Raw genomic sequence first — 144,179 nt, 5'->3', positions numbered from 1 at the left:
GGCCACATATTTCTGCTTTAAAGGAATTGTTTGTAAATGATATGGCTAAAATTATGCTTAGGTATAATATTCTTTTTTGTCTTGGTGGTGATTTTACCTTATTAGGTGGCCCAATGAATCTTTATCTGGGGGACCTTTTACTTCTTGCATGAGGCTTTTTAATCAATGTATTGAAGGGAATTCTTTGCTGTATTTTCCTATTTTGGGTGCATCTTATACTTTGTCAAATGGTAGTTTGGCTCATTTGTCAATGTCAATGTTAGACAGATTTTTAGCCTCTGCTAGTTGGGAGGATGCTTTACCTTTATCATAGGTTAGACCATTACCTCATTTATCTCATGCCATAAGCCCATTCTACTCTAAACAACCTGCTCTAGGGAGGAGATAAGCCTTTTCATATGGAGATTGGATGGCTCGAGGATAAGGAGGTGGTAGATTTGATTAAATCTACTTGGACTAACACAGTTACCTTTGGTTATATGGATTTCTAGATGCATAAAAAATTCCTCAATAAGCATAGGTTGATCTTATGGAAGAAAGATAATAAGTTTAATGTGAAGGCTAAGATTGAGGAGACTCTATTACGTATTTTGTCCATTGATGTCTCTACCCAAATCAATGGAGTCTTAACAGAGGATATGGTGACCAAAAGAAATATTTAAGGAACTTACTGACCTACATAGAATGGAGGAGATCTATTAGAAATAGAGATCTATGTCCAAATGGCTCAAGCAGGGGGACCTAAGTACAAAGTAATTTCATGTTATTGCTAGTGTGAGGAGAAGACACTGATATTTCTTGCGTATCTATAAAAGGTGTGGATGATGATGATAACAATGGAGTGGTGTTGGCAAACATTAACCATTTCAAAAAGGCTTTTTCATCAAAAGTTAGATTTACTCCTAGATTAGACAGAGTTCCTTTTAAGTTTCTTTCGGCTGATGCTTCTTCTTACTTGGAAACACTGGTGACTTTGGAAGAACTAAAATCAGCTGTCTTTTCACTTTCGTGTGATAAGGCCCCAGGGCTTGATGGTTTCCCCTTGTGTTTTTCTAGAAGTTTTGAGATCTTGTGAAAGTGGACCTTTTGGAAATGGCTAGGGGTTTTCTCTTGAGGGGGGAGCTTTTTAAGGGGGTAATTCGACCTTCATTGCACTGATTCCAAAAAAATCCACTATTATTGTACTATCTGATATTAGACCTATTAGCCTTCTCACTAGTTTGTATAAGATTATTGCAAAAAACATTGGTAGAGAGGTTAAAAAGGGTCCTTCCCTCGATTATTTCTGGTCCTCAATCTACCTTCATCCAAGACTGCCTCATCACAGATAGTGTGTTGGTGGCATAAGAATTTGTTCATTCCAGGGTGTTAAGTTAGATGCTAGGGGTAGTGATTAAATTGGATATGGATAAGGCCTACGATAGAGTTGAATGGGGTATTTTATTAAAAATTACGAAAAAAATGGGTTTTAGCGATAATGGAGGAGTTGAATTTTTTGTTGTTTGTCATCGACCAATTTCTCTATTATCATAAATGACAGTCCTAAATGTTTCTTCATGGCCACTTAGGGTTTGTCGCCATTTATATTTACAATTTATGCGAAATGTTTTAATTTGATGTTTAAGAATGTGGAGAATGCATGTAACTTTGACGGATTCTAGGTGGGGAGTAACAAGCTTAGTGTGTCTTATCTCCAATATGTTGATGACACACTTAACTTTTTGCCAAGCTAATATTGACCAAGTTTCTAATATTGCTCATTTATTAAGCTGTTGTGAGGTAGCTGTGGGTTTGAAAGTTAATTTTGATATGACTGCCATTATTGGTGTTAATTGTAGTGAAAGGTTGGTGAAGGAGTTATCTGATGCTATGGGTTGTAAAGTGGGCTCTTTCCTCTTTACTTATTTGGGAATTCCGATTTCTATTAGTAGGATTCCAATATCGGTTTGGGATACAGTATTGCAAAGAGTTCAAGTGAAATTAGACTTTTGGAAGCTGAAATATTTATCTTTCGGGGTAGAGTTACTCTTTTACGTTCTTGCCTGACCAATCTACCCATTTATCATATGTCAGTTATGGAGATGCCGGCTTCTATTGTTAAAAAAATAGAGAAATTGATGAGAGACTTCATGTGAGGATCAGATAATAAGGCTAGGAAATATCATCTACTTTAGTGGGATAGGGTCTGCACATCCAAGATTGAAGGGGATTGGATACTAGGAAAGTTGGGTTAGTTAATCAAGCTTTTAGTATGGTATGGATAGGCAGGGGATGTGCTGGTAGTGACTGGCGAGCTAATTTTTTGTGTAAATGACTGCTCTATCGTAATATTAGATGGCTTGTGGGTGATGGCTGCAATATTTACTTTCTGGTACCAAAAATGGCTTGGGGATCGACTACTAAAATTGCTGTTTCTAAATGTTTATGATAGGATGGTGCAGCCTAACACCAAGGTATCAGAGTTGTTTGAATTCAGGGGTAATGAAGTGGTGTGGAAATTCATTTTCGAAACAATAGAGTTAACGAAAACACACTCCTATGAGTGTTGCTGATGAAGTGATTTGGGATATTAAATTGGATGGTGAGTTTTCAGTTAAGTTAGTCTACGATCTTCTTTTCTATGATCGAGTTAGACGGACTCTACCCCTAGTGGCTACTTTTTGAATGTGGCATATCCCTCACAAGGTTCAGATTTTCCTTTGGTTAGCGGCCCAAAATAAGATTTTAACTGTGGATAATCTAATTAATAAGGGGAAGATTTTAACTAATATTTGCTTGATGGGTAAGGAGGATGGTGAATCAGGGGCCATCTATTTTTATATTGCCCATTAGTGTCGAGGATTTGGTCCTAGTTCTTTGTGCATTTGGGAATATTTGTGGCTATGCCACAAAGTGTCTTCAATGTGGTTACCAATCTTGCTTTCCCCCATCTCCCTAAGGCCGGTAACAAGTTGTGGCAAATTACTTTAGCTTCAATTTTGTGGGAAGTGTGGAAAGAAATGAATAAAAGAACTTTTGAGGGTCTTTATTTGTCATATCATAGACTCCTTATAGCCATTAAGCACATGATTTGGTGCTGATTGTCTATGATATCTAAGGGGCAGGGTATCACTGAAGTAGATGTGGCTTTAAATTTCGATAATCTTTATTGAATGAACTTTGTTAAGTGTAGACCGATATCATTGTAGATCCCACATTCCATGGGAGGTTTAAAACTTAATTTTGATGGTAGCTCTTTTGGGAATCTTAGTGTGGCAGGTTTTGGTGGGGTTGTGAAAGGTTGGAATGGAGGGATTATCTTTTCTTTTCCTGGTGCAGCTGGAGAGACTACTGCTAACCATGTTGGGCTTCTTGCTTTGCTTCAAGGGTTGATGATTCATTGTGATAAAAATCCGGGCACTCCTTTAACTGTCGAAGGAGATTATTTGAATATTATTAGTCGGTGCAAGAGAGAACAAAAGGTGTTTGGTCTCTTTGGCTGCAAATTCTCCATATTTCAGATTTGATCCCTATCTTGTTCGTCCATGTCTATCGAGAGCCAAATTCTATGGTTGATTCTTTAGCTAAATATTGGGTGACTTGTTCCGCTATTGTGGTTGTTGATGATGTAATGTTACCGTTGTAATTTCTTTCATCAATAAAGTTGTTAACATTGGTAATAAAAAGAGAGGTATAAAGCATCCATCTTTACCATCTTAAAGATGGATGCAAATAGGTGGTCCATCTAAAAGTAATTGTAACTAACGGTCCAAATTATTTTTTAATATAATTATTATTTCTTATTTTTAAAATTTATACTTTTTCATATTCATGATCTCCATGTTAAAAATTATAAATTCTCTAAAATATTAAGAACAAATTATATTTAAAAAATATATTTATTGCCAAGCCTGCATTTCTAAATGTGCGGGCTTGGCCGCATGCTAATCGCGTCTTTCAAGCAATTATATCTCTCATCTTCTATATACTATCATACTTGCACAACTACGATATAACTACCATAAGTTCTCGTTTAAATGGTCTTGGTCCATATCCGGAGATTTACAAGCCTTGTCTTCTTAGTTTTGTCTTGGAGGACCATTCATCGGGGTCAAACATTTCAAGAAACGGTATCTAGCTAAGCGTATTTTAACCCCCATGAGTTCCCGTTCCCTTCAAGTTTGCGGTTGGCGTACCTCCAAACTTTATCATAAGATGTAATTTTGATATTGAAATTTTTTAAAATAATGCGAGAATGTATTTCATCTCTAATTATGAAAATTTAAACTTTACAAAATGTTTCAAATCAAGCAGATCTATAAACACATAAAAATCTTGAAAATGATCGGGCCAAATAATATATCAGAAAATATACTATTCTTGGGACTCCAATTTTTCCTTTTTCCATATCCATACATCTCAATGTGGAGATGATAAAGTAGATGTGTTTCCAATATCAAAATAGCCTTTTTTTTCAAAGGATATTTGAGGTGCACTTTGATTCAACATTTTAAGGTATCAACCTTATATAAACATTTTCCTTTTCATTTACTTGTTTTTATTTTATTTTATTTTTATATGTTAATGATGAGAATGGAGACTGAGGCATCCGCCCCCTTGATCACCTGTCCCCCAACCCCATTCCCATTTACTTGTTTACTTACCTTATTCTGACCACGGGATTTGAACCAATAATCGCAATAGTCGAATAAGAGCTCCGAATCAATAGTAGGTTACAACTAAACCCAAAAAATAAAACCACATTAGGGTGTCGGTTAATAAGTCATATTCATGATGGATATTGCGTACCATCACCCAACCAAGGCCAAAAACGAAATGTAATACTGTGCCTAAACAAACATGACCTCATCTATGGTCAATTACGTATAAAGTAAAACCAAACCCCTTACTTTATATTATCACATTATAATGCTAGTTAGAGGGGGGCCATCACATATCACCATTGACAAATGAAAATAACTAGAAGAGTTTATTGAACGCCATTAATACTTAATCTTGATTGGCCTAAGATTAGGTCAAAAGCTATCATAAGACCAAAAACTGCACGTGTGTGTGTATATATATATATCTGGGAAATGACCTTGTGAGACCCTCCCACACCTATGTGTGTAGGACGCCAAGGGATCACAATTAAATTTAGCATAGATATCTAAAAAAGTCAAGTCCCACATTCATGTGGTAACTTTTCTAGAGATCTGTGTCAAATTTAATAATGATCCTTGAGGCTCCTACACACATAGGTGTGGGAGAGTCTCATAGGATCATTACTCGCTCTCTCTCTCTCTCTCTCTCTCTCTCTCTCTATATATATATATATATATATATATATATATATATATATATATATATATATATATATGGGTGCGGTTTGTATAGAGCATAGGCTCTAAACAATCAAATTGGAGCCTACCTTTAAATAGTGTCGAGAAATGTGGTTTCAATATTGGAAATCTTTTTGATAGCCTTAAAATATATTTTCATCTTTATTTATAAATTTTAAAACTTTAAAAATACTGTAGATCGAGAGATCTATAAAAACTTGAAAATCTTGAAAATTGACGGTCAAAAAATGCGTTACAAAATACACTATTTTCAAAAGTTGAAATCTATTTTTTCTCATGTCCGTGCATCTTGATATCTAGATGATCAATTTGAGGATATTTGGGCATCAAAACGACCTCTTCTAGTGAAATTTTTTAGGTAGGCTCAAATTTGATTGTTTAGAGCCTCGGCTCTATGTAGACTTTTTCCTATATATATATATATATATATATATATATATATATATATATATATATATATATATATATATATATGTCTAGATATATATATATATATATATATATATATATATATATACATTAATTTCCTTTTAAGTTCTGCTTTAGAAAATTTTGGATTCTTCTATTGCATTATTGCAACAAATTATGTTACATCCATATTAGAATTTTGTGAGGAGGAAGGTACTAATTTCATATAAATTTTTTTTGGGATTCAGGGAGTTATTTTTATAGCTGTCCCACCATTTTACCAATATTTGTCGGTGTAACTCTAGGATATAATCTCATCTGTCCACATAGTCTTTTGAGAGCTGATATGTCCATTTAAGAATCCAAGGGACCTGATAGAAGGCCATGAAGTATAAATGATAATCTCATTTTAAACAATGTTTATTGTAGTCAGAGTACTCTCTCTGTGATACTTGCATTTTTTTAGGAAGTATCTGGTTGCATGATCCCCATAAAAGGAACATATTTTTTAACCAGTTAAGGAATTCTACAAGTTTAGTTATTTTAAATTGCACATACCAACTATGTGAATTCTTGGTATTTTGATAGGCAAATACTTCATCCCATACTTTTATATATTCGAAATAAAGATATGATTTAATTTTAAATCCTCTGGTATTTAACATCCTTGGTTTTAAAGGATCAAGTCCCCAGTCTCTATAAGAGAAGATCTTATGAATTTGAAAATTTGAGTTCGTGATTTCTGCATCATTATTTCTATAGTGGTGAATTACAGTCACCAATTATGTTTCCATAAGTATGGCCTCATACCATTCTCTACATTTTTCTCCCATATTGGGATGCATGTGGTTTCATAAATATATTGCTGCTATTTCAGTAAGATTTTATGTTTTGTAATCATTTTCAACGACTATGAGTGGTATATAAGTCGTCTCAAGAAAAGAAGTTCTATTAGCACTTTGACCAGGACTATTAATGCTTAAAGGAGATTGTTGAGGAGATAAATCAATTCTTGAACATGCTTTCTTATTAAAGCACTTAGTGTAGCCAGGCCTTTACCCCGGATTGAGAACTATATCCATTGGGTGATTTTGATTTTGCTTTCTTCGGCCTTCCTTGCAAAAATTCTCGGGTCAAAAAGTCAAGAAGATGGTTACTTTTACCATTAATATGTTCAATTGTAAATTCAAACGCTGAAAGGATACCTTGCCATCGAGCAAATATTTGTTTTGAGACAAGATTTTTTCATCTTTTTTAAGGACATCTTTAACTGCCTTACAATCGGTATGAATAAAAAAACATTGATTTAGCATGTCGCTCTGGAATGCAGTTACACAATGAACAATGGCAAGAGTTTATTTTTTAACAATGTAATAGTTTTGTTAAGCTAGGTTTCAGGTCTTTTAAGTATATCGGACCAATTGTTCTTGCTCATGAACTTTTTGTTTAAGTACGCCACCTAGCCCTTGTTCAGAGGCATCGGTTTCAATGATTTTAAAAGCTGTAGGATTAGATAATGCCAAAAAAGGTAATTCTTTGGCTTTCAATTTTAGTTTTTTGACTGCTCTAGTACGTTTGTCAGTCCAATCAGGAGGGTTATTTTTAAAACGTTGAAATAATGGTTTAACGTCTATAGCAAGGTCCTTATAAAACTCAGAGATATAATTTAGGCAACCAATAAACCGTTGAAGTTCGGTTTTGTCCTTAATGATATCTGGAAATTTTGACGCAAATTCAATTGCCCTATCAATGGGAATAATCCTTCAATGATAAATGTTATGTCCAAGAAGCTTTATTTTTGTTTAGAAAAAATTTATCTTTTTTGCTGACACTACCAACCCAGCATTTTTAACAGCTTTTAAAAATGTGCTTAGATGTTTCCAATGTTGATCAATGGATTCGAAAAAAACAAGTACATCATCAATCTATACAATCATGAATTTGGTATAGGGATTGAATATATCATTCATAATGTTTTGAAATTTAGATGGTGCATTTTTTAAACCAAAAGGCATAATGTTCATACCCGTAAGGGACATTAAAGGTTGTTTTATACCTATCATTTTCTATTATTTGGATTTGTTAATATCCAGATTTTAAGTCAAATTTTGAAAATATGCAAGCATTTACCAATCTATCTAAGAGATCCCTTTTATCGGGAATGGGATACCGAATCCATCCTAATGCTTTATTTAATGGTTTTTACTTTATAACCAATCTAGGGGCTCCTCTTACGATTTTAGAAGCCTTCTCAACATAAAAGGTCTAGCAGCTCCAGGGTGAGGAACTTTTTCTGATAAGTTTTTTATCAAGTAATTCTTGTAATTCTTTTTTACAAATTTCTAGGAGCCTACTATTCATCTAAAGAGGCCTTGCTTTTGCAGGTATTTTTCGCTCATCAAAACCTAGTTCATAAGGAAGTTCAACTATATGTTGTTTTCTATTCCAAAAAGCGTTAGGGACATCGGAGCATATTTCTTCTTCAAGGATTGTTTTGAAAGTACTACTTTTATTTTGCATTTCAGGAGATAGTAATTTTTCTTCAATGGTCTTATACTTGATCTCCTCTTTTAGATAAAAAAGGAATTTTTCCATAGTAGAGATTTTATTCTTAATGTTATTTATTTCATGGACTCTAGGCTTATCTATGAAGGTAAATTTTACCTCATGTCCCTCAATATTAGCCTCAATATCGGTACCATCAATTTTGATTGGGTAAAGCATATTTAGGAATGGGGTTCCAAGAATAATCAGTTGGCCTAATCCTTTAACCATGATAAAAAGAACGTTAAAACATGCTCCATTATTGCAAACTGCCGCATTAGATAGTTTATAGTTTAGTAATATTTTACTTCTGTTAGTGGTATTTAAAACTTGGGTAGTTTTACTAAAGTATTTTGTAGGGACTAAGCCCTCAGTTATATGGTTTAGATCTGCTCCAAAGTCAATAAGAACAGTGGTTTAGAAACTATATTCCTTTTGTACTACTATTTTAACGATAGTAAACCATCGTTGAGTTATGACTTTGTCTAAAAGGTTGACATATTTACAGTTTTGAAGTTTGATTTTTCTAGTATGTTATATTTGTTTGAAGTTTCAGGGTCATCATTTTCTAGAACTTTCGAAAGTGTATCTTCCGCTTCAGGTGGTAGAAGATTATGATGATATTCATTCATCAAGTTGTTGAATTCTACTTCAGTATTTTCATCATGAATACCTTCTTTTCTATTAAAAGTAGCAGTTACCATTTCCAAGATTTGAACTCTAGTTTTCAGGGTTATCAATTCATTGCGAACTTCATTTATCTGATATTTTAACTTAGGAATTGAATATTCCCTAATAGTTTGAGTTTTGTTTTGAACCATTTTTAGGATGTCGTGGAAACAATATTCGTCTCTTGTTGGTAAAAGAGAAGGTTTTGGAGTAGTAGGTCTAGATGGATATTTTTCCATGTCGATATATTGAACCAATGCTTCCTTTTTAGCCTCTGGGTTACTAATTTTATCAATCAGGTCAATGATTAAACTTTCCTATTTCGTAAAAGTATATAGGTTTAAACCATTCATATCAATGATAGCCTTGTAAAAATTACATTGGCAGGTATTTTCAGGATTATCATCATTATCTGAATCAGAGTCACAGCTAGTGAGGATCAAATCCTCATCATTTATTTCTCCAATTAAAATTTCTAGTTTGGGAATTGGCCTAGTTTTCCTTCCATAATCTATTCTGTGAAGATCGAAGCTTTCTGTTTTAAAAGCATTTTCTATCTCAGAAATTTCTTGGTTTGTATAATTCTGATCTTTTTGTAGGACTTGTAGCTCACTGATGAAAGGTTTTCCCTTCTCATTAATATTCAATTTTGCAAGTCTTTTGACTAACCTATCAACGAATTCTTTATTACCTTCTTTTTTCTTTATTCCTTCCAGGCTGAATTTTTCTGCTTCTATACTTGGTGGTGGTTTGAATAACACTGCTTCCTTTTAATTTTCTTCTTTCTTTTCTTGCCGTACAATTTTCAAATTATTTAAAACGTTTTCAATTCTAGTTGCTTGTTTTCCTATAGTTTGTAGGAAGAGATTTGTGTAATTATTCTGTTCTATGATGTGTGGTATTCTCTTTAATTTGGCCATATGATTTTCAAATTCCTTGGGCCCCAACTTAAAGGGCGAATCTTTAGTTTCAAGCTTCTCTCATTTTAATTGTAAGCTCATTTTTGGGGGATGGATAGATCCGACAGTTTCACTTTTGATAGTGTGAAAGGTCTGAAAGGCCTTTTCATCCATATTTATTTTAAACTCTAGATGCTTAATCCCTTTTTTTTTGAGGATATACTTAAGTCATTTGAAGAAATTCACATTTCTTCTATGTTATATCATAAATTTATTAAACTTTTTATGAAAAGCATCCCTTAATTCTTCTTTAAATTCTTGGAAAAATCATCTTCTTATTTGTCTATTTTCTTTTGAAAGGAAATCTCTTTTAATCCATTCTTTATCGATGACAAACTCGTATTGACTCGGAATTGTACGTATATCAAAGTCAAATTCTGATAGGGTTAGCTCTTCTGGTTCAGTTTGAGAAGAACTAGGAGTGTTAACTCTCTATACTGGATGTTGGACTTGATTTGAAGCCTTTCTAAGTCTTTCTAGGATTATTCTTTCATTATCTGATTGAGGAATAGAGGAGGTTGAGGTCCTTGACGGATTTCTAAGAAGTGTATTGAAAATACTTAGTTTGGTTTTTCTAGACGATGGAAATTGCATTTCAATTTCTCCATCCGGGTATTCAATTGTTTGTTCTGACTCTCTATTTTCAAGAATCTTAGTCTGATTTTCAAACTGAAGAGACCATCTTTCCTGTAATTTAACCTGTGTCTAAGATACAGACTTAGGCATAACTAGATTAGATTTATCCATATTTGTTTGAAAGAAAATGGTCTGACCTTTTGTATCCATTTATCTCGCATTTGAACATAGAGTGTTCATAACTTTATAACAAATTCTATAAACAAAAACTAAGTTTTGAGATCCAGGATCCATATCAAAACCTTTAGTTTTTAGATTCAGAGTTAAAACTTTCAAAAGATTTGGATCAGATGAGGCCACTGAAAAATTCAAAAAGCAATTAAAATATATAGGATCATTGCAAAAAGTTGATTCGACTATTCCTAATAAAGAATCGGTGAACCTTGTATGTCTGTTATCCCTTAAGCAAAGTAAAACATAGTTGTTTAACCCTGTCCTGGTTAAGGGTTTAACAACTATCTGGACTAAGCCAATATGAAGATAGTTAAAATCTTTTCTTTTATGTTCTTCAACCATCCTTGAGGACAAAAGGTGGAAACTATCTTGGGTTTTCATGACAGAAATAGTTTTCTCAATAGTTTTAATTGAAAAGCTACTTTTGAAATCTAAAGTCCCCTTTTGTTAAACATTTGTTATAGGAACTTTTGGATTGTTCCAATTTTGGATTTGTTTTTCGATATTGTCGATAATAACTTCTCCTTATTATTTACTCGAAGACTGGTAGAAGTTGTCTTACTAGATAGTGTTCTGAACAAATTTGCCATAAGAGATTTTATAGTCTTAATATGAGCCAACTGGAAACAATCCCTACACCTTTCCTGCCTTCTAGCTCAACGGCGATCTTTGGGTCACAGTGACTTTACAAAATCTAAATTTGCACAGTTAATCAGTTTACCAGTGAAAAGAACTTGGCTTTGATACCATAACAATCTAGAGTCAAGACGTGTCCTGAATAGATTATATGTATATATATATATGTGTGTGTGTGTGTGTGTGTGTGTGTGTGTGTGTGTATGTGTGTGTGTGTGTGTGTGTGCAGTTTGCATACAGATGCATCCATAGGTGTAGAGGTAAGGTGCACCTTCAAATTTTATCATGGCATATAATTTTGATGTAAAATGTTCTTAGGATTATCTCAAAATCTATATATCTAATTATAAAATTTTAAATTTAAAAATGGTTAAAATCAAGTAGATCTATAAACATATGAAAATTTTGAAAATGGACGATGTAGATAATATGTTGTAAAATGTATTATTTCTGATACTTAAAATCTTTTTATTTTTCATAGTCATACATCTCGATGTTGAAATGATCAATCAAAGGGTTTTTCACCATTAAAACTACCTTTTCCGATGGATTTTTGAGGGGCATCCGTAGTTCTACATTATAAGGTAACATCCTTATATAAACGTTTTCCGATATATATATATATATATATATATAGGAAAAATTGTTTCATGCAGGCTGGACCACATTTCTATCATATGCAATCTAGAGGTATAAAGCATTCATCTTAAAGATTGACGCAAATCGTTGGTTCAATTTCTAGTTTTCAATTTTATTATTTTTCATATTCATGATCTCCATGTTAAAGATTATATATTCTCTAAAAGTTAATATCAAATTATATTTAAAAAAGTCTTTATTGCAAGCCCGCATTTCTACAATATGCGGGCTAGCCGCATAGAAACAGTGTCCATATGTAGGGGATCCGGTTTTTATGAGTCCCTCGACTTATACTATTTTCACGCGAGCTCACTTGAACACCTATTATTTGTATTCATCTTGAATCCAAATTTGTAGTGAGCCATGATCTACGCTATGATGATCATGAATATAAAAAGTAAACTATATTAAAATAAAATTTTAAAATATTTTTATTAGAATATTTTATTATCTATTAGTACGAATCTTTCGTTGTGGATATTTATCTTAAAGATAGACACCTGTAATTGTGCGGGCTAGTGACTCTGCTTACTCGCAAAACACTTTTTCATGTGTAGGTGCATAAGCCTTTCACTTTAATAATTTTTTAACAATACCATTGAAGTGAAATTTGGGCCAGTCCCTAGAATGAAGTTTCTATATACAGTTCTTGAAAAAGATTTTTCCTATATTTTAAAAAGGTTGGGTACAAAATGTTCGGGTTTGGGCCTTGTCATCTTGAGTATGTTCTAGGTTGAAACTTGATTGTTCGGCGTGGGCCTACCTTTCAAGGTTTAAGACTGAGCTTGGGCGTGTAAGGTGCAACCCAAACCTAACCCACCACACGCCCTAGGTAGGAGGACTTTGACCAATAAAAATTATAAGGGAATATTTAATTTGAATACAATTTTACAGTACACTAAAAGTTCTGGAGGTTAGGGCTCAACCGCTCATGCTTAATGTTTTGGACAAGACCTCTAATGCCCTTTTTGGAGAAGGATAAATTTTTTTTTGATAGAAGTTATAAAATTTTATTAAAGAAGGCTAACAGGAAATTACAGAATTAGACACAATTGCCTCAGATAATAAAAAAAACCCTTAGCATCACATTGTATTCCCAATAGACATGCACAAAAGAAAGCAAGAAAGGCTTAGATAAATATAAGATCTGCAGCAGCATAATTCTAAGCTCTTAAACTCCCCTTTGCACCACCTTATGACATATAGGAATCACCTTCACTAACACAAAAGAGGACCTAAATTTATTGTCATCAAAATTTGCCAAAAGTAGGGACCTAAATTTCTTGCCACCAAAATGTGCAAACCAAGAGTAATAGAGCCAAAAGTTAAACCAAGAGTAGTAGAGCCAAAAGTTCCGCAAGATTAGTTGTTTACCCAAGTGGACCAGCATAAGTAAAAAGAACCCAATCCCTAACCACACCACCTAAACCAGCCAATCCAGGGTTTCCTTACGAGCTACCATCAAGTTAAGCTCATAGACCCCCTCGCTTATAGACTCCCCTCCAAGGAGGAACTCCTTACAAGCTACCATCAAGCTTATAGGCTCCCCTCAAAGGCGGAACATAGACTCCCCTTGAAGAAGGAAGCGCATTTGGAATAAACTGGATAAATTTCTTCCAACGTTAACTTCCATAATGAGGAACCCAGACGAACATAGACTCCCTTCGAAGAGGGAAGGGCATTTAAAATAAACTAAAACTAGATAAATTTCTTTTAACTTTTTTTCTAGCAATGACTTCCATAATGAAACTTTTTGTTTTAATGTCAACTTTATAATGAGGAACTCATATTCCCTTAGGCCTGCACTTGATAAAGCGTATTTGGAATAAACTAAATAAATTTCTTCTAACGTCAACTTCCATAATGAGGAACCCATATACTGTTTTGCAATAAAGCCCATTTTTTTCTAAAGTCAACTTCCATAATATCTATCCCACCTTCGCAACCGATAGATACAACCAAAGTTTCTCCAACCGATACAACCAAAGTTTCTCCATAATCCTTTCCAAAGGCATGCTTATCCCATAAAAAACTCTTCCATTTCTCTCATTCCATATCTCCTACAAAATCACCCCTTTAGGGCGTGTTTGATAACAGGAAGTGTCTTAAAATACAAATATATATCAATAAAATAAATATAAAATACACTATATTATATTTTACATTACGTTATATATGATATATGTATATATTTTATTGTATAATATATAATATACTATATTATTTTATATAAATATATATTATATAATAAAATAAATAAAAAATACATTATTATGTTATATATATTATATACATTTACGTAATAGAATATATTTCATTATATAATATATATCATTTATTATATAATAAAATAAATATAAAATACACTATATATATATATATATTAAAAATAAATATAAAATACAATATATTATATATATTATAGTATGTTATAAATAGATATTTATAATATTATATTATAAAAATATATATTAATATAATAAATATCAAATACAATGTACAATGTACAATATATACTATAAAATAAAATAAATATAAAATACATTATATTATATATTATACTATGTTATATATATTATATAAAATATATATTTATATATTATATATTTATGTAATATAAAAATATATTATAGTATGTTATAAATATTATATATTTATATTTGAATTATTATCAATATAAATATAAATATAAGATATTTACCATATATCCCAGGAGTTATCAAACACAGAAACTATGAACTTCTTAACTTCCCAGGAAGGTTATCAAACGCAGAAACCATGAACTTCTTAAGTAACTTCTAATTTACAGGTCTTCGAAAATTCCAACTTACAGTTCATGAACTTGCTTCCAATTATCAAACAGGCCATTAAAGTAGGGATAAGTTTGAAATGATGCCTATCACATCTGGAGGTATGATCAAAGATATTCCAGCTCGCCAAAAAACTATTGTCAAATTCTAAAAAGTAAAAAGATAGTGGAGAAATAGATGAGCATCTGTTTCACCATCACCCTTACATAATGAAGGGACATTCATCAGAACCTTCCCTCTTTTGATGAGATTATCAACAGTTAGAACTTTACTTGTATCACGACCCTGCCCCCTACCACTGTACCTTACGCGGCAACGGATGATTGAGCGAGGGTTCGTAGTTTAATGTAACGTTTGTCACTCAGGTAGGATTGGACTCAACGTCTTTATATTCGGAAATCGAGAAAACCATGAAAGAGAGCTAAAGCGACAAGCTTAACTAGCAGAAGAGTAAAGAAAAACTCCACACACAAAAATTCATAATATAAAAATCTTCCAAAATATTACATTCAGTTAAGGGCATCAAGGCCCAATATTACCCATATCCACTAGGAATATAAATATTTCATTTAAACGACAGTCATCTCTAAATTAGTGCGATCAGAGCCTGCAATTAATGAAATCATGAATTATTCTATCATTATAATGCTAAATATTCCTTATAAAAAACTCAATCACGACCCACGCACTCCTTGAATCATCTACTCCCGCAGTAGAGGTCCTATCCATCATGCTAAGCCAATCCCATTGCTTAAGACCTCTACCATCACACAGGAGAGAGGGTAATGACAAATGATGTATCTACTTCGTAATACCCTCAACATACTCACACAGTCCCCAACGCGTATTGAGGTTTTGATAGGCCTTTACCTTACAAGGCATCAATCACATATCCTTTCATAATTCTAGGGCAACCCTTTATCCTCTCCCTTAACCCATTCCTATCATTATGCAGGTTAGGGGATATACTGACATATCTTTCCTTACTACCAATAAGTGTCTCATCGCGTAGCATGCAATATCATAGTAGCATCCACTACCAGTTAGTGTCCCACTACATAGTGGCCAATATCCTCATCAATGTCTTGGTGAACCTAGCTCGTGCTACCGATGGGCTCAGGTCCCATCGCGTAGCGGCCAATGTTTCCATTAATAAGTCCAATATCCGCTTCCAAAGGGCTCGGGTTACAATACATAGTGGTCAACATCTCTCATCAATATAACAGCTCAGTATCCACTACCGGTGAGTGTCCCACCATGTAGTGGTGAATAACAGTATAAGCAGTAGCCATTCATTGCCTCATAACAGATGAATCATATTTCATCATAGCGTCGTAGCATTTAGCAAAAGACATGCATTTCATCAACTATCACAGGGCATTTACACATAAGCTTTCTCAATAGCATTTGACATTCATTGTTAATTCATTTCATCATTATCGCATTTGTGGCCCCTGTTTCTCACTAAGTGCAGCTTACACGACATCATTCACATATCTTTATGGCATTCTCTTGAAATTTATCATATGGAATTCACATTTATCATATATCAAGACAACTTAGTGTCACATGGTCATACAATAATGCACTGACAAGTAACAGTAACATACCCCTCTTAACGGGGGCGTAGCTCCCGACGTAGGGGGAGTTTCAGGACGCCTCAAACATAAAACCTTGAGCTAACACACATTTCTTTACAAAAACAGTAATTTAAAGAAATTTAGGTGCCATTTGATGGGTCAATAGCTCATTATAAAGTGCTCCTTAGTTGCTGAAAATATCCCTGCAATAGTGTGCAATAATGTGTTTGCGCAATTTGGGTCATAGCTCAAAATCCGTGGGGAGTTTCAAACATCTCAAAACATACAACTTTAAGTAAATTCATAGAAGTTTCCAATGGTGGTAATTTCAAGATTTTTGGATACCATTAGTTAGGTCAAAAGCATTGCCCAAAGAAGGCCATAGTTGCTGAAAATAGCAGCGACTGTGAACAGTGTTCGACTGTGAACAGTGTCATGCCTCGGTATTTAGGGCCATATCTTTTTATACATACAAAATATTATCATGAAAAAAAGTAAACATGGCGTATACACACATGTCTTTCATTTGGGACCAATTTGGTCCTATTTGGATGCCATTTGGTCATCGAACCTATAGAAGCAAAAATATTCACAGTTTTGGAAATTCACATTCTCACATTAACATACTTTTAAAGAACACGTAATATTTCCTAGCCAAGCTACACTTTGGACTTGGAACCTTATTCGTGATAAGGAGTCTCACAGTGAGCGATCTCATGAGTTTCCATAAATAAAAAGATCAAACATGTGGTAGACACAGTCAGGACATTAAGAAGCACAAACTGAAACTTCAACCTCATGTTAACCCATTCATTCTTCATATTTTCCTTTATATCATCTAATCCATTTCAACATTTTTACAATACTTATGGATGCATAAAGCTAAACCCACTTACTTTAACTTCTCACGGTATCACAAAACCTCACTCATGGCCTTCACGAGCTTTCCTTGGCTTCACCAGTGGGCTGTCTGGAAAGGGGTAGCAGTAAACTTCAAGGGAGAGGGAAAAGCTGAGGAAAAATGGGAGGGACCCGTGTTGCCCAACGCTTAAAAGGAGAGGGTGGTTGGAAGACACTGTGGCTAACTTAATCACTCATTGCTCTGACACGTACGAGACGGCTCTGACACTCACAGAGGTTGTACGTTTGACTAAGACACTCCGGGGGCTACACTATCAAACATCCAATTGGAGCTGCTCCGGCCGGTGCTGCTTCAATGGGCGCTACTCTCTCTTCTCTTCCAACCAGTGCTCCTCACTCTTGTCTTCCAACCAGCGCTACTCTCTCTTCTATTCCAATCGGCGCTGCTCTCTCTTCTCTTCCAACCAACGCTGCCCTCTCTTCTCTTCCAACCAGCGCTGCTCCAACTGACGCTGCTCTCTCTTCTCTTCCAACCAGCGCTGCTCCAACTAGCGTTGCTCTCTCTCTTCTTTTCCAACCGACGCTGCTCCAACCGGCGCTGCTCCAACTGGTGCTGCTCTCTCTTCTCTTCCAACCGGCGTTGCTCCAACCCCGCACTGCTCCAACTGCTGCTGCTCTCTCTTCTCTTCCAACTGGTGCTGCTCCAACTGGCACTGCTCCAACCGGCACTGCTCTCTCTTCTCTTCCAACTGGTGCTGCTCTCTCTTCTCTTCCAACCGGTGCTACTCTCTCTTCTCTTCCAACCGGCGCTGCTCTTTCAACACGCGCAACAATTTCTCAGACGGCAATACTCCATACGCCTTTCGCGTACGGTGAAAATCCTTACGCCTTCTCGCTCGACATTACATCTTTCTTCTCGCGCGACGATACTGGCTTGGGAGAAACTTGTGGCCCTTACAACCTGTTTCACCATCACCCTTACATAATAAACTGACATATCTGTTTCACCATCACCCTTACCTAATAAACAAACATTTGGCAGTTCTGTTTCACCATCTCCCTTACATAATAAAGGGACGTTCGGCATAACCTTCCCTCATTTGATGAGATTATCAACAGTTAGAAACTTATCTTCCAATCACAATAAAACTTGCACCTTCACTGTTTTGATGAGATTATCAATAATTAGAACCTTATCTTGAACAACCAATTATAAAAAACGTTGTACTTTCATAAGTAATGGCCACTTCTAAAGTTTAGCTATTATTGACATTGACCACCTCCACAGATCATTGAACAGTAAATGATACATTGATTTTACTGAAAATTTCCCATTTGTAACAATATCCCAAATTACCTCATCAGCAACATTATGAGGGATATATACGTAACGAGCCTGGGCAATCTCCATTGATTGAATGTATCACTTGGGCTGGCAAGGGGCCGGTTGGCGCGACCTAGACCCACCCAGCCATCTTGGCCCTAATAAACAAGGGTTTAGGCCATCAAACGTGGCTGAAGGGCCAAGCTAGGGTCGGGCTAACATAACCCATGAAAGGGTTAGGTCAGGCCTGAGCTAGGTGTACAACAGAGCTGGCCCAACACCTTTTTCTTATTATTTTTTATTTACTTTCATGGTAGTGCTTACCCGGCCCAGCCCAGGTAGGGAGAGCCGGCCCCGGCTAGGGCCTCTTCAGCCCCGTCCGGGCCAACGTTCACCCTCTAGGGACTAAGGCGGTGTTAGGGCCAAGGACAACGCAGCCCCAGCCCAAGCCCTTCCCGTTGCCACCACTAGCAAACACCCTAGAAACATGTTTATTTTGATAAACTGATTTTGTTCTTTTATAGTAGTTCATCTCATTGAAAATTTTAAGAAAATACCCGTACTTGTATTGCTTTCTTCACATTTTTCTTTCTTTTTCTTTTCAATGCAATGGTGTCTTCACATTTTTCGTGATAATAAATAAAATGTAGTCTTGCAAGAGGATAAGTGGTCAATGAATTTCATCATAAAAGTTTTGAAAGAGGGATGGTATACAATGAGATCATTTACCTTTGGTTATAATTACTTATAATCAGTATCACAAAGTTTGAGAAAATTATTTTTTGAAGTTTGACTTTGATTAATGAAATAAATGCAGCCATCCAATTTCACATCCAATGGTCATTAATTATGACCTCATTATATACTTTTCCTTTGAGATATCCATCAAAACTTTATATTGTGGAGGCGCCGAAATTTTGGCTGGTAGCTTGACTTAATGAGAGAAACCTTGAACCGTGATTCGTATACCAAACTTAATGCCAGCCATCCATTTTTTACCACAACTATTTTCTAATCGTTCATGAAATGACCAACAAATGGCAGATTGCGTCCACCAGTACGCCTCCCCTCCAGCAAAAATGGAGAATTGACAAATACCAAACTCTATGCATTCATAGTGGAAGGAACATGTTAACATTGTGAGTCACAATGTTTGATTAAACGAACCAGCCTCCGAACCCCGCCATGGGCCTGGTCCGAGTAAACCAGATCCGGTCCGGGTAACCGGCCCTAATTGGCAAGTCCCAACCGGGTTAAAAAGGGTTAAAAAAATCTAAAACAAATATCCAAAAATCCCAAAAATAAAATGAAAAAGTATGTTTAAAGTATAATTAAGTAAATAAATCCAAATGAGATTAAAAAGATAGTGAAAAAGTAGATTTTGAAAAATCAATTTATTCTAAAGGGTATATTAGAAATAATTTACAATAGATGGGAAATGTAAAAGATGTATTTTGGATCACAATTCATCCCAATTTTTTCTAAAGAAATAAAAAACATTAAAGAACCTATTATAAATAAATTTCTTATTTTTTGAATTCTTTATATACATATTTTAATTATGATTATTTCTTTAAGTTAAGGGCGTCAAGCCAATTGACCACCCTAACAGGCGAAAATCGGCCAAGGCTAGTGGCCGGTTCCAAGTAACCTGGCTGGTCTAGGTTGACCCGGCTGGTTTTGAGAACAGGGGTGAGTAATTTCTTTTTGGTTTTCTACAACACAATTTTCAAACTTAAAAAGCATGGGCAAAGCACTAGTCTCCAGCCATGGGGGGCATAGTTGTAACTAAAAATACTGCCAATTTATTACAAGAAATTTCTTTGGAACTTTTCTTTAATATTTGTTTGAATTTTAATTCACTATTTACTTCATTATTTAGCACAATTGCCCTATTGTGGAGTTGGAAAACTATGATCTATATATCTATATATATTTTTTTACTGATTTACCCAAATATATGTATATATATATATATATATATATATAAAGATATTTAGCACAATTGCCCTATTGTGGGGTTGAAAAACTATGATCTATATATCTATATATATATATTTTTACTGATTTACCCAAATATATATATATATATATATATATATATATATAGATGAATCACAAGAAATGTTCAGTGTAGATATAATTATCAAGGAAAATGTTTTGGGAAGTAGGGCCTAAACAAAAGGCATTGTTCTTCAAGCAAAGAAGACTTTACCTAGGAAAACAAGTAACAAAAATTCGTTGTGCTAGAATCACAAATTCAAATTTTTCTAAATAATTTTATTTCATATATCGACAATCCCAATTTACAAGGGTTGCTACATAGGTTCATGCATCATGGCAACATCATACAAAAAGGAAACTAGGAACAAATATTTTTGTACAGGCCGCTTCAACTGTATATATCATGTATTGTACTAAAAATTTTATGGAATAGAACACACTTCCTTCACAGAAATAACATAAAGGTGATGCCCAACCCATGTTGCTTTTGCATTCTGGCTAAAAAAGAACAAAAACAAAAAAGGGTGCCACTCAAGAAGTTAAAAACCTCAAAGCCGATTACAAATTTTGCCCCCTTTAGCTCCAGTATATGGTGGTCCCTTCATTCTTACCACAGATGTTTCATTAGATACTTGTGTAGCCGTTTTACTAAAAAAAGGAAGGCAAAGAAGAAAACATATTTGCATACACCAAAAGAGTTGAACTATTAGCTTGTAGAAAAGGAAATAAATAATTGTAGTAAGAGGAGTAGAAAGATTTCATACTAGCCTAATTGGCAAGACATTTATCATAAGAACTGACTCATCCAATTTGATAAGCATGATGAAAAAGAAAATTACTAGCACCCCAAAATTATAGGGGTACGCTTAGTGACTATTTTTATTAGCATGATATGATTTTTCTATAGAGAAAGTTCCAGTATCACGATATAGATGGACCTTCCCAGTTTTCAATGAAATAACACAAAAATAAGCTTTTGTGTTTTATTACAGAGTTATAAGTAATAAATTTGCTAAGCAATGGAAACCAAAATAGCTGAAGATTTTATTTCTTTTCCTTCTACTTTGCCTTCTGAGAAAGATATAGGTGACGAAGGAGCTATGGAACAAATCAAGACAATTTCTTGGAAAGAAATAATGGCCAGCAAGAAAAAAGCTTAACAACATTCTGTATGTATCAAACCATGGAAGAAAACTTTGTAAGTTCCTTATTTAGTGATGATGAATTTAATGAATCACTTGTTTTTCTAATGAAGAGTAACAAGTTGAACAAATCGGAGAAAGCTTTAAAAGTGACTAGAAAGGAGCAAAAGAATCCATTAATTTCCTTGGAGTTCATATCTCAAAAGGGCAAATACAAATGCAACCTCATTTAACAAAAAAATTAGAGAAAATTCCAGATAAGCTGCTGGATAGTTCCTTGGTTGTCTCAATTACATCTGAGATTTTATTACGAAACTGTCATAGAAAATCAAGAAAATTAGAAAACTAATGAAAGAAGAGCTATTTCGATGGAACGAAGAAGCCACTCAAGAAGTAAAAAATCTAAAAGCTAAGGTATAAATTTTGCCCCTAGATCCAATATCGGTGGTCTATTCATTTTCTTCAAAGATGCTTCATTAGATACTTGGGCAGGCTTTTACTAAAAGAGTCGGACAAAGAAAAAAAAAGCATGTATATACACCATTGCCCAATTCAAGAAACATAAGTTGAACTATTCATTTGTAGAAAAAGGAATATTAGATGCACTAAGAAGAGTAGAATGATTTCATACTAATATACTTGGTGAAAATTTTATTCTAAGAACTGATGAAAGAGAAAATTATTAATAGTCCGAAATCATAGGGTATGCTTGATGGAAATTTTTATTATCCTGATTTGATTGCTTCCTAACTAAATTAGGCAGAATGAACATCGTTATAAATAATCTTAGATGGGCATCCTAGGAACAGGAAGTCATTTCGTGGCTAATCAACAAGGAAGCCTTAGATTACTTGATACTTTTTAGGAGGTAGTTGTATCCCAACAATCTATCTAGGGATTTTATGATAAAAATGCTAGGCTATACAAATTGGGAGAGAGACCTTTCCAAATATTTCTAAAGAATTCAAAAACGTTTTATTAGAAGATATAAAAAGTAACCCAAATACCACATTGTGGTTTACATAAATGGTGGGCTAAAACAACGGGAAGGAAGTAAAACCCCAAACTAAAAGTATAAAAAGTAAAACCACTCACTATTTACATAACAATGAGTAAAAAACCATGGACTATGAAAACCCCTTTTCACTTAAGGGTATATACAATCTTAAAAATTATGAGGGTCTCTTTTATACTTCTCCTTCCAGATCTAAAATATTGCAATACTATATTCGATGCAGCATGTAAAATTCTCTGTGCTGACAATGGGAGCATTATGGTAGAACAAATATAATAACTTCATGGTTATTGGTATCTTTATGCTGGAAGATTCATGATTATAGAGCTCCTCATATTTATATCTTCTAATAGACCATTTTTAGTAAATTAATTCATTGGAAATATTTGCAGAGGTCTCTCACTCCCAATTTGTATATCCTAACTTTTTTTCTCATAAAATCCCTAGATATAGTGTTGGGATACAACTGCCTCCTGAAAAGTATCAAGTCATCTAGGGTTTCCTCGTTGAGTAGCCAGGAAATGATTTTTTGTTCGGAGGATGTCCAACTATGATTATTTATAATGAAGCTTATTATGCCTAATGAAGTTAGGAAGCAATCGATATTAGGACATGCTCAATACTAGGATGTGCTCCCTGTTTCCAAGTTAGAGTGCTCAGGTCCATGAGAAAAGAAGCTTCTAAATCTTTTACAAAACTTTTACCTTTTTGTTGGAGAGTCCAAGGGCCATGTTAGCCATTCATTGTGTTGTACAATTCTCATTATTTTCATTTCTCTCGTGAGAGCATCTGAGAGATGATATTCTGTTCGTGGAACTTTCTCTATTGAAAAGTCATATTAGGATAATTGCCACAAAGCATACCCCTGTAAGTTTGGGCTGCTAATAATTTTCTCTTTTATCACAACTACCAAATTGGATGACTCAGTTCTTAGAACAAATGTCTCATCAAATCTTTCTACTCCTTTTACTGCAACTAATATTTTCTTTACTGCAGACCAATAGTTCGACTCATGTTTCTTGAATTGGTCACTGGTGTTTGCATATATTTTTGTTTCTGTTGTCTTCCTCTTTTTTGTAAAATGGCTACCCAGGTAGCAAATAAAGCATATGTGGATAGAATGAAGGAACCACCATATACTAGAGCTAGAGTGGTCAACCTTGGTACCTCGGCTTTGAGGTCTTTTACTTCTCCAGTGGCTTCTTCTTTCCATCGAAATGACTATTCTTTCATTATTTTCCGAATTTTATTTGTTTTCTCTAATAGTTTGGGAATAAAATCTCAGACACAATTGAGAACCAAAGAACTTTTAACATTATAAATTGTCCTACTGCCTATCTAAAAATTTCTCAATTTTTTGGATTAAGGCTTTTGAGCTACAAACTCTTATGAAATCAATAAATTCTTTTACTAACTGAAATCTATCTTTTGATGAAGAAAGCCCAATTTCATGCTTCTGTACAGTGTTTATAAATACTTTAAGATGCTCAAGATGATATGCACGTTATCAGGAAAAATAACAAAATCATCTATATAGCTCACAATGAATTTTGAAAATCATTTGAAGATTGAGTCCATTCCTCTTTGAAATTGTTAGGAAGTATTCTTCAATCCGAAGGCCATAACAATCCATTCATATAATCCTTATGGAATCAAAATTTTTTTTTTTATAAATTTGTGTTTCTTCAATTTTGACTTGATGATATCCAAATTTGCAATCAAATTTTGAAAAGGTCTTTGTCTCAACAACCCTTTGAATTAACTCTTCCTTGTAGGGTAATGGCCATTTTATGTCTGCCATCACTTGATTTAGAGGAATACAATTTATCACCGTCTTAGATTTTCCTCTTTTTTCTTCATAATGATTTTGCACAATAAAATCTGCACATGAATAATTGGATTGTGGTGGCCGAGTTAACGCCTTTTCTTTCAGTTCTCTAATATGAATTTTTAGTTCCTCTTCATCTTCGTTATTGCACTTTATGGGCTTACTTTAAACTAAAATATCATGTAAAGTTGGAATATGAGATGTAGGTGATTCTCTATCCCAGTTTTGCAATTGTTGAACTGTAAAGTTTGAATATGAGCTTTTTGGTGAATCTCTATCCCAGTTTTCCAATGGTTGTACAACACATCTCTTAAGAATTTTTGTATTATCTTTTATATCCATAAGTTTTGAGCTAGCTTGTAAGCTCATGCCCCTTATCTGTCTAATTATCTCATACTTCTCATGCTGTATTGAACATCTTCCATAATTTTTATTAAAAAAAAATGTTTCATGACATGTTACATCCACACAAGATCTGTCATTGATGACATACCGTGCCTTAGACAAAGGCCTTTCACAAATTATTTTTTCTAAACCTCAAAACACTTCAAAACCTATGGCGGTGACCATGGAGAAGAAATGACCATCATGTTTTTGTTTGCGACTCTCTTGCCCGAAAGGTCTCCGTTTTCCATTACCTTGATGCTTGATGAGCCTTTGTCTTCCCTTTTTATGTGGCTATCATAGAGACCATTATTTTCTGGCGTGCATCACATGGTCATGAAGAGTCCTTGTGTATCCAAGTGCGAGCATTCTTAGAGAACTCAGTCTCCACTATGACTATTTCAAGAAAAATTAGGAGGTCTTCGTCTTCAACTTCCTAGCCGTTTAACTCATTCACGCTAAAACACCATGTGTTATATTCTAGAAGAGTGGGTTAGAAGCTGTTTACTTTGCCTAAGACTTAGGAATGAGATGGAGTTGTCTTTGCCTACTATGAGATAGAAGTGGTAGGAGAGGCATTTAATTTCTACCACTCATTCTCTAGATAATCATAATAAAAGAATGCTTAGTACATCATTACCCTAATTAGTCTTATGACACACTCTTCCTAACTTTAGTCCACAAAGATCCATCATCATCATCTGAGGCTTATCCGAACTATATGGGGTTGACTACAAAAATTGAAATCTGCCATTTTGTTCTATCAAGGATCATACTCATAGTCAGACTATAAGTCACCGTATCTTATCTCACTACTTCCATCCATATCTCATTACTTCCATCCATTTGGGCTTTCTCTTGGCCTTTTTAGAGCCTTCCACATGAACCAAGTTGTCCCTCATAAATAGTGTTGTCCAATGTCAATGCTGCACATGTCCAGAATACCTAAGTCTACTTTTTCTCGTGTTATCTCCTACTTGAGCCACCCCAAAGTTCTCACATATAACTCATAAATTCAAACCATTGTTACCTAATACCACAAAGATTTAAAAAACTTTACACAATAAATTCTTTCTTGAAGAGAAATCTTTTGCAAAAAGAATTCTTGTCACCAATTTTAAATCATGGGCTGATCCTTGTGTATCCTTGAAAATATTTAAAAGAAATAAAAAATCCTACTAAAATAGTCCAATTTCCAATTAAGATAGGAATAGGAATGATATTCACATAGGACCCATGGCCAATGAGCCAATCATCCATCGTGATCTTAACATTACGTAGGTCCCATGGGCACTAGGATCCACGTGATTCTCTTCTTGGTATTTCATACCCACGGCCCAGATTGTCCAATGTACCCAGACAAGATGTATTTGTTCTCTCTTAGGGCTCGTTTCAGTACCTGGATTGGCCCTACTCTATTGTTTGGGTAGCACAACTTCCCAGGGATAAGATAGACACAAGGATAAGTCAATCCATATTTTGCCTTGAAAAGTGTGGATAACCTAGTCACGAGGATAAGTCAATCCATGTTTTGCCTTAAAAAATGTGGATAACCCCCAAAATGGTGGAATAAGTCAATCCTACAAATGTGGGTAGGTCAATCCCTGCTGATGAAACCCTATAGGCTCTCTCCTTACTGAAACCCCTTCATGGTGGTTCTCTCTCTATGTCTCTCACACACACACACCAGTCCTCCACATCATATGACCAAGCTTACTGCAAGACAATCTCTTTCTCCATCTAGCTGTAGCCTCTCTCTCTCTCTCATGTTTGCGCATCTAGCCAAGTTCATTGCAAGGTAGTCCCTTTCTCTCTAGCAACAACCATCTCTCTCCTCTCTCTCTCTCTCCCTCTCTCTCTCTCTCGTGTTTGCCCATCTAGCCAAGTTCACTGCAAGGTAGTCCCTTTCTCTCTAGCAACAATCATCTCTCTCTCTCTCCCATTTTGCTCATCTTTGGCCATCTCCCTGTCCTCTGTATGAGCAGAGGAAACCCCAAAATGTTCTTTCCTTCTGATTTCATACTCTCTCGCTGTTCTCTCCAACAAACTCTCTTTTTCTCTATGTTTTTTAAAAAACCCTCTCTCTTCCTCCCTCTCTCTCTCTCTGTACAATTATTTTTTAAAAAATAATGGAGATGGATTGATTTACTATATCGATAGATCCATTCTTCTGTATATTATGCACATTTGGATATACATATGTAGATATTTTTTCAATTTTTGACATCCATTCGAGTTCCATCTATTGCTTTATTCAGAATCTTGTGCTATATAGCTCAGTGTTATGTTCTCAATTTTGTGATGCCATTAATATTATGAAAATCCCTAATTATTGTGATGCCAACAATATTGAATCAAAATTCCTTTAGTTTATCTTTGTTTAAGAAATATTAATGGATGGTTTTTTTTCATTTTCATGAATTTCCTATCATTTGATCGTATCAAGGAAATTTCTATTCATGGTTATGCTCCTTTTCAGTTTGGAATTTTCTTTTTTCTAATATATTAAGAGAATATCCCATTGCACAATTACTTTGTAATGAGCATGTACCTCTAATTCTTCTCGCATGGTTCCTTGGTTATTTTCCTATTTCTTGAGTTTTTTTTGAACTATAACTATTATAAAACGCCCATTTTAAAGTTACTTGTATTCCAGAAATATTTTGGAGTTTCCTATGAATTTTCTTTTATGCCATGCTCTTAAAGGAATCCCAATATTAGGTTGCTTGAAAGTATGTTCAGAAACATTATCAGATGATTCTCTTGGTTCTTATTTTAGTTTGAAGTTTAAAATGATTATATTTGTTTACATATTTTTGTGATGCTAACAATCTAAAAATTGAGTAATTGTATTCAATTTATGAATTGTTGTGTAAGTGCATTTCCCCATAAAATGTGTCTTTCTATTCAAGTTATTTTACATTTTAACAGCTCTGTATTTTTTTTATAGCTGATGGTTATTGTGGCATTGGCATTTCTGCCACACAATACGTGATTTGGTAGTAATCATTGTAATAGTTTGTTTTAGTTTGTTGAGTAACTTGGCACCAATAATTTCAATTCTAAATCCCTTCTAGTTTCTCTATGTTGTATATGTTCATATTTTCATGGAATATCAAAAGCTCTTTATGTGATGAACACTAAATCTTAAAGGTATGTGTTGATAGAATATGTGTTATTCTAGTTTAAAGTTTAAAGATGAATATCCTTATTTTTATAGAAATTAGAGAATAAATATCATATGTGCCCTACAAAATGAAGGAAATTAATGAATTTGAGAGGAAGAGGAAGATGATAGATTGGTATGCTGTTTATATCCCAACTCTATGTGAGGTCAGTGCAGCTATTGCTGCTTGTAGTCGTTGAAAAAAGAGAGATGCATTGTCGAGACCAAATTTATATGAGTAGGGTAGCATTCTTCACCGTACAAGATCTCCTCAAGGAAATGGGAAAGATAAATGACACGATGTGAGCATCGCTAGATGAACAACTAGTGATGTTCCTATATACTCTGAGCCATAACTTGAAGAATCTCTAGATTAGTTATGAAGGTAGTTCAGTAGACACTTCAACCGAGTATTGGATGCAGCCATAGGACTCCATGGGGATTTTATTAAACCTCTAGAGATGAATATACCACCCAAAATACTCCGTAAAAAAAGCAACTATACCACTTGAAATATTAAAATTTAGAATGAATGTCAGAAGCTAATTATTATAGAATTAAATGTACGGTAAAAATACAAAAACTGCAACTGAATTTTTATGGATTCACATCTTTTAGGCAATCCAAACAGTGGACATGCATATTTCATATTTCGTATCAGGTGCTACCCAAGCAGAAGACACCCTTTTTCTAGGGACATATCAATTCAAGGAGAAGTGAATTCCACAAGTCCTTGGAAAAGATGAAAAAGTATAATTCCAAACACATCCACATTTCCTTTTATTAGTTAGGAATCACAACTTTTATTCAATGAGCTAGACATTGGACTAGTGAACTAGTTAGATGAAGCATAACTCTAACATAACTACACTGTTTTTTATGCAACAACTATGATAGATAAATCCATTCAAGAACCGCCTTTCTCAAAATATTTTTTTATGATTTTCACATTGTTGGTGTTTAGAGGCCTTGCACTCTAGTATATAGAACTTTAATCAAGACAACACGACTACAAAAATTTAATCATGAAACTACAGCCACAAATGCCCCTTACTTGAGATGAGTTCTACTCACTGAAACTCAATTAGAGATTGATTGTAACATGAATTACGTGACCTTCACTAAAATTTCAACAACATGCATACGTCATATGACGGGTACAAACAAGTAAATCAAATTCCAAGCCAATATAAATCTCTAAATTACATGCATAGAATCATATGCGTGCAAAATGATCCCTTAAGCATAGGAAGTCAAAACGAGCTCAATTCTGGCTTACCGCCATGCGACTTAACTGCAAACCATGATGAAGTGCCTTTTAGTAGAGCTACAGGTATGGTTCATATACATCTAGTTTTTAGGAAAGCTAATAAGGGAGATCCCAAAACATAAATGAAACGCAAAACCTTAAGATTGACATGCAATTTGGATTCAAACGCAAGAAAAAGGAGGCATGATGACCCATGACGAACTAGTGTGTGGGAATTAGATGAAGCTATGAACTAGTGCGTGGAAATTAGATCAAACTTGTGGGGAATAAAAATTTAGCATAGTATCTTGTAGAAAGGGTGTTTAAAGATGTCTAATGGCTAAAAATCTTGCTGATATATAGTCAAACATCTCAGAAAATGTCATCAAGAAATACTCATCGAAATGGAAGCTAAACAAGAGAAGAAACATTGTACTAGGAATCATAGTACATTAACTGAACAAGAGCATGGAATACAATCAACTCAAACAAGGCTATGGAAAGGACAATTACCTTTTGGTTTGATGATATTTCATGCACCAAATGAGCCAATGGAGACACAATAGCAGCCTCTACCACCGCCCTGCTGTAGCTGCCACCACCACTACCTTGTGAGAAGAAGCATCCGCCCTGTTGCGGCTGTGGTCTCTCCTGATCTTGCCACATTTGAGCCAAATCTAGCCTCTTGTGGGCCAGATCTAGACTTCGGCAAGTCGGATTTTGCTTTTGTTTCTCTCTTTCTCTTGTTTTCCCCTCTCTCTCTCTCTCTCTCTTCCTCTCTCTCTCTCTTCCCAGAGGTTCGGTTTTCCACCTTCTCTCCAGTACTCTTTCTCTTTTCCTCGACTTTCACCTCTTCTAGGTAGACTAATGCCAAAGATGGAGTTTTTCCTTTTTTGGGGATCTGAGACCTGTTGCCCTCTGTTTAGGTCTTTTGTGGTTAACGCCCAAGACAGGATAGCTTCTTGATGGCCACCTTTTCCCCTGTCATGGAGGATTTTGCTTTTTGTGGTTAACGCTTAGGACCGAATTGGCCGTGGAGGAATTGTTTTTCTTCTGGTATGTTAGATCTCCATTTCTGGCCTATTCAGTTTCTTAGACGAGTTTTCAACGATCTTTTTCTCCACCTGTTGTCTTGGTTCTTCGTTTGCCCCTCCTCTGGTTCCTCTTCCCTACCTCTCCCCTCGATCTCTATCTTTTATACCCATCTTTTGGTCGTTGGTTTCACCGTCTACTTTGAGACGCCGTCATTTTGGTGCAGTTTGGGTGGCGCCCGAACCCCGACATGTGTACTTCCTGCAGTAGGGATGATGCATTTGTTTGTTTTCGAGTTTATAAGGCTTGGGATTAGGGACTGGAGCAGAATAAGCTTCCTTGCTTCATGTGGTTTGTGAGTTTTCTAAGCTTTTGGATGGAGTAGGGTCTTCAATTTTAGTGATTTTTTGTGTCTCGGAAGTCTGGTTGACCTTGCTTGAAGTAGGGCTGCTCACCTTAAAAATTGCTCATTCACTTAAATGCTTAGAGATCTTCAGACAAAGAAGGGGAAAGTTTTTATGGAGCCAAGGCCATAAACAATCAAATTAGAGCCTACCTCACAAATTTCACTAGAAAAGGTCGTTTGGATGCCCAAATATCCTCAAATTGATCATCTCGACTTCAAGATGCATGGACATGAGAAAAGAATGGATTTCAAGTTCTGGAAATAGTTTTCAACAATTCTCGTACTAAGTCGTCTCGTCTCCCATTCTCGTAAGTTCTCTTTTGGGAAAATTTGGTTTTGTGCTACTCATTGTTCCAAAACTTGGCTAATGCGGAATTGGGAGAGTAACTAGTTTATATATATATATATATATATATATATATATATATATATATATATATATATATATATATATATATATATATATATATATATATATATATATATATATATATATTATATGTCTATTTTGTGTCAAAAGCTGCACAAGCGCCTTTTCGATACTGCTCATGCATGTTGGATCTTACTTTAAGGGTTCCAATCCCTGCAATCCTCAATTTTTTCGACACAAAAAAGTGATAGTCTATCGATTACGCCACTCAACCATTAATGTTAAATGCAGGCAAGATTATTTTATATAGCTTTTCTACCATTTTTCTTTTTCTTTTTTTAAATAGGACAGAACTCTGGCGAGTTACTCAAACTCGTCCAAAAACCTCGCCTCGGCGAAGGTCCAACTACTTTGACCGAGTCGTGTTTCAAACCACTGGTGCTACTCATGCAGACATTTGGTCTGTCAAGAATTCCATCCCGATGGTGATGCATTCATAAATCCAGGGAGCCCTAATTTTGTATCCATTTCCCTCACATTGGAATTCATTGTTCTCTCATACACGATGTCTCGCACATATTAGTGTAGTTTTGAATTAGTCTCACATCCCATATTAGTATTCTCAAGATGCTCATAATCAGCCCATTAAGTGGTCTTTGTGATCTCAAGGAAACCATGTGAGGTTACTCGGTGGTTTTTTTTTTTTTTGGATTATTCAGTATGGAAGACAAGCCCCTATCCGTTTTTTCAAATAGATTAGGAGTAGCTTTTTGAAGGTATTAGTAGGGTGGTGTTAGTGGTGGGAATGAAAACCACAACGTAATGACTAAGATGTGGGGTGCTACCACTACGAGATTGCCCATGCATAAATGCCAAATGTTTTCATAATAGTATGCCAATAACCATTTACATGCAACTCATGAGTTTATCTAAATGTTTGATGATTTTATTCACCATGGTCTCATATATACACATTGGAAAATCAAGAGTCAAGTATTAGAGTACCCAATAATGTTCTCAATGAACTTTAATCTAATCACTAATGGCACTAATCAAATAAGTCATTTTTTTAGCCATATTTCAAAATATCCTTGGCACAATTCTTGTAAAGCAGTGGAAGATATAAAAGATTGGTTTCAAAAACTAAGAGACCAAAATCCCTTTTGCTCATTTCACAGATCATTCGCATATGGTGTCCCTTGGGTTCTTTTAATAAATTTTGGTTGAATGAAGAATTTTCAAGTTCAAGGTCAAGGTCCTAGCCTAGATGGGCTTATTATTCCTCTCATTCATACTCGTTAAGTTTCTCCGGCTAAACCTAATAAAAATGAGTTTAGGTAAAAACTCTATTAATCATTTTTGTAACAAAACATATAGATACTCAAAGTATTCTAATAAACACAAGTAAACTGTATTATCAAACCATTCAAAGATTAATTCTTATAAAAACTCCATATTAACCTCATCGCTATAATATTCTTAATATAGTTTAACAAAATCCTTCCTCAAAGGTCCATGTGTTGCCCAATCTAATGGTAACACTTGTACACTTATGATAATAAAGTTGTTACACTCGGATTTGCGCCAATCTTAGAGAGAAATAAACTCAAATATTTGTAAAACAAGTTAATTTTATGAAAAAGTAGAGAAAGTGGGGTCGCTCAAATTATAGGCTCAGGAACATCACTGATCTATACAGATCTGATTCTTTTCGGATTCCACTTGGAGCACCAACTTCATGATTTGCGTATATACCCGTAAAATATTTCTAAATTTTACTAATGTAATTAATAATAAAAATTTTCAGAGAAAGTAAACTAAATTAATGAGAATGGTCGACTTTGGATTTTCGCTCGTTGATGAAAAATCCCTTTTTTAAAACCCTAGATCCTTTCTTTTCGTTTTGGAAAAAAGAGAGAAAGTGTGTACCACGTCCCCCAAGGAATCATGCATGTGTGCGCACGAGGGTGACCCCAGGGCCCACTAGGATAAGGGTTGGTTGTGCGGCGGAGCGGTTCGAACTAACAAAAGAAAGATGTAAGGTATGGCTTACCACATGGGGATGGGGACGGATGCACCCAGGCGAGGTTGGCCTCTTACATTATGGTGCCTTGAAGTGCTCGCGAAAAGTACCCCGGCCTTTGTTCGGATCAGTTTGGAATCGATCTCTTCACGACCTTTGGCTCGACTATGCACACTCCTATGGTTTGGGTTGCATGAACCCTTGGATTTGTCTCTAGGCTTGAAAAAGTTTTACTTGTACGTGAGGCTTGATTAGGTTAGGGGTAAGTTTAGGTTAGGTGAGTTAAGGTTGGGTAGGATAGAGTAGGTGGATCAAGGATGGTTAGGCTAGACAAGGTGGGTCAAGGTTGGGTAGGCTAGACTAGGTTGAGGGTTGGGAACCACTGAACAAATCTGGCAGCTGTCTGGCATCACCTCCCCTAGGTGGCAATACCAGAGACACAAAAGGTACTAGGCACGAGGCTTAAGTACCCCGGAGACCTGGCCAAGTTGATCACCGAGTCTAACCTTGTCTCTTAACCAATGTGCCAATCTCCTTTGAAAGTGGTGTGGGTGAAGGAGATAAGGGAAGAGGCCAATGGCTAAGGAGGAGACCAACGGCTAGGGACCGGTCGCTAAGTGGCGTAGGAACAAGGAAGTGTGAGTGGAAAGGAGAAGGGTATGGGGAGGTGTGATGTATGGCTAGATATGATGTAAGGAAGGGTGTGGGTTATGGATAGTCTAATATGTATGGAAGGGTGTAGGATGTAGTTTAGGGTGATGGTCTAGTCCAACTAGGGAGTATGGTGGGAGAGGGGTATTTTACCTCAAACACAATGGATTCTCTCTCCTCATTCATGGGTATTAGATTTGCAAGAAATCTCAAAGAAAACTACACACTCTCTCCTAGTTAAGTACTATTTCATTCAACCATTTCCAATCTTTTCAAGCTCATAAAACATTACAAAGCATGGGATTTATATAGAATGACCTCTTGAAACTTGGGTGTACACTCAAAACATATGCAGATTGATGAAAAATAGAACAAATTAATAAAAATTAACCCCGAAATTGTAGAAAAACGACCAAAAGTAGGCCTAAAAAATATATAAATGACATCTAGGTCCCCAAAAAGGGCCTCTTCCAATCCACATGGCTTGGGGCTTTCTTTTTGTGTTTTCCTACGACAGTTGGGCAATCTATTGTTATGAAATCATAGATCGTGTATAGAAGATCATTTTGATGTAAGATTTGCACGATGTTGCGGAGTTTTGATCATGTTCTTGAAAACGTTCAATTTTTTGACCCACATACAAACTTGAGTTTTCTTGGTTGCTCGATCTTTTCCAAAATGTCACTATTATTGTCTTCATTTTTGTTAGTCTCTCGAAGGGGAAGTCAGCACAATCATTTTTATCAAGAATCATGCCATTTGGCATCCAAATGACAATTTTGTGATTTTGGAAAGTCTTTTCCGGCGACCCAAAAATTGTGCCCTTTTGCGAGCCTTAGTTAGCTGCCTTCTTGGACCTCATTCATGGGGTATTTTACCTCAAATTGAAATTTTCGAGTCACAATCAAAATGCCTATTTTTTTGGGCCATCTGGCCTTAGGGCTTCGAGCTATGATCGTTGGAATGAGAGAATGTCATGAACACAGATGTTATGCACACAAATTTTTTGCATAATGCTTTTCTGTGTGGCCTTCTCTCTAGGATTTCTCTTCGTTCGGTTGTCGGCTTCGTGCATGATGTAGGTCACAAGTTTTGTCATTAAAGAGAACAACATATCAAATTTTGAGCTTGATCCGCCTTGTGGTCGATAAGATATGAGCATTTCCTGACTGTCCCATTTTTTGGAAGATGCATCAGTGTTTTGCTATTTTAGGCAACTGATTTTGCTTGCCCGCACCATAATACTAAACAACCAATCCGTTTTAGGAACGTAGGACCTAGAAAGGTCTGTTTGGCCCGAAACTTGATAATTAACTGTTTTCAGTCCTTTTGAAGCCGTCAGCGGTGGTTTGGAGACTATCTGAGCTCATCTTCAGGGAGTTTTGTCTATGATGTAGCTTGCACACATTAAAGCGCATTACTCCAAATCGGATCTTCTTTATGTCTCATCTTCATGTCTCTTTATGTCTTCTCCTGCTCAGGGCGAAACTTGGATAAGGACCTTAGGATGTCAAAGGCCACTCTACCACACCTTTTAGGGTCGAGATGACACCATTACAATGGCTCTTCAAAATTAGGCTTATTCCACGTAGGCTTTTGTAGTCCCTAGGCATATTTGGTACCCATGGGCTTTGGTCACAATTGCCCCCTATTTTATGCACATGGAAAAAGAAGTGCATAAAAAATACACAACTACAACTTGCCAAATGTCGCTCTTCGAGAGAAGGGAGAAATGTGACATTCAGAACAAAATCGCACAAGTTTATCTTTTGAATTCTCACGAGGGCATTGTTTTTCTCCCAATTTTGTTTCCTAATTACCAACATCAACATGACCTTTTGAAGAGGATAAATCACACCTTGCCTATAAAAAATGGGATAACTAGTGGGTATTTTTTGTTCCAACAGATGGTGGCCCTTTTAAGGGACGTGTTTCTGATCGTGTAAGAATCCAGATTTGTCTAGCATTCAGGGGCCTTCTTAGGGGCTTGTAACCCAATCCGTCAGCGTTGATTAAGTCTGGTGGTCAGGGCCCCATGGGGATTGTGACTCCTTTCATCAAGCTTCAATTTGGTCTGGTAGTCAGGGCCTCATGGAGCATGTGACTTGATCCAGCGGCCGTTGATTTTGCCTACAGTCGGAGCCCTTAATCGGCACATGAGCTGCTTCACTAGACTTCAAATTGAAAGAACATATGGGGGCCTCTTTGGGGCAAGTGACCTAATATGTCGGAGCCCACGTTGACAGTCGGGGGCCTCATTTGAGGCATGTGACCCGAGGTCGGGGCATGTACGACAGTGGAGTCCTTATTGAGGCATATTTCCCATCCTGTCGGGATGTTGATCTAGTTTGACAGTCGGTAGACTTTTTAGGGGCATGTGACCTTTTCTGCTGGAGTGGTCTTGCTCAACTGACACCTTGGGGTGAAACATTTCAGAAGGTTGTCAGTCCGGTCTACCATCTTGTTGATTTTTCTAAGGTTCAAGAGCCCTTTGGGGGATGACCTAAACTGCTGGAGCTTTTCTTGTGCTATTTTAGGCTCAGAAGTTTGGTGCCTTTTGAGGGGCATTACTACCCATGCTATTGAGGTTTTGCATCTTGAGCTGGTTGGAGCCGTTTATCATGACGAGCTGCATCAACTTGTTTATTGGTTCAGGTGCCCTTTCGGATTTTCATTGGAACTTGGGGGAAGTGGTGCCGCTGAGCTATCTTCACAACCTCCCTTTAATTCGACTCTTTTAACCACTACTTTGTGGTCATGTCTTCCTTTAACTGCTTTCACTTGTGATGTCCCTTATCGGATTTGTCATCACAGCTGATTTCTTTTGAGCACTTTTACCAGTGGCTTCATGGACACATTCACCTCTATTTCGTTTTTTCAATAATACAGGGAGAAATGGATGATGAGTAATAAGGAGGTTCCTTTATTGGTGAGATGGATGGAAGAGTAGATTTGAGGTGGTAGTTGATTTGGTTTGATTGAGAGGGAGGGACTCAAGAGAGTCATGAGTAGTTTCATTCGAGGGAGTGGAGACTCTCAAGAGTTGTGAGAGATGAGGCGGTTGATGGAGAGTGAGTACTCATGGAGTTGAGAGAAGGGTGAGGTATGTGGTGGAGGCACCAGTGCATGGGCTACCGATGTGACAGATAAGAGAGAATGAGAGGGCAAGGCACCAGCATCGAAGTTGTCGATGTGAAGGGGAGATGAATGAGAGGGTGAGGCACTAGCACTTAGGATATCAGTGTGAAGGAGAGATGAATGAGAGGGCGAGGGATGGGACGTAAGTAGAGGTGAGAGATGATATTGGTGAGAGATGAGAGAATAGAGGGGGAAGGTGGGAGACCAACAGCTAGTGATGGATGTAAAGAGGAGAGAAAGAGAGATAGAGAATAAGGGGCGAGAGAAGAGAGGAGAGAGGAGAGAGGAGAGAAGAGAGGGGGATACTGGCGACCTAGTTGCATGTCTGAGGGAAGAGAGGAGAGAGAAAAGGAGAGAAAGATTGGTGGTTAGGCCATTGTTGAGACAGTGAGAGGGAGAGAGAGACTGACGATTAGGCTGTTGGTGAGAGAGAGAAAGAGGGTGAGAGAGATACCGACGATAGGCTGTTGGTGAGAGAGAAAGAGAGAGAGGAAGAGAGGAGTGATCGACGAACTAGTGTGAGAGAGAAAGAGAGAAATGGGGATCCGTGCCCCCCTTTTTTGGCAAGGTTCCCTTGGTCTAAGGACCGTTTTTTGCTCAGGGCACTCAAATTTTAGTTGGTCAGCCCATTGCTTCGCAATTGGCTCGGTCTGACATTGCTTGGGTGTTTAAAATCTATTTGGATGATATTGCCTCTGGCATTTTTGTGCAAGAAAGCTTTGTCAAAGGGAAGGAGTGTTCATTCATCCACTTCGCCCTCCTTCAAAATGCCCCATTTTTCATTAAGGACTTGTTGGGAATATGGGTTTTATAAGGAGCTATGGGATAAATACTCCATTTTCACCTTTTACCCATGTATAAAAGGAGGGGCCCCTCATTTTCACCATCTCTTCCTCATTTTTCATTTTCTAAAGAGGAAGGTGGTAGAGCATCTTTAGAGAGTGAGAGGGAGCATAGCTTAGGGATAAGTAGGTGCTTTTGCTATCCAGACTCAAGGCAATAATATCTCGACCCCACGGTGATGATCATGGTAAGCCTAGCCCCTTTCATTTTCATTTCTTTCATTCAATATTATGTTGTTTTCCCAAACTTTCCATTCTTAAGATGGGGCTCTTTTAAGGCATAGTCTAGGCGGGTTCAACCTGTCAGTCTCGCGACCTCTGAATCCTCCAAGGTGGCTTGGACTATCTGGGCACCTTTTACGTCATCTTATCTCTGCTTTATAGGGGAGATGTTGTTGAATTGTTTTTTGTTGACCCCAGTGGGGTCTGCCTTTTCGATAAAGTCCATAAGCAAGGTGCTTAATAGCAAATATCTTCCCAAGGCTAGGGAAGTTGGGACCAGTACTTACATCGGAGTTAGCCTCTTTAGGCATCGGCGCCTTCGGCATTTCATGCTCGACTTTGAGCTACGATGGCCCTTGAGTGTGAGCTTTGTGAGTCACACCACTCGTCTCCATCTTCTCGAGATTGATGATGGAAGTTTACTTGTGGATGAGGTTGGTGCGCCCATCTTTCACTCTCTCCATCGAAATTATGGCTCGAGTTTGGACCTCCCAACTCTTAGGAAGAGGATGTTGGAGATGCCATACATGATATGGTAATGGACTCCGGTTTTAGGGTGAGCACCAATATTTGAATGGTAGCTCCGAGCTTTGCGAGTGCATCAGCCTGCGAGTTTAACCTCTTGGGAATGTGACTTAAGGATATATCATCAAATTGAGCCATATACGATTTTGCAGTATTGTGGTAAGGCTTGAGAGTATCCTTTCTCACGTCATAAATCCCCTTAAGCTGTCGAATGACCAACTCGGAGTCACCGAAGATATTGAGTTGCTCCAAGTCTAGATCCAAGGTTATCTCCAACCCAATTATAAGGGCCTGATACTCCAGTTCGTTGTGGGAACTAGCTTCGGTGAGAGAGAAGGATAGAGGAAGTACCCCTCCTTTTTGAGTCATGAATACCACTCCGGTGCCTCCTCGATCAGATGGGAAGGCTCTGTCAAAGTACATCTCCCACGCGTGAGCAAGTTCAATGCAGAATACTTCTTTGTCAGGGAGGTCGCTTGATAAAGGAGATTCTACCAGTACTGGATGTGTTATGAGGAAATCAGCCAAAACTTGACCCTTGACGGCCTTTTGTGGCACATATGTGATTTCAATAATGCCCACTTAGCAAGGCGTCCCGACTACAATCCATGATAGAGGAGAGAGAAAGGAGAAAGAAGCATGGACGGTGATGGGGTTCCACCGTCCATGATAGAAGAGAGAGAAAGAAGAAGGAAGCATTGACAACAATGGGGTTCCACCACCCATGACAGAGGAGGGAGAAAAGGGAAAGAAACATGGACTGCAATGGGGTTCCACCATCCATGGCAGAAGAGAGAGAAAGGTGAAAGAAGCATGGACAACGATGGGGCTCTGCCATCCATGATAGAGGAGGGAGAAAAGGGAAAGAAACATGGACGGCAATGGGGTTCCGTCATCCATGGTAGAAGAGAGAGAAAGGAGAAATAAGCATGGACAGCGATGGGGTTCCACCGTCCATGACAGAGAAGAGAGAAGGGGTAAGGAGAGGAGAAACATGGATGGCAACGGTCTCCACTGTCCATGACACGAGAGAGAAAGCAAGAGAGAATATGGACGGTGATGGGTTCTGCCGTCCATGACAAGGGAGAGAAAGAAAGTGGGAACATGGATGGCGATGAGTTCTGTCGTCCATGACAGGGGTGAGAGAGAGAGACGGAACATGGACGGCGATGAGTTCCATCGTCCGTGACTGGGAAGAAAGAGATGGGAGAGAGAAAGGAAGAAGGAAGAGAGAGAGAAAAAGAAAGACCGATGAGAGGGAAAGAGAGGAAAGAGGGGAAAGCGCAGAGAGAGATTAGGAAAGAGAGCAAGAAAGAAAGAGAAGACTAAGAAAGATGGAGAAAAAATTAGGAAAGAGGAGGAATGAGAGAGGAAAGAGAACAGATAGAAAAGAGGAAAGAAGGGAAAGAGAGACATGCACGACGGTGCCTATTGTCGTGCATGTTGAGAGAAGAGAGACAAAAGGAGGAAGAGAGAGAAATATAGAAGATGAGAGAGAAAGAGAGAGAGATGCACGACAATGCTTACTGTCGTGCAAGTTTGAGGTATAGAAGAGAGATAGAGAGAAGACGAAGAGGAGAGAAAAAGGAGAGAAAGACATGTATGACAATGCTTACTGCCGTGCATGTTTGAGGTAGAGAAGAGAGAGATAGAGAGAAGAAGAAGATGAGAGAGGAAGAAGGAAGAAAGAAATAGACAGAAGAGAAGAAAGGGAAAGAGAGAAAAGAAGAGAGCGAAAGAGTGAAAAGAGAAGAGAGAAAAAGAAGAGGAGAAGAAAGGAGGAGAGAGAAAAATATCCTTACTAGGGGTACCAAACTTTTCTTCTCTTTCCTGTATGTCTCCACAATTTCAAGACTAAAACTCTTGATTTTTATTCATGAAGTTGAAGCCCTTTACAATGAGGTAAAGCATGATATATATAGATTTTCACCCCAACATGGGTGGATTAATCAAAATCGACCCTAATTGTTAAAAAATACATTTTTTTTGTTTTAAAGAAAATTCTAAAAATATGGGAAAATGATGATTTTGCCCCTGTCCAACAATACACAGAATTTCAAAACAGTCCCTGCTGCACCCATGGAACGCGTGTGATTTTCCTAAGCCGATTCGGGGTTGCTACGACGCCCTCTTGGTCAAAAGATGATTACTTTCTCATTGGTCGGCATGACAATCAATTTGTTACTAACTTTGAGCCACAGATCATATTTTTAAGCCACGATCATGCAACTCGAAATTTATAAGAAACTTGAAAACTTTGGATTGATATTGTGCTCATGTCTTGATGTATTTCCTTAGTTTCTTTGCTGAATTGCACTGAGCATGCCGTCACGATCGCATTGCAATAAACGCAGCTCGATTTCGTGCCCGAATAAAGATTTTACAATTTTGGGTTTTCGACCGGAATTTGAATTATGGTGGTCGGAATTCTATAGCAACTTTAACACCTTTGTACGCTAAATCTAACATCTCATCACACCCCGGGTCTAGACCAGTGATAGCCTTGGACCTTACGCACGCAATGCAACTGGTTTCGTGTTGATTGAGTACGCGAGCGCTGTGATATAGCCGCTTGAGCGGGACGCCCTACTACTGATTTTCCTGTAACTATCTTCACGAATCGCCAACTTCTCTCTAGTTTTTCTTCTTGCTCGGACATCGTCACGGGACGCGCCACATATCAAAACGCTCGTCTTGACGAGACGAACACGTTCGTAAAATTTGAGAGTGACCCGACTCAAAACGAGTGAGATATGAGTCTGCAAAATTGCTTCTCATGACTATGCAATCTAGTCTCCTTTAATGGAGTTTGGTGCGAGGAGGCTGCACGAGAATAGCGTGCAGCCTACCCCTTTTCAATGCTTCACCCATAACTTTGTCTTGGAACGTCTGTTTAGGCCGAAATTTGATCCTTTAAGTTTTTGACTGTATCGAATCCAATGGCGATGGTATCACGGCCATTTGATGCTCCGTTAATAGGGTTCTAGTTGTAAGATCCGTTTTAGGGTGCTACAGACCGCTTTTGCTGAAATTGTTTCTTTGTCTACGCTACCTTAGACAAGTCGGATTGCGACGAAACTTGGCAGGTGGTCTTTTGAGGTCCTTAGGAAGATCCTCATCCATTATGGGGTGATTCTGAGACTGTTGGAAATTCTATTGTAAGTTAGGGTTTTATTGACCAGCTTCTCTTTTATTCCATATCAGGGACCCAAAGTGCTGAAAAATGTCTTCAAAAATACACATAAATATGAACATGCATGTAAATGGCCGTAAGGTAACTCAAACTGTAAAGGTTCGTATTCCAGCTGCCAAACCTTTCACTTCACCAAGGGTTGGTTCCCAAGCCACCCCAAACACTTCTGTGGACCGTGCACACACATGCATGATCGATGTTGCTGCTGGGTATAAGGGAAAGGGCCAATTGTACACATTGTCACCTACCCTAAAACCCATGAAGACATGGTACTCGAAGAAATTCCCTTCGAGTACTCTCCTATCCACTCCTTCTTCATATGCACAGACTAGCCCTTGAAGCCAGACTCGAGGAAAAATGATGCTACCAAAGGCGATGAAATAGCCCCTCCCTTTTGTAAATAAGGCCAAACTTCCAAGGTCGACTCTGAGCTCCTTACTCATGGGACACCATACGCTGTCCGAATTGATTGACTTCGCTCTCATCTATTTGAGACAAGCCAATTGATTGGGACATCAAGACCAATTCCAATTCTAAGATAAAATCTATTTGAGTCTACGAATCAAGCAGAGGAAAGGAAAAAGAATATAAAGTCCTCAACATCAGAATACTTATTAAAAAAAAACTCGTTCTATCCATTGCAAATTGTTGTGGAACCTGAAACAAGTGGCATCGTTCACTACTGCATCATACAAGTGCAAGAAGATGAACCTAGTTCATCTGAACTGCGGCCTCAAGGCCGTTAGGAGAAACGGAGGGAGATATGGCCCCAAGGTTGTCATGAGCCAATCAGAATTGAGCCATGGTCCCAAGGACGTCTCGTGCCATGCCTATCTGAATTGCAGTCCCAAGGCCGTCAAGAGTTGATCATTACCCGAGCAATAAGGCAGTGGCAGATCCAATCAAGGCACTCTAAGCCTTTATTCCCTAGGTTGCTGGATCGAGGCATGAAGAGAACGAAGATTACCCCCGCTGTGAGATCAATCAACTTTGAAGAACGGGCTGGTCTGATGGTAGTCAGTCATGATGGTGATGGTCCTGAAGATCCAATGGTGCGTTTCGATGAAATCCTGAAAAATGTCTTGAACAGACCCAAGGATTAGAGAACACCCAACCGATAGTAGTATCTTCACACCAAGAAGAAAATTCTCCTCTCGATCCCCAATTTGAAAAACAAGAGAGGAGAACACCGCGTCCCTCCATACTTTGTCCATTTCTAGGAGGAAACGAAACATTTGTTCTATAAACACTTTTATAAAGTGGAAAGAGATGTTCAAGCTATAGAACTTTTGACTATGTAAATGAATACATTCAGAGATGGAGGGACCTTGCGGTATAAAAAAGCAATCCTATGCCTGAGATTGATGTTGTACAAACATGGATTAGAAACATGAAGAAGGAATTTCCCTTCATATCAAAGCTTCTAATCCCACCACTACTAAAACACCATGATGGAACTCAAACTCAAACCTCAAGGGGTGGTCAAAACCAGAATTTCACCAATGGCAGACTTAACCCTCGTGCTGGCCAGCAAAGAAATGCGGTCAACGCAACAGTTATGGCCACACCCATTCTCCCTAGACTTACAACTAGTGTCACTCCTGTCAATACTTTAAACACCTCGCGGGGAATGGTACCATTCAAGGGTCAAGGGCAACCCCAACAACGACAATTCCAACCTCATGACTATAACAGGATGCCTCCACCATAAAACCTATACAAACCCAATCAATTTGAGCAAAGGTTGAACAAACAGTACAGCTTTAGCCAGGCCTGGGTACCAACCCTTTTGAAAATGCCAATGGAACAAGGTATGGTGGTCCTTTCTAACCAGTCGTGGCTGATGCCCCAAGTGAGCATGAGGGCACACTTGTTCCATTTGAGGGCAATGACATGTTAGCACTTTCTCTGACCCACTCATTATCCGGGCTAGTAGATTTTGAGCGCATGGATGGCAGAGAAGTGAGCAGCCTCAATAGAGCCCAGAGTTGGGACCCATTGATACTTCAGACCCAGCGGAAACTAAAGATGACATGCTTTTTTAAGATACTGATGTTGTAAAAGTGCTCGCTTCCCTGACATATGATATTGAGTCTCTCTCTGAACTCAACATGTCAATGGAGACAGACTTCCCCATTGTTGCGACTGAGCAAGCAGTTGCAATAGTCACCAAATATTCATCAGGAGCTACTTCTACCCCTGACCCTTTAATAGTGAGTTCCTCATTTGATGTGCGTTCAGACATAATTCACACGATGTAGATCATTGGTCTTAGGCATTTTAGACAGTGTCATTTACAAGACTTTGAGAGAATGATTGCAGAGGTTCTCCAGTATTCAGGTGCTTAGGTGAGTTGTGTCCTAGATGAGGAGACTCTGACTCGGTTAATGGCTTTTGAATAGCCTGGCGCAGCAGAGAGTAGAGGCTATCTATGAGGGTTGAGTCTGAGCTGCAGGAGCTGTTGGTCACTCTGAAAAGTCTGATGCTTAAAAGGGTGTTTTAAGGTATTTAAGACAAATATAGATTTCAATTAATCTTATGAGAGAACATCACATTTGGGACCAAATTCATCCAAGCATTTTCATATTACAAGAATACAGGATTTTTTCTTACATATATATTACTGAAAATGGAATAGTTCCAAGGTTTTAATCCCCTATTACAATTTACATTGACGAAATAAAAAGTAATGAGGCCAACTATCCTGTATTCTAAGCTAGAGAATTATACATTCGTTTCCAGGGAGAAAGATATACATACATATCAAATAAAGGGAAATAACATCAAGGGGACATCAGCTTGTATACATAATCTAAGGCAGGGATGTTACTCCAATGTCTGCTCCCTCTTTTGAGAACGGGCCTCAAGTAGGTACTTGGAATAAAACAAATCTCTCTTTCTCTCTCTTATGCGTATTACAATCATTATTCTCTCTCTCTATCACTCACACTAATAAATGCTATAACACTCAGAGTATGCTTAATAAGATCAGTATCCAAAAAGGAATGTGTACCCCTCCCTCAATTATCAGTGGGTTTTATATAATCTTCATGAAGCGATAATCTTTAACCTTCAGCTGATAACCATAGGGATATGATCTTTCAATCTGTATTGTTGATCTCGTTACAATGTCTTTCCTTTCTTTGACTTCTTCACTGATTCATCTTATAGTTTTGTATTTGAATTCATGAATGAAGCTTTATGCTTATTTTCTTCTCTTCACAAATATGAATTTGTGAGTTGTTCCTCATGAATTTGAATTGGTCTTGTGCGAATTTGAACTTGGTCTCACGCAAATTTGAACCTGCTCATTGGTCTTATGCTTATCTTCATCCTCCGTGAATTTAAATTCGTGAGCCGATCCTTTTGAATTCAACTTAGTTACACGCAAATCTTGCACTTGAATTCATGCTTATCTCTTCATGTTACTTTATAATTGATCTGTTTGTACCTAGTGTAACTTTGATGACAATCATGGATACAATCGATAATCATATTTAACTTTGAATTTCAAATTTACTAATACGAAATCCAACGAGGACAAATAGGACACTGTCTCTTGTCATTGTCTGTTCGTTCAAGTTCTGCTACTTTGTTGGACACATATATGTATATCTTTGATTGTTGTCTCCATGCACACTCTTTAATCATGAAATTTTGTGAGATTAAAGGAGCTCAAAGATGAACCCAATGGTTCAAATCTTGTTGAAAATGGACTTCCGATGAAGGAGATAGATCCCTAAAGACAATGCATTCCTATTAGAATATACATCAGCACCTTTAGAGAATTGAGGATGCAACCCCTTCCTCCACGTGTATTAAATAATCCCACACTTTTTAGGGGTGATAGAACATTGAATCAATAATCTAATGGTCCCGATCCCATGGGAAAATTCCTCATATCAAGGGAGAAATCTCAAATTTGGTGATCAGGAATCATCCTGACTGCATTGCATAAGGTATAAGGATTTCAAGGCTTTAATCACTGGGCAAGACAAATGATGAGTTAAGCCATCTCCGATTGATTTGAAACTTCAGGGTGATGGCTATAATACCTCGAACATAGGTCCTTGAGAATCTCACCTTAATTCCAAAACATAACGTTCTAGGGCCTCAGTCAAGGCATATCTTAACTGACGGTAGATACGGACATGGGTTAAGCCCGGTCCAAATATTTCCCAAGTTATATCACTCCTGGGCTTTAAGGCTTATAAGGCCTGGACATGTATATTTTCAAGGATTTACCTCAATATATCAACATATGGTGAGGTTACGCTTATGCTTCACCTGTTAGAACCCCACATTTTTACCCGATAGGTTAAAAGAATCATTGCTCATAAGTTATCATATTTATACATAACTGACGACAGATGTCGAGAAATCAAACCGTATCTAGTTCCTCCATATATCACATGTACATGCATATCATGCCTTAGGAGTGTATGTATCCTAGAACTTGTCTCCAAATAAGATGGCTTTAATTTTTTCGTTGATCTTGAAATATGCTCAGCTGATGAACTATCGCTATCATATCTTTATCGGTCGTAAGTTAGAACATTTAGGGACTAACTGACAGATTAAGGTTTCAAAAGCATATTTGGGCCTTCATATCACAAATCTTGAGCATATTTTTTTTTTTCTACCATATCTTCATTTCATGGAGCATGTCTGAGTAAGTTTTATCAAGAACCATTCTTGTATCTTATCGACCGTGGGTTATCCAGTGTGAGTCATAAGCTTCGTTGTATATCGATATTGATCGTTCGTTAGAACACACTTAGCCTTATGTGACTAAGAGACATATCCACCATTTCAAATCATACCTTCAAGGGATTTACTTATCGAATTTGCATATCCTTATTGAGCTTATGTTGAAGCCATTACTCGTAATTGTTTAAAGATATACTTAACCTGAGGCATATCATTTTAGTCATGATCATCTCATTCTCCCATTGAGCATTTGTCATCAAGAAATTCCAAAATAGGACAACCATCTAGACTTTGATGTCATGATGATGTCAACATAAATGGAAGATTATCGGGTCGCCATGTGGTCACCCTATGGCCACTTGGGTGCCACGTGGACCCTACTGGGATGTCTTCGTTTGGAATTTTCCCCAAACGAAGTGTAAAATGGGATTTTTGTGCCTTAAAAACTTTCAAACAATTCTCAAAAACTCCCACAAAAATCACATTTTTATCAGAAACTCATCTTTATTAATCAAAATAAAATGGTAAAAATGGTAAATGCGATATTTAGGCTTTAGATTAGGTATTGGCGTACTCCATTGGGCTAGTCCGGAATGGTGGTCCAATTTGTCAAGATGACCCAACGGGCCTATGTTCTACAATCTCTAGAAAAGACACATAATTTAGCCACATCAAAATCACTCTAATCAAGTTTTATTCATCTAATTCTCAATGGATTATAGGTGTACCCTTGTGGGACATATAAGTGCTCAAATACATGGGTCATCTCAAGGCACATGTACACTAGCCCTTCTTAAGTAAATCACACTATACAAGCGTGGCTTCCCAAAATATGACTGTAAATGCACATGTCGTGGTGTGGTCGAGTGTAAAGGTACATACCACTCCACACAGAGCCGATACTCAGATAGATACTCAGGTTCTTTGTATACTCATTTTGGATCTCCTAGCCCTGGCCAATCACCACAACCAAGAGGCATACTCATTTTCTCTCACTCACTCTCACTGATCGAGATAATCTTAGCTCCATAAATCTAACATTCTCCCACTTGGCGTTTTGAGGCCTTATATTCAGGATGGCTATCTCACATTCTTATACATACTCGCATACATACTTCATTCCCTCATATTCTCAAGAATTCTCAAGAAACTCAAGTATACTCACATTCTTAATATCAAATCACACAAGCATACTCATAATGATGACAATGATACTCAAGATAAATCATGACATAACCCATGATCTCAATATCACATGTGATCCATCCTATGCACACACATAATACCCATAAATCAAGCCAAATATTGTCCATATGCCATCTTTCGACATCATACTCATGCCAATGACTCATATGATACTCTCGTAGTTGTTAATGCAAAAGAAATCCTCATTTTTAATGATCACATATTCTCAGAGGCAGGTGGTATGCTCAAAAGAAAAGGATATGGGGGTTTATGGCATGGCTAAGAGTATAACGCTCATAAGAGCAGAATGGTGGACTAAGATTCGAGTAGCCTCCCACAAATGGTTACAATGATAATGTTTTTCTCAAATTCATGTTATAAACTTCAGTCTTTCCATTCTCATGTGTTCTTGTGCTTCCTATTTACTTTCATACAAGTTCTCATGCACATGCTGATACTATCTGATTATTCATGCTCATGTTTACAAGCACACATATGCTCACATATATGCTTATATCCATGTTATTATATGCTCTCTCAATACTCATTCATGTGTTCAAATGCTCACGACATTATGTTTATATCAAATCTCAAGTATCATATGTTTGTACTCGTACAAATTCTCATCATGTTCTCTCATTCATGCATTATTCTTAAACCTTCCTTATCATGGACTGGTATATTGTCCATTTGAAACTAGAGTGTGATAGTAGTGCTTGGATTTTTATGTACTTCACTGACAATCCGATTCCTTCACTTTCTCATGAAAACTATACTCGGATTTGTTGGCAAGTAGATGCCTTCGTGGATGGATCTTATCAGTCCCACCCCCATGATCACAAAGGTTCACTTATAGGTAACGAAGCATTTTTTGTTTTTTTTAAAGTTCGGAATATTTAGGACAAGATTTCATATGATGTGGGACTTAACAATGTTTAATGGAAGTCTCTTATACTTTAATCTCATAAGTCATCTCTTGGAAAATTAACAATTGCATTAATTGTATTCGTCTAGTTATCCCTTAAATAGTCACTAAGTGTGTGACTAGTCCACAAAATGAGGTGTCCTTACCACACATTGTCATATCACAACCCACAAATAAATATGCAGCCCTACATAAAGTCTCAAATTTTAATTAAAACATTTTCAAGTGGCTTGTGAATGCCCCACTAAAAGGTCTACTAGCCTTTAAGAGACTGGTAGAGGCTATCCAGTGGATCACCCATGTGAAAGTTAATGACTATGATTACCATGGCATGAAATATTTAGTCAAGTCAAGATTCTATGCATTAGCCCCACGTGATTGACCATTGAAAAATCAAAAGTTTAACATAGGAATGCCTAGCAACTTTTACAAGCGGCATTTCTTTAAGTGACTCAAGTTTTCAATGTGGCACAAAATCAAAAGCAAGAATACTTATAATGCAGCAGGAGAAATGACTCATAGGTTTATAGAAAGACCAATTTCAAATAAGAGTTCAAAAACTCATTTCGGTTCTCCACAAATCATTCTCATATAATGCCTCCTCTAAATCTCTCATAAGTGAAATATATTTGAGATAAAAAATTTCAAAATCAAGACCAAGACTCTCCTTTGAAGATGGTTTCACTATTTTACTTATCAAACATGCTCCCACTCAAACTAACATGGTTGTTTTTTAAAATAACTTGCATTATGGTTTTGAAAATACAAGCTCCTTTTAAGAAATACTTTAAAGGTCTCAAATAGAACTCTATTCAAAGCTTGTTGACTATGAGTTATTACAGAAGTCTATGACACATACTTATGTGGTCATACCATTATGCTAATGGAACCCCTTTAGGGTGAACCTCTAAACTAATATGATGTGGAGTTTTGTATAATCATAACCTTTATTGAAAAGTAAGGTAAATTTGAAATACACAAAATAGGAAAGATTCTCCTCTTTAGATTCTTATCCTCTTATGCTCAAACATTTGAAATTAGGAGATCCTGGTTGAGGAAAACAAGTATTTAAAACCAATTTCCTTTCATCGTTTGTTCTTAGTTATCACAATCCATTTGCATTGGATGTTCTCGATTTTTAAAATAGTAAAAAAATGCAACTTTAAGGAAAATCTTCTCAAACATGAAACCCTTTTTCATGACCAATGAGCCTAATTTGCCAGGTATTAATCGTCACATGTTACTCATAATTACTCCTAAACCATACTCACATGTATATACATGTATCATGCCAAGATCTAAGCATCACAAAGTATTCACCAAATGAGAATACAATTCTTGACTTCATCATCTTGGCATCTTAGAAAACTCAAAAGGATAAAGCATGACATACTCAAGACACATATCATAAGTTCTCATGTCACAAACATAAAAGATCTATTCCACATTACTCACGTAATCACATAAATAATCCTACAGACTCGATTTTCTTGAATATGCCATATACAATGGATTGATATTTTAAATTAAAGATCATTGATCTAGAATCAAAATACTCATGCATATGTCATGTGTCATTAACTCATATGAGAGTGTACACACACATCTAAATATCTCAATATGGAAGTACTGACCTTTCTCAAGTTTATAGCTTATGTAACTAGTCATTGCTTTCTGATCATAATAATCATATCACATGCTAAGATATTTAATTAATCATTAATCATAAGATAGCATGAAGTCAAGATGGTTGCTCTCAAACAAATTAATTCTTAATTCACTCAAATCATGCATAAAGGTAGGAAGAAGTCATGCCTTGTAATCTTTTAGTTATCGACTCACAGTGTGCCAACCCTTTCATCATCGATCCATGCTCTCCTTTCACCGTTTTGCCTCTGATTATAAACGTAGTTATGGCTTAATCCATCCTAGTGTGACTTTGGTCTTGTTTGGGAATACCCCCAGACACTTTTCAGGTGTATCTCAGAACTTCACAGAATATAGGATCTCGAGTATCAAGCTATGTCATCAACCTAAAAATTTTCTTAGCTACTTTGTGTTTGAACAACAAAAACCATTTATTATCAAACTATTAGGTAGTTTACATTAAGGGCTCGTTTGTAACAGTTTGCATATGGAAAACAATTTTCATATGCAAACAGTTTCTTGTGCAATAGCTTTCCAATCCTTTTTTTTTTCATGTTTGGTTCACATGGGTCATCAATTTCTGCAATAGCACCAATCCTTTTTTTTTTCATGTTTGGTTCACATGGGTCATTAATTTCTAGAACTCCTATGCAACCAGTTTCGTATGTTTGGTAACCCATGGGTAAACTATTTCCTAAAATCTTGATTAATACCCATTATGCAAATATAATCGATTTGATATCAACATCCATCCCATTATGATAATTTTTTTTAAAACATTCAATTTTGTATAATGTTTAAAAAAATAGATGGTTTAGATCACAAGTTTGGTTCACTTTATTAAATTATACAAACACCAAGCCTTGATTAACTAGTCTGTGCATTTTTATTTTTATTTTTAATCTCTATCCTATAAAATTAATGAAAAAATATTTGCAATACAAAATTTAAGGATACTTTTTCCATTCCAATGCAAGAATACATCTTTTAACACATGATGTCCATATCCAATCTCGAAATGCATAACAGCAGCGCAAGTACTATAAAGATGTGAAGAATACCATCACAACTATTGCATCCTAAACCCTATATCGATATCGCTCCAACATTGCATTAGCAATTTCTTCATGTAACTTTGTAGCAACATCATCCTCGCCCTCATTAAGAGTTATGGGTGGTTGCACCATTTGATCAGCATGTTCCACTATAACAATTTCAAACCTCAACTCTATTGGCTATGTGGTCTTTCAAGGCCTTAAATCCAATAGTCTTACGCTCAATGGGAGTTAGAGAGGGATTGAATCTGGGTGCTTGGCGTACTGGGGCCCAGACTCATATACACCGATTATTTGAGGCATTGAGTATACATTTTGAGAGTATAAAGTCTCAGGGAGGTGTGAAGGTCACCTCTCAGTCAGGACTATAATGATTAGAATATCTCATAGTTGATGTGATAAGCCAGAGCCTGAAGAATCCAATCGAGAATAATAGAACCCGAGTATTTAAAAGAGTATTCGCCCTATATGGAATGGTCAGCTCGTAGAACATGAACCCGTATCCGGACACGAGACCATTCCAGGGCATGTGCACCCATAGTCGTATGGGGAAGCCACTCTTTTATAGTGTTATCCGACTTAGAAGAGCTAGTGCGCATGTACTTTGAAATGACCCCTGTATTTGAGTAGGAACATGTCCCACAGGGGTGCACCAGTAATCCATTGAGCCCCTGATGACGGGAAGCTCTGGCTCAGTGACTTTGATGTGATCAATTATATGTCTCTACCATAGACTATAGAGCATAGGTCCATTGGGTCGGCTTGAGACACCGGTAGAGTGTCATTCAGGTTAGTCCGATGGAAGGCTCTGACTAGTGTTATAAGTCTAGAAATCTCATTTACCTTTGGCCTATATTAATATAAAATTGATGAGAAAATATTTTATATTGATGAAAAGTTGTGTAATAATATTGAGAAATTATTTAGAGAATTTTTGGGATTTTTTCAATTTTTTTTAAACAATAAAATATGATTTTCAAATTTGTTTGACAAAAATACCAAACAATGACAATCTATGGGGATGCCACATGGATCCCAAGTGGCCATAGGGATGCCACGTGATACCCCCACCTCCCCACTCATGGATGACATCATGTTGACCTCATATATATGTGGGGACCAATTTGTCATTAATTGTTTTGTTGGTATTATGTTATAACATGTTTTCTTGTTATTTAAAGCGTTATATATTGCTATGACTTAAGTTTGATTTAAGTCACATGTTTGTTTTGCTCATATATGTCATTTTTGGCATGCGTAAAGTAATGGAATTTTGAGAATTAATTTAATTCATAATATTATCCACATATGATTGTGTAGCATGTGAGTATATCTTACGTAGCACCACCTTATGAGCTTGACCCATATGAAACTTTAGTGTTGTTAAAATCCTATTGGTGATATCATAAGATATTGTATTCACATGTGTGGATGTCTCATATTACCTTTATGTCTATGTCCTTGTATTTTATTGACTCTAAAAAATTATTCAAAAACCATGGGCATAAGTGTAAACATGAATTTGAACTTAATGAAAAATAAAACATGGAGCCAAGGACTTCAAGGTAAAATGATTATAAACCTAGGTTTTAAGGAGTGAATGGTGTCAAAAGCTCATCCATTGATCTTGGTGATAAGATATGGATGAGTGGCTTGAATAAAAGCCTCTCATGTGCCATTGATTCTAAGACATCAAATATCAAGATCAAATCAATCTTTATGATCTAAGTATAAAAGTAACTTATGAGATCAATTATAACCCTAACTTGAGTATTCACTTCAAAGAGAGAGAGAGAGAGACCCACTGACAAAAATGTAGTCACCCATGAGGCCATCTTCTTTCTTGAGCTTTCATTTGAAACCTTTCTATGGAGTAGTTCATCATTTATGTGATCAAGCTCATAATATTGCTTCATTAAGGTACTAAGTTTTCTTCCCATAGTTTTAATTCCCACCTCATTTTTATTATCAAAAGCTTGCTGTAATTCTTAATTTATATTTCCTTTCTTCATTTTTTGTCATGAAAACTTAATATTTGAAGAGTCCCAAAGAAATAGTGCAGTCCATCCACATAGTATGTCTAGACTAACTTGCTTACTCCATAATCTAGAGTAGTTTCAACTTTATTTCTTGATCTTATTTTTTTGAAATTTTTACTGAGAATATACAACTGATGAAAGGTTTATTTTATCATATTTGAGCATAAGAAATAGTCTATTGAGTTCCCCTTTTAATGTTGAAAAGTTCGTGTGGTTCCTTATGGACCACAAGGTGTAGTTTCACCATAACTTCTTTATTTTATGTAGCATCTCTCTCAAACTTTGAAGGGCTATTTTGATACATGTCTCTCTCATGATTTGATCCCCATTAAGTTAAATAAATATGATCATTTGGTCATTGAATTGATCTCCTTGAGTTATTATTATCACTCGTGCCTTAAACAATGGGACAAAATTAAGTCCTCAAAAGGCCCTTTCGTGGCCCTGGAACAAAGGATTCGAACCATAGTTTCCCCACGTATGTTTGTTTGTTAATTTGATGTATTTACAGTTATTAAATGGATTCTTGATTGGTTAAATTGAGTATGTTGTGTGAATATTGAGATTGTTCTTTAACTTGCATTATGAGCTTTAATGCTATGCATTATTGTTTATGCGAATTGAAATCTTATTGATATATTATGATCAAGTTTATGATGTGTATGAGATATTATGATATATGATGAGGATGAATAATGAAGATGAAATTATCATATAATTTTGATATTATGAGGAATTACGAGCGCAAGTCATGCAATATGTTGTAGAGATGTACAATGTGAATATTTGAATATTGTATTCAATTTAATTGATTTTTTTAGTAAGAGATTCGTTAGGGACCTATTAGGGTTAAATTTTATTATCCAAATGTATATAAACCATGTTTGTATGCTAGAATATATGTATTATGGTTTTGTATTAAGAAATTCATGCATTTAAACCCTTGAGTTTTTATACAAAGGAAATTTTTTAAAAGATTGCATTTGTAACCCATTAGTCTTATACCACCAACAAATGATATCAGAGCAAGGCTCTAATATGGTCCCTTAGTCCTCCTATATTGTGTATAATTTAATTTTTAAATTGCATAAATACTAGATCATGATTGCCATGATGTATATGCTTTGAATTTGAGAATTGATAGTATCATTAGCATGAGAATTGTGAATGAATATTTTTCAAAACTGTTGTATATTTGTAAGAGAATGGTAGGGCATTCAATACTTTATATAAGATAATATTATTTGGTAGTATTTTGTGTTATTGAGTTTATTTTCATATAGAAAAGGTCTCATAATAATATTGTGTATATTTTGGATGTTATTGACCATTTATTAAAGTGTGTCGAATCTGAGAAAGACATTTTCAAGAACTTTATACCTTTTTCAGTGGGGGTTTGATTAATCAAAACTTATGGGAATAAATTAGGACCACTTTGTACTTTTGAGAAATCGAGTCTAGTTTAAATGTACATTTGGGCTCATAGAAAAATTCCCCATATTTGGAAATTATTGTCATTTTACTTGAGGGCTATCATACTGTTATTTCTGCTACACAAAGCAAAAATTGTTATGAGAATCATGTTATTTGATCCACTTCGGACCATTATTCAATGCTACTTTCTAAATGAAGTTGTCTAATTTTGAGTTTGTTTTATCTAAGAATAAGTCTAATGATTAAATGATGTGTAAATTTAAAGTTATGTCCATTGAAATGTACCGTACTCATCATGAAAAAATAGAAAAACATTATTTCCTATATCCAATGTGTGAGAAGGGCATCGATACTGTATATTTTTGTAATCCCACTATGAAGTATACGTTGTTGAAATCCTTGTGAGTTCTTAGGGTGTTTTAGATCAGTGAGAGAATTATATAAATCCCATCGAATCGTGAGTGTTAAGTTTTAATACCCGATACCCGAGTCTTGGTTTCGATCTGGACTAATCCCGGATAGTGAGTGATGAAGTTGACAACAAGACTAAAGACACATGTGGATGGATGAGATAATGATCATAGTTACAAAAGAGAGAAATAAAAGGTGAACCAAATCACAGATCGAAAACAAAGGTGTTGGCACATTATGACTTGGTCACTTTAAAATCATAAGGTACGACTTCTTTCTACTTATGAACATGATTTTAATATATTGAGAATTCATTTCTTAGAGAACAACCATTTTGGTTTTATGATATCATGTGAGCAATTATTGGTAGAATATCTTGATGTATTATATGAGTTTAATAATTAGAAGGTTTGGACTCGTCACATAAGCTATAAACTTGAATTAGACCGATACTTACATATTGAGATTTCGAATGCTTGTGTCCACTCTTATATAAGCTTAAGGCATATGGAATATGTTTAAGTAATTTAATTATAGATCTATGATCTATGATTCAAATTACCGATCCTATGGATATGGCTAATTCAAGATATATGACATATGTAAGGATTGCACTTGTGATTGTTTGAGAATTATGAGATATGAGAAATGTTTATTATTTGTGAGTTACTTCATAATTTGAGAACTCATGAGATGTATCATGAATATGGCATTGACTAATTCTTATGGTGCCTCAAGCTACACGCTTTAATATTTTGAGCTTTCTTAAATGATGAGATAATGTGATGTATTATATTATCATACTATAAGTACTTAGTGATGTATGATCCCGCCATAATTCTTATGTGAGTAAGTGAATGTGGTATTATGTTATGAATGTCATATGAAGATTATTACATAGAACGTTAGGCTCAATGGTCATGAAAAAGGATTTTCATGTATGAGATAACATTTTCCTTTATAGTAACATGTTTTTCACTATTTTGGAAATTGAGATCAATCGAACCAAAATGTATCTTAAGTATGGATTGTAACAATTAAGAAAATGTGATGAAAGAGATTTTATCTTAAACACTTGTTCTTCTGAATGAGAATTTCTATATTTAAAATTTTTTAGCACAAGAGAATGTTAGAACCATAAAAGGGATTCCACACACATTTTGTGTATTGCTACTTTATATTGTCTTTCTATTAAAGAGTTATGACTATGCTAAACTTCATATTTTTTCCATTTTGGAAGATCACCCTTATAGAGGGTCTTTTAACATTATGGTATGACCACATAACCATTTGTCATAATATTTTGGAGTATCTCATAGTCATCAATCTTTGAATAAAGTCATTTTTTAAACCTTTGAATTTTTACTTAACAGTAAACTGCTTTCTAAGACACAAATTCAAGTTATTTTGAAAGGCAACTTTGTTGGTTTCAGTAGGAGCATCTTTAATAAGTGTAAATAGTAAAACCACATCATCCTCAAAGATAGAACCCTGGTATTGATTTTAAAAACACTTATATCTCAAATTAATTTCACTTATGAGAAAATTGGAAGAGGCGTTGAATTATAATGATTTGTAAATAAAAGCCGAAAGGAGTGTTTGAACTCTTATGTGAAAATTGATTATTTTATAAACTCATGGGCCATTTTCTTCCACTGCATTATAAGTATTATTGTTTTCATGTAGTGCCACAGTGAGAAGTTTTAAGTCACTTAGAGACATGTCAATTGTTAGAGTTGTGAAGCATCTCTTCGATAGATTTTTGAATTTTCAATGATAAATTGTGTGACATTATGGTAATAGATCCTCACTTGTCTATACATGCATTCATGCCATGGTGATCATATGCGTTCAATTTCATATAGATGATCCACTAGATAGCTTCTACCGGTCTCTAAAAGGCTAGTAGGCTTTTTAGTGAAGTACGCATAAGCCACTTGAAAATATTTTTAGTAGTATATGATACCTTATGTAAAGATTCATATTTATATGTGGATTATGACATGATTATATAATGATAAGGACACCTCATTTTGTGGGCTAGTCACACTAATAGTGACTATCTATGCATGGACAATATGTATGACTTAATGCAATTGGTTGATTATCATGAAATAATTTGTGAGGTTAAATGTGAGAGAAATCCAATAAACTTTGATGAGTCCTACATTATATGAACTATTGTCCTAATTGATTCGAACTTATAATGTGTTTGGTCACTCGGACATGTATAATTGAACCTCTCTTGATCTTGAGATTGGATCTAATTAATAGGTTCATAATGACACCTGTTAGTCATATAATCCGAGTGTAATATCAATAAGAGATTGAATGTATTGAATGGTGAAATGCTTGAAAGTTCAAGCACTACTCCCACACTTTGGTTTTGAATGGATAAAGTACCAGTTCGTAACTAAGGAAACTTTAAGAACAATGAATGAGATTAAAGCATGATTTTAATGAACTTTTGTTCAAATAAAAATTTGTGTTACTTGAGAATTGATATGTACATAGAGTTGTGAACTTTTGAATACATGAATAAATGTTGAGAGAGCAAGTAAGAAGATAGATGTGAACATATATGTCAATCTTTATAAACATAAATTATCATGAATATGTACATAAAAGTACTGTACTCTTTACCAGACTTTATGTTCTCATATTTCTTTTCCTTTAGGGATACCCATTGCATTCTTAGAATATATGATTGTTGAAGATGATGATTCCTTCCGCAATTAGCACCTAGTAGGTTAGCATGTCAAGCATTAGCGTGAGAATGATGTGATATATTGACACATAAACTTTATGATATTTGATTAAATATGTGGATGAAAGAGATCGAACAAGACATTTAAATTGTGATTTGTGGTTTATGTGATATACACCAGACATAGAAAGAGTACTTGACAATTTGCTTTTGCGATTGCATATGTTTGACCACACTTACTTTTATTAGTTCATAACTATTGATTACATTAATAGACCATGTTGATTGACTATGCTTATGGAGTATACAATGGTTTATATTTATGCATGATATGAGATTGAGAAAGTTAACTTGGTTGTTGATACTTGCCCCCTTGCATGATATGAGTGTCGCTTTTCTGGTAGAGAATGGATGTTTTAAATTAAATCATTGTGTATAAGAAGGAGAGAGGGAATCATTCATAAGGCCTCAAAAGGCCAAGTGGAAGAATGTTGACTATGTGGTCTTTCAAGGCCTTAAAGCTAATAGTCTTATTATGTTCAGTAGGAGTTAGAGAGAGACTGAATCTGGGTGCTTGGCACAGTGGGGCCCAGATTCATATACATCGAGTATTTGAGGCTATGAGAGTATACATTTTGAGAGTGTGAAATCTCAGGGAGGTGTGAGATCACCTCCCAATCAGGACTATATTTATTAGAATGCCTCATAATTGATGTGATAAGCCATAGCTCAGATAATCCAATCGAGAATAATAAAACCCGAGTATTTAAAAGAGTATTCGTCCTGTATAGAATGGTCGATTCATGGGACATGAGCACGTATCTTGGCACAAGATCGTTCCATACCATGTGCACCCACAGTCGTATGGGGAAGCCACTCTTCTATAGTGTTATCAGACTTAAAAGAGCTAGTGTGCATGTACTTTGGGATGACCCTTGTATTTGAGTAGAAACATGTCCCATAAGGGTACACTAGTAATCCATTGAACCCTTGGTGGCGGGAAGCTTTGGCTTAGTGACTTTGATGTGACCAATTATGTCTTCCTATTATAAACTATGGAGAATAGGTCTATTGGGTTGGCTTGAGACACCGGTGGAACGTCATTCAGGTTGGCCCAATGGAAGACTCTGATTAGTGTTATAAGTCTAGAGATCCCATTTACCTTTGGCCTATATGAATCTAAAATTGATGAGAAAATATTTTATATTGATAAAAAATTATATAATAATATTGAGAAATTATTTACAGAATTTTTAAAATTTTTGGAGATTTTTTCAGTTTTTTTAAAACAATAAAATATGATTTTCAAATTTGTTTGACATAAATACCAAATAAGGACATTCTATGGGGATGCCACATCACACGCCTACCTCCCCACTCATGCATGACATTATGCTGACATCATATCTACCCACTCATGCATGACATCATGTTGACATCATATTTATGTGGGGACCTATTTGTCATTAATTCTTTTGTTGGTATTATGTTATAACATGTTATCTTGTTATTTAAAGTGTTATATTTATTTATAACTTAAATTTGATTTAAGTCACATGGTTTTTTTGCTCATATATGCCATTTTTTGCATGTGTGAAGTCATGAAATTTTGATAATTAATTTAATTCATATTATTATCTACATATGATTTTGTAGCATGTGAGTATATCTTATGTGACACCACCTTATAGGTTTGACTCATATGAAACTTTAGTGTTGTTAAAATCCTATTGGTAGTGTCATAAGATATATTATTCACATGTGTAGATATCTCATATTACCTTTATGTCTATGTTCTTGTATTTTATTGATTCTCACAAATCATTCAAAACCATGGACATAAGTGTAAACATGAATTTGGATTAAATGGGAAATAAAACATGGTGCCAAGAACTTCAAAGTAAAATGATTATAAACCTAAGTTTTAAGGAATGAAAAGTGTCAAAAGCTCATCCATTGATCTTGGTGATAAGATATGGATGAGTAGTTTGGATAAAAACCTCTCATGTACCATTGATCTAAAGCATCATGGATCAAGATCAAATCCATCTTTATGATCTAAATACAAAAGTAACTTATGAGATCAATTAAAACTCTAACTTGAGTATTCACTTCAAAAAGAGAGAGAGAGAGAGAGCTTGACAAAAATGTGGTTACTCATGATACCATCTTCTTCCTTGAGCTTTCATTTGAAACCCTTCCATAGAGTAGTTCATCATTTATGTGATCAAGCCTATACTATTGCTTCATTAAAGTATTAATTTTTCTTCTAATATTTTTAATTCCTACCTCATTTCCATTATCAAAGATTGTTGTAATTCTTAATTTACAGTAGCTTTTTTCATTTTTTGTAATGAAAACTTGATATTTGAAAAGTCCTAAAACAATAATATAGTCCATACACATAGTATGTGTAGACTAGCTTGCTTCCTTCATGATCTTGAGTAGTTTCAACTTGATTTCTTGATCTTATTTTTCTGAAATTTTTATTGAGAATATACAACCGATGAGAGGTTTATTTCATCATATTTGAGCATAAGAAATAATCCATTGAGTTACCTTTTCAATGTTAAAAAGTTCGTGTGGTCCATTATAGACCACATGGTGTAATTTCACTGTAACTTCCTTATTTTATGTAGTATCTCTCTCAACTTTGAAAGGCTATTTTGATACATGTCTCTCTCATGATTTGATATCCATTAAGTGAAATAAATATGTTCATTTGCTTCCTATTGGATTGTTCTCCTTGAATTATTATTATCACACGTGCCTTACACAATGGGACAAGATTAAATCCTCAAAGGCCCTTTAGTGGCCTTGACACAAAAGGTTCGAACCATGGTTTCCCCATGTATGTTTGTATGTTAATTTGATATATTTACAGCTATTAAATGGATTCATAATTGGTTAAGTTGAGTATGTTTTGTGAATATTGAAATTGTTTTTTAATCTTGCGGCTTGAGCTTTAATGCTATACATTATTGTTTACGCGAATTGAAATCTTATTGAATTATTATGATCAAGTGTATGATATGCATGAGATATTATGATATATGATGAGGATGAAGGATGAAAATAAAATTATCATATAATTTTGACATAATGAAGAATTACGAATGCAAGTCAAATATGTTGTAGAGATGTCAAATATGTTGTAGAGATGTACAATGTGAATATTTGAACAGTGTATGCAGTTTAATTGAATTTTTTAGTAAGGGAATTGTAAATAACCTATTAGGGTTGAATTTTATTATTCAAATGTGTATAAACCATGTTTGTAGGTTGAATATTATGATTTTATATTGAGATATTTATGCATTTAAACCCTTGACTTTTTATATAATGGAAATTTTTTAAAAGATTGTATTTCTATCCCTTTGATCTTATACCACCAAGAGACTCCTCATTAGTGAGGATAATTCTTACACCATTTGATCTGCATGTTCCAATACAACATTTTCAAACCTTGACTCCTCATCAGTGAGGACAATTCTTGTCATCCTGATATAGTTGTGTAATATGCATGTTGCTATGACGATATTGACTTGAGTTTCAAATGGGTAGAGAAATTGCTTCTGTAAGATTGGGGGGCGGGGGTGTCTTCCATAGGCCAAATGTACGTTGAACAGCATTTCGCAGTAAAGAGCGTAGATAATTAAATATTTCTTGTCTTGTCCTGGGATTATTAGCACCTCCATAATCCTGAAGATGAAGATGGTAACAAGTTGCACTATGGTATCATGAACCCACACATATAGCCTGCATCTAGGAGGTAGAATTTACCTGAACAAATACGACCGGCACATAAATGAGTGCATTTTAATAAAATTCATAGTGTTACCATGCATGAAATCATATTCAATATTAAGAAAACACAAATTGAAGTACATCAGGTTTCAACAACCAAAAAAAGGGTATAGTACTGTTAAGAAAACACCAAATTGAGATCCATTCATGAAGGCAATTCACAATGGTGAAGGGTGATAAACACTACCCTTCACTCTATCTGCCACAACTAAAACATGTGAAGCAAATTGCCTCCCTTTGTGACTTTGTGTAATCTAGAGAGATTGTATCTTAACATTGTGATCACAACCGCATCAAATAAACTCACAATGTTAAAATAACAATCATTAATGAGCCCAAGATCATAATCATTAAGGAGTTCAAAATTGATATATTAAAAAATTGATATATAAAATAAGCCATAACCCGTTACATACGTGTTATACATGTATGTGGATGGCACCCCTCTCAATACTCCCAAGCCATTTTAATCATTCTTAATCATAATGTTGCTTTTATCATTCACTTTATTGTTTCTCAAAATATCTTGTTTCATCCAAATCAAATAATCAAAGAAACTTTTAACAATATAAAATGCCTGCAGTTAACCTCAAATCATTTAACAAAGACTAAAATGCATGCATTTAACCTCAAATCATTTAACATTGCATTTTATTCAACCAAATTTCTAAACGAATGTTCAAAATTCACACCGATCCTATTACAATTCCGATACAAATCTAGAACTTGAATGTCACTTGATATCCATATTAAATTGAGTTTAAATGAACCATATTTGCTTCAAAGTTCAAACAGTCTCTTGCACGATGAATATAAGCTAGCAATTAACATCAAACTAGTCAACATTCTAAACAACAATGATCAATGAATAGCCTGGCATCACTTGCAATCATCGATCCAATAGCAGTGAACACAACAAAAATCTAAGATCATCGCTTAATCCACAATCATTTCTAGTGCACATCTGCATGGTTGTCACAGGTGACATCAGAATCCAAAGAGTATACATAAAAAAAGTCCTCAATTCGTCCATATAATGATGTCAGCAACATTACTCAAACTTCCTTTTCCTTATAATTAAAGACAATTATCTACCAACAACAAAAGAACCATAAAGAAAGCAGAATGTAGCATAGCATATTAGCTTGTGCTGATGAGCTGAGAGCATCAAACACTTCAGCACTGGTTGCACTCATACCAATCTAGATAAACATGAATATGGATTTCTCACAATAGAGTTCCATCCCCTTTTCTAGTAAATTCTCAAATAATTATAACATATCTTTATATTCATAACAAAAAGATCAAAATTTCTAACGGAAAATAAGTTTATAAGGGTAGGTCCGGAGAATTACAAATGTTAATAGTGTGGCATCTTGGAAGTGCTATTACTTAGATACCTAAAAAGTGTAGCATCTTGGAAGTTCTATTACTGATGAAATCTACATTCTCAAATATCTCAGTTTCCATATCATCAACAAACAGGAAAAATTCCAGAGGCTTATTGTATGGCGAAGGGGGCGAACACAAGCTCTATTTGGTGAATTGGGATACCGTCTATAGACCAAGTGGCCAACATTGGCGGACACCTTGGGAATAATCAAAAAAAGAAAGATAAATATTAAATGGCAAGCAATGATTAAAAAAATACCACTCTCACAAGAAATCATATATAATGCTAACAGCTAGCTAGGCATGTTCAAAATTCTCTTCCATGGGTGTTGGTGATAATGCTAACAGCTAGAAAGGCATCTAGTCAAGACTAAACACATGTATCTAAACATAAGCATATAAGCTAGCAACGCATGCAGTCAAGATTCTCCTTGCTTCTCAATATTCTTTGTTAGTTCAAAGCTTGTAGGTCAAACTATGCATCTTCTTTTCCATGATGATTAACTGTTTAAGACATGAAGCAATGGGTACTTCAAATGGATGAAATCACATAATTTAGGAAGCTCAAAGCTTCCTAAATTTCAAATGGCTTTGAGAAACTGAGAACTTTAAAATTTTCAAATAATTTAGGAAGCTCTAAGCTTGAAAAGATTATCAACTAATTCAAAAATATCTAAACTTTATTAGATTAGGCAATGCTAAAGGGCAAGAGCACTATTACAATCCGAAGAGCATAAAATAAATCTTCATGTTGCAGAGAGACAAAGTGAGATTGAGAAAATAAGATGGTAACAATGATGCTTTTAAATGCCTTACTAAACCAAGCAAGGTTATGGGTTTTGACTGGATAACAATGATGTTTTTAAATGCTTTTAGAAACTACAAAAAACTCGAGGAATAAAATACTTGAGCCACCATCAAGCCTTTCACTCACTTATGTAAAGTTTTGCACATATTAGAAGGAACAACAACACTAACGATTTCTGACAGTTGCTTCCAAACATTCACGATTTCTGCTCATCATATAAATCAATCCATCTATCAGTTGGTCTTCACATAACACTAATGATGGGACTACACTATCAGTTGGTCCGCACACAACTCTAACCATCAAAAGCTTTAGGGCCCACATCAGATATATTGTGGTCCTAGGAATCTCAATGAATGGACACATACCTTATCCTTAAGCTTAAAAGGCTTGTGTATTAAGCCTGCAAGCACTTTCATCTGAAAAAGCATGTAAAATGTTTCTTGGGTATGGTATTTTTCTTTTCAAGGGAAGCATTTCATAATCCATACCCACATTTTTAAATACCAGCAAGAAATTAAAAAAAAAACAAAAAACAAAAAACAACAAATTTTGGCAGAGCAAATTGTGCTTGTTTGTACAACCAACGCAACAAAATCGGAAACATAAACAGTAAGAAAAAACAAAAAAAGCCAAAAATTTCTACAGAACAAATTGTGCTTGCATGGACAACCCAAACAGCAAAACAGCAACATACTCAGTAAGTAAAACCGGAAAAAACTAAAAAAAAAAAATCAACAAATTTCTTCAGAAAAAAGTGTGTTTGTATGCTCAACCTATACAACAAAACCAACAAGACAAAAAAACACAAAGTAGCACATTTCTACAGAGCAAAAGTGTGCTTGTTTGCGCAAGCCCTACAACAAATTACAAAAACCACAAGAAAAACCAGCAGGAAATAATTAAAAAGAAAAAAAAATAAAACAAAAAAGCCATACCCACATTTTCTTACAGAGCAAATTGTGTTTCTATGCTCAATAAAATAAGAAAATAAAAAAAGGTAACAAATTTCCCTAGGAAAATCATAGTGCAAAAATGTTTGCATTAGTCATTAAAAAAAACGCTATCTAGAGGGAAAATACACGAAAATCACAAAAATAAAATAAATATCCTTGTTGAAGAAGATGAGGTATTTTGTATGGTGGTTCGTATGAGGGAAACCTACCTTGTTTGGGGAAGAATCTTTACAATATGATGAAGAACAAGTAGCGAAAAAAAAAACCGGCAAAGAAACAAAACAGTCTTACCTTGAAGAAGATGAAGCTTGCAAATGGATCCTTGCAGAGGGTTGGGAGAGAGGCAAGACGCAGAGGGTTGCGAGAGAAAGGCAAGGGTTTGTGAGAGGGCTGTGAGAGATGGGCGAGGGTTTTGTGAGAAGAGGCGAGTGCGAGGGTTCGATGCAGGATTTTTTGTCCGTCATTTTTTTTGGGCCGAAATGATTTTTGCGTCCGCGTCTCGGCAACTTCCTCCGCACCTGGTAGGGTGGGGATTACATTTCACGTAATTGCCTCCTTGTGGTACCAGGTGGGGATTACATTTGACGTAATTGCCTTCTTGTGGTGGTAAAACCATTTCTTAAGGAAAAGGTTTTCATCGACTTTACCCATGAACCAAACATGTATTATGTTTCTTATGCAACCTGTTTCATGAGGCAAGTTTTCACATAAGCCAAATGAGCCCTAAGTGTAACTGAAAATGCAAAATTCCATAATCAAATTACAAAGCTTTGTTATGCATTTGACGTAGTACGTTTAACTAAGATGAAGTTACCTATATCCATGAGAGTCACATGGTTACCCAAGGGTTGAAAACTAGCTTACTCAAAAAAATTTGAATGAAAAAGAATAGAATCTGACAAACTTGTTCCCAAAATTTTTAATGATTCATTCGTTGAACTTGCTATACTTTTCGTGGGGCTGCAACAGGGCTTGAGATATGTGGGTTTTTGAGAGAGAGACGTTGTGGTATGTTGGGGTTGCAACAGGGCCTAGAGAGCGGTGGCTTTTTGACAGAGAGGGAGAGATGTTCTAGAGAGTGGGTTATGCAAGAGGCTTGAGACCTTTGGGTATTTGAGAGAGAGATAGAGAGATGTTAACTGGATATTTAGATAAAAGGAAAAGGGTGTTATTTCATCTTTTGTTTGGGTCAATAATATATGGTCAAAGGGATCCAGAACGTTGGAGGATACAAAAGATTAAGACGTTGCTAAAAATATTTTGAATCATTGACTCTCTTGAGAAACGGGTACCAAAAAACGGGGTGTATGGAGAAAATTTTCGTAATTTGTATATTCAAATTGAATTGCAAGTGTATTGTAAAATTCTAAAGTTGTATTGGCTTGTTTTTAACTACATTGTAGTCCAAGTCCAGAGCATTGATTTCAAGTAGTATCAAAGCTGAGCTCTAAACGAATCCCTTAGCCCTTGAAAATTGACCTAAAATGTAATATAGAAATTGCAGGAGTGCTTGATCATGGAAGCTAAAGTTAAATTACCAAGGTTTTGAGGGATGATAGTTCGAACGGCATAAGGATCATGGTTGGAAATTGCCAGATCTGATCATTGTTTGTCATACATTGGTAGGAGCTTATTTTCTTCATATAATATGATGATCTTTTGTTATATTTTGTGTTTTTTAATTTAGTTTAACGTGGAAAATGTCTCATGGCCAAGTTATTCCTAATTTGAAAGTTATTGACAATTCTTTGGAGTAAGCCAGATTTGTGTACGATTTGTTCAAGAACTTTATGCTTTTGTACGTGGTGGTTTTGAGAGTTAGGGCCGAGTTTTTATTTCGTGGAATTGTGTCTAATTTCATCTAAATAAAGGATCATGATAAAATTCCTCATATTTTGAAAGATATGATCATTTTATCAGAGATATGTCAACCAATAATTTTTACTACGTAGTGCAAAACTAACCCTTTTAGACACAAGTTGTTCGTGTCCTTTTGATCGGGAATTATCTACTAAACCCTAAATGTAATTTTACTTATTTTGAGTCTAATTTTAATTAAGAATAAGTCGCATGAGTAAATATTGAATAGTTTTAAAGTTATGGCCCTAAGATTAAATAGTTGTCAATTTTAAAAACCAAAAAACCTGCATAAGCAACATCTTAAGTGTAAGTAGGATATGGGTATCACACACTCTAGTGGAATCCAACTATGAAGCATCAGTTGTTAGATGTTTTGAGGCTTCATAGAGTGTATTAGATTGGTGAGAGGGTTGAATAAATTCCATTGGATCAAGAGTACAAGGTTTGATACCAAAATTCGAGTCTTGGTCAAGATCTTGGTTATATCCAGAAAATGTTAGATGATGTTCTCAATAAGGCCAAAGAAACTCAAAGATGAATTGGATCATGAGCACAGTTATGAATAAGGAAAGAAAAGATGAAAGGAAATAACAGATCGAGAGCAAAGGCTTAGCTCTCCACAAGATGGTTGTTAAATGACCGCAAGGTATATTTATTTACCTTACTTGAGATGTTATATGTTGATTATTACTTGGAAAGCAAGGACTAGTCACATAAGCTGTAACTTAAAAATATCAATACGCTCATAATGTGATATTTAAGAACTTGTGTAATACTCTTTGTATAAGATGATGAGACAAAGGATAAGTGTCTTGATTTTAGATTTTTTATATGTGATTCAAGTACTAAGCATTGAATATGGAAAATTCAAATAAATAGCACGTGTGAACCATTGAATTACGTGAATATTATATGAAATGTGGAACAGTTAATCTTTATGGGCTATTTGCCACATGTGATTGACTGGTCCTTATGGCGATTAGTGACTCTTATCTTGTCCTTTTTATGCTTTCCAAAATGTTAAGAAAATGAAGTCAAATATTGTGGTCATATTATTTATAATTTATGATGCTAAGGTCCCAGCACAATGTATATACGTGTATAAGATTTATTTGAGGATTGTGGTCTCTTGTAATCTTTTTAAGTCCCATGCCATGTATATGTCTTGTAAACAAATTATGTACTACGTATTTGGTCAATAGATCTCATACACATACATGTGTAGTTTGATGATCTCCTTTTGTAACTTGTTTTGCTCATATGCAAGGGATTTCAGTTGTGTTGTATCTTCTCAATTTAATGTATTTGAAATTCAATAGTTTATTGTTATAACACTTACCTTTCTACAATTTTTATTTTTGATTTGTAATTGCAAGTGTTTGTAAAATTTTAAAGTTGTATTGGCTTGTTTTCAACTAAATTATAGTCCAAATCAAGAGCAATAGTATATTATACACTGACAGAACCACTAAGAAAGAATGATTTTTGTGTTTCATGCACTAACAAGACCAATTATCAAATCTGAATGCAGATTTCTACCACTACGGCTCTAATACCATTCCTGGAATCTAGGGGGGATCTGTTCCAAAAACAAACAAATCAAATAGAAATCACATACCTTTTTCTATATTTGATTCTTCCCATACAGATAATGCAATGCTTCCATTCCTTTTTGTGTGCGTTTCCTTTGATTTAAGAGTTTGATGCTTGCATTCATAGACTGACTACTGATACTAGAATTGGCAATAATATTTACAAAATTCAAGTCCCTACAAGCCGTTTGATATTGGTGGCTCGAAAGTGGAAGAGGGTGACTTGTTGACCAAGTCACCATCCCATACAAATAGGATCTCATATATGGTTTTGATATGATAATATATTCCTCTTATCTCTTTCCAAAAAGGGAGATTGAGATGAACCTTTTTTTTAAAACATTATGGGATATACTTCTAAATATGGTTCTTATCTCTTTGAGTTCACACAAATAGAAATCACGTGAGACGCTATGTAGCTTTTGGTTGGTTTAATTAAGGCCACCTCAATTGGGTCATTTTAGGGCACACATTTCTTGGGCCACTTTGGGCGGGTTCTTCTTGGTGTATCAGAAATACATGATGCCTTCTTTAGCATAAAAGAAGAAGAAGAAAGATAAAGTTGTCTTTCTCATAGAGAGAAGAAGAAGAGAGAAAGTTGTCATCATATTAGAGAGTGAAGAAGAAGAGAGAGAGTTACCCTTCTTATTAGAGAGAAAAAGATGAAAGAGAATCAACCATCCTCGTCTTAAGCTTTTTCTTTGTAGAGAGAGAAAAAAGAGAGAGGGAAAAAGAGAAGTTCTCTTTTAGAGCGAGAAAACCTCTAGAAAAAAGAAGTCTTTGGGAAAAAAAAAACTCAGAGAATGAAATACTAGAGAGAAGTCTCTAAATGAAATCGGTGATCCCAATAAAGTTTGTTTTTTGGAAGACTATTGTAATATTTGAGTTAATAATGGATTTGTCTCTTTCTCCTGTGGATGTAGCCCAAAATGGTAAACCATGTAAATCCAGTGCCAATAAGATGTATTTCATTATTTGCTTTAGTTGCATGATTTCCCACTTATACACACATACATCGATTTTGACATATTTTAGTGTCCCATATAGCATGGTTCTACAATGCATAACCGCATTTGTGCGAGAGGGCTCGACTAGGTGAGCCCGAAAGAAAGATCTTGCTAGTGTAGGGTGGTAATTGGGACTATTTTTCTAGAGAGAGAAAATTAGCTTGGGGAGGAAGTGAGAAAAACAAAAAAGAGGGGGGAGAGAGAGAAAGAGAGCCATGTAATGAGTGGATTGAGATTCTTAATCTATCTCAAGCCCAGTTTTATGTAAGTGGATCCTCTTTTCCAGGGTTATCAAAAAGTCTCCAAAAATATTTTGGATTTTGTGATAAGTCAAAATATTTTTCTAATAAACCACTATAAATTTGTATCTAAAATCCATTTGCAAGATAGATCTTTTAAAGAGTGAACTCCTTGAAGCCTAACCTTATTAATAAAATAGCAAACCTATGGGAACCATACTAATCTTCTTTGTATCGCTCCAATTTTATCACATGTCTCTAAAGAGAACCTTTATCTCGAGAATAATGTGACCCACCAATATTTTTCCCTCACGAGCTACACTTTGTTTAGGGTCTACATAAAAACCAAAAAGAAAAATTGTTTCATAAAAACTTTTTGACAATGTTTCAATATTGTGGTCGCTACGGGGAAGGATCCTACTCAATCGAATGAAAAATGTGTTTATTTCTTTTCATGCCTCTCTCTCTATCTCTCTCGTGTTGATTTCCCTTCTCCTTTTCTTTCTCTCTCTAAATTTTTGCTTTTACCAAGAGGTCAATGCACTGAAAGGTGCCTCCTTGTTAAAGCATTACATGGGTTGCTTGAAAGTCTGAAAGTATATTCGCTTCCCATTGGACCTTGCCAAGAAGGAAGTGGAAAGAGGCAGCCATATTTTGGGTCTAAAGGGAAGCATGTTAGTTGTTGCTCATTGGACCACTTAATATATACACCCTCACTCATACATGTGTGGCTCACTTGTGACCTTGGGTAAACCAAGTCTATGGGAACTTTCCTAGGCGTCATCACTATGGTTGATTTCAGCATCGCTTTTAACTTTCTTTTATCCATTTTTAAATTTAGTAATGTTTTATTTTTTATAACTTTATTTTAGTAAAATCGAAAAAAAACCCAATCGAAAAAAAACCCTTAACTTTTCAAAACTTCGCCTAAACCATTTCTCACAAATTTCGGTTTTTTTTTTTACCAAAATGACTTTCACGGTAGTCTTTTTACCGTAATACATTTTAAGCTTAATGTAATTAAAACACCGTAAACAATTCAAAGAGTATTACGGTAATAGTTTGAATTATTATTACAGTAATTTAATTACCGTAATTTGTGGGGAAGTCTTTATGGTATTCTTATTACTGTAATACTTTCCTGGTCAATTCCAAACCCCTATTCATTGAAAAATTCTTCAAACCGAAGCTAATATCAGGACTACCCCTGTCCCCATAGTCTTATTTTTCAAAAGCCCATGTTCCCATAGGAGCACGATGTGTACTTACTCCCTCGCTCAAAAACACCTAGTTAAGAATGCTTTTGTTTTAAAATTTTGAGAACCATATAAATTACTAAATTATTTTCGAAAGAATTGAATTGTGAGTTTTGTGACACTTAAATCTAGCTCTTTGAAAATTTGATAATTTCTATTCAATCTTGAAGTGTTAGGTCTTTCTAATATACAAAAGAATTTACTTGAAAAATTTCTTTTGCTGAAATTATTCTATAAGTACTAGAGATTATATCCTAAAGATTTGAGATTTGAAAAATACAACTAGCATGGATTTTTGTAGAGGGAGTAAATACATAGTAGACTCCCGAGAGAGTATAAAATCTTTTGTGTTCTTTTAATGAGGCGTGGGCAATATTATGGTATTTAAATTACCGTAATGTTATTACAGCTATTAAATTACCGTAATACTAATTTAAGGTATTATGGTATTTTAATTACCGTAATACTCCTTCAACTTATTATGGTATTTAAATTACTGTAATTATCTTTACAGTAAAAAGACTACCGTGAAGGTTATTTTGGTCCAAAAAAGCCGAAAATATTGAAAAAAGGTGTAGGTGAGATTTTGAAAAAAATGGGTTTTTTATTTTCAATTATAGTAAAATATAGGTATATTAGCGATAATTTCCTTTTGAAATTTTATTTAGGCTAAAAAGATGGGGTAAAGTTGGTCTAAGAGGTGATAATATATAATACATGGGATTTCTATGCCACAAGATATGTTTTTAAACTTTGGGATTGTTATGTCAAATAAAAAAACCTTCACATCGAAAAAATCGTAATTTTTCTCATCCTTAATTAAGAAACATTGCCATCTTTTTTTATTAGTATGTTGAACTGTTTGGATGGAGTTAACATACTAAAAGCAAAGTCGCACTGTACCCATCCAAAATTCTCTTGTCGATCCAAAAGGTTTTCCTGTATCTCTCGCAACAGTAAAAAATTTGCTTCCATTCAATAAACAAACTTGCAACCCAAGCTTCTCCTTTTTCGAAGGGGTTTCTCATAGGTGTAGTATGAGAGAAAAAACTCGCTTTTGTAGAGAGAGAAATGGCCTTGGCATGACAAAAACGTCGCCTAGGGCTGCCATAGATGGGGCTTGAGCTTTTTTGGTTTTTTACAACCCAAGCTTCTCCTTATTTATGAAGATAAAGGGCTTCTCATGGGTATGATATGAGATAAAAAACTTGTCTTTTGTAGAGAGAGAAATGACATTAGCTTTATGGGGTTGTCATGGATGGGGCTTGAGCTTCTTTGGATGGATGGGGCTTGAGCTTCTTTGGTTTTTTGCAACCCGAGCTTTTCCTTATTCATGAAGAGACGGGGTTACCCATGGGTGTGGTATGAGAAAAAATGCTCGCCTTTTGTATAGAGAGAAACGGCATTAGCTTTACAAAGACGCTGCCTAGGGCTGCCATGGATGTGGCTTGAGCTTCTCAGGTTTTTTACAATCCAATCTTCTCCTTGTTCATGAAGAGAAGGGGCTTCCTATCGATGTGGCATGAGAGAAAAGGCTCGCCTTTTGTAGAGAGAGAAAGGGTCTTGGCTTTACAAAGATGTCACCTAAGGCTGCCATGGATGGGGCTTGAGCTTTTTTTTAGAGAGAGAAAATGGAAATGTTTTATTTCATACATAGAGAATAGATTTGGGGTTTCTGATATTTCACGGAGTTGTTGGGTCATGGTTTGAGGTTGGCACGGGGGTAAGAGAGCTGTACTTTCATCAAAAAAATTGAAGTCTGACTTGAGTTTTTTTTACGGTATCTTTTGCTTCGTATTTTTTATTTAAATCTAAAAATCTAACAAAATCTTGAGGTTGTCCCAACGGTTCAAATCTGTTTCACAAAAAATATTGCAATTTTGGGTACATCCAAACTAGCACTAAAAAATGAAACTTAAAAGAGGGTTTACAACGATATTTTCCCTTTTTCTTGGGTAGTTCAGTGGTAAGAATTGAAACAGAGATGTAACATTGCTTGACATCAATTGCTAAAGATTCAAGCCTAAGCCCAATTCCTAAATTTACTACTGGTTATCATCTTTTTGTTGGAAGTCAGGTTTCCTATGTAAATATGCCATAAACAACCTTTGTTTGGTAGGAAAAATAATGGAAAACAGAAGATCGGTGATAATATAAAACAAACGAACAAACAAAAAAAAATAAAAATAAAGACTTTAATACCAGGTGAAAGTGTTTGTTTTTCTTGGTAACATAAATTGCTAACAGGTTGGGTCCTAAACTTTCCCAGAAGATGAAATATTGTTGATGCTTAGCTAATTGATCATAATAGATCACATCTCCTAGGGAGACAAACAAGTGAAGGAAAACTTGAAATAATTGTGCCAACAAAGCCTCAATCACTCTCTTAGAATGAGGAACACATGGGTGGGAATGCATGAGGCCTCACTTGTGTTGGAGGCAACTGACTCCATGGCCTGTGAATCATTCCCTCATATTTGAAGGAAACCCCATGCCCAAAATGGACTACCATCGTAATTTCAAGTTGAATGGATAATGACTTTTTCATTGTTACTTTTTCACCCCAATGGATAACAATATCCTTTTCACAAGAAATGGGTAAAATTGTGGCTTTTACACCAATATGAGATCATTGTTGTTTTTCAGAAGGCCTCAAAAGACATGGATGGAAATAGTGAGAAAATATCGGGAACGTATAGTCTTTCTGAGGTATGCCCTTGATAGAGCATAATGACAGAACATGATTCCTGTAGCGGACTCCAAATAATTGGGACAAAGCTGTTATGATGATGATGATGACACCAAATTGAGAACACTATCAATTATAAACAAATAGGTAACATATCATTTATAAATGCACGGATAATATATTTTCCTAAGAAAAATAGCAAACTACCGTTTCTAAAAAGATTGGATAATGTTTTATGATTATTTTTTCTGTAGAAAAAATCGGTCTTCTCATTTTTATTGCTACCATTATCATAGTGTCCCCTCCATCAATCCATGGACCTTTCACCACATTGGCCTTGAATTTGCAAACTTGATCAATAATGCATAATGGCTTCTTGTTTGGTAAGTCTTCTTTCCACACTTGTTGTTGCCAGCAATAGGAGTAATGTCTATCAATAGGAGTAATGTCTATCCACTATGAGCCAGCCATTAATCCAAGCCCTGGTTGGCTAAACCTCTTTTCCTTTGCTTTATATGAGATACACAAAAGGGCAAGCAAACGCATGCAGTATAAAAGCTAGGGTTTCCATTAAGGGTGTCTTTTACCTTGTAATAATTGGTTAATAAAGTTGGTGAATATGATAGATGGTATTCATTGAACTCGAAGGGTGGAAAGGTGCTGGAGTGGTGGGCCAAAAGTGGGTGAGCACTCGAGCAACGCCGTATGCTTTGAACCATGAAAGCGGCCCATGCTTAGACAACAAAGACTTGACTCAAAGGGTGCGCCCACCCTAGGACCACGACATGCACGTTGTCGTCGCTATCTTTTCCACGCTAGAATCGATGGCCCCCCCTCTAGTGTTAGTGGAATGGTTCACATGCTGAAAATTGCTGGAGGAAGCCTACGGGTCGTCGCGGGCAGTACGGGTCCCTTCAGTCTTCCACCAACCCGACAGGTGCCCGACCACTAATCCTCACCTGCTCTCGAGAAAGAACGGAGGGATTTCCGAGAAAGAAAATGTGTCATAGAACACGATTCTTGGTTTTCTGTGGGCTCACTTATAGGTTTCTGAGGAAAGAGCTCATATGGTATCCATGGAGTGGACTCGTGATGGGCTTTTTGCATGATAAGAACTAACCGAGTACAAAACATAGTACAGGGGGGTGTGGGCTCACAAATAAAAGGGTGGGCCTTGCTCTCTGTGCTAGTGCACACACCACAGGCCTTCTTGTAGTTTCTATGGGGCAAAAGGCCCACAACTTGGGCCTTGTTAAATTTTCAATGGCACAAGGCCCAACCCTTGCTTTCATTGAGTTGTGTTGGTGTGCCCTAGAGTAAGCTAGGCCTTCTTTGGTTCAAACAAGGACCACTAGGAAAAAGTTCATGATCTCCTCAAATAAGGAAATAAATAATGGTAAAGAGGTGTCCATTTTAACATTGTAAAAAAAAAAAAAAAAAGGATGTCGTTTCTATAAGGCATCGGCTTTATGATAACAAAGTAAAGCCTCACCACGAATTCTCATCTAGAAAGCACTTTTGGCATTATAAATCTCTATGATGGTACTAAAATCAATTTTCAATACTGACTATGAAATTTGAAGCTCAAAAAATGGTACTGATTTTATGGATCAGTGAGCACTTATTTCAAGTTCTAAATAGACGGTCTATATAATGTATTACAATATGCACTATTTTTAGAGCTTGAATTCTTAATTGTTTTTCACAACTAGAGTGGTCAAGGCCAAGATGACCATTTGAAGTTTTCCGATACTATAACCGCAATGTTTGGTGAGTTTCGAGGTGAGATTTTATTTATACTGACAGGGATGTAGCCCTATCAAAATATTTTCCAAAAAAAATAAGATGTCCATTTTGTTTACCACTTAAAAGCCATATTTAATTGGAAATGAATCGGATAATGCATCATGCAAAGAAGTATTGGCATAGGTTTACTCCCCTATATCCACACGTCACCCAAAAGTTTAAAAGACTTAAAAAGTTTTTATAATAGGCATTGCCTACCTCTTCTCTTTTGTATTATGGCGTCCTTTTCTAAAGAAGATGACCCAGATTATTATAGACTTTTCTTTTTCTTGCCCCGTAAGCTAGTTATCATGCCTTGTGTACTTGTTTTGGCTTGAATTATTTGTTTTCTTTTTCTTTTTGTGTTTTACTTGTTTAGGCTGAATTATTTGTTTTCTTTTTGTGTTACTTGTTTAGGCTGAATTATTTGTGTTGTTTTTTCTAGGTTAAAAAGGTCGTGAAAGAGACCTCAAACCTAATCTAGTGGACAAACCTAAGATTCGAGGGAGAGGACGAAAACAACGCAAAACTTGCATCTCCATTCGATGAGGATATGAGCCTAAAACATAGAATGGCCCCCTGGCATTATTTATGGTGGTTTGGTGATGCACATGTGTCACTCAACAACTAGAGCATTATAACAAAACTTTGGAGGTTTTAGTTTTTTAAATGAAGAACAAAATTATATAAGGTTCATACTTTGAAATTAAGGTAAAACTCTAAAATCCTTAAAAATATATCTAATTGATCATATCGACATTGAGATATATAAATATGAAGAAAAAAAAAGAGAGATTTCAAGTTTTTAAAATAATACATCTTGCAAACAGATTATATGGGCTGTTCATTTTCATGTGCTTATAGATCTGTTTGATTTGAACTATTTTTGGAGTTAACGATTTTATAATTCATCATTGTCAAAGCATTTTTTCAATTAATTAGAGTCGGCTACACGAATCCTGGTTTATCATTCTTTTCTATTAAGAGTCATACCCTCAGTGAGGCTATAATTCCCTACTTTTCTCTGTACTTCCAACCATTTTATTTTGGGCTTACCCCTTACCCTTTGAAGCATTCTTTTTGAACTAACTCACACCTCCTAACATGTATTGTACAGGGTCAGTGCCATACATAGCCAGCCCATCTAAGTCTATTCTCTCTCATCTTTTTGTACATTGGTCTACATCTAAATTTTCTTGAATTTATTTATTTTGAATTCTATCTCTCTTTGTTTTGTCACTTATCCATCTTAATATCATCATCTCTGCTACATTCATTCTATGGGAATATTATTTTTTAACTATTAAATATTTCACTCCATATGACAAAGCTGGTATATTAAAAAATTTATAATTAACAATAAACATAGATTCCATCACCTTCGTAAGTGTTTTTGACACCAAAGTAGGAGGTGCACTTTACTTTTTACTTTTTAAGGTTGCTACCTTATGCGGACCACCTCCTTCAAACGAATTGTAAGAAGGGATACTTATCTTATTTGGGATCTTGCGTTCTAATTCCTAATATGTTTCGAAAGTTTATGTTTTCTCGATAAAATATAAGGTAACAAAGGATAGAAATATTATGAATTGGAAAGAACAAGGTTGCAATAATGGCCCTATAAATTTATGAAAGAATAATTCAATCGGAAAAGATTTCGCTACTTTGGTACAATGAAAAGAAAAAAAAAGAAGAAAGAGTTATTTTTCTTTAGAGAGCGGGATTCTGGCGAAAAGAGTTGATGGAAATGTCGCAAAGTTTGTCTTTTTAAAACATTTTGGGATGGTTTTCATCAAAATCAAAATTGGACCTTGAACTGTTTGGGGACCAATTTTGAGTCATCCAATCCAAATCGTGTAATTCTTATTGCGGATAGGGAAAGTATATAATGAGATCATTTACCTATGGTACAAGGTGATTACAATTGATCTTGATTATTGAATGTGAAAAAGTATATAATGAGACCATTTACCTTTGGTACAAAGTGATCACAATTGATCTTGATCATTGGATGTGAAGTTAGTAGGCTGCATTTATTTCATTAACTACGCTGAAAGTTCTAAAGAAAATTTTTCGAAGTATATGATACACTCAAGCTATTCGATTTCTGATCGGATGGTTGTAAGTAATTATAACCTCTCTGCACCAAAGGTAAACAGTTAGTCTCATTATATAAAATCTCTTTCGGATAATAATAGGAAAACAATAGAAAAAAAAAAAAAAAAAAATCGCTCGAGTCGAGCAATTTTGAGTTTTTTCAAACCATAATTGCTTGATCTCTAATTCCTTGAGTTTTCTCAAGCCAGACAGACGAGATCTTGATTTTCATAAAATAAGACGGCCCAACTCATGGCTAATGGCCACAGCAGTATCATGGTGCATAACAACTTCAAGGGTTCCAACCTAAACATTTCCAAATGAACAATGCATGTGTTAAGATCTCACACGTGTGGTTGGTTGCAACAGGGAAATGTCCCCTACTCGTTTTGTTTTTTTAGCCACGAAAAGAGCGTGCATCACATTGTATCAATGCAGCTGTACGTGTCTATGGAATAGTACAAATAAGTTTTCAAACTCCAAGGCCGGTTGAAAATTACACTTTGTGTACAACTTACTCAATCTAATTATTTTTCACCTTTTAGCCTAAAACAAATTTTATATACAAAACCCCAACTGAAATAGTTCTTTTTTAAAATGGAAATACCTTTCCGATACACAAGTACCATCAGATCGAAACTGGATACTACCGGACCACCCTTTACATAGTGCTGGAGTCCGGGAATCCAATAACATCTATTACTGGATCACCCTTTGTAATTGTGGGACCGCAGTTTATTTACTGTTGAAGCCCTATTGCCAGACCACATTTTATATAATGTCGTAGCCCAACTGCCATACCTCATTTACACAGTTTCGAAGCCCCTATTTGATAAGATAGAGGACCTACAGTCGGACCGCATTTACGCAGTTTCGAAACCCTTATTTTGGTGGGATAGTGGAGAAATAGGTATGGTTAAGATTTTTTATTTTTTACTTTTTATTTTCCCAATATCTTTTGGTATGTGTATGGTACAATTTTGAAATGTTTTCTACTCCGATTCGAGTGATTTTTCTGATGATCGTATGCTCCTGCTTTTGAATTTTCTGATGATCTTATACTCCTGCTTTTGAACTCGTTTAGGTAAAATATCTCACGAGGATACATCACGTGCGGTGCGAAGTAAACAAAAGGAGATATAGATCCCATCCATTACATAAAAGGACCCAGCAGTCCCTGATCCTGAAGGCCTCGAAAAGGCTCCAACTACGCCCTAATATTGAGGGGTGGTAATGAGCCACGCGCCCTAGCCAAGCTCGGAAATGGCTTGGGCCAACAAATGGTTGCCCGAGGGCAAGGCTAGAGCCCGCAAGGCTAGAGCCCGTACCGGCCAAGTTTGGACTGACCAGATATCTTCTTTTAATTTTTTTTTTTTTTTTTTAATCTTTTTTACTTTTGCCTCATTTGTTTTTGGCCGAGCACGGTCCCCGGTTAACACATCTAGGGCCGGGTTTCAGCTAGCCCGACAACGGCCTGTTGGCAAGCTTATTGATTGCCGGAGACCACGGCAGACATTCGATTGCTTGTATGACTAAAATGTGGTCTTCCCTAATAATTTAGTGTTGAATGAATAGAAGAAGTTCAACTCTTAGCTTGTCCCAGTTGGGTGCCTTGTTAGGCGGAGGAGAGAGAGAGAGACACTTGTTAGAGAGGGATTTGTTGAGTGTGGAGAACGAAATTTGTTTTGTTTAGAGAGAGATAGAGTGCTTGACTTGTTACAGCTCGTGGGGAAACAAAGATGGGACTTTTAAATCAAACTTCTTGTTGGGGGAGAGAGAAACAAGGAGAGAGACTCAGTGAGAAGAGAGAGAAACTTCTTTGTCGGTAGAGAGAGAAAGTATAACTCTTAATAGGTAGAGAGAGAAAGAGGGGCAAAGTTTCATACTTCTGGTGTTCCACAGATTCAGTTGAAGCGAGCAGGGTTCAGGTAGGAGGGTGAAAAGGAAAATTTTCAGAGAGAGGACTTCTTGCTCGTGCAATTGGAACCCATTTAAGGGAGAGAAAGATGAATGCCGGTTGTAGAGAGAGAAAGTGTTGTAATGATAGCGAGAGAGGCGTACATGACCAAGAAACTGTTAGCGATTGAGATGAGGTTTGGCCGTCTATAAGGAGGGAGAGAGAGAGAGAGAGAGGCCGTCGTCTAGTTTTGATTTGGTGAGTAGCGTCGCTTCGTTACAGGAAGCTGCCGGCAGCCCATCGTTGTCACGGCCTAGAGCCTGACGGAAGCGGGCGGACAGCCGGCCGAGATGCACCGACAGCCGGTCAGCGGTGGGCCCACCATGCTACTCACCAGGGGCGCACCTGAGCCACGTTCACGTCAGCAGTGGGCCACGGTGCTCGCACTTTACCCTACCATGACGCCCTTCCAAATATCTCCTGTCGACTACGTGCATGGCTGCTCTCCCTTCATTCCATTCCTGCTTCGGCCTCAACATCACCGTCCCTGACCGTGACGTGGACAGGGCAGGCTCATCAAACCATCCCCGCCCCTATATATACACCCAATCAGCCACTAACAAGGCTCAGGGTCAGGCGTAAAGAAAGAGCATTTCTATCTCTTGACTATCAAACTTTCTCTCTTGGTTAATGGATAAGGGTTTGGATATGCCTAAGGCTGCAGATTTCGTGGGTGCGACTGCGGAGAAGGACATGAAGGCGCTGCAGTTCATAGAGGAGATGACCTGTCAGGCTGAGCAGGTTCAGGCACAGGTCCTGTCCGAGATACTGACGAGGAACGCCCACACCGAGTACCTGCAACGCTACAGCCTTGCTGGGCTCACCGATCGACACACTTTCAAGGCCAAGCTCCCCGTCATCACCTACGAGGACCTCCAGCCTGAGATCCAACGCATCGCTAATGGCGACCGATCCCCCATCCTCTCTGCCCACCCGATCTCCGAATTCCTCACAAGGTATGCAAATCACAGTCATCGATACCTCATTTCCTCTTCTCTGTCTGCTAGAACCCATTTGAAAACTAAACTAAAATCGAAAAATGGTGGATCCTTTGGAATGAACAGCTCTGGGACGTCGGCAGGAGAAAAGAAGCTGATGCCCACAATACAAGAGGAGTTGGACCGAAGGCAGCTCCTGTACAGCCTTCTTATGCCTGTCATGAACAAGTGAGCTTTTCTCTTATGCTTCGATTCGATTTATAACGTCTGTGTTTGGGGTTTGTTGAGCATTTTCTGAGTGTTTCTCTGTTGTGTAGGTTCGTGCCTGGCTTGGAGAAGGGCAAGGGACTCTACTTCCTCTTCGTCAAGAGGGAGACCAAGACACCAGGAGGCCTCCCGGCGAGGCCTGTGCTCACCAGTTACTACAACAGTGAGCACTTCCGGTTGCGCCCACATGACCCTTATAACAACTACACCAGCCCCATTGAAGCCATCCTCTGCCCCGATTCGTTCCAGAGCATGTATGCACAGATGCTCTGCGGCCTCTGCTCCTACAAGGAGGTCCTCAGGATGGGCGCTGTCTTTGCCTCTGGCCTCCTCCGTGCCATCCGCTTCTTGCAGCTCCACTGGCGAGAATTCGTTCAGGACGTTACCACTGGCACTCCGGGCACGGCCATCACCGAGCCGAAGATTCGCGAAGCTCTGTCCAGGGTTCTGAAACCCAACCCCGAACTCGCGAAACATATCGTGACTGAGTGCGCGAGCGAGAATTGGGAGGGCATCATCTCCAGGGTTTGGCCGAACACAAAGTACCTTGATGTGATCGTCACCGGAGCCATGGCTCAGTATATTCCGACGCTCGACTACTATAGCGGCGGCCTCCCCCTCACTTGCACCATGTACGCCTCCTCCGAGTGCTACTTCGGCTTAAACCTGAACCCCATGTGCGCTCCCTCTGAGGTCTCATACACCATTATGCCAAACATGGCCTACTTCGAGTTTTTGCCCCACGACCAGCCTCCGACAGAGTCCGAGCGAGTGGACCTGGTCGACATGGTTGACGTGAAGGTCGGGAGGGAGTACGAGCTCGTGATCACGACCTATGCCGGGCTCTACAGATACAAAGTGGGCGACATCCTCCGCGTGAGTGGATTCCACAACAACGCCCCTCAGTTCCATTTTGTGCGTCGGAAGAACTGCCTATTAAGCATCGACTCAGACAAGACCGACGAGGCTGACCTCCAGAAGGCGGTTGAGGCCGCGGGCGTGGTCCTCCGGCGCGAGCACGGTGCCCGCATCGCGGAGTACACGAGCTATGCCGACACCAAGACCATCCCGGGGCACTACGTGATATTTTGGGAGTTGTTGGGGGGCGGCGAGTCGATGCCAGGAAGTGAGGTGATGGAGAAATGCTGCTTGGAGATGGAAGAGAAGATGAACGCTGTGTACAGGCAAAACAGGGCGGAGAGCCGCTCAGTCGGTCCACTTGAGATTAGGGTTGTGAAGAGCGGAACTTTTGAGGAGCTGATGGACTACGCTATATCAAGGGGTGCGTCCATTAACCAGTACAAGGTGCCCAGGTGCGTGAGCTTCGCGCCCATACTCGAGCTCTTGGACTCGCGCGTGGTGGCCTCCCACTTCAGCCCCACCGCACCCACTTACGCCAAGGCGCATCGGTAGCAGCAACAACCATGTCTCCAACTGCTACTTTCTCTCTCTTCCTGATTGTGACACTGCACACATCTCTCTTTCTCTCTCTACTCTTGTTTAGATCTCTATCCCCATTCTTGTCTCTTTCTCATCACCACCTTCTCTCTCTTTACAATTATTCTCGTGTCTTGTGATTTAATGCTTGCCTTTCCATTCCATTCCTTATTTTTAGCAATGGGTTAGGTGCTTTTATTTCCAATGGATAGGAGAAATGGGCAGGTGTTTCTCATCTCTTTGGTTATTGAATGTAAATTAATGGTGATGCGACTTTTCCTTAGTGACGTGGCCATTTCAACATCGTCAGCTTTTTGCCTTAACAATAAAAAAATAGACGCACCACTATGACGGTTTGGAAAGGTCGTCTGTTTTTGAATTCAACTTGATTTGATTATTATTTCGAATTTGTGTGTTTTTGCTTTTTGGGATACTCTCCCAGCACAATGCTCTCTCTCATTCTATCATGAATATGTAAAAAACCACGGGCGTGATCTCTCTTTTTGAAAAGTGACCCACGAAAATAATGAGATTCTCTCTCAAACGAAAAAGGGGTTGAGAAAACACAGAGACTGTAATTTTTTTTACTGCCCACAAAGGTTACAGACACCTCAATCGTCCATGGTGGAATTACAAAAACTCCCAAAGGGATAGATATCAAATTGAACAGCTGGGATCCGCCTCTTATAAAAAATCACTCTCAGCCGTTGAATAACAATTGTGATAGCTTGGGGTTTAGCATAAAATTTGAAAAAATTTTATTTGAACTTTGAACCCATTCATTACAAGACTCATAGTCTTCTGATTTTGCAACTAGCAACTAAGGATGGTTGGTACTTCGTTGCACTAAAGCTAAAACGTCTTATAATGTGCCTTTTCCAACATACATACATATGATAATACTTAGAAATGCCGAAACGTCTAAGCTAATTTCTACATACATTGTTTATGGCTCATTATTATTCAAAGTTTATTTCAATTATCTAATAGTGTTAATGTTAAGAGTATGGGAGAGAAAATGTGTACACAAGAATTTATGTGGTTCAGCCAATTGGGTCTACATTAACGAAGGGAGAATTAATCTCTATTATTATGGCCCTTCTATGGCTCTCTTGTATAGATTTATAGAATTGTACATGATAACATTCTATATTGAAGAGTCCACAAAAGAAAACAGTGAGCAGCCTGATTAAGGGAAACGTGATTTAGGAAAGCTGGATGATATGTAGATATCACTAGGATACACCACGTTGTCTTAACACTCCCCCTCAAGTTGGTTCGAAGAGATTGAATGAGCCTAACTTGTCAAGAGCACGAATGAATTTTTCCTTACTAATCGTGGTTAGGTGCCTCGATCTCCCTCTCCGGATCGGGATGATCGGGCGACACGCATCTCGGGTTTTGAGGGAAGACCTAGGACGTTTTTGAGATCGCTCTCTCTGGAGCCTCGTTCAAGAACAGGGGCAGGTGTTACCAACCGGTAAGAGAGGTATTTAAGGTGGGTTCGGAACTTACTCGGGCTAACTCACGTGGCCACCTTCTTAGATCACGAAGAAAGGCCCCTAGTAATAAAACTGGTTCGAAATCACCTCCCTTGGCTTGTATTCGTCTTATTTTCTGCAATCACACACATATATGGCAAAGGTTATAAGACAGGCGGGTCAGACCTCACCCTTTTCTTATTTGATGAACGTACACAAGCATGCGCATTCAAAAAGAAGAAGATAAGAAAGACGGGGGAAGGGAAGAGTTCGACTGAGCGAGAGGATCAGAGCAGTGACTAAGTTGGCGAATAATTGGCTTGACGTGGTAGCAAGACGGGCTCTGAAACTAAGATAGGCTCACAGGATCACTACACGTCATTATCAATATCGGCTAGCTAGGCACTATGGTCAGTCTGTCATAGCAATAAAGCGAGCCAAGTAATCCTGGCACAACAATATTACGGCTAGACGATAGGACTACCATGAGAGGCTAACCTCAATCTCTCTTACTTGAATGAAAGAGTAGCAAAGTGATGGTTATGAGGAAAGAATGAAGTAAGAGAAGAAGGGAATAGACAGAAGGAGGGAGAAGATACGAGAGGATAAAAGAGAAAGAGGGAAGGGAGATGCAGTCGGCGCTAGGCATTGCCGACTGTGTTAGAAGAAGAGGGAGAGAATACGGTCGGCTCTAGGTTTCACCGACTGTATCAAAAGACAAGAGAGAGAGGAAGTAGTTGGCGCTAGGCTTCGCCGACTGTGCCAGAAGAGAAGAGAAGAAGAGAACTAATCGGCACTAGGCTTGCGCCGGGTGTGATGCGATAGAAGCAAGGGAGATAAATCGAGCTGATGTTAGGATTCGCCGACTGCAACAGAGGAGAGAGAGAGAGAGAGAGAGAGAGAGAAAGAGAGAAAGAGAGAGAGAAATCCAACTGGTGCTAGACTTCGCCACTTGAGAGAGAAAAGAGGAGAGAGAAATCCAACCGGTGCTAGGCGTCACCGATTGCATTAGAAGTGGAGAGAGGGAAGAGAAGAGAGAGAAATTCACCCGATGTTGGGAATAAAAGAAAAAGAGAGAGAAAATCCCACCCGATGCTGGGAATAAAAGAAGAAGAGAGAGAGAAGAGAACCAACCGACGTAAGGCCTGCGCTAGTTGTGATGAGAGAGAGATAGAGAAAAGAAGAAGAGAGAGAGATAGAGATGAGAAGAAGAGAGAGTAAGAGATTGAGATGAGAAGAAGAGAGAGAAAGAGATAGAGATGCGAAGAAGAGAGAGAAAGAGATAAAGATAAGAAAGAGAGGAGGAGAGAGAAAGAGATAGAGATGAAGAAGAGAGAGAAAGAGATAGAGTTGAGAAAGAGAGGAGGAGAGAGAAAGAGATAGAGACAAAGAGAGAAAAAGAGAAAAAGAGGGGAGGAGAGAGAAATTTACCTGCTTGAAGGGTACCGATCATTTTCTTCTCTATCCTGTCTCTCTCTCCAAGACGTACTCACATGCTCAAGCAAAAATGGAAATTTCTATTGAACGATCAAAGAATGAACCGAGGGTCCTTTACACTTTAGCTTTGCATGTTTATATAAAATTGGGCCCAAACATGGGTGGACGCCCAAAAACTAGCTAGAATTGAAGATAATTAAAATTTAATTGAATTTAAAGAAAGTCTAAAAACGGGTGCAAAAGTGCCCCTGCCTAACAATGTGTGGAATTCCAGAACAGTCCCTACTACTGCACGAGAACTTGCGTGATCTTTCATGGATGACCCGAGGGTGTTCTGATGCCCATTTGATAGAAATATTATTATTTTATTGTAGGGCTCGGCATGGCAATCGTTTTGATACCAACTTCAAGCCATGAATCATGTTTTTGAGCCATGATCATGAGACTTGAATTTTGGATGAATCTTGAAAACTTCGGATCGATTGTGTGCTCGCTCCATGATGTTTCTTTGTGATTTATTCGTTGAATCACACTAAACATGCCGTCATGATCACGTTGCAACAAACGTAGCTTAATTTCCTGTCCGGACGAAGATTTTATCTTTTTTGACCGAAATCTTGAATTTCGGTTGCCGAAATTTATGGCAGTATTGATGCCTTCGTGTGTGAAATCCAACCGTTCATTGTACGCGAGGCTCGGACCAGAGATAGCCTCGGACCTCACGCACATAATGCAATTGGTTTCGTGCCGATTGCGTATGCGAGCGTCACGATCTGGCAGCTCGAACGAAGCGTGTTGCTGCTGAATTTTCTGCAACTTCCTTCACAGATCAGCAACTTTCATTTAGTTTTTTCCTCTCTGCTCAGACGTTGTCATGGGGCATACCACATATCGAATTGCTCATCTTGATGAGACGAACACGCTCACCAAAATTGGGAGCGATCCGACTTAGAACGAGTGAGTTATAGGTCCTGAAATTGGCTACCCGTGACTGTAAAAACAACCACCTTTAATGTTGTTTTGATGGAGTGAGGCCACACGGGAATAATGTGCGGCTTACCTTTTTCGGTATTTTATGCATAACTTTTTCTTGGAGTGCCCGATTAAGCCGAAACTTGACCAATAAGGGTTTTTGATCATGCTGGATCTAATGAAGGTGGTACCATAGCTATTTGAAGTACCAAAACTATGGCTCTAGTTACAGGGTCCATTTTAGGGTGCTAGAGAACGATTTCGTTGAAATTATTTCTTTGTATTCACTGCCTTAGACATGTCTGATCGCGATGAAACTTGGCAGGTGGTCTTTTGAAGTAATGAAAAATATCTTGACTAATTCTGAGGCTATTCTGAGACTGTCGATAATTTCCACTGTTTGTAGGCTTTATTAACCTGCTTCCTACTTATTCCTAATCAGGGATCAAGGTGCTGAAAAATATGTTCAAACAGCTTGCCTTGCCGAATGTTGTGTTTCAAGAGAAGCCAGAAGGACAATCATTCGAAAAGTTTCCTTCGGCTTTTACTTTTTTCCTTCCAAGCCACAGGGCCGAGGAGATTCACCTAATGGTGTAACTAGGCTGCTCAGATGAAGGGATGCAGTGTTCGCGGGTATGTTCATGGAGACTTTAGGGGGAGAAGAGACTTTTTTTAAGGATCTTTTCTAAGTCCTCACCCTCGTGCAGACTGTTTGTGATTTTGAATCTGAGGATTTTGTACGGATCTCGTCAGTCAGAATCAGGCCTGTCTGACAATTGAGTGCCATGTTGATGGGCATTGTTCTCGTTTGGTCTGGGTTCGTTGGTTTGTTTTGGTAGGCAATGTGTTCTGCCACACCAGGTTTGCTTTTGATGTTCAAAGTACCACTTTGGGTGTTGTCTATCGAGTCCAGTCGGGGCCATGTTCTATTAGCTGATCCCGAAGGTCAGGTCATACCGATTAGGTGAGCTGAAATCTCTGACAGGTTCTCCCCTTGCTTTGTCAATTTCTTGCCTTTGTAGTGTTTGTTTCTAGAGTGTATTTGTGACCTCGTGAGAATAATGGTTTTCCTCATGAGACTTGTCTTGCTATCTTGGCGAGTCTTCTGTCTTTCGAGTCCTTTTGCAACTGGGCTCAGACTGTCGGAATCGTTTCCTTGAAGCTCATATTTTTGGATTCTTGGTTTTATGTTACCAGGGGTTTTCTTGTTTTGAGTGGGGGCTGAACCTTCCTGTTGAGACGAGTGCTGCATCAACATGTTTATTTGTTCAAGCGTCCTTTACTGCTTTTCGCTTGACCTTAGGAGGCAGTGTCGTAGAGACAGTTTTCACCAACTTCTTGTTAATTTGGGGCTCTTTTACCCATGACCTTTCGTCCATGTCCACCATTTTTCTATATTTTTACTCACAATGCCCTTTTGGGTTTTCATCGTGTCCAATTTTTATTATTCACGGAACTCTTGTACTCATGGTTTCGTGACCATACCCATCCATCATTTTTACTCATAGTGTTCCCTTGTTAACGTATACACCATGCCCGTTATTTCAACATCATTTTTTTTTGTGAAGGCGTGTTTAGGGTCATGCCTTCGGGACCTGTGCGAAATAGTTTAACGTCATGCGGCCGAGACGTGCACTATGGTTTAAGGTCGTTTAGCCGGACCATGATGGTGATGAATGACAGTCAGTGGAGGCCATAGAGTGAGTATGGTGGTGGTTTGACTCACTTGGGGAGATGACATTAGGCTACCTATGAAAGATGTATGAAATGTGAGTGGATGATGGTGACCCACTAACTTACAACGAGTTTGGATGGCGGGATGGTTAGCTGTTTTGTGAGCGCAGGTGAGAGTCACTGGCGAATGATGTAGGATGATGAAAGGAATGAACTCACTGGGGAGGTAACGAAGGTGGCACGCGCAAATTGACAAGTAGGTTAGGGAAGGCGTGTGTGAAAGTGCACATGTGCACGTATGTAATGGTAAGTTTTTTTTAAAGGTCATACCTCCGGGACCTATGTGGAGTAGTTTATCGTCATGCAAGCAGAAGCTGTTTAAGGTCATACAGCTGGACCGCAGTTATGCAGTTTAAAGTCATACAATTAGGACTATGCAGTTTAAGGTCATGCAACTAGACCTCCGCTACAGTTTAAAGTCATATAGTTTGGACCATACAGTTTTAAGGTCGTGCAACTAGTCCAAGGCTGTGCAGTTTATAGTCATGCAGTGCGAATTGAGGTTGAGTAGTTTAGGGTCATGCAGCACAGACTAAGGCTGAGCAGTTCAGGTTCATGCAACACGGACCAAGGCTGAGCAGTTTAGGGTCATGTAGCGTGGATCGTGGCTGAGCAGTTTAGGGTCATGAAGCATAGACCGTGGATGAGCAGTTTAGGGTCATGCAACATGAACCGTGGATGAACCGTTTAGGGTCATGCAGCACAGACCCTGAGCAGTTTAGGGTCATGCAGCACGGACCGTGGCTGAACAGTTTAGGGTCATACAACACATATCGTGGCTGAGCAATTTAGGGTCATGCAACATGGACAGAGGATGGGCAGTTTACGGTCATGCAGTGCGGATTGTGGCTGAGCAAGTTAGGGTCATACAACACGAACCGTGGCTAAGCGGTTTAGGGTCATGCATCACGGATCGAGGCTGAGCTGTTTACGGTCATGTAGCACGGACCGTGGTTGAGCAGTATAGGGTCATGCAACACAAACCATGGCTGAGCAGTTTAGGGTCATGCAGCATGGACCGTGGCTGAGCAGTTGAGGGTCATGCAGCACGGACTGTGGTTGAGCAGTTTAGGGTCATGCAGCACGGACCAAGGCTGAGAAGTTTAGGGTCATGCACCACGGACCGTGGCTGAGCAGTTTAGGGTCATGCAGCAGGCTGAGAAGTTTATGGCTGCACCGTGGCTGAGCAGTTTAGGGTCATGCAGTACGGACCGTTGCTGAGCAGTTTAGGGTCATGCAGCATGGACCGTTGTTTGGATCTCCATGTAGGTTGAGTTGCATGGGGAATAGATCTGTGGACGATAATCCTACTTCTTGGGGATAAAATGGCTAAGACCATTCAAAAACTGAGGGCTCAGATGAAAATGGTAACCTGATGAAGGATGACCAACCGAGGTTGACTTCACTAGGGCTTAAGAGGGTAAGCGTACTCTCTGGGGTGAAAGATGAGACTCTATGGAAAATTGGCTTTATGAAAGATAACCCAACTCCCTGGGATAAGGTAGCTTGGTGTGAAGCTGACCCACTGGGAATTGGAGAGGTAAGAATGACCTTAACTCCACTAGGGATAATGGGCTGCAGTCTGGGTGTGACTCTTACTAGGGGATGAGTGACAACTCTTGACTACATAGGGGAGGTCATGGTTTGGGTGCAATGGCCCGGGTGCAAGTCCATTGGGGATGGCTTGGGTGCAAGTCCACTAGGGATGGCTTGGGCCCAACGGTCCAGGTGCAAGTCCACTAAGGATGGCTTAGGTGACAATAGGTTGTCTGCAATGCAGCCGACGCCAGGTGTAGCGATCATGGTTTCTTACAAATGTCCAATCGGCATTGAGTTCTGAACAACACAACTGGCGCTGGGTTGTTAAAAACTCAGCTGACGCGAGCCGCGACATTGTTGGAACACGACCAGCACTAAATCAATCGGCGCTAAGGTGGTTCGAAACTCACTCGACATTGGTCAACTGGTGTTAGGTTTGTTTGAAACTAACCCGATGCTGGACAACAGGCACTAGGGTAGTTTGGAATTCACTCAGCACTAGGCATGGATCGATGAGAGTAACCTCGGGCCTCAAGTCAAAGCCTGACCCGGCTCATCGTCACTTGGCTTCCCTTGGACACGACGCGAATTCCCAGTTTATGAGGGGCATTTGAGGGCAGTTTAGTCTATATAAGGAGGTAAAATATTGTTTTCCCTTATTTTTCACCAAGGGTAAAGCAAAACTTAAGCAAAATTTTTCTTTAACAGTGAGGAGAGGGTGCCCGGCTGAAGTTCCGGCGAGCAGTAGGACTTCAATAAAAGTTTTACAGGGAAATTTTTCGGTAACCTGTGGGACTTCAGGAGGTTTTTGCAGGGAAGGTTCTCGACAAATGGTGCAATTCCAAGCAGTTTGGCAGGGATGACCTTCGGAAAGTAGACTTTGCCAAGAATTTGGCAAAGTTGCAGGGAAAGCAGCGCCGAAAGGAGAGCACTCCGGGGATTTTTTCGGGAAACAGAAGAGGTTTTAACAGCCTTTTTTTTTTTAGTAGAAGAGGTCGGAACTGCAGCAGTGAGCATTTTCTCATGTCTTGGGAGTTTTTTGGGGAATTTTTAAGGAGTTTCTCAGAGGTTGTGGTAACTTTTCGACACTGTTTGTGGTGTTGCAGAGGTTTTCGAGAACTTTCAAGGGGTTTATCAGGGTTGTCGCCACTTTTTGACACTGTTAATGGTGTTGTAGAGGTTTTTGGGAACTTAGGGGAAGTTTGCAGACGTTTCCCGATGAGGTTCTGGTGACATCCAGGCCAAAAACGTAGGCGGCAAAGTTTTTCAATGGGTTTTCGATAGCATAGGAGAAGTTCATGCAGGAGACGAACGGTCACAACAGGTGGGCCGTATGGTTGTAGAAGGTGAATTGTCATGGGAAGTGTATGGTTGTGGAAGACATGGTGACGGTTGCCTCCAAAAATCATGCGACCATTAAAGAGGTGCAAAAACTTAAGCTTTGAAAAGTGAGGGGTCTCGGGAGGCCAACAGTAGTGATGGAGCTAGCGTTAACAAAAGTGTAACTAGCGATGAGGTAACCGACACTAATGATTTGGAGTGCCGACACAACTGGCGCTGACCCTCAAGAAAATTAGCCGGCGCTAAAGGTTAGGAACACAATCGGCACTGGCCTCTGGAGGAACCAGCCGACGCTGGCTTCAGTCGGTGTTGATCAATACGCATGGCTTATCATGATGCAGAGAATGATGCTCACATGTGGCAGTAAGTCACATGCGGGGTTTGCGACACTTGACGATGAGCTACGTACGATGATGTTCATGGGCCGACAAAACGTGGCGAAGGGTGGGGCATGACTTGTGGTACTTATGGAAGGGCATCCACTGTGAACAGGGCATGCTTTTTGTCATAGGCCGATTCCTTGCCAGGGCAGCTCATCTTGTATGTTTGATATACACGTCGAATGAATCCTATGTCGTATGTTTGATATACACGTCAAATGAGGTATCTGACTTGTATGTTTTTCATACACGTCGGATGGACTGAGGCTAACTTCTTGGAGTTGCTCTGCTTTGTCTTCTGGCCTGTAACCATCCTTTTACTCATCAGATGAATTAAAGCTAACTCTCCAAGTGATTTCGCTTCTTCTTCATGGGACATGCATTTTTTTTGGCTTGTAACCATCCTCTTATCCTCTGATGCAAAAGCGAAAGTACAAGTTTTGGTTTGTAACTATCCTCTTATCCTCAGATGCAAGAGACTTGTAACCTCCCTAATAATGGGCTTCACTGTAAATTGTAACTCATTTTTATTGCAAAAAAAAAGAGTTAGAGTTTGTTCGGACTATCTTGCTTGTTTTCGCATTGAATCTCTTTCTTTTGAATACCTATTATGCATAGCACTTTTTTAAGAATCGTCCATTGATAGGGGGCATCGCCTCCTCTCCATCAGGATGTACCAATATGTAGGCTCCATTGGGCGAGACATTTTTTACTATAAAGGGACCTTCCCACTTAGGCTCAAACTTCCCTTTATGTCGGCCATGCATAACAATAGGCCTTTTAATAGCTAACATTAGATCGCCACTGGTGAATGAACGGATCTTGACAGAACTATCAAAAGCTCTCTTCATTCTCCCTTGGTGGAGTTCAAGGCTCTGTTGAGCCTCTAACCTCTTTCCATCGAGTGCATCCAATTCTTGATACCGGAGCTTGACTCTCTCATCTTCGGTTATTCCTTGGTGAATAGTGACTCGCAATGAAGGGATTTATTTCGAGAGGTAAAACTGCTTCACCGCCATAGACCAAAGAATAAGGAGTGGAACCAGTAGAATTCCGTGTAGTGGTACGATAAGCCCACAATACTCCGAGAAGCTTCTCATGTCAGTTCTTCCTTGTTTTTGATACTGACTTTATTAAGACATTGCACAGAGTCTTATTGAAAGCCTCAGCTAATCCATTCGCCTGAGGGTGGTACATAGTCGAGTACCTCCATTCGAAACCGAACTGGTTAACTTACCGATCAATGTGAAGACTCCTAAATTGAGGGACGTTGTCAGATATAATCCGGTCGGGCACTCCAAAGCGGCATATGATATGATGTCGAGCAAAGTAGGCAACCGTTGTCCCAGGAACCTGCTTAAGGGGGGCTGCTTCAGCCCACTTAGAGAAATAATTTGTTGTAGCTAGGATAAAAACATGGCCCAATGCAAAAGGAGGGTCCATACCCCATTGTGATAAGGGCCATGATGCAACCGTAGGGTGCAAGGGCTCTGGTGACTGGTGAATTAGGCTAGAGTGTATTTGGCATACTTGACACTTTTTAACATAGCTTAAGGAATCAGAGATCATGAAAGGCCAATAGTATCCCAACATGCGTATTCATTCATAAAGCATAGGACCGGACTGGTGTAGTCTACAGATGCCTGAGTGGACTTCCTCTAACACCATAGTTGCTTCTTGGATATCGACGCATCTAAGAAGAATGCCATTGAACGACCGTCTGAAGAGAACATCTTCTTCGAGGAGAGTATACTTGGTGGACATTTGACGTATGTTGCTGCGTTTGGCACGATCTTCCGGGAGCTTGCCATGTTTTAAGAAACTGGTGATGGGTCTCTCCAATCTTCTACCTGCTCAATTTCTACGCATATTGAGTCAAACATTTTTGGTTCTTGATTTCGCTCCTTAGCTCATTGCCTTTGTGCTATTTCTTGTTCGGTCTTGATTACTTCTTTGGCTGATAGAAGTGCTCCGAATGGATAAAGAGGGAACTCGAGGAAGATATTTCTCTCGTCATCTGCATCGACCTCGATTCTTAGTTCGATGTGTCTCCATTTTGCCACCCAAACAAGCACGGGTCCTGATGAGGACAAGTGAATTGTAGCGCCGAGTTTCACAAGTACATCAGCATACAACTTTAGCCTTCTGGGGATGTGACTTAGGGATACATCTTCGAACCGTACCATATCCGATTTTGCAGTGTCATGATAAGGCTTGAGAGTGTCTTTTCTCACATCATAAATCCCTTTGAGTTGTCGGATAACCAACTCAGAGTCACCATAGATCTTAAGCTGCTCCAAGTCAAGATCAAAGGCTATTTCCAGTCCAATTATAAGGGCCTGATATTCTGCCTCATTATGAGAACCAGCTTGAGCGAGAGAGAAAGAAAGTGGCAATACTCCTTTCAGAGTCAGGAATACTACTCCGGCGCCTCCTTGATCTGATTGGAAAGCTCTATCAAAGTATAATTCCCACACATGAACAAGGTCAGCACAAAATACTTCTTCATCACGGAGGCCGCTTGATAGAGGAGATTCTGCCTGTGCGGGGTGTTCCGCGAGAAAGTCAGCCATGGCCTGGCCCTTGACGGCCTTCTGTGGGACATACATGATGTAGAACTCCATTAGCAATAATGCCCACTTAGCAAGGCGTCCCGACAAGCATGAGCGTGTCATGAGAAACTTTACAGGATCAGCTTTTGATGTAAGTTTCACTTCATGACCAAGCAAGGAATGGCATAGTTGTTGTATTGCGAAGATCACGGCCAGACACATCTTTTCTATCTGGGGATAATTCTTCTCGGCCCCTTGCTTCCTGCAGCTGAGGTAATATAACGCGGTCTCTTTTCCCTTGTCATTGTTTTGTGCAAACAATGCCCCGAGTGACTTGTCCAGAGTAGTCACGTATAGAATAAGGGGTTTCTCAACATAGGTGTAGAGAGCACTAGAGGGTTGAGTAAATAATGCTTGATGTCGTCAAGGGATGCCTACCATGATTCATCCCAGATGAATGGGGTATCTTGTTTTAGTAGGTGTAGTCGGTGACAGCATTTCTTGGATTTCCTTGTTCTTAACTTACTCTACTTCAAGCTCTCGATGTCTAACAATGAACCCCTAGAATTTTCCCGAACGCATGCTAAAAGCGCATTTCAGCGGGTTCATTTTTCACTGATGGAGATGCAAATGCTTGAACACCTTTTCTAGATCTCTCATGTGAGCATCCTTCTCTTCTGATTTTACCACCAGGTCATCCACATAGCACTCCACCTCTTTGTGCAACACATATTTGAAAATGGTCGTCATTGCTCTCTAGTATGTGGTGTCAGCATTCTTTAATCCAAAAGGCATCATTGTGTAACAAAAGACCCCTTTTGGAGTTAAGAATGAAGTGGCATCTTCATCTTCGGGTGACATCCTTATCTGATTATACCTGGAGTATCCGTCCATGAAGGAAAAGATTTGACGGTGAGCTGTACAGTCGATGAGCATCTCAGTGAATGGCAACGGGAAGTCAACCTTAGGATAGGCGGTATTCAAATCACGAAAGTCAATACACACCCTGATTTGACCATTCTTCTTCTTGATCGAAACAACATTTGCTAGCCATTTCGGGTATTTGACTTCACGGATGAAACTTTCTTGTCTGAGTTTAGTTATCTCGACGTCTATTTACATCTCAAGATCGGGCTTGAACCTTCTTGATTTTTGTTTGACATGTTTGACAGTCGGATCAATGCCGAGATGGTGAACAACGACTTAAGGGTAAACCAGACATGTCAAGGTAATGCCAAGTAAAGACGTCCCAGCTTGCTCTCAAGAAGGCAGTGAACTTCTCTTTCTCTTCTGGAGACATACTCGTTGAAATGAACGTAGGTCTGGGGTTCGCTTCGTCTCCAAGATTTATTTCTTCGAGTTCATCAGCTATGGCATGACCACCTTCTTCCCATTCTTGTGTAGCCTCTGACAACTCTTCCTCGTTGTTCTCAGGGACCTTTACATCAACTACATGTGTGGAGACCCATGATCTTGATACATCTCTGCCTCCGATAGAGGTCCAGACTGGATTATAATTTCTGCACCTTCCCCCGATTGAGGAATGGAAGGGTCTTCCGTAAATAGAGATTGTTTCTCGGACTGCAGGAGTTTGACTTGGAGATTATAGGGAATTTGAGACACAATGATTATAGTGTAAGAAGTGTGTCAATGCGAATTACACGGTCGTTGAGATTTGGTCTGCAATGGCCGATGCTTCACAAACTTGTATCATGTGGCAGGTTTCCTGAGAGTAGAAACTTTGCCCCTTGACTCTCTCAGACTCTGCTCAAAGTTAGGCTTAGGTAGCCACTGGTGTTTCTTTAGCTTCAACTTCTTGTGCTTCATTGAAGAAGGTGGTTTTGTCTTGGCTTTAGTTGCCAAGGCATCAGCAACTGTTAGGAATCCTGCTGCTTGCGCCAGGGTCTTTCTCAATCGCTTTTGTTGCGTCTAAGTTATGTTCGATCCCTCAAATTCTCTGTCGAGAGCCTCAAAGTCTAGACATATAAAGGTCGTACCTGCAAGAGCCATAGACAAGGAAGAATGAGAAGCAAGAGAAGAAGGAGGAGTAAGGTTAAGAGGTCGGGGAATTTTAAGATTGTTCCCCTCATGAAACCAATCTGGGCAGCTTTTTACGTCATCACCAGGGTTGGACGAATGCAGGGGATCTTTTAGGTCTTTCCCTTGCTTAGATCGTTGGGGAGTGCTTTTAACGTCGTCACCCTCATCGGACGTATTTTGAGTGGGAGATGGCACGGGAACGTCTTCTTGATATGATGAAGACGGAAGAAGGATCGTGCTGGGGATGAAGTCCAGTAAAGTTGGCAGTGGAGGGAAGGGCCTGAGAAATTCCTGCTCGACTATGGGTTGAGCAGTCTTGTTTCTTCGCCGAGCAGCCCTTGGTGCCTGTCTCTTTCTGGTTTTGTGAGGTGCTATTTGATTCGTCTCACTGAGCTTGCAATTAGCTCTAGCTTGGTGAACCGTTTCTCGTCTCAAGGACTTGAGTTTGCTGCGGCCATGGTAGATTATCCAAGGCTGGGAAGTGGAGCCGTCCGCAGAGTCTGAGTCATTGACAGGAAGGTCCTGCTTTGTGAGATCTTCTTGCCTCAATGGAGAAGTGATTCGGGGATCACTTACAGGGAAGTTGTAAAATTCTTGACACTCTCCCGCATCTTCTTTGCGAATATATCAAGGAAAGTTGTGCATTCGAACAAGTAATGACCTCTTATCTGATGGTATGGGCACCAACGATCATCAGTTCCCTTAGCAAGGCGACAGGGTTGCCTTGCCTGCTTCAGTGTGATTATGCCTTCTTGAAGTATTATAATAAAAAAGGCGTGGAGGATACCAAGCATTTTGTCTTCCCCTTGAATGGTTATGGTATGGGAGGTCTCAGTTGCCCCGAAGACCTTCTTTAAGTCTTCAAGCTTTATCTGACCTTTCAGAATCAAGGCCTCGATAATATCCTTCCGTATGTAACAATCATCTATGGGATGATTGATCCTCTGATGGTAGGCACAATAGTTCGCCTGAGTGTCAAGGCCAGGTTGCTTAGGGAACTTGGTTTCTGAGAGATGGATCATATTATGTTCCAATAATAACCGGAATAGTGCAGGGACCCGTTTCTTCTCGAAGGGATAGACTTTATTCCTATGCCTGGCGAAATAATCACCCCAATCAAGGTTGGCTGGTGGAGGTACCCGATTGTACGACTGTTGTTACTTTCCAGCCTGAGATGTTACCTTTGTCGTGCTTACCCTTTTAGAGAGGTCCAAAGTTTGGGGGGGGGGGGGGGGGGGGGGCGTTCTTTGAATCAGTGACCATGACGGTTGCCCTGATTATCCCTTTTTGTTGACTACCCTGTGTGTTTTTCCGAGAGCTACCATTGCCCCAGTTGTTTGTTGAACTTGCAGATGGTTGTCGTGTCTCACCATGATGGCGCGATAAACTCTCTATGCGAACTGATTTAGAGATCAACTCTGACATGGAGGTCGGAATAGAGGCCTCGACATGTAGAGAGATTTTAGGTCGCATATTCCGCACATAAGTTTAGACTGCTTCCTTCTCAGGCATAGGGTTGGGATGGCGGGAAGCCAAGTTTCTCCATCTTGATATAAATTGATCCACGACTCATTAGGGTCTAGGGTTAGGGTGAGAAGTTCGATGGTTTGAACCTCACTCTCGACCTCATGGAAGCGTTGATAGAGCAATTTCTCCATCTCCTCCTATGTATGCACCGAGTTTGGAGGAAGTCGGGCATACCATTAGAAAGCTGGGCCATCAAGGGTCTCAACGAATTGTCGGAGAAGAAGTCTCCCGTCAGCCGCTATTTCCCGACATGCTGCCTGGAAGTGGGCAATATGCTGGTTTGGGGATATAGTTCTTTGATAAATATATGAGGGGTATGGTCTTTGATAAGGCGTCGCACCCTGTATCCTCAGAAGTTTCTCTTCTTTAGGCTATGGGTGACCATAGCGTCAATATCTTACTGAGAGACTGGATGAGGGACAAAATTGTTCTGTGAGGTAGAAGGAGGGGGCTGCTGTGGAGGTGCACCATCAGAGTGATGGGAATTGACCTCATGATTAGTCGACTGGAGTGCGGCGTCGATACGATCGATCTTTTCAATCATCGCATGCACCATATCCTCAAACTTGTTCATGCGCTCCTCCTGCGTATCACCGGGCTCGCTTACGACAATTACGCTGACCGTTTCTCTTGGGAGGTTAATGTTAATGGCAACTGAGGGCTTGCGAGCTTGACACGTCGTATGTGGTAGGTCAGTCAGCAGGGGGCCAGCATGCCCTGATTGAACTCAACTCTAGTATGCTAATCACGTTTGGACTAGTTCTCGACGTTCATGGGACCGTGGCTACTGAGTGACTGAATCTTCTTCTGCGATGGTCACCATAACACAGGGCTCACGGTGCTCTTCTTCAGGCTTCATCGTTTGAAGGGGGTAGAAGGGATTCAAGTGACGAGGGTCATCAGAATTGGTTGTTTTGACTACCTTGGTCACCTCCCTAGTCAAAATATGCAGACCTCTATCGTGTTTAGCGTCGAGGTTTTGATGGACCTCGCATCAAAACTGCGATCTAGGTTGCGGCTGGTCAGCGCTTCTTGCATAGGAGAGAGTTGTCTCCATCAAGTGCGGTAATGGATGAGGGCCAAAAACTGGAGTCATCTTGGGCTGAGGAGGATGAAGGACTCTATCTTCCATCAGATCCATCCCCCGAGCTCTCTTGTGAGCTCCAGAGATACGACCTAAGTGATGGGGCCGGTTCAGGATGGTACTCTTCCCATGGCTGAAGGTGCTTGCTCGTTGAAGAAGGAGCAGACAGGAGCAAGGTTGACTCATGAGGAGGCCTGAGTCGAGGGTGAGGGGACGCTTGAGATGGCGACTTGTGTGCGCCCATTGAAGAAGGATTACGGGGGACCTACGGGTCCGCATGGGCTCGTGCAACTGATCTGTCCTTAGGAGGTCGAGAGCCACGAGCAAGTGTCTATAAGAGAACAGGTATTGGCCAACCCCTTTCAAGGTGCGTTGTGTGTACGTGATAGGAGGACGAGGAGGTCGCCTCCTATGTACTCGGTTTGGCAGAATAACGGCGTTGCCTTGAGCAGTGAGATGCATATGAGTAGCATGTGCAGGACCTGGCCTTGGAAGGTTCGATCTTGGACACGGTCTCGAGGTAACTGAAGGGTTGCCCTGAGGTATGGCTCGAGTGGGTGACCCACGAGCCTTGTGGTGTATGTGAGGGGTGGAGACCGTGGGGTTTCTGCCTCGATGTGTTGAGCCTTTAGGGATAGAGACAGATGGTGCAGAAATGTCGGGGGTGGTCTTATGGTGACCCACATAAGCAATGGCAAACTGAGTGCCTTTTGCAGAAAGGAACTGAGCAGCCTTCCAGCATACCTCAGGAACACGACCGGCAAGAAACTTGTCGGTGGCTGGGTGCATGCTGTGTTGAGAAACAGAAGTACTGTCGATGCAGGTCCCCTTGGTGGAGTTTCCACCAGAGCAAGAAGATGGGGAGTGAAGGAGCTTTAAGTCCCACCTCACACCGGTTCAGGTTAACCTGGGAGTTAGACAAGGGGCCTTTGCTCAAAAAGATGGTCGGGAACGAAGTCGAAGGAACTTGTTCTTTGGGGACACTATCGAATACGGGGACAAGAAAATCCTCGATTTGGATGAATAGGTTACAGAACCTACAAGCCATAAACAAAATGTGAAATGATAATGAAAGCATATAATAAAAGAAGAAACCAGCCAAACAAGAACTATTCGACCAAGGGGTAGTAAGTCCTCAGTGGAGTCTCCAAGCTGATTAGGTACCCCAATCTCGCCCTTCGGATCTAAATGATCGAGCAACATGTGTCTCGGGTTTCGAGGGAAGAACTAGAACGTTTTTGAGATCACTCTCTCGGGAACCTTGTTCGAGAACGGGGACAGGTGTTACCAACCTGTGAGAGAGGAATTTAAGGTGGGTTCGAGACTTACTCGGGCTGACTCGGGTGGGTGCCCTCTTAAATCACGAAAAAAGCACCCCAGTAATAAAACTTATTTGGAATCGCCTCTCTTGGCTTGTATTCTTCGTATTTTATGCAATCACACACATATATGGCAAAGGTTATAAGACATGTGGGTTAAAGCTCACCCTTTTCTTCTTTGATGAACGTACACAAGCATGCACATTCAAAAAGAAGAAGATAAGAAAGACGGGGGGAGAGAAGAGTTCGTCCGAGCGAGAGGATCAGAGCGGTGACTAAGTTGGCGAATAAATTTTCTAACATGGTAGCAAGACGAGCTCGGTAACTAAGACTGACTCATAGGATCACTACTAGACGTCATTACCAATATCAACTAGCTAGGCACGATGGTCAGTCGGTCGTGGTAATAAAGCAGGCCAAGTAACCTTGGCACAGCAACATTACGGCGAGACAACATGACTACCATGGGAGGCTAACTTCAATCCCTCTTAGTTGAACAAAATTGTAACAGAGTGATGGTTATGAGGAAAGAATGAAGTAAGAGATGAAGGGAATAGACAGAAGGAGGGAGAAGAGAGGAGAGGATAAAAGAGCGAGAGGGAAGGAAGATGCAGTCCGCGCTAGGCATTGCCGATTGTTTTAAATTTTAAAAGAAGAGGTAGAGAATGCAGTCGGCGTTAGGTTTCTCTGACTATATCAAAAGACAAGAGGGAGAGGAAGCAGTAGGAGCTAGGCTTCGCCGACTGTGTCAGATGAGAAGAGAAGAAGCGAACCAACCGGCGCCTGGCTTGCGCCGATTGCAATGGGAGAGAAGCACGGGAGATTGATCGAGCCGGGGTTGGGCTTCACCAACTGCAACAGAGGAGAGAGAGAGAGAAATCCAACAAGCGCTAGACTTCACTGATTGGGACAGATGAGAGGAGAGAGAAATCCAACTGGCCCAAGGCTTCACCGATTGCATTAGAAGAGAAGAGAGAGAAATTCACCCAGTGTTGAGAATGAAAGAAACGGAGAGAGAAAATCATACCCGACATTGAGAATGAAAGAAGAGGAGAGAGAAAACCCCACCCAATACTAGGAATAAAAGAAGAGGAGAGAGGGAAGAGGACCAACCGGTGCTAGGCTTACGTCAATTGTGATGGGAGAGATAGATAGAGATGAGAAGAAGAGAGAGAAAGAGATAGAGATGAGAATAAGAGAGAGAAAGTGTAACAATCCTAAACTTTTGAAAAAAAAAAAAAAAAAAGAAGAAAATAAACTTTTAATACATGATGATTCATTTGAACATGATGGTCCTTAGGGACCATCTCTACTTTTCAAAGCTTTTTGTTTAAAAGCTTTGTTGCTTCTTTGCGCTTGCCACGTCCACTAAAGGACGTGGGCTTTAGTCATTTAAAGCGTAAGCTAACGCTCACACCTGTAACGTAATAAAAGAATAAAATAATATATTAGTAGAATTTAAATTCAGAGAGATGAGGACTCCTACCTTAGAAAACTTATGAGATTTTTCTCTCTGGTCGAAACACAGTGAACTCCTCTCTCTAGCCGAATTTTTATCGGAAGCTCCTTCTCAAGTATTTGTGGGCAAGTGACATCGTCTTCTTGAAAAATAGTCTATTTTTAATAAATAGTGATATTTCCGTCTAGGATCTTTATTTTATCAGTTTTATGTGTAAGTGACCTCATTGTCTCGAAAAATAATCCATTCTTTTTAAAAATAAAATGAAATAATTATTTCTGCTTATTATCATGAATTTTAGGTGCGATAAATTTTATGCGCACACGACCTCATTATCTTGGAAAATAATCTTTCTAATAAAAGTTGTGATATTTTATCTATGTTAGAAATTTTGAATGCTGTAAATTAGAAAAATAAATTTATTTATTTTTCTTGTTTATTGTTAGAAATAAATGTGATATTTTTGCTTTTAGTAAAATTGTGATATTTCTTTCTATTGTTCTGAATATTTGGACATTGTAAAATTCATGTGCAAATGACTGCCTTATTATTTAAAAAAATTGACATTTTTGCAATTGATTATAGTATTGTTGTGAAATGCTTATTTGTGGATTGATATCCCATAAATTGTGATAATTCTGTATTCTTGAATTTTTATAAGAATTTTTCTATACATATTAAATTGGCAATTATGCTAGAATGCCTTTACAAACTGCTACCTTTCTAAATTTGAGCCCAAAATATTTGATTGGTTATTTTGAAATGTTATAGAGAGTGACTGTTATTAATGGTTTAAGTGAAATTCATATTAATGATTTCAGTGATATGTTGAGTACATGATATTGCTACTTTCGAATGTTTAAAGAGATTTAAAAATAATTTAAGTATGCAAGTGGACTCATCCGGTTCTCCGGGGAGGTATAAGTGGACCTATCTGGGACGCCGGTAGGGATTAAGTGGACTTATCCGGTACGCCGGTGAGGTATAAGTGGACCTGCAGGGATTAATTGGACCTATCTGGGATGCCGATAGGGATTAAATTGACCCATCAGGACGCTGATGGGGTATATAGGTGACCTACTTGGGACGCCAGTAGGGTATTTTGTGAAATCCTTTGAATTATGTACTGCCGTTAAAAGTGTTATTAGCATTTCAATTACTCGGATTATACTTAATTATGTATTTATTGAAAGTGAAACTGTTGATGCATTTCTGTTAATAGATCTCATTTTGAAAAATATTGATATCTTTCAATCATGATTATTTTTAGGATTATGATGATCACTTACTGAGTAGCCAAACTCATCAAACTATGGTAAACATTTTTTCAAGATAACTACGGATTCATTTTCAGTGCTAGTCAAGATCAACCTTGGAAGATACTGTTGTTGTGCTAGCTTTTTTTATTTATTTTGTAAGACCTCGCCGCTGTAAATTTGTCCTATCAATAGATGTATATATGTTTTGTCTGTCACATCTCAGGAATAACAGTACTGTAAATTCTTGGAGTGTGACAGAAAGAGATAGAGATGAGAAAGAGAGGAGGAGAGAGAAAGATATAGAGAGAAGAAGAGAGAGAAAGAGATAGAGATGAGAAAGAGAGGAGGAGAGAGAAAGAGATAGAGATGAAGAGAGAGCAAGATGGGAGGAGAGAGAAAGTTACCTGCTCGAAGGGTACCGATACTTTTCTTCTCTCTCCTCTCTCTCTCTCAAAGACATACTGACAGGCTCAAGCAAGAATGGAAATTTCTATTGAATGATCAAATAATGAACCGAGGGTCATTTACAATTTAGCTTTGCATGTTTATATAGAATTGGGCCCAAACATGGGTGGACACCCGAAAACTAGCTAGAATTGAAGATAATTACAATTTAATTGAATTTAAAGAAATTCTAAAAATGGGTGCAAAAGGATTGTTGTGCCCTTGCCTAACAATGTGTGAAATTCTCGAACAGTTCCTGCTGCTGCCCGAGAACTTGCGTGATCTTCCATCGATGACCCAGGGATGTTCTGATGCCAGTTTGATCGAAAGATTATTGTTTTCTTGTAGGGCTCGGCATGACGACCGTTTTGATACGAACTTCGAGCCATGAATCATGCTTTTGAGCCATGATCATGAGACTTGAATTTTGGATGAATCTTAAAAACTTCGGATCAATTGTGTGCTCGCTCCTTGATGTTTCTTTATGATTTCTTCGCCGAATCACACTGAGCATGCAGTCACGATCAGTTGCAACAAAGGTAGCTTGATTTTGTGTCCGGATGAAGATTTTGTCGTTTTTGAGGTTTTGACCGGAATCTTGAAATCCGGTGGTCGAAATTTATAGCAGCTTTGATGCTTTCATGTGTGAAATCCAACTGTTCATCGTATGCGAGGTTCGGACCAGAGATAGCCTCGGACCTCATGCACATACTGCAATTGGTTTCATGCCGATCGAGTATGCGAGCGTCGCGATCTGATTGCTCGAACGAGGCATACTGCTGCTGAACTTTTTGCAACTTCCTTCATGGATCAGTGATTTTCAATTATTTTTTTCTTTTTTGCTCGGGCGTTGTCACGGGGCATACCTCATATCAAATTGCTCGTCTTGATGAGACGAACACGCTCACCAAATTTGGGAGCAATCCGACTCGGAACAAGTGAGTTAAAGGCCCCGAAAGTGACTGCCCGTGATTGTAAAAACAACCACCTTTGATGGTGATTTGATGGAGTGAGGCCACACGGGAATAGTGTGCGGCTTACCCTTTTTCGGTATTTTACCTATAACTTTGTCTTGGAGTGCCCTATTAAGCTGAAACTTGACCATGTTGGATCTAATGGCGGTGGTCCCCATAGCTGTTTGATGCACCAAAACTATGGCTCTAGTTACAGGGTCCATTTCAGGGTGCTAGAGGCCAATTTTGCTGAAATTATTGCCATGTGTTCACTGCCTTAGACATATTTGATGGCAATGAAACTTGGCAGGTGGTCTTTTGAAGTGCTGACGAAGATCCTGACTAATTTTGGCGCTATTATGAGACTGTTGGTAAGTTCCACTGTTTTGTAGGCTTTATTGACCTGTTTCGTACTTTCTCCTAATCAGGGATCAAGGTGTTGAAAAATACGTTCAAACAAACTGCTTTAGTGAAGATATCTGCAAGTTGATTTTCATTGTTAACATGAGGGGTACAAATCGGCTTGGCTTGAACCTTTTCCCTGACAAAATGACAATCAACTTCAATATGTTTAGCTCTTTCATGAAAAACAAGATTAGTTGCAATATGGATCGCAGCTTGGTTATCACAAAATAATGGTATTGGCTTAGCTGACTTGAAACCTAAGTCATTGAGAAAGGATTTTAACCAAATTAGTTCACAAGTTGTGGATGCCATGGCACAATATTCTGCCTCAGCACTGGATCTAGCGACAACATTTTGCTTTTTACTTTCTATGTGACAATATTTCCACCAACAAAAGTGCAGAAACCTGTGGTAGATTTTCTATCTGAAGGGTTACCAGCCCAATCTGCATCACAATAACCAATTATGTTTTCATGTCCGTTGTCTTTCATCCAAATTCCATGACTAGTGGAAGATTTTAAATAACTTAGAATTCTATCAACGGCCTGCATGTGAGAAGATCTGGGGGTATGCATGAACTGACTAACCATGCTCACAACATATGTGATATCTGGTCTAGTAATAGTTAAGTATATTAATTTTCCACCAATTCGATGATATTTTCCAACATCTTGAAGAGGTTCACTATCCTCGATGGAGATCTTGTTGTTTACCTCAATGGGAATATCAATAGGTCTAGCTCCAATTTTACCAGTTTCTCTCAAGAGATCCAATTTTACCAGTTTTTTTTATTAAAGATTTAGAAAAATTAAAGTATTTCCTTGTTATAGAAGTTCCTTATTCTAATAAAGGATTGTTTCTTTCACAAAGAAAATATACCTTAATTTTCCTAAATCTTTAATAACAAAAACATTTTCGAGATATTTCTTTAGTTGATCAGTCCCAGGTATGTGGCTTCCAATGACTATAATGTCATCAACATATACCAATATAACAACAATTCTAATGGAATTCCTTTTAATAAACATAGAAGAATCAACAACAATTCTAGTAAAACTATTATTTCATTAGGCACTGCTTAACTTGGCATACCAGGCCCTAGGAGATTGTTTTAAGCCATATATTGTTCTCTTTAGTTTGCACACAAGATCTGAATTTTTTTTTCGGTGTCCATGAGGTATTTCCATATACACCTCTTCTACTAAATCACCTTGAAGAAAAGTATTTGTAACATCAAGTTAGAACAATAGCCAATTTTGATTTGTGCCAATTGAAAGAAGAACTCTAACAGAGTTCATTTTGGCAACATGTGCGAAAGTTTCATTATAGTCTTCACCATAAGTTTGTGTAAACCCTTTTGCAACCAACCTAGCTTTGTGCCTCTCAATTATACCATCACTATTGTACTTGATTTTATAAACCCATTTATTTCCAACCACTTTCTTTCCTTTGGGTAACTTGACAAGGTTCCAATTATGGTTCTTGTCAAGGGCCCAAAGTTCTTCTTCCATAGCCTTTTTTCAAACTGACTTGGAAATAGCTTCTTGGAAGTTCGCCAGTTCCATATTGGAAGAAACAGAGCTAAGATAAGAAAAGTAATTTTGAGAGATACGAGAGTAATCAACAAATTGTTCAATAGGATAAGTGGAAGCATTATAGGTATAAAAATCATGAAACTTACTTGAGAGACGAGTGGTACGTTGAGGTCGACTAATGGAAGTGGCACCACATGAGAGTCGACTTGGTGAGGTTCTGCTTGAGGTTCTTCTTCATGAGGAAATTGCTCTCCTCCATTCTCATTTTCATCATTTTTATCAGTATCAAAATTATCAATAGTGAAGTTGGGCATAACCATATGTGTCTCCCCCTGAACCAATTTTTTTTAGTGGGAACAAAATATTGTTCATTTTCTCAAAAAAACAATATCATGGGAAATGATAACCTGTTGGTTGATCGGATCATAACATTTATATGCTTTTTCAGTAGGATAGTATCCAATGAAAATATTTTTTTTTGCTTTAGCACTTAATTTATCAACATTTTGACTCTGCACAAAACAGACACATCCAAATACTTTGAGATGATTCAAAGAAGTCTTCTTTCCTTTTAGAACTTCCACATGATATCTATTTTTCAAAAGATTGCTTAGCCATCTGTTGATTAAGTAACATGCTGTTAAAACAACATCTCCCCAAAAATATTTTGGCATATTGCTCTAAAACATCAGAGCTCGAGTGACCTCAAGTAAATGGCAATTCTTGCGCTCGGCAATCCCATTTTGTTGAGGAGGTCCAACACAAGAAGTTTGGTGAATAATTCATTTTTCTTTAAGATAAGTGGAAAAATTGTTGTTCACATATTCTGTCCCATTGTCAGATTGCAACACTTTAATTTTGGCATCAAATTGAGTTTCAATCATTATAGAGAACTCTAAAAAAGTGGAAAAACTTGATATTTTGAATGGAGTAAATATACCCAAATTGTCCTCGAAAAATCATCAATAAGTGTCACAAAATATTGATGTCCATGAGTAGATTTAATTGGAGCAGGTTCCCAAACCTCAGTGTGAATTAAATTAAATGGAGCATTCTAGTAGAACTTCTAAAAGGCAAACGAGTTTGTTTCGAGTACCGACAAATATCACAGTCCAAAGAGTCCAAATGCAATGAGCGAAAAACATAACAAAAAATTTTCTCAGATGGATGTCTTAATCTCATATGCCATTTTCTACTATATGTTACCTCATTCTCTTTAGAAGTGACAAGGGCGTTTGTGGCAGAATCCAAAATGTAAAGCCCATGAACCAGCTTCCCCTTACCAATCTTACTCCCCGTGACCCGGTCTTGGAACAACACATTTGAAGGAGAAAAAGTTACATCACAGTTGTGACTTTGGGTGATTTTACTAACAGATAACAAATTAGATAAAAAGGAGGGTAAATAAAGAACATCATAGGAAGATGAGCTGCTAAAAAATCTAGCTTTTCCATTTCCTTCAACAAAAATGAAAGTTCCATCTGCTATTGTGACAAGATTCCCTTTCGTATTTTTATCAAGATTTAACAGCAGATTAGGAGTTCCAGTCATATGATCAATAGCTCCAGAATCAATAACCCATGATGTTGGTGATTGGGAAAAAAAGAAACGGACTTACCTGGTTCATGGTTAAGAGTCTCAGAGTTGGAAGCAATCGAAGCCCTGTGAAAATTTTGGAACATTTGGGCTAACTTCTCAACAGTTTGATGAACATCATTGTTAGCTATTTCAGCAGAGTTTTTATTTTTTTCATGCATTTTTTCTCTCCTCTTTTCGGAGTGAAGTTTCCAGCAATTTTCTACGGGATGGCCTTCCTTCTTATATTCAGGACATGAAGGTCATCTAGTACCACAATTTTTGCCACGACCACACCCGGGTTTAAAGTTTGAAGTAAAGCCTTTTCTAGAGCTATGATCAGTTTCACTTTTAGGAGCCGACCTATCAGATTGCTCTAGATGATTTTTGTCATTTCCAATCATAGCTTGATGCTTAGATTCTTCTCTATTCATAATGAAGTAAACATAATCAAAGTCCGACATTTCTTTAGACAGTAAGATTTGGCTTCTCGAAGCCTCACGTTCAGGTCCAAGAGCAGACAACAAGGCAAATGTCTTTTCTTGATCTTTTCTAATTTCAATTGTTTTCAGATCAGTAGGGTGGGCATATAATAATCCAATTGGTCAAATATACCAGAAACAACACCAATAAGCTCACTAAAAGTTTGATCTCCCAACTTCAAATTCATAATTTCTTGTTTAATTTGATAAACTTTTGCAGCATTATTTAGACCTCCATACATAGTTTGGGCTTTAGTCCCGACAACGGCTGCCATGGAGCAAAACTGAAATCCAGACGCAATTTTGCGATCTATAGAATTCAAAAGCCAACTTTTTACCAAATCATTATTGGTTTCCAACTCCTCATAGTTTGGATCAGTACTTAGAAGGGCCTTTTTAGTTCCATTGATGTGCCTTTTTAGTTCCATTGATGTATCCCAATGTTCCTTTTCCACTAATAAATAATTTGACAAAGTTTGCTCAAAAAATATAACTAACCCCTCCCTTTTATAATTCAATAGTTATTACAAGGTTGGGATTTGGCTCATTATTGTTGAAATTTTAAGCCATGAGAACAAATTCAACGGTTAAATAAAAAGGAACGAAGAAAGTCCTTACCGAGTCGAGCCAAAAGAATACCAAAAAACCAAGAGGTTCAACACCCTGTAGTTGTTGAAGCTGGCGAAGTGCACAAGATAGCCCACAAAATCGTTGCATAAGAATATTGCTTTCTTGAAATAATGTGGTCTCAGGGGTCCACCACAAACTTATGAGAGAAGAGACCACAAGCAATATGAGAAAGAGACCACCATCATGCTGAGGGGTTGGTTGCAAGGCACAAAAAATTTGGTCGCCAAAAAAGAAAAATTTATGGAAGTCAAGCTAGCTGTATTTATCAGTAATAGAATGGACCACAAGACCCACTTTTATGGTTTTAATTTGTACGTCACCTTTGAGAGAGGCTTTTGATTTTTATTATGCAAACAAAAGGAAAGCACAGGAAAGGCTTTTTGGGTTCTATTGCAAGCACAGGAGAAGAAAAACAACAAGAAGCAAGAGGTAGAGAGACTATAAAAGGGAAACGATGCCACTTTAGAGATAGAGAATGATATGTCAACAGTTAGGAGCTTGAAACAGGTACTTGCAAAAGGATTCTCAAAGAACTTCACTCTTATGAGAGAGAGAGGTTGAGAAAGAAGCTGCTAAAATTGCAGACATGAAGGAGAGAGAGGTTGAACCTTATGATGTTAAACAAGAGGAGAACGTATTGGCTGAGTCAAGCATGAATTGAATCAGCAAGGAGCAGAAGTTTAAGGAAGCAAATTCGCAGACAACAGAAGAGAGAGAAAGTGGGAGATTAAGCAACATTAGATCATAAGACTCCTCCCAAAACAAACATTGCTAACCTGCTCTTATACCATGTTAAGAGTATGGGAGAGAAAATGAGTACAAAAGAATTTATGTGGTTCAGCCAATTGGGTCTACATCCACGAAGAGAAAATTAATTTGTATTATTATGGCCCTTCTATGGCTCCCTCGTACAAATTTATAGAATTGCACATGATAACATTCTATATCGAAGAGTCCACAATATGAAACAATGATCAGCCCGATTAAGGGAAATCAAAGTGTAACAATCCTAAACTTTCATAAAAGGAAAAAAAAAAAAAAGAAGAAAAGAAACTTTTAATAAGTGATGATCCATATAAATATTATGGTCCTTAGGGACCGTCACCACTTTTGTCAACTTTTCCTTTCCTTTACCAGGATGTGGGCTTTAAATATTTGATGTGTAATATAATTGTTACACCTCATGTATGAGGTGTAACTTAATAAAATAATATAATAAGGCATCTTACAAATTTAAATAGGAGAGGCGAGAACTCCCACCCTAGAAAATTTTTGAGATCTTTCTCTCTTTAGTCGAAACACAGTGAGCCTCTCCCTCTAGCCAAATTTTAATCAGAAGCTTCTTCTCAAATATATTAGATAAGTGATTTCATTATCATGAAAAATAATCCCTTCTTTTTTAAAAATGAAATGAAATCATTATTTCTGCTTATTATCATGAATTTTAGGCGCGATAAATTTTATGAGCAAGTGACCTCATTATTTTGAAAAATAATCTTTTTAATAAAATTGTGATATTTTATCTATGCTAGAAATCTTAAATGCTGTAAATTCTTAGAAAAATAAATTTATATATTTTTCTTGTCAATTGTTAGAAAATTTTAGATACTGTAAAATTATTAAAAATAAATGTGATAGTTCTGCTTTTACTAAAATTGTAAGATTTCTTTCTACTGTTTTTGAATATTTAGACATTGTAAATTTCATGTACAAATGACTGCCTTATTATTTGAAAACTGATATTTTGCAATTGATTATAGCATTGTCTATGAAATGTTTATTTTCGAATTGACATCCCATAAATTGTGATAATTCCGTATTCTTGAATTTTTATAAGGGTCTTTCTATACATATTAGATTGGCAATTATGCTAGAATGTCTTTACGAGCTGCTACCTTTCTAAATTTGAGCCCAAAATATTTGACTGGTTATTTTTGAATTGTTATTGAAAGTGACCGTTATTAATGGTTTCAGTGAAATTCATATTAATAATTTCAGTAATATGTTGAGTACATGATAATGCTGCTTTCGAATGTTTAAAGAAATTTAGAAATATTTTAAGTATGCAAGTGAACTCATCTGGTTCGCCGGTAGGTATAAGTGGACCTATCCAGTACGCTGGTAGGGATTAAGTGGATGCATCCGGTACGCCAGTGAGGTATAAGTGGACCTGCAGGGATTATGTGAACCTATCAGGGACGTCGATAGGGATTAAGTAGAACCATCAGGATGCTGATGGGGTATATAGGTGACCTACTTGGGACGCTAGTAGGGTATTTTGTGAAATCCTTTGAATTATGCACTACTGTTAAAATGTTATATGCATTTCAATTATTCAAATTATACTTAATTATGCATTTTTGAAAGTGAAAATGTTGATGCATTTCTTTTAATAGATCTCCTTTTTAAAAATATTGATATCTTTCAACCATGATTATTTTTAAGATTATGATGATCAATTACTGAGTAGCCAAACTCATCAAATTATGGTAAACATTTTTTTCAGGATAACTGCGGTTTCATTTTGAGTGCTCGTCAGGATCAACTCTGGAAGATATTATAGTTGTGCTTAAACTTTTTTTTGTTACTTTGTAAGAATTCGCCACTGTAAATTTGTCCTATAAAGAGCTGTATATATGTTTTGACTGCCACATCTCAGGAATATCAGTATTGTAAATTCTTGGCGCGTGACAATTATGGTATCAGAGAAATAGGTTTAAGATTCTTAGGAAATTTAAAAAGAATGTACTTAAAATCACATTTATTGTGTGTACAGACCAGGACGAAGTCAAGATCTAGAATAGCTGAAGCTAATATGGAAGGAATTCACAAAGCCTTGGAAAATAGGATTGCTCTAATGCAACATCAGATGGAAAACAACAATTCACCCAGGCAGTCAGTTACGGGAAATGGTGGGAGTAATATCGAACAATTTAAGAAATTGAACCCACCTTCTTTTAAGGGTGCTGTAAACCCACTGGAAGCCGAGGGATGGATTATGCAATTTGAGAAAATATTCGAGGTAATAGAATGTCCTGATGATAGGAAGGTGGCCTTGGCAGTTTTTATGTTAAAAGGTGAAGCACAACATTGGTGGCGAATTGAAAAAGGAGTATTGGTCAAAGAAAATAAGCGCTTGACTTGGGAACTATTTCTAGAGGCATTTAATGAAAAGTATTTTCCAGATTTTATTCGAGACCAAAAAGAAATGGAATTTCTAGAATTAATCCAAGGAAACTGGACAGTAGCACAATACGAGGCCAAGTTTACTGAATTGGCCAGGTTTGCACCACATATGATTAGCAATGAGGCAAGAAAGGTGAAAAAATTTGAAAGGGGTCTCAGACCAACTATTAGAAGCAGAATATTAGTCTTAAAATTAATAACTTATACTGAAAGTGGATCTAGCCCAAATTGTCGAAAAAGATTTCGAAGACTACCAAAAGATAAAAAATCAGAAAAGTCAGGTTAGACCCATGCCACCTAATCGACAACAACTTGAAAGGGCAAACAAGAAGCCAAGGCTCTTGCCACTTCAAAGCCCAATAGAACCATGTAAAAAATGTGGGAAAAACCATGGATCGAGCCCTTGTTATTGGAATACTGGAGCTTGTTTTAAATGTGAAAAATTGGGGCACCAGATTAGATAGTGTCCCAGCTTACAGATACAACAGCTACCAAAACAGGGAGAGATAGCTCAAAAGCCTCAGATGAAGGGAAGAGTATTTGCGATTACCCAGCAAGACGCTCAGTCCTCAAAATCAGTGATCCAAGGTACTCTTATTATCTTCCAAAAAGTAGCTCATGTTTTGATTGATCCTGGATCTATTCATTCATTTGTGTCACCATACTTTGCATGCCACTTAAAGGTAGAACCAGAATAATTAGAATGCATTCTAGAGGTAGCCACACCGATGGGAAATTCAAGTGACACCAATATAGTGTACAAATCATGTGTAATAAAGATAGAAGAAAAGGAACTGTTGGTTGATTTAATACTTCTAGAAATTCAAGATTTTGATGTAATCTTAGGCATGGGTTGGCTTTTTGCATACCATGTAAGTATTGATTGTTACAAGAAAATGGTTACCTTTAGTATTCCGGATCAACCAGTATTTTACTTCAATGGTATCAAAGAAGACTTTCCATCATATTTAATATCCTGTATTCGAGCTAATCGCCTCCTTTGAAAAGGGTGTCAAGGCTTTCTTGCCTATATCAAAGAAGATAGGAAGGAAGACATAAATTTGGATACCACTGCGGTTATTCGAGAATTTCCTGATGTTTTCCTTGAAGAATTGCCAGGATTACCACCTAATAGGGAAATTGAATTATCTATTGAATTATTGTCAGGGGTAGCCCCAATTTTTAAGGCACCTTACAGAATGGCACCTGCAGAACTTAAGGAACTTAAACAACAATTGGAAGAATTATTAGATAAAGGTTTTATCAGGCCCAGTGTGTTACCTTGGGGTGCTCCGGTATTATTTGTTAAAAAGAAAGATGGGACCATGAGATTGTGTATCGATTATAGACAGTTGAACCAAGTGACAGTAAAAAATAAGTATCCATTACCTAGAATTGATGATTTATTTGATCAATTACAAGAATCACAAATGTTTTAAAAAATTGATCTTAGATCTGAATACCATCAGTTTAAGATTAAAAGTGAAGATGTTCCCAAGACAGCATTCAAAACAAGGTATGGCCATTAATAATTTTTAGTCATGCCTTTTGGATTAACCAATGCACCGGCTGCATTTATGGATTTGATGAATCGGGTCTTTAAGCCCTTTTTGGATAAATTTGTTGTGGTATTCATCGATGATATTTTAATTTATTCCAAGAATCAGAAGGAACATGAGCAACATGTAAGAATGGTATTGCAAATATTAAGAGAAAAGAGATTGTGTTCTTTGGCTTAATTTTAGGGTTCTTAAAAAATAATTGTGTTTTTAATAAAATTACGTTTTGTTTTTATAAGAATATGTAATTTGTGACGAATATGAGAAAAAAAGAATATATATTCTATTTTTTTTTTAATTTTATATATTTTTTGGTGAGCTTATTGGATTGTTTTTAATGTTATATATTTTTTTACAAAAATATGTATTTTTGTGATGAATATGAGAAAAAAAAAAATATATTTTTTTAATGTCATATATTTTTGGTGAGCTTGTTGGATTGTTTTTAATGTTATATATTTTTTTTATAAACATATTTTTTTGTGATGAAGATGAGAAAAACATTATTTCTTTTTAAGGTTATTTTTTATGTATGTTACTGATGTCTATGTTCTCAACTTCTTGTTTAGTTGTGACATTTTCTTCTAATTTGTTTTTTATTTGTTACAAGCTATCTATCATTTGTTGCAACTTCATACTCCTTAAATCTGTTTATTAGCCTCTATGAAGAAAAGAGGTAGAAACTAAAAAGTGTTTTACTCATCTGTCATGTTTCCACATGCTGAAATGGATAAAAACTTAACCTGTTTTTTTTGTTAAACATGCATCTTAATTTTACAGTTTAAAGTTGCCATCTTATATAAATTTCTTTTTTCATGGTAAAACCCAACTCAAAAGGGTATTGAGCAAATGAGGTTTGGCCATTTCAAAATCGATTTGGCCATTTCAAAATCAACTTGGCCATTTTTTTTTTAAAATATGTCATTTGGCCATTCGAAGCAGCACTTAACACCATGACCCACACCTTGCATTTGATAAACAAGTTACTAAGTAAATGAGGTGCTCTCTCTGACTACCTTGACTCATAACCCTTCAAAAAATTGGGAACATCATGCTACAAAAAAATACGCTCTCAAACCCAATTCTAAATCATATTAAAGGGTTTTTTAACATTAAAACAACATTTTTCAACAGCAACATTAAAACAATATAGAAGCATATCTTGTTGCATCATCCATTGTTAGTTGGACTTTGTAACTTCACCCATTGAATTTATGTGAAATTATAAATTGGCTTGCATATTTTTATAATATTCAAATATTAAATTAAATAAAAAGTTGTTTCAAATTTTTTATATGATAAATGTATGTAATATGATGGTGTATACTTAATCTAAGTTTTTCTATTTTTTTTTAATTTTGTTTTGGAAATTTTGACTCCTTTTTTTTTTTTTTAAAAAAAAATCTACTTGACTGGTTAATCTGGTTAATCTCTTCGATTAGTCCGGTTCCGGTTCAAACCGCTCCCAGCCTCATGACTGGTTAACCGTTCCGGTTCGATTTTGCCAACATTGGTCTCAGCAGTTAAAATTTTGATATTTTTACTACAAACCAGTTTTATCTAAAGGGTGTGGTTTCTACAAGGTTGCAACCTTAAACAATCCAATTAAGGCGCATCTCCAAAATTTATCATCACATGAAATTTTCGGGTAATTGTTTTTTAGGATTATCTGAAATCTATTTTTATATCTAATTATAAAATTTTAAACTCCCAAAATGGTTAAAATCAAGTAGATCTATAAATATATGAAAATGTTGAAAATGGACGGTCTAGATAATGTATACTGCAAGATGAGCTATTTTTGGGACTCAAAATCTTTTTTTTTTTTTCCATATTCATACATTTTGGTGTCGAGATGATCAATAAGAGAGTTTTTAAACATTAAAACAACCTTTTCTGATGGATTTTTGAGGTGCATCTTTAATTTTACATTTTAAGGTTGCAACCTTATATAAACTTTTTCCTTATCTAAAATTTATGCATTTATACATCTAACCAAATTGCAAAAAATAAAATATTAGAAATTAGTTATTGAAAAATAAAATAACCAAGGTATCCCTAAAATATTTATAGGGGTAATTTGATTGTTTTTATTTCTTGGATTGTTATTTTTATATTTCATTTAGGTGTCCCTCATTGGGCCCATACATTTTTAAAAATTTGAGGTTAATCTAATTTGTTAAAAAATATATTAAAATTTAAATACTATCAGACAATCGTAGTTGTTTGATGGACTATAGATGATGATGAGTCTAGAGTGAAATGCTGTAAAAATTTATTCATGAGCATTTTTAAGTATTTTTCATACATACATACGTACATACCTATATTGCATTTTTCTAATAGTAACACCTTCAAATTCTTATATTTACATTTAGCATAGGGTGTGAACTATTTTGTCCTTATTGAGGGTATGACCTTTAACATAACAGAATGGCGGATCAGGATTCGGGTTGCCGATCCTAATTAATTGGAAAAAAGCTATGATGATGATGATGGGGTGTGAACTCTTAATTTATCTTAATTTTCCCTATTTTCTTCTATGTCTATAATGATAAAGAGGGTATTTATGTTGTTTTTCAGGTTTTCATTTTTGGCTTGTACTTCTCATAAAATTTTGACAAATTCTAGCTCTCTCTTTTTAAAACTCTCTCTCCCTCTCTCTCTTGGAGGAAGGCTAGCTCACGTCCCAAGTTCAACATCTTTTAGCTCGGGAAGAGAGTATGGGGCAGCAGAAGTCACGAGAGGCCTGGTTAAAGGATGGCGATTCCAACACCAGATTCTTTCGACGTCTACTGTTGTTAGAAGGTAGAATAATAGAGTTCTCCATCTAAAAGATGTGGATGGCAATTTAATTTCAGATCATAGAGATATTGAGGTTCGCATGATTGATTATTTCAAGAACCTTCTTGCAAATGACGACCGCAATTGTTCTTCTATGGATCACTTAGCTGGAAATTTCCTTCAGCTAGGGCGTGTAAGAAAGGAATAGGGCTTAGAGCTCATTAGAGATATCTCTATGGAAGAAATATGGGAGTCTGTGTGGGACATGAAATCGGATAGCTCCAAGTCCTGATGGTTTTCATGTTGGTTTCTATAAATTTAGTTGGGACATCATCACACATGACCTGCTCCATGCCCTTAAGGATTTTTCTGGGAAAGGAAAATTCCTTAAAGATAAAGTTATTATGGCTAATGAGTTGGTCTCTCTATGTCATAGAGCTTCAGTTAGACAAAAAATTTGTCCTCAGCAATGCTTATGACATGATATCTTAGAAATTTATTCTTGATGGACTCCATGCTGTGGGGTTTCCTGATATATTTGTCTCTTAGATATAGCATTGCATATCTATCCCTTCTTTTTCTATTATGCACAATGGTTCCCCTATGGGATATTTCAGAGGAAAGTGTGGTCTTCGTCAGAGTGATTCTCTGTTACCATACTTCTTTCTATTTGTTATGGATTATCTCAGTAGGATACTAGATGTGTCATTTATGAACATGACCTTGCCTCCTGCTTTCCTTTCTAGTTGCAATTATGGGGTTAATCAACTACTTTTAGTAGATGATGCCCTTATTTTCTATGGCACCTCAGTTCATGTAGCCTCGTCCGTCAAGCATGTTATCGATGATTTCTACAAGTCTGTGATGATGATGATGATTTGGTCAGAAAATTAATAATAACAAGAGGAAGGTTATATTTTTTAGGGTTCCTATTCATGTGTGAGGCTAGATTCCGAGGTTGCTTCAGTTTGACATAGATAATTTGCCTGTTAGATATCTGAGGCTGCCATGATCCCTTGAGGAATTTTGAGTGCCTCGTCTATTTGTTGGTTGTTGTCCTTCCTCATACCAAGACGTGTGAGAAGCTACAACATAACTTCCTATGTACGGCTACCAGGGAGAGTAGGGGCATGCATTTGGTGAATTGGAAGACATTATACTTGAATTGGGACGAAGGGGGTTTAAGACTCTGTCATCTTTAGGACTTTAACATAGCAGATATGATGACCTTGGCCTGGAGGGTGATTTCCAATCCATCTTCTCTCGTGGCGAAGTTCATTAAACACAGGTGCTATTGTAATTCGCCAGTCTGTCATTTATAGTTGAGTTGCGCTCGCATGCATGGCAGGGCATAGTTTTTGGTATTAACAGGTTGTAATTTAATGTTAAATGGCTGGTTGGCAGGGCATATTTTTTGGTATTAACAGATTGTAATTTAATGTTAAATGGTTGGTTGGTAATGACAGCAGATTAACTTCTAAAAGGATCCTTGGTTATCTGAACAATACTTGTGGGTGATATTTGGTGACACTCTATGGTTACAGCTCTTATAGCCAAGGCCAAAGTATCTGATTATTTGGTTTGTACCCCTCTGAGATGGATGCTTCCATCATCTTTTTCTACCCCTATTTCTTAAGAGTTGCTCTCACATGTATTGCCTACTTGGCCATTTGAGGATTAACTTATCTGGATCCATGTGACTGATGGCCTTATCTCGGTAAGAATGGCTCGAGAGCTCATTAGAAAGGATGCCTCTGTGAAATCTCCGTTTAAGGCTCTGTGGTCCAAGCCATCCCTGCCCAGAGCCAAGTGGTTTACTTGGTTAGTACTGCAAGGTCAGTTACCTACGTTGATACTTCTTCAATCTAGGGGTCTTACTCTAGTTCCAACATGCCCCTTTTGTTTAAATGAGGAGGAGTTGTCTGATCATATCATTGTGCCTTGCTCATATTCTCATTTGATTTGGGATCTATCCTTCATAGATTTGGAAAATTCTTTCCCCTTAAGCAAACAACTGCAAGTTTGATGGCTCAATTGATTGGGTTTAGATTCCAATCATCTGGAATGCAATTTGAATGGTTTTCTTTATTTTCTATTATCATTCGGTTTTTTTGGTTGGAGTGAAACTCATGGGTTTATGAGGAGGTTAAAACACCCAGAGAACAATTACTACATCATATTCTACATATGGTTAGATCCTTGGTTAAAGTTAAAAATTGGACATTCCATTTTTCAGAAATGAATATACCCATTAATCTCAATCTGCACTAGTGTCTCGAACCTCCTTGGGGGGTTCGAATTCATACAACATGGTTGAAAACCCCCCCCCTGCATACTCCTTCAAACTCAATATCGATGGGCCTCCAGGCAGAATCCAGACTTGGCTGGATGTGGTGGTGCATCAAGAATGATACAGGTGGTTTCATTGTGGTATTTGCATCCCTTTGGGGAACAATTCAAACTATACTGTTTGTTCTATGCATTGGACAAGGGGATCCATTTCGCAAGGGACTAGCACTGCATATCTCTATTCATTGGAAGAGATTCCAAGATCTTGGTTGATTCCGTTAATCAAAGTTGTGGGCCTCCATGGAGATTGCGTACAAGCTTGGCAAACTGCAGATTAAACTTACATCTTTTGCAGCCCATCAATGGCAGACCCTACACACCTACAAAGAGGTAAATATGCCTAATAATCTCTTAGATAAAAGGGTGGTTTCCAGAGATGAAGCAATGGTGAGACGTGCTTGCCCCCTAAATTTTTTAATTGCTTTCATTTTATCTGATGTTGTTAATGTTCCCTTCCCTCCCCATGTTCCCTTCCTGAGGGTTGTAAATGGATAGTGCTTAAAACAAATTCTTATTTTTTAAATAAAAGAGGTAGGGGTCAACTTCCCCACTGATTCACCCAGAATCCTTCTCTCTCTAAACTCTCTTCATACCCATCTTCACTATTTCTCTCTACCCTCTTCCTCACCCACCCATCTCTCAGTTTAATGGTTCTCTCTCTGTCTATGCGGCAAAAGGAGATGCAAACAACCCAACAACAGTAACTCTCTTTCTTCCCTCTTTAGTCTTCATCATTTCTCTCTATCTGTTTCCTCATCCACCCATCTCCATCTCCTCTCAGTCAATTCTCTCTCTCCATAGCAAAAGGAGATGCAAGGATCTTTACCATTTCTCTCTCCAACCAAATGTTTTGGTGGGACCAAAGGAAAGGAAGCAATTGGTGATGGAGGAGGAGTTTGGGCCAATTTATGCTTGTCAAATAAAACAAGAATTAGAGACTAGAATATTGATTGTTATGGAAAGAGGAATTGTTGCCTTTGATGAGAAAATCCCCTGCTTGAATATGTCCAATGTGTTTCTAGAGGCCTCTTACTGCTATAGTGTAAAGGCCAGAATCGCCGGTAATTTATTGTGCAGAACTGCCTGTTTACTATGCGGTTTCATCGTTTTCCTTCTAGACTCGGTGATTTTTCTATTCATACGTCGGTTCCACATAGTAAAATGCTCTACAGTAAATCCTTTGACTCTCTCGAGTAAATTAAAAAAACGGATCAAAGACTCGGATTGGACACCCCAAAAACTAGTTCAAATCGATGAATCGGGTGTTCGGATTACCCTTAATTGTGCAGAAAAAACAGTGAATCGATGAAAAAGCACATGAAAAAACAGTGAACCGAAAAATACCTGGTCTGGATCGATGAATTGGTCGTCCAAATCGTCGTTTTACTATAGAGAATTATCATTTTACCATGTGGAACCGACAGTTCCCTCTAGATTCGGCCATTTTCCTGTATATATGTAAGACTGGAACGAGGTGACCGATTCCTAGGTTGGGTTAGGAGATTCTATGCTGACCTGATGTTTTTTAAATCACTGGTTTAAATGGTAACTTGATTGAATAGAACTTCCTTAAATTTGATAAAAATACCCCTTGAAAATATGTTATAGTATATTTTAGAGGGGGTATTTATGTAAAATTACCAGTAACACCCACGTATAAATATAACACATAAAAAATTGGAGGGTGTTACCATTAGAAATAAATAAATAAATAAATTATATATATAAAGATGCAACCTTAAACAATTCAATTAAGGTGCACGTCCAAACTTTATCATAACATGTAATTTTGGTGTAAAATATTCCTAAGATTATCTCAAAATTTATTTTCATATCTAATTATAAAATTTTAAACTCCAAAAATGATTAAAATCAGGTAGATCTATAAATATATAAAAATCTAGAGAATAGATGGTCTAGATAATGTGTTGCAAGATGCACTATTTTTAGGACTCAAATTTTTTTTTTCATTTGTATACGTCTCGATGTCAACATGATCAATTAAAGCGTTTCTAATATTAAAATAACATTTTCCTATGGATTTTTGAGTTGCATATTTAATTCTATGTTTTAAGGTTGCAACTTTATATAAAATTTTTCATATATATATATATATGGTTTCTATAAGGTTTCAACCTTAAACAATCCAATTAAGGCGTACCTCCAAATTTTTTCATTACATGTAATTTTGGTAAAAAACATTCTTAGGATTATGTCAAAATCTATTTTCATATATAATTATAAAATTTTAAACTAAAAATATGGTTAAAACCAAGTAGATCTATAAACATATGAAAATCTTGAAAATGGACGGTCTAAATAATGTATTGCAAGAACCACTGTTTCTAGGACTCAAAATCTTTTATTTTTATCCATATTCATACATCTTGATGTCTAGAGGCTTTTTAAATATTAAAACAACCTCTTCCATTGGATTTTTGACGTGCATACGTAACTCTACATTATAAGGTTGTAACCTTATATAAACTTTTTCCATAAATAAATATATATATTGTCAATACACATTAATCGTACATTGATGCTCTTCACTTTCATCCTTTTCTATGGTTTACAGGCTTACTTTCTGGTGCCATTGAGTAGCGTTTGATCCATTGGTTAGATAATATGAAGTACTTTCTGGTGCCATTGAGTAGCGTTTGATCCATTGGTTAGATAATATGAAGAACTTTGCAATCTGTAAATTTAAAGAAAAGTCAGTAATAGAAGGTGGAGCCAAGTTATAAGGTGCAGCTCCTACTCCATTAAGAAAGGTGAACTAATGAAACAAGCATCCTCGACAACTCTTTTCTAATGTTTAAAAATTGTATTGCCTTAATCCTCACGGGCTCCTTTCCGAAAAATGTATTGGCCCATTCCACATGGGCTCCTTTAAAAGTAGAGTAACTTTTTTGGGGAATGGTTTTCCAGAAACGTAATTCCCTAAAAAGTAGTTTTCTTTGGAAAGTCGTTTTCGTTAACCTGGTTAGGATTTTTTGGGGCAACCCATTTCTTTTGTCTAGTAAAACCTAAGAAACAGTTCTTTATATTTAAAAAGTATTATAGACTGGTATATGTCCAATAGGAGAATTTTTTGTTACAGCAATCCATAATAGGAGTAAAAAAAAAATAGATCGCTCAAAATGATCAATTCTTAATTAATTATTATTATTATTATTATTATTATTATTATTTAATTATTATTATTATTATTATTATTTTCAAAGAGTTGGGCATGGACTTGAGTACTTAACAGTTAACGTTCAGTAGCGCTACATTTCAAATTCAGTTCCTACCACTGAACTATCCAAAAAAATTATATTATTTCCTTTGAAGTGCTTAATTAGTAAGACTGTTTTTATTAATTTATAGCTGGATAGTACTCTCTCTCACATAACAACCAATGAGGGAATGGGAGCTTTAGTGGCCATTAGAGCATTAAAGCTTAATCAGTTTAGATGTTCACAATCTATAGTATATTGTACTGTACTGTTTCTTGAAGAATTCATCAGGGGAAATAAACTTAAGTGAGCACTCATGGAATCCTGAGATAAAACATTTTTGAAGAATGTAAAAGCATCAAATTGAGAGAGGAAACATTCAAAAATCACGGAGAGAGCCACCTTGAAAGAATCAGCACTCTCGAAATTGAATTGGAAGAGCTTCCAGAGGCCCAACTATTTATCTTCTCCAAAATATGTTAATATATAAAGTAAAATTTCAAATAATTGGTCGTAATTTTCATTGAGCAATAATTGTATCTAGTCCATTTGCAAGAAGCAAGATCACAACCCACCATTGAAGAATAGGCTGCCAATGTGAGATTCGTAGTCCTCGTAGCATGCGTATTAGTATATTCGAGAGTATATTTTTGAAGAATGTTATTGCAGTGACAAAAAACAAAAATAAAATAAGAAAAAGTAGTGACCATACATCAAATTCTGTATTGGGTCTTTTGGATCCTAGTATCCAAAATCATGTTTTTTATACCCATGGTATCTCGCACAGCAATATATTTGACAACTTTTTTTTGACAAATAATCATATTTTATGTAAAAAAGAAAGCGGGTCAAAACATGGTTACGCAAAATAAGAAAAAAATTAGGTTATTCAAAACATGACTTTATGTAAGCATGAAAAAGAGAATACAATATAATACAACTGATGATAATATTATTTTCACATACTCCAGCTTCCCATTTTACTAATATAATTACTTTCATCAAAATATAAAGGGCCGTCACTTGGTGTGACGGTAAAAAGTTCGGTAGCCAGCGCAAGAGTGTGGGGTTCGAGTCTTGAGAGCGGCCACTTTGTCCATAACTTAAATGTTAGGGCTGTTTCTAGCCCACCCCTCCCAAGACCCTGCTTAGGAGGGACCAGCATCGGGTTACGGCCCTTAATATTGCCAAAAACATCTCCACAAATTAGAGAGAGAAACTACTTCAAATTTTAAGTTTCAGAGAGAGAAAGTATTTTAAAATTTTAGAGAGAGAAACTATATCAAATTTTAAAAAGAGAAACAATCTCAAAATTTTCATGGAGAGAAACTGCATAAAATTTTTGAGAGATAAACTTTCTCAAAAAAAATTTAGAGAGTGAAATTATATCAAATTTTAAGTTTTAGATAGAGAAAATATCTTAAAATTTTAGAGAGAGCAAATAACCTACTTAAGTTTTTTAGAGAGAGAAACTATCTCGAAATTTTTAGAGAGAGAAATTATACTAAATTTGAAGTATCATAGAGAGAAAGTAACTTAAAATTTTAGATACAAACCTCAAATTTTAGATGGAGAAATTACCCGGAAAATTTAGAGAGAGAAACTACCTTAAAATTTTTAAAGAGAGAAACTATATCGAATTTTAAATTTTAGATAGAGAAAATATTTTAAAAATGTAAAGATAGAAATTATATCAAATTTTAGAGGGAAACTACCCAAGAAATTTTAGAGAGGGAAATTTTTTCAAATATCTTAAAATTTTAGAGAAAAACTAAAAGAGAAACTACCTGCATATTTTTAAAGAGAGAAACTATCTCAAATTTCAAGTTTTAGAGAGAGAATGTATCTTAAAATTTTAGAGAGTAAAATTATATCAAATTTTAGAGAGATAAACTACCTTAATTTTTTTAGAGAGAGAAACTATCTTAAAATTTTTAGAGAGAAACTATATCAAATTTCAAGTTTTAAAGTATCTTAATATTTTAGAAAGAGAAACAACTTGAAAACTTTTAGAGAGAGAAACTATCTCAAACTTGAAATTTTTAGAGAGAGAAACTAAAATTTTTTAGAGAGAAATTATCTCAAATTTCAAGTTTTAGAGAGATAATATCAATATTTTAGAGAGATAAACAACCTGAAATTTTTTAAAGAGAGACACTATATAAAATATTTTAGAGAGAGAAACTATATCAAATTTTAGATAGAGAAATTACCAAAACATTTTAGAGAAATACTCTCAAAATTTTTAGAGAGAGAAACTATATCAAATTTTAGAGAGAGAAATTACCAAAACATTTTAGAGAAATACTCTCAAAATTTTTAGAGAAAGAAACTCTATCTTGTATTAGATAGAGAAACATATCAAAATTTAGATAGAGAAACAACCAAAAATTTTTAGAGAGATAAACTATCTTAAAATTTTAGATAAACTATCTTAAAAATTTTAGGGAGAGAAAATATCTGAAAATTTCAAGTTTGATGGGTTTTCTCTTTGTGTGCCTGTTTTTAATTGTGTTTGCCAAAAATGGGGAAAAACATGCTTAAGTAATTTTTTCCTAAATACTGTTTGCATATGTAAATCTTTTTCATGTAAATATTTTTCTTTCGTACTTTCACATGTACCATACGACTCCTAATAGCAAACAAAGTTATACAAATAGATGATCCAAATAAACCCTGGAGCCAAACGAGCCCTAAAATTTATGCAAATTCGGGTTATGAAAATTCTCTTTGTAATTACATTCAATTAGGCGCAACTCGTTGCATTTCATCTAACTCTTATTTATGGGTGAGAATCCTAATCTCGACACTATGTGTCTCCCTCGGTTTATGAGGGGGATGATGGTATCTTTGTTTTAATCACTCCTTCCTCCTTATTGGAGTCTTAAATTACGTCTGTTAACTGAATTTAGGATCAATATGGTGATATTTTTTAAGAATTTCACAGAATTGTCGCTGAATTTAGGTGGTTTTCCTAATCCATTTTATGTGAATTGCAGGCTGTACATAAGGAGGAAGAAGGTTCTCTAAATGGGTCAAAGATCTCTTAAATGCTTTAAGAGTTAGGGTATTTATAGGCATTTGGGGAGTTTGAAATAATCTCGAATTGTGGGTAATTTTGGTGGCAAGTTTGGTGCAAAATAAATCCAAAAAGTCTTAGCCTACTCTAACTCACTTGCAATTGGCCGGGTATGGCCTTTGAAGTCCTTGACACCAAGGCTTTCTACAGTTCAGTTCTTGTTCGCAGCAGAACTGAACAAGAACACATGACTCGTTAGATCGATGTGAGTGGGAATCCGGATTTGGTGTCCATAGAATTGCAGAACCCTTGATCATGAGGACTAGGATTGAAGGGCAATAAACCAAAAAGGGTTGGAGGTTTTCCAATATATTTGTTTATGAATCAGTGAATATCTGTATTTCTGAATATAGCCTTTGTGAAAAGGATAGGCTTTAAAGAGCATGAGTCGAAATCTTGATAGAAAGCCTTCTCGCAACATGTTTATGAATACTAGCATAATGGGAAGCAGTATGATCCATTGAAAAGATACAAGCACATGTCCTAGAAAGACCCCCCCCCCCCCCCCCCTCAATCTACAAGAATGCATGTCCTTAGGAGCCCATATGTAATCTACTATAGTTCCACATCCGACTATCTACTGGGTTAACTTTGATGAGTCAAGCATGAACACCTGCTATAGACAGTAGATCATGGATCTTATTAAGTTAATTTTGAGAAAATGACTTAGAGTTCTAGTACTAGCCAAGTGCAGTGCCCAAATCGTCAAGTTTAGTTTCCTCAAGGATCCTAAAATCCTTTTAGATAATTTAATTTAATTTTAAATAAAGAATGGTGAAATATTGTGAAAATAATTTTAAGAGATTTTTGAAATTTTTCTGGAACTTGTTTGAAGTTAAATTCATGATTATTAAATTTATTCTAGCAAAATTCAAAACAATGACCGCATGTGAGCTAGCATGGGGCTCAAATGGCCATTGCGCCTCATGCCCAGGTCACGACCACGAATAACATCAGTCATGGGATGGCACGCCTTTATGTGAGTTCTTGGTTGAGGTCTATTTGTGCATCATGTTAAGTTTAATTAGTGACACGTAGGATTTTGGCATGTAGACCCCTTCTCGAAAATCAGGCCAAGGGAATTCTTATAATTTTGATTTTGAGTCTAAAGGACCACTTGAATCTTCGTAGATTATAGTAATACCTAAACCCAGTTAAATTATCTCAAAACCATCGAAACCTTTCCCAAATCAAAGTAGATCTCGAGAATTTTCCAATAGTCCGTGAATCACACAAATCGAACCGTCAAATCCAATGTTGGAAGCCTTGAGAGGACCAGGGAAAAATGAACACATTACCCTACCTGGCAGTGCGCACTACATAGTGCGCCATGCTGCGCGACGCGACGGCGCCATGTCCCGCAGCCTCTAGGCCTGGCTTGGCCATTGATTTTCTAGGTTAGTTTAAGTTGGTCAAGGTTGGAAAATTCTGAATAGTTAACTTTGGTGACTCAATCTCAGCACTAGGATTGAACTGATCTAATTTCAAACCTAACTTTACTTGAACCTATAAACCATAAAAAATAGACCAAAATAAGTACAACATACCTGCAAAAATAGATAGAAAATCCATAGACCATAGACTAAAAATATAAAATTAGGAAAATACCTAATAAATTCCATAAAATAGCATAAAGCCTTTGAAAAATTCTAAAAAAATAGGAAAAATTCCCCAAAAATCCAGAAAATCCAAAAATTAAAATTTACTATTAGGAGACCCCTAAAAGTATAGAAAATTAAGGAAAACCTACTCCTAACCCTAGAAAAGCCAAGGTATCCTCTACCTAAAAATCGTTAGCCCTCTCTAAAGCCTTAGGAAAGCTAGAGTTAGGTGAAAAAACTTTAGATCTATAAATTCCAGCATCCAAAAGAAGTTATTGGCACTTGAAGGGCAGCCTGATCCAAGCTCAAAACTCCAAGTATCGGGTCCCTAAGCTAAGTATCTATTTTTTCTATTTAAATTTTGTTTATTTTCTTCATTAATTAGTTTCTTTTATGCAATTTTGTATAATTTATTAGATTGAAAAAATTTAGAAGTATTTTTAAGCAATATACACATCTCAAAGCTGACGCTGCCAGTGTACTCAAAAGAGAGTTAGATCTTAATAGATATGTGTCATTTATGAGCCCATAATTTGAGCGATCCCACTCTCTCTACTTTTTCATAATTTTAACTAAGATTTACAAAGATTTGAGTTGATCTGTCTATGACATTGGCACAAATCTGAGCGTAAATAGTTCGGCAAGGGCCCTTGAGCTTCTATTATGTGTATTTCTGCCTTAATCACACTTCCCAAATTTCACAATAGCTATTTTTCATAAAAACAGAAAATACAAAAAGTCAAAAACTCTAGAAAATCTACAACATACCCCAGAATTTCGATCCGAGGTTCACTGTTCTGCACGACATAGAGTGCGTCGCGCAACACGACACGTCCCGTGTTGCACGACAGTCGCATGAGGCAACTTGTGCCATGCAATACGACATATACTGTGTCATGTTGTGCGGAGTGTCCGAAAACATTTGGGCAACTCATACCCTTGGTTTTCCCAATTCTTGTGCTTTTTGATACTTTCTGATTCCCTATTTTCGCTTTCTATAAATTCCAAAAAAAAAAGAAAAATATAATAAAAATAGGGTTTATAGGTTTTTTCTTGTTTATCTTATCAAATTTGATTTTGTGTAATCTGTATGCTCTAAATAATTTTATCCCTTCAAGAAGACATATTTTATCTTTACTGAAATTAAAAAAAAAGAAAGAAAAGAGAGAAGAAGATAGATTTGAAAAGATTTTCTCTTATTTTCTTTCTTTAGACGAAATTCTATCTTCTCTCTTAGATCTTATCTTTTCTCTTGAAAATGTCTTATATCTATAAAATTTAGGATTTTTTTTCTCTTAGTCTTTATCTTCCTTAGAAGAATTTTTATCGTCTTTAGAAGCATCTTTATCTTCTTTAGAAGCATCATTATCTTGCATATTTATGTCCTTTTGTAAAAACATATTTATCTACTTTCTTAAATAAATAAATTAAAAAATAAAAAGAAAGGGATAAATTCAATAATATTTTCTCTTATCTTGTCTTCTTTATATTAGACCTTATCCTATTTGCTTAAAATCTTGCTTTGACTTTATCTGTTAGTCTAGAAAAATATTTGACTATATCTTGCTAGAATAAATCTTTTTGTTCATGCTTATCTTGCATTAGTGATTAGGTTGTTTTTTTTTTTTGGCATATGCTTGTTGATCACTTACTACACACATACCACTGGGTGTTGAATTTCCACACTTATTACACATTCTTCAAACATACCAAAATCATCAAATTTTCTAAAAACCCTACACCAACCAGGAGTCATGCGAGAACCCAGCTTCGTACATAGGGCATTTGGATGATTTGGTGATGAAGCAATGATCATCTCTGGGGAAACTCTACCACGAATGCGAACCAGCAATAGTCAAGACCGACCTCTCGTAGACACTATAGCCGAACCTTATGAGGGCACTTTTCTAAGGTAACTCATTTCAACTTTTTTACTTAGCTAGGAACACTACTTAGCCCAGCCTACCCAGTGTGACAAAAGGTAAAAAATGGTAATTTCAAATCGATTTCCATTGCTTCCTTTGTTGCACAGTAAGTCTAGTAGTCATGTTTATAGTCTGCGGTGATTCAGATAATGAATCCATTGCTTCATTTAGACCCCTTATGATGGCTAGATTTGAAGAACCTTATGGCTAGATCAAGTTCTAGTGGGTCACGCAGAGCTCAACTTATATAGCCCACCTGTTATCCAGCTGAGCGTTGAAGCCCAGTAGGTCTGCCCAAATAGTCAAGGCATTCGACTCGGAGGTAAAGAACAAGGGTCACATTCTCCTTCATCCTTTGGATCTAGGGGAAATGCTGCCCAATCAAGGTCACATCACCCACAAGTATCTCAGTCTAGGGGATATGCTGCCTAACTAGGGTTGCTTCACCAAAAACTGTCTCAATTTGGGGAAAGGTTGTCCAACCGACGGTTCAACCCCCTTTATCCTCCAGGTCTAGGGGAGATGCTGCCGAACTAGGGTCACATCGCTCACAAATGTCCAGCTCTAGGGAAAATGCTGTCGAATCAATAGTTCACTGCATACCATCTTCTAGGTCTAAAAGAGACGCCACCCAATTAGGATAACATAAACAACAAATATCCGAGTCCAGGGGAGATGCAACTGAAATTTATACCATCGACGATCCCCCAGTCCCTCCTAACCCAACTCACACGGTCAACTAGACGCAGGTCGACTCACCCAGGCAGAGAGTCTAATATAACCAGGTCAGGGTTCCCATTCTAGGGGCCCTAGAAGTCAAATCCTGAGCAGTCACGCCTCATCAAAAGGGGGCACGCACCACAAATTCCTAGGTTTGATCTAGAACTCCCGGAGTTCTATAATTCTTTCATAACCAAGAACCTCAGACACCTGCCTTCAATCAAGCCTTTCATGAGGCGTGTTGGCCTTGGTGAGCTACATGCTTCACCTTGGACCTCAAGTTGTCATTTAGGTTAGAGTAAGGGAGCCTCTGTTACCCCTGACCACCAGAATCATGTTTGTTCAACCTCGTCGGTGATCCGTCACTGCCAAAATTCTCGTCTTCTGTAGAACTGGCTCGGCCATGGGACTGTCCATCCCGTATTCTTCCTGACCTGACCCTTCCTCGGTCATGTATAGTCACCCACCAATGCAGCCTCTTCATGCCACCCCAGTTCCATACCATCAATTGTAGGTGGCTTATTCAAGCCCTGCACCAGGTCTCTTTGCCTGTTCCACCACCTAATGCGGCTCCAGCTACCTTATGGGGCCCACTTACTCCTAGTCTGATGTAGCCCACATTAGTTATGTCTCTTATCCGGGTAACCAACATACTCTTGAGGTTAAGACCCCTGAGGTAAAGACCCTTAAGTCAGTTGTGTTTGCCCAACTGAACGGCAAAATGTCACCATTCAAATAGACCTTAGCTAAGATCGAAAAATTCTTAATATACTTCCTCCAAGATCTTACGTTAAATATGTTTTTGGGGATGTCGAACCCCTTCCTTCATGTTTCATATTCACAAAATTTTAAAACAAACTCAATGGGAAAGGTAATCTTGAAAATCATGTCACCTCTTACTTGTTGACTGTTCTAACACTTGAAGAGAAATCGCATCGTCTCAAGGCCATGTTTCAATACACTCTCTTCAAACAACGTTTAACGCGGTTCGAGAAGTACTATCAAAATACCCTGAATAAACTCATGATGAATTATTTCAACACTTCGTTCAACAATATCGTGGGACAAAACAACAACCAATGACCCGTAGAGTTGGTTGCAACCAAGAAAAACGTAGGAGAGTCATTCCTTGACTTTGCCAACCGATATTGGGAATCCATATCAAAGTTCATTCATTGTGCACGTCTAGAGACATCCCAAACGAGCATTGTTTGAGGATATTTTTCAACACTCGTATCCTCAATGCGAATAAGGAGCGATTAGTTTGCGACTTAGGCCCGCAGGTACCAAAATGTCTACGGAATACGGAAGCATAAGTCAATAAACCTTGATTTAGAAGTGAAATTTCTGACGTTCTCAGAACGGTCCCAGAATGATAAAAATGTGGCTAAGGGTCTTCTAAGATTAGTTGTCAAGTTTTGTCGCCATCCAACAATGTTAAGGCAGTGCAAATGTAGAAATAGTTTTGAAAATCAGCCTTTAACGCCTTGGAAATGGACCATATAATTACAGCCCTATCACCAGCGCATCAAACAAGCATAGGACTACTGCCATTAGATTCAAAACATTCAAAAAATCCTTAGGAACTAAGTTTTGGCTAAATCAGATGTTTTTGGACCAAGTTATGACAAAATTACCCAAAACAGGTAGGTCACACATTATTACGGTGCACCCTCAATGAACCGGTTTCCATTAATGGAAACTGTGTTTTTTGATTTCGGGTTCAACTTTGGACACTTGTATCTTCTTCTTCTCTTGTCGGTTCACTCGATTTGATATATGGCACGCCCCATAGCATGGCCTGAGCTAAGAGAAAACCTAGAGAGAAGATTGCAATTTGAACCAAGGTTGCAAAATTTTCAGTAAGCGCGCGCCTTGATCAAGAGGCCACATCACGATGCTCGCATATCGGATGGGCCCTAAAGCAGACTCATTACGAGCACGAGGTCAGAAGCTTCACACGAGTTGAATGTCGCCCGTGATGGACGGTTAGATTCGCTGCATGACAAGGATGAAATTGTTGTAATTTTAGTCCATCGAAAATAAAATTCTAGCCAATATACCTAATTTGGAAAATGGTTCTTCAGGCACCAAATCGAGCAACGTTCATTGCAACATTCCCACGACATCTTGCTCGTCGAAATATAGTGAAGAAATTGTGGAAAAACAACAAGAAACGGGCGTGATCTTGAGTCAAAGATCACACGTTTCTCTTAATTTTCACACGTTGAAATGGGTATCAAAATGACCGTTTCCCGGAGCCGATCAAGAAACCAATAATCTTTTAGTTGGATAGAGGCTGGAAAGACCGCAAACATGACATGAAAGATCGTAAGAGTTGCATGGTCATGAGAGGGACCATTTCAAAATTTCAGGAATTGTGGGTGATGGGAAAAATCGTCATTTTGCCCCTATTTCTTTATTTTTAATTAATTCATTTTAATGCTATGTTTAATCAATTAGGTTAGAAATTGGGCATCCACCCATATTTGGATTGAAATTCTATTAATATATGTGATGAATACATGTAAAAGGTCCCTTTTTTATCAATAAAAATTTTAGCTTCAATTCAACTTTGGGCCACGTTTTGCTTCCTTGGAGAGACAAAGAGAGGAGAGAGAAAACTTTGGCTGGTACTTCTGATCCCATTGAGATAATCTTCTCTCTCCTCCTCTCTTTCTCTCTCCTCTTCTTTCCTTTCTCTCTCTTCTTCTTTCCTTTCACTCTCTTTTTCTTAACTCTCCCTCTTCTTTCCTTTCCTTCTCTTCTTCTTTCTCTCTTCTCTCCCCTCTTCTCTCTACTCTCATGGGCAGCAGACTGAGCCATCGCCCATGTTCTTCTTCTCTTTCTTCTTCCTTCTTCTCTGTCTCTCTTTCTCCTCTGTGAGGTGGCAGTGTGGGCCCTACCCTACTAGCGAGCCTCGTTGCTACCTCTGCTCTCTTCTTCTCTATCTCTCTCTCCTCTGTGAGACGGCAGCGTGGGCCCTACCCTACTGGCGGGCGTTATTGCTACCTCTGGTCTCTTCTCTGATCGCTTTGTCTCTCTTTCTCTCTCCTCTCTCATGGATGACAGACTAAGCCTCTATACAGATCTTTCCCTCTCTTTCTCTTTCTCTCTCCTCTCTTATGGACAGTAATATAAGCTGTTGTCTATCTTTCCCTCTCTTTCTCTTTCTCTCTCCTCTCTTATGGACAGCAATATAAGCCGTTGTCTGTCTTTCCCTCTCTTTCTCTTTCTCTCTCCTCTCTCATGAGTGGTAGCATAGCTGACATCCACATATGCTTTTCTCTCTTTCTCTTTCTTCCTCTATTTCTCTCTCCTCACTCATGGACAACAGCATAAGCCACCGTCCGTGTCTTCTTTTCTCACTCTTTCTCTCTCCTCTCTCATGAGCAACAACATAAGTCGCCATCCATGTCTTATGTCTCTCTTTCTCTTTCTTCCTCTCTTTCTCTCTCCTCTCTCATGGACAACAGCATAAGCTGCCATCTACGTCTCTCCTCAGCTGCCATCTACGTCTCTCCTCTTCCTTCCTTCTTCTCTTAATTCGCCCTTAGGATGGCAGGGTAAACTCGTCGTGCCCAACTTCTCTTCTTTTCTTCTCTCTTTCTTCTCTCATCAAAACTTTATTTCTTTTCTCTCTTCCACTCTTTCTTATCGCTCTCTTTTATTTCACTCTCATCTCTTCTCCCTTTTGGAAGCTCTAGCGGAGCCAAGCTAGCCTTCACCCCTCTCTCTTTCTCTTCTGTCTATCTTCTCTTTCATTCTTCTCTCTTCTGTCTCTATGAGGGAACAGGTAAAAAGCAAACTAGCCCTCACTTTCTTTCTCCTTTTTTCCTCTGAAGAGCTAGGTGAAATCCAGACTAGCCTTCGTCCCTCTTTTCTCTCTTCTTCCAAAAAATACTTTTTTATCCCTGAAGAGCTAGGTGAAAGCTAGATTAGCCTTTGTCTCTCTTTTCTCTCTCTATTTCTCTCCTCTCTCTCTGAAGGACTGGGTGAAAGCCAAACTGCCTTCATCTCTTTTCTCTATCTATCCTCTTCTCTTTCCTTCTCTTCTCTCTAAAAGTCATTTCTCTTTAATGTCTTTTCTCCATCTAACGCTTTTTCTCTTTCTCTTTACTGTAAAGTATGCACTGAGAGTCCCTTGTTAAGGAGACACCGTGAGGCTGTCGAATTGACACATATTCTACTACGTTATTTGCCATTTTCCTTTTGAGTACACACACATGCATGTGCTCACCTCATGACAAGGTGGAGTCATCTGACCCACTTGTCTCTATATATAATGTGTGTGTGTGGTTGCAGAAAAGAAGAAACAAGTAAAGGGAGACGATTCCCAACAGGCCACAGGCCAGGGGGAATTCTTCGCGATCTAGGAGGGCACCTACGCATGACGGACCCACGTGAATAAGTCCCGCCTCACGACCAAATTCCTCTCTCACCGGTTGGTATTCTTATCCGTGTCATCTTTACGAGGTTCCCGAGAGAGCGATCTTCGGTCTTGGGCTCGATGCGAACCAAGAGTCATGCCACCAGGTCATAAGGCCCCATATCTTTTTAGACTACTTCCAACTACATGCTTTTGGGCTTATTTCTTACCTTTTTCTACCCTTCCACTTGAACTAATTCGCACCTCCTAACAGTTGCTGTAATGGGTCAACATCACACATGACTAACCTACCTAAGTCTACTCTCTCTCATTTTACCGCCTATTGGTGCCATGCCTAAATTCTCTCGAATAGATTCATTATAAATTCTATCTCTTCTTGTCTGATCATTCATCCATCCCAACATCTTCATCTCCACTACACTTATTCTATGAATTGCTTTTTGTCTGCCAATATTCTACCCCATAGAGTAAAGCTGGTCTCACTACTGTCTTACAGACTATTCCCTTCAGCCTCATTGGTATACAGTGAGCACATAAAATTTCAGTTGCACATCTCCAATTTACCCACCCAGCTATAATTCTATGTACAATTGGCCAGATACCTCGCTCTTGCCTCCCGGACCTAGATGATCGGGTGACACATGTCTCGAGTTCAAAAGACCAGGGATTTGAGATGGCTCTCTTAAGAACCTTGTTCACAGAACAAGGGCAGGTGCCCAACTGGTGAGAGATGAATTTTATTCGTGAGGTGGGGACCAACCTCACCTGGGTCCATGACTTACTCAGGCTGACTAGGGAGGGTGCCCTCTTAGATCACAACGGAAAGCCCCCCAACTACTTAAGCTGGTTGGGAATCGCCTCCCTTAACTTGCAATCTCCTTGTTTTTTGTAAAGCATGAAATGGTTAATTTGCATGACAAGTGGGTTGAGGGACCCACCCTTATCTTGGGGCGAACATGCATAGATGTGCACGTTCATTTGGCAGAGAAGATGAGAAGTTAGGGTGATGAAGAAGAGGATTTGAATAAGGGGAGAAAAGAAAAGAGGACTTGACAAGGGAACGAGACTAGCATGATAGCTAGACCAGTAGAGTGACTGACTCGGAGTGGTAGCAAGATGGGCACTATAACTCAGACCGGTGCGACTACAATACTACTTGAAATCAAGGCCGATATGACCGTCCTAATCTAGTGTGGCAACATGGTACTCTGGACCAGCATGACGACAATACTGCTGGACAGCCAGACCGCTATCATAGTGTTAGACTAAGTCTATCTTTTTAGTCAAGCGAGAAGAGAAGAGAACGAAGATAAACACGAGATGGAGTAGGAAGGTCTCAGCGGCATTAGGCATTATTGTCCACAGTCAGGAAGTAACAGTGTCATGGCCCCTAAACGACGCTAGACGCTGCTGCTCACGGTGGAAGGGTGAACAATGAGCTGCGGATGTCGGTGGCCTTCATCGTCGGTGACATGGGAAGGCAGTTATGACCCTTCACGAGCGGCGGTTAGTGTCACCATTTGCAATAGGCACAGAGTGCAGAAGAGAGGCATGCGAACGGCGGTAGGTACCACCTTCTGCGACAGACCCGAAGCATGGGTGAGACCTCTGTAGGCAGCGATAAGCATTGCCATCGGCGATAGATATGGGATGCCAAAGACATGTCTGCGAATGACAATAACTAGTGCCATCTACGCTGGCGCAGAACGCCAAAGACACGCTTGCAAACGGTGATGAGAAGCGTCGTTTGCGACCCGTGAGAAGAAAGAGAGATGGTTCGCGGTCGGTGATGTATATCGCTGTGCGTGACACCAATCCTGGAACCAAAATAGGAGCCTGACCTGCTAGATGAGCACAGCCCCGCTCACCATGTACTCCTTTAGACGGCGTTACGCGCAACAACGACTAATGTCATGTGTGAACTATGTTGAGGAAAAGAGACGAAGAAGAGAGAAGGAAAGAGAAAGAAGTTCACGCTTGACGCTGCCATTGCCATGCACGATCTGCAAAACCATAGGAGGGGGGAGAAAGAAAGAGGCATGCTTGGCACTGCCACTGCCGTGCATAGCCTCTGAGAAAGATTTAGCAGAGAAAAAGAATACAGATGGAGAAGAAGAAAGAGAAGAAGGGAGAGGAGATGAGAGAAAAAGAAAACTGAAGAGAGAAGAAGGGAAGGGAGAGAAAATACCTCGAAGATAGGAGGGGTACCACTCTAAACTTTCTCTCTCCTCTCTCTCTCTCTCTAAGACATGCTTAAGAGAATTCAAGAAGAAAGCTTTAATTTTTATTGATCAAGAGTCGAATCTTTATACAATGATTTTCCAACCAGAGGCTCTCCTTTTTTATTAATGAGAGGTAGTGTCTATTTATAGATTAAGGCTAAAACGTGGGTGGATTATCCAAAACTAACCATAATTGATAATAATTAACGCTTATTTGAATTAAAAAATTAAGAAAATAGGGTGCAAAATGATTGATTTGCCCCTACCTAACAATTGGATAAATTCCAAAATAGTCCCTGCTGAGAACAAGGGACGTTCTTGATTCTTCTCGGACGATCCAAATGAACAAAATATAATTGCCATCGCACAGGGATCGATGCTACAATCATTTTGATAATAATTTTAAGCCATGAATCATACTTTAAAGGCATTATCACATAACTTGAAATTTGAGTAGATCTTGACAATATTTGATTGACAGTGCGTCTTCATCTTGATATTTTCCTTCGATTTCTTTGCTGAATTGCACTGAGCATGTCACCACGATCACGTTGCAATGAACAAGACGCGATTTGGTGCCCGAACGAAGATTTGACAATATCAAACTTTTTGCCGGAATTTAGGATTTTGGCTGTCGGAATCTACAGTGACTTCAACTGAATCTCGTGTGAAATCCAACCGTTCATCATGCAGAGGATTCGAACCACCGATGCAACTAGTCTCGCATCGATCGGGCTCGTGGGTGCTGTGATTTGGCTACTCGAGTGAGTGGATGTCCAACTGATTTTCTGCAACGTGCAGCTTTGAATCACAAACTTCTCTCTAGCTTTTCTCCCTGCTCCAACATCGTCACAGCACGTGCCACATATCAAAACGCTCTTTTCGATGAGATGAACACACTCCAATAAGTTTGAGTGCGATCCGATCTTGGACGAGGGAGATATGGGCGTCACAAATTCACTATTCGTGACTGTGCTTTAATGGAGTTTAGTTGTAAGGTAGCCACATGAGAATAGTGTGTGAATCCTCTTTTTTTACCCATAACTTCTTCTTGGAGTGTCTGTTTAAGTCAAAATTTGACTCCTAAAAGTTTCAACTGTGTCGAATCCAATGGCGGTGGTCTCACGAATGACAATTTAAACCATAAAGATACCCAAGGGAACCTCTCGGTTTCCCCTCAGGATCACACCATCCTTAAAGACCAAGGAGTGAAGTTGACCACAATCTGTGCATAAACATGATTTCATTCCATCGAGACTTCACTCCATCACAAAACTGGGAAATTGAAAATTTAAACAACTCCAATTCATGCCTCATCATTGTGGCCAAATAAGGACCCTCAAGAGGTTGATCACCTCACAAGAAGAGGTATTCATTTCAAGCCACTGAGATTGACAGCTGACACTCTGGAAGAGAGGTATGGGGATCCTCTTAAAACTTACAAAAAATCCCATTGTATCCACTGAAAAATGTATGAATAAGGAACGGATACAATAAGGCCAATCACACAGTACAACTTACCAGCTCACTTCAGTAAACTCTCAACATCCAACTCTATTATGGACCTATTGAAAAAGTCCCCCATTTATAGGGTTCAAATCAAGGAAGTGTTGGGAAGGGCTCATGTCCCAACCCACACGTGGCCGAAAGAGCTGAGCAACATGATTAACTTTTAATGCCATCGAACCCTATCACATTTATCGATGATGATATAGCCCCAGGGTTCAATCGTTTCCACACTCATCCACTCTATATGACCACTTTCATGAGTGGCTACACAATAAGGAGAGTGATGGTTGATAACGAGACATTGCTCAACATCTACCCCTTGAAAACTATTCTAAGGGTATGGCTCTATCCTAAACAGTCCTTAATTCTTCAAAAATCTCAGTTGCACCTATGATGGTGCCCAAAGAGAAACTTTGGAGATCATCCCTCTAACCCTTATGATTAGACCATATATCCAAATAGTGAGATTCTATGTCCTTGTGTAGACAGCCCCCTCAAAATTTTGGATAAGGGAAATCCTAAAAACTTTGATTCTAAGCCTTAGGATCACAAAGACCCTAGAACACTATAGGAAAAATAGACCCATTAGAATTATTCCAGACCCACCCAAAGTTCATCACAAGCTGTAGTAGACCTCAAGAGCTCTCCAATAGTCTAAGAATCGCCCGAATTGGACCTATAGATCACAAAATATAAAAATTGGAAGTTTCAGGAGGTAAAATCATAAAAATGACCCTGTAAATGGGCCCAGTGTGACCTGAGAGAGGCACAACATGTCACACAGGCCATGAAAGGCTTCGAGCATTGTGCAGGTTACCCAAGCTCACGAAGTGCTGCCCGTTGGGCTTAGGGGCGACCCGAATCCTATTTTTGGCATGTTTTTGGCTTTGGATAAATCCGAACAAGTCAAAAAAAAAAAAAAAACAATTGTGAAAAATCCTTAGATTTATTTCCCATGGCTTGGAGAATAGCTTGAGCTATCCTAGTTGGTTTTATAAAATTATGCACTGGTTGGCTCGTACCTAGAGGCAAATGGGCCATAATAGGGTTGGGTGCTAGCCTAATACTAAGTCGAGCAGTCCTACGAGGAGCTTGGTCTGCTCTACAACTGCTGTAGATGCTAGAAGATCCTGTAGCACTACCCCAAGCGAAATGCTCTCTATTGAGTGAATGTGGATCTATTAGTACAAGAGGATCACCTATTCTTAAACCATCGACTTAACCACCACTAAAAGCACATACCCTATCTTGTGTCCAACGTCAGGATGGGGCAAACACTCCTCCTTGTTGGAGGATTGCACTCGACCTAATCCCTTGGCTGTTTAGGGTGCTTCAAGTGATACAAATTGATGATCCCTAGAGCCAGACCGACAACTTTGTTGGTCTCCAGACTCATGACTAGGTGACCTAACTATAGGCCCAGGCTGAGGCTGGATCCCATCGTCTCATGTGATAGTTGCGCGTTGTCTTGATGGACGACAGAAAGACGTACCCGCCCTTCGGTACGAGTTGGCGGTCGACTCGGTATCCGACTCTCCCACGACCATACTTGGGTCACAATACATCTCGCTACTTAGGCACACAATTCAACCGAAATGACACAAATACCTCTAAACTGCAAGTGGGTAAGGCCAGGCTTAGAGTTCCTACCTAAACTAAGACTTAGTTTTTTGAAATGAGGTAAGGTATCATGATACACCCACCTTTGGTCCAGGGCACTCCTATAAGTGACCATGGGTATAAAGAATTGTGGGGTGTTCTTAAAGGCTGAGTATATACAGAGGGTGCACTCCTGTTGGGGGACCATGATCAAAGCTTCTCTTCCTCTAGAAACTAGGTGCCTACTCCAGAAATATGAAGGCCGAATGCAGGTTATTCAGAAAACTAAGTTCGAAAGAATTTTTACACTCGTGCGCTCGAGTGCATAAGTGTGTGTGTGATAAATCAGTACACGTGCATGTGAAAGAGTGTGTCAAACAATCAGTAGTATTCAAGAAAAAATGAACATGAGGTGCTTAATCACACCAAGTGGAGTATGCTTTGATACGGTGAATCGGATCGAGGTGCAGTGAAAGTGAAGGACTAGGCGCCATAGCAATGATTGAGTGCCGGGCACCTTGGTGCCTGGCAATGTACACTTCGTGTCAAAGGGGGCCAAAGCGCGGTCCAAACGAAGAGTATGAATTGCGTCGACTTGAGCGCGCTTAGAGTCAGGTATAACCTTGCTCGAGGCGCAAGATAGGGATGAGGGTAGAGGGTCCCTAAAATACTGGGGTGCTGAGGAGTCATGGAAAAGGAGTAAAGTGATAAAGCTACACTACCAACTAAAGAAGGGGTAAAAAAACCTCGACTCCAATGCTAATGGCGCTCAAGATCTGTGGTCATAGACAATCATGGCTGAGAATTAGGGGGACAGGATACTGGCGGTAATGCGAATGTCATTATTGACAATGCAAATGGCACCAAAATAGTTTTCCTTGAAACATAGAAAAAATGGTCGGAAAGACCAACAGGGAGCCCTAAAGGGCAAAGATAGTTTATGGAGCCCCAAGGACTTGGCACCACTGGTAATGCACCAGAGGCAGTGCCACTAGTGCTGGGCTCTAGTCTTTCAGAAAGTACATGAGGGTGAGCTGAGACGAACAAAATATGTTGAGGGAAGTTTTGACACGTCCATTGGTAACTTTTATTAGTTTTAGGCCTCGAAAAGAAACAATAGCTCACAACGAGCTAGGATGAGTTCTATGTTGATGTCGGCCTTTCGAAACGAGAGTTTGAGAGGTCGTTTCAACAGTTGAGATGGAAGGGAAGCTTGACGGGCCCCACAGTGGGCACCAGACTGTTTATACTCAAAATTGTAGGTAGGGGACTTCGCCCCTGCCTTGATTTCAAGTGCAAATAAATCAATAAGTTGATGAGTTTGGGTTTCGTCAGGAGAATCGGGTCCCAATACCTTATCCCTCTCGGATCGTCAACAAATCCAGCTTCCCTACTATCTTAACTTTGGAACCCAACCAAGAAGGATTTTGAAAAAGGGTTTGAGATAAAAGGGGATTTTAGGAAAATAGATTTAGAAAGAACAAGGGAAGAGAACCATTAATAAACAACTAAAATAAGAAGATGTAAATAAACAGGAGTGAAGAATCTAACTATGAGATGTAGGAAGAATAAGAAATTAAAGAGCATGGAGACAAGAGAATGAATCTAATTTAAACATGCATGACTTAAAATGAAAGAGAGAGATAATAATATGGAAATACAAACATAGCTACGAAAACAAAAAGTATGAGATCCTCATCAACAAGGCAGAGAGATATGAGTATGAAATGTGTATAAAGATAACAATATAACATGAGAGGGAATAAAATCGAAGAGAGGGAGAGGGAAGAAAGCTAATATTAATAAATAACATGCGATGCTAGTAACAAAATTAAATATAAGAAAGAAATAAAAAGAAATGGCATAAGGATGAGTGTTAAGACCAATGAGATAGAGAGAAGTAGGGAATGATTCATTAAGAGGGGGAAGTAGACACTAGATGGATGTAAGCTCTTAATAGAAGAAAGTGGAAAGCAAGAAAGGTAAATGTAACAAGAAGGGGAGAAGAGAGATTAAGCTATTTAACAAAATATAAGGGAAAAGTTAAAATAAGTATGAGAGAAGATAGGGAATGAGAGGGATGGAGGAAATCTACATTATTAAGTGGATAAGAGGAGAAAAGAGGAATAAACATAACCGATCAAAGGAAATAAATATAACCAGAAAAGAAAATACTATCACAAAATAAAGGAGATGAAAGGTTGAGGTGAGAAGAGAGAATCTATGCTATCAAATAGGGGAAACGAGGAGGAGACATAGATATAACTAACTAATAAGAATATTTATTATAAAAAGAAAGAAATCACTATTTAATAAAGAGGAGAAGGATAGATCTCCATTATCAAATTAATAAGAGAGAAAGAGGAACAAATACAATAATCCTAACTAGAAATAAGTGTTATCAAGAAAGGAATAATGACTACTTAATGAGGAGAATGAGAGATAAAGAAAGGGGGTTTGTTGAGAAGAGGAGATCTATGCTACCAAACAAATGAATAAAGAAGTGTAATAAATACCTCAAAACAAAAGAACTAAGTACAAACTAACAAAAGGGAAAATGATCATGCAATGAGAGAATAAGAAAGGAAAGAGAAAATCAAATATAACTAACTATGCATATTAAAGACTACATTAAATGAGAAAATAGGGGAGCATAGATAGGATCATAAATAGAGGAAAGCAGGGAAAAATCTACATAAGAAAAGTTAAAAGATGAATAAATGCATGAATCAAAAGAAGGATAAGAAAAGAAAAAATAAATCATGAAATGAAGAAAGGAAAGAAGGAGGTCATAACTCTAAAATAAATGCTAAAAGAAATCAATGAAAAGAGGAAGAAAAACCACATTTAGGTTGGGCCTCTAGCCCCAGTGCCCAGAGTCAGCACTGATTCAAATTGTAAAGGTGCACAATCAATCCCAAATTTTCTCGGTTTTTAATGGGGCAAATAGAAATAGGAAGAAGAGGGCCTGAAAGGTCTGATTACTGGACCGCTTTCTGTTTGAAGTGTTGCTTGAAGGGTTTGGTAGAATGGGGGTTGCTCAAGTGGCCTCACCTTGAGACTTTTCTCTCAAGCTCAATCTTAAATCAAGGCTAAGGAAATTTTGGCATAACTTAGGCTCAAAATCCTTAAAATTCCCCACCTTTTGGATGTGTTAAAAGGGGTTATTTATAGGCAAAATGGACCCATGACAGCTTGAATGTTGGTTTTGTGCAATTTTTAGGCCATCAGAACTTCGGCAACATTTGGATTAGCACTGACGCCTGTTGGAATGGTGCCATGTCATTAATGTTGTAATAATGACAGTAAGTAAATATTAATTACTCATTAATGTGGGTTTTGTACAACCTGTTAGATTCTGGTGCCATTGGCAATGGCAACGATGACATTCCGACTGCCTTCAAACACTATTAAGGATATGTGTTGCATTCTCGTGACCCTTATCTGGTTCAGATGGACTAATCACAACTTGAAGCCATTTCGACTAATGCCGGTGACATTTGGACTACCTCCATATACCAGTTGTCCTACCATCTTGGTCTTGCCTTCATTTGATCATCAATCAATGAGAATTAGACAACCTTGTACCATACTGACATCTGACATGTCAGTATGGGCCTACCATGTTGGTAGGTAAGGACTGACATGTCAGCCCATCACTTCAGTCACATTGGCCAGGCTGTGTCCCTCCTGGTAAAGGTCTTGAGATCTGACGCTGGTGGCAATGGCACTGGTGGCATTGGCACTACTGCCAGGCTTCTTGATCATGTTGTAGCTTGAAAAGGGAGGCCCAAGGTTTGGCCCCATTTGGACTGGCACTGGCGTCAATGGTAATGGCGCAAGGCATTTGGTCTCCCGGTTTCTCATGTTGTGAATAAGGTGACTTTCGTATCTTACTGTCAGTCTTTTGGTAAGGCTTTAGTGCCGTTAAGGTAACATTAGAGAATTTCCTCTTAAATGCTTCATGGTCACGCCGCTTTGGATTTGTCTCATCCTGTTTCACCTCTTGAAGCCTTTAGTCCCACTGGAGCAATAAGGGTGGTCGAGGCTAGGTTTACGATGAGTGGGCCCTAGTGGGGTGAGTGGTTTAAAATACCTGGGTACTTTGCCTGGGACATTTCAACATATTTATAACTTCTCCAGTCGAGATTGGGGTGTCTACAGGAGTCAAATTCCGTGGGCCTTTCTAGCACGAAAATGGATGTTTACGAAGCAAAAAGACCACGAACTCATGCAACAATACATTGCTCAATGCCAGAACCTTACTGTGGGGTAAGCTACCCCACTCCCTGAATTATAAGACGTTCATATGTGCATTAAGGTTATGAGGTTGGAAATTGCATTACACCTCCATTCCTCTAACCCTCGAACCTTTAGTGATCTAGTCATCAGCACTGTGAAGGCTTCGAGCTTGGTCCAGAACTAGTAACCATTAGAAAAGATTTTTCTAAAGGTAAAAGTAAGGTTGCCTAGACTAAGACCTCCATGACTACCTCAGTGGTCTCCCAAGAGAGAAAGGGGAATGGTTACCTGCCTCCCAAGAACTACGACTCTCTACAACCATCAGAGCGTGGATGAAGGGAACAAAGGGGAAGGCAGCAGATGATCCCTGAACGTCTCGAAAGAAATATTCTTTTGATATGGATGACAAGCCTATGATACTCGAAAATTTGCACGCACCTGGGACAATCACACTCCCTATGCTAAAATATCCTGATCAAGTCGAACAAACTGATCAACCCGACTACTCTGTGTATCATCAGATGGTGAGGCACATAGTTGAGGATTGCTTATCCTTGAAGGATGTCATCGAAAATCCAATTAAAGAGGGAAAATTTAAATAGAACAAGAGGCTCCAAAGCTAGCAACTGCCACAGCCAATATAGTGACTCTGGCTGAGGGTGGGTATGGGACCCCTAAAGTGATTAAAAGCTCTCCATATCGCAAAGATTTTGCCTTCAATTATAATGAAGTTCCACATATATATGAACATATGATCTCTTCAGGATTGGTCACCCCATTGCTAAGGAAAAGAATAATGAAGAGGAAGGCCAATTTTTTAATTGTTTGTACCATATTTCCCCCACCCGCTTTTTAAAAGACTGTTGGTCTATATGGGACATGATACTAGACTTTATCGAACGAGGGGTTATAGTTCCATGTTATGCGCTCCAACTCATGAGGTTCTACTAGTGGCACCATTTTCATCTTATGAAGCCCCTATATTAGAGAAAGTTGAGGGGTGTCTCCACCAAAAAATCTTCGAGTTGTGCTCAAAATACTCAGGGGTCCCATAATTTTTTTACCGATATTAATGAAATTTCAGAGCAAGGTGGTCAAGCATGGATTTTCGTCGCTCGGGGACTCAGATGGGACCTGGCTTCAGAACCCTCTCTCAAACAACCGTGGGCCTGCAAATAGAAACCAACAAGACATAATTTTGGACAGCGAGAAGGGTCTCGAGTACCTACCTCACCAGTTTGGTTCGAGGATGTGTCTGGGCTTGATGCCATATTAGATCATTTCGAAAGCCCCCAGCTTTTGCAGCTCGATTTGAATTCAGCTTCTTCACCTCGCCACACAGCTTTAGACCTACTTGTTGAGGGCTTTTGGGTTTTACCACTTGGCTTACCTCTTAATGGGGTTTTGGGGAGAATTGGGGTTGAATTTTAGGGGTTAGAGGGGTTGAGTAAAGAGTTTCAAAGTGATATAGAGAGAAGATAGAGAATGAGAGAAAGAAGAGAATTGACCCAAAAATCGGGCAATCTTCCAGTGTCACCTCTCCTAAGAGGTATTATCGGAGATTGAAAATATATTAGGCTAGAAACCAAAGTATTCCCAAAGGATTAGGAGAGCATCTCTAGGCCTTAGCCTTTCAAGAACTTCTTCCAAAGAGAATCCTAATATATAACCAGAAA

General features: G+C 37.8%; 1 protein-coding gene and 2 long non-coding RNA genes across 3 annotated transcripts; 2 read left to right on the top strand and 1 right to left on the bottom strand.

Annotated features, from left to right (window-relative positions):
* The first annotated feature begins 26,327 nt into the window (after positions 1-26,327).
* LOC148779452 (uncharacterized) lies at positions 26,328-61,214 on the top strand. The gene is made up of 2 exons (XR_016045687.1): positions 26,328-26,753; positions 48,464-61,214. It is a non-coding gene; the product is annotated as an uncharacterized LOC148779452 (long non-coding RNA).
* LOC110008564 (uncharacterized) lies at positions 60,369-65,966 on the bottom strand. The gene is made up of 3 exons (XR_002283532.2): positions 65,663-65,966; positions 65,140-65,531; positions 60,369-61,668 (listed from the first exon to the last, which is right to left on the bottom strand). It is a non-coding gene; the product is annotated as an uncharacterized LOC110008564 (long non-coding RNA).
* Positions 65,967-79,898: 13,932 nt separating this feature from the next.
* On the top strand, positions 79,899-82,255 carry LOC18424616 (putative indole-3-acetic acid-amido synthetase GH3.1). The gene is made up of 3 exons (XM_006829200.4): positions 79,899-80,286; positions 80,395-80,496; positions 80,586-82,255. The coding sequence occupies exons 1-3, from the start codon at positions 79,961-79,963 to the stop codon at positions 81,946-81,948; spliced, it is 1,791 nt and encodes a 596-aa protein (XP_006829263.1). The 5' UTR covers positions 79,899-79,960; the 3' UTR covers positions 81,949-82,255.
* The last annotated feature ends 61,924 nt before the right edge of the window (positions 82,256-144,179 follow it).

Source organism: Amborella trichopoda, chromosome 12 (assembly GCF_054954075.1).
Source record: "Amborella trichopoda isolate Santa Cruz 75 chromosome 12, AtrichopodaSantaCruz75HAP2 v2.0, whole genome shotgun sequence".
NCBI classification, from domain to species: domain Eukaryota; kingdom Viridiplantae; phylum Streptophyta; class Magnoliopsida; order Amborellales; family Amborellaceae; genus Amborella; species Amborella trichopoda.
The sequence above is the reverse complement of the archived record's forward strand: the minus strand, read 5'-3'. Positions and strand labels throughout refer to the sequence as shown.

Bases quoted from the DNA above. Each gene is read 5' to 3' on its own strand.
- LOC18424616 (XM_006829200.4), top strand. From the start codon at position 79,961: ATGGATAAGGGTTTGGATATGCCTAAGGCTGCAGATTTCGTGGGTGCG. The intron at 80,287-80,394 runs GTATGCAAATCA...TGGAATGAACAG, and splicing joins ATCTCCGAATTCCTCACAAG to CTCTGGGACGTCGGCAGGAG. The intron at 80,497-80,585 runs GTGAGCTTTTCT...TCTGTTGTGTAG, and splicing joins CTTATGCCTGTCATGAACAA to GTTCGTGCCTGGCTTGGAGA.